Below are 143,995 nucleotides of genomic sequence, written 5' to 3'. Positions count from 1 at the left end.
GAACATATACAATAAAATTCTAGATGGGAAGTAAATCACTGTGGTCCAGTAGTTAAAGCATCTACATGTGCTCTGTAACTGGGAAAAATTTTGTCTTCGTCATATTATGCATTACAGCATCTTGTATGCCATCCAAAACATTCTGTACTTGCCCTGTCAAAGACAAAAGCTGTGATTAAATGGCTGGCTGGCACTCGCTCTATTCTGAACCTTTCTCTTTTCCTTTGATTATCCTTTCTTCACCACTTCCAGTTCCAAAAGCAATGTACACAGTGGACTATAATGAAAATGCAGTTAAATAAAGGTCACTGGGACTGATTTGTGAGACAGTCACTGTTCTTCATATTTGTCTTCTTGCTAGAAGTGAACTGGCCTGACTTTTTTCTTGCATCATACACCTTATTTTTACAATGCGGCAGCTATAAAACTAAGATATGCTAAAAAAATGGGCACGGCAAATAAAATACTACCCCAGCAAACTGGAACTGCATGGACCTCCATGGCTACAATAGTTTTGCCTTATTTTAAGAAAATTCTTGTCTAATGCGGATGGGTGTCAAATGAGTGATTATAAAGAACATTAGAACTTTCCCAGCAGATTGTTATTTAGAAGTTACTGCTCCTTTCCCACTGAAGACTATAGGGAAATGAACAATTGTGTATCATCAGAATCTGGAATTTATCTTCATATGGATAAACTCTTGTCATAATTTAAAAAATAAGTAATAAATTATATAAACAAACAACATAAACAAAACACTTAATCAAATTTAGAAGTATGACACATCTTTAAAATCCAGGAAGTGCATTACGCTGGAAATTAACTAAATACCCACCTTTATGAGACTCCACCTGGAGTACTGCATTCAGCTGTCTGGACCCCAGCATAAGAAGGATGTGAACCTTCTAGAGTGAGTGCAGAGGAGGCCACGAGTATGCTCAGAGGTCTGGAGCAGCTCTGCCATGGAGATGGGCTGAGAGAGCTAGAGCTTTGCAGACTGGAGAAGAGAAGGCTGTGGGAGACCTCATTGCACCCTTCAGGTATCTGAAGGTTGCCGACAAAAAAGCTGGATAGGGACTTTTAAACAACGATATTGTAGAGACACAGCAATAAGACAAGGGCTTTAAACTGAAAGAGGGTAGATTTAGTTGAGATATCAGGAGGAAATTCTTTACTGTCAGGTGGTGAGGCTCTGGAACATGTTACCCAGAGAAGTTCTGGATGCCCCAAACCTGGCAGTGGTTCAAGGCCAGATTGAACTGGGATCTGAGCAACCTGGTATAGTGGAAAGTGTCCCTACCCATGGCAGGGGGATTGGAACTAAATTACCTCTGAGGTCCATTCTAACCCAAGCCATTCTATCATCTCTTAGCTGTATCTGAACAATAGTACTATATGAAAGAGAAGTGTTCAAAGAAAAAAGATAGGTCTGCATCAGTCATCTGAGATTGCTTACTTCAGACAAAAGTAGCACATATTTTTTAAAAAACCACCCTATTTAAAACTTGCTATAAGGCTGTCTAGAGAAAAGCCCTAGGTCAGAGAACTGTTGGACAGATAGGCTAATCTGTGAAATCAACTGAGTCACTGCTGCAGAGGCCATCTTCAGAATGAGGTCCAAAATAGAACAGATGAATAATCCCCTGGACATGCCTGTTTTTCCTGACCAAGAGTGCTGAAGTACTGTCCCACTGCCATCCTTCCCACCTCTTCACATGCCTGATCTAATTCCAAGGTGAGTCAGAGGTGTGACACGATCCAACAGGGAGGTTCTCTGCAGTGAGGTAGTTTTCAACTGGAACAGCTGATTGTGCAGCCACAAATTAAATGGATCAAATTCCAAATCTAATACAAGAAATGTGGTGGCAGCACATAGTTGTGGGCACAGGGCAGTGCTGCTACATTCTCTTTCAACTGTAGATACCCCAAAATTAGATGCAATTTGAGACTGTACCTTTGAACTATACGCCTTACTTCTAGATAGCTAACTTAGGCAGCAGTAGGAAATACAAGCACTTTGAACTACATGCAGTAAAGATGTAGTTCACACCTATTTATTAATAGCATATAGATTAGCACACCTGTTTTTAATAGCATATTCATTATACTACTCATATATAAGGTGGAAAAGCTGGTTTCTATAGCCATTTATGTCTGAAAGGGCAAACCCCACACTTCCTGGAAGAGTGCTCTAACTACCAGCCATTGCTGTGCCATGGAAAAATGCTAGAGGCATTAGGCAGGGAAAAGAGGGAGATACAATATAATATGGAGTTTTAGAAGGACTTCACACTGTGTCTGCAATAAAGAAAATCATTACAGAATCAAAATATGATTACATATACATGATTACAGAGCCTTAGGATGCTTGCTGGTATAGACTACCATTTTTCAAAATGTTGAGTAGGGTATTGTGAAGGAAAGTTGGGTTGGAATGCTTTTAGACAGAAGGCAATCTAAATCCCCAGTTCCCCATACGTGTTGTGTTAGTTCTTCCTGCAGAACTGCTGAATAAAAGCTCTGCTTGTTTTGAAAGGAGTCCCACAATTCATTTTGAATCCACCAGAGAAAGAAGGGATGAAAAAGGAGGGGATAAAACAGGCTCAGAGAATATCTACCATATGTCTTTTGTGAACATAATAAGGGATAATGAATGGGGAGGAGGCAAAGCATCCTCTGAGAATATCTAGTCATTGTACTGAGGTAGAATCCAAAGGAAACATGCAATTCCTTACAAGTAATCAGTTCTACATGATGGATCAATGCTGACCTGCATTAGCTGCTGAAAACAGTTACTGTGGATAAGAAGCAGAACTAGAGGTCTGGGAAAAAAATCGTAGTAAAATAACAAAGTGCCTAGTGACTGTAAATCCTTGTGAAGAGGCTTGGTGTGCAGTTTTCATCTGATGTGTCAGAAGTCTGCCTAATGCATTCAATCACATTCATTATTGAGCATGGTTAGTACTATTGATTGCATCTAGTGTTTCTGCCCTGCAAACAAGCATCTTTTTCATTTCTTTTTTGCACGCCTGTGATATGCCCCTATTGCTCTGTGTCTGACTCTTTCCCCAAGTGTATGAGCCTAATTTTACTTAATTTGCAATCCAGCTGGTTCAGAGTAATTGAACAGTACTAAAAGGCCTTAAGGATAATGCTTGAGTTTTATGTGACAGCAGGAATAGGCAGAACGTGTCTTATCCTATGAGTCATATTGTTAACGTGCGACACACCCCACTGAAGCCAGCAACACAAGCTTACAAAGTGGAGCACCAAGATAGGCAACCAGAGGCCACGGGATATTCCAGGCCCTGTGACCAGCTGATAGCTACTGCTCTCTATGGGATGTGACCGTGCTCCCGTGCGATGCTGTTTGGGATGCTGGCATAACCACCAGCCTGCACTTTGCCGTCGGGCTAACCCATGTCACAAGCACTATGGCATTACCAATGAAAATATTCGGTTACCCCAACGTATAGGGAAGCTCCAAAGATCTTCCGTAGGAAGCAAAAGTGTCTGGGCACAAAACCGTCTCGCCTCCCGAGCAGGGAGGACGAACGAGCTCCACGTAACCAAACAATATAAACCTCCGCCTCGGGTAGCCGTGCCGGCTCTAAGGTGCCCGTGTGAGGCGGCAGCCGGGCCGTGGCCCCGCGGCAGGCCGGGCGGCGGGTCCGGCCCGGTTCCCGGCGTGCTGCGCGGGGGGCGGTGCCGGCGCTGGGAGGAGGCGGTGGCGGAGCTGCCCGGGCCGGGAGGAGGAGCTGCCGCCGGGCCGAGGGCTGCTCTCTCTCGCCGTCGCTGCCGCCGCGCTGCCGGGAGGGGCGGCCGCCCCGCGCCCCCCGCCCCGCGATGCCGCTTTTCGCCACCAACCCCTTCGACCAGGATGTGGGTGAGTGGCTCCTGCGGCCCGGCCTCTTCCCGAGGTAACCCCGCGGGTGGCCGGCCCTCTGACCCGCTCTCGCTCCGGCCCCCACGGGCGATCGGCCCGCTGTCCCGGCCCTGCGCTGGGCTCGCTGGCGCCTGGAAGCCGTAGCAGCAGCAGCAGCGGCGGCCGGGCCGGGCCGGGCCGGGCCGGGCCGGGCCGGGCTGGGCCCGCGTCCCGGCGGGGGCTGGCCGGTGACAGCGCCGGGGCCCCTGCGGGCCCTTCTGGCCTTGCGGGCCGCGGGGGCGAGCGCCGGGATGCTCGTGGGGGACGAGCTGGCCTGCTCAGCACGAGTAACACTGCAGCACAGCAAAACAAGTAGTGAGAAAGGTCCGTGCTGGAGTGTTTTTGAAAGGATGAACAGTAAAAAGCACCATCTACAGTTGCTTCACAGACAGGCATGAGAAAATGGTAAAAGCCTTTTGTATTTAGTTCTTTGAAGGGGATTCCTGTGGGAGCTTTCTCTTTTCCTACCAAGTAAAGCTTGACGTGTTGATCTCAGGTGTTATCCCCACCTTGCTTGTTCCAAGGCCGGACTAGATGGAGAGGAAGAATCTGGCTTTTACTGGACAAAAATTGTGCTTAATGCTGAAGTGTTGAAACTGAAGATAAAATAACATATAGACAGTTAATAATTAGTTTTGTGTGTCTTATTTGAGATTGTGTAATATGGTTTGTTTTCCACCTGCTGCTGACATTTCTTTTGCTTTGAGCCATAAAAGCTTTGACTGGGAAATCCTGTAACATAAAGGGACTTTTTCCTCATAGGTGCATAAGTATACCCCTTCCCCGCGGTTATTTTCTTACAGCAGTGTAACATTGTATAAGTCTCTTGAATCTAATTTCTTTTATGGTGTTAAACTAGCTGTAACTTTCAACTACAGATACATTGTTTCTAAATGTTTATCAAAACATTAGGCGTTTAGACTCCAAGTTAATTCTTCCAGCTCAAAGTCTTTTCAAAAAAAGACTAAGACAAAACCGTTTGAAAAGTATGTATCTTTTTAGGAGAAAGGATTAGTGCATAAAAAAAGTACTGAGACATAAATTCTGTAATTAAAACATAAATTCTGTATGTATGCTATTGGAAATTCTTAGTCTGTTGCATCAAAACAAGATATAACTTGATCTTCTCATTTTGAGCTGTTAACACTTTTAAGCTCAAGACTGCACTTCAATTAATGATTTTGTTGGTAGCAAACTTGCCTTACTTATTTTGGAAAGTAGTAAATAATTCTTCTTAGTTGTTCTGCTATCTTCTAGTGTAATTTGAGAGCTGAAAGTGAGGAAGAGATTGTACGGCTTGCCAGGTTTCCATGGACTATTAGAGAATGATTTGAACTAATAAGATTAAAAAGTGATAGGCTCAGGTTCTGGCAGGTGTTCGCTTTTTTCCTTCCTAGTGCCTCTGGCTGGCAGGGAAGCTCAGACTGCTTGAAGGGATCTCTCTAGAGCTCAGCTCACTGGATGTCTCCTCAGCACTGCTAGTCTCAAGGCAGGGCAGTTGCACTCATCAGTTACTTCGGTGGCTCATTTGCTCTTTTCTAGATGCAGAGGGTGCCAATGCCTTACCTACTGTGCTTGCCTAGTATGATCACCAGTAAATAATTTTCAAGTGGACAATGGGCTAATTTTCACTGGTAAACAGCATTTTTCTTTTGGCCCTTTTCATGGTGTCCTGAGGGACACTGAAAGAGCAGCAGGCTGTTTAGTTGGTGACAGCCTACTTTCAGGAACCTGCTGCCTTTATCCATCACTTAACTGGATTTGTGCCAGGGAGATGGGAATGATGAAGGCTCCCGGAAAGCGTCCCTGGGCTCTTCTTCTCTGGGGCCCCTTGGGAATGTGCTATTATCTGGATTAATTTTTTGGCAGGCTTCATAAGCTAGCATCAGCTGTAGAGGAAACTCTCATGTGCCTAGGAAACTTCCAAAAGTTGTCAAGCCATAGTGCTATTTTTTCATTTGTTTTCTCTGAGTGAAAGTTAAGTGCTCTGCTTTTATTCTTATCCAGCAAGAAAGTTTTCTTTTGAAAATCAGGTTCCTGAAGCAGAAAGGCAGTCACCAGCTATTCTTAATTTCATCTGAATTTGGACATTGGTGTTGTTGATAGTATTGTTGTGATAGCTGTGCTTTCTTATCTACGGGATGGCTGATTAGTACTGTGGAGTAGTTGGAAATTATTTTGGAACCATTTAAGATAATGGATTGCAGAGAACATATCTGGAATTGAATTTTTCCATTGTTTTGGGAGCATAAGTATGTCTTACATTCAGGACAAATTTTTCAGTTTGTCTGGCCAGTTAGCGGAATTTGGTTAGTCCTGTTAGCATGCTGCTGCAGTGGAACCTGGTCATCCATAATAGGTTACCATTTAGTGTCACCTTCTGTACACCTGTTTTTTTTAGGTGCAGTTGGCAAAAGAATGTTATTTGAGACTGCTGTTAAATTGATAATATTAAAGAATGCCCAGAGATTTGAGGAAGTTAACCATTGTCATCCTCAAGAGTCCAAATCTCTGGATGAAGCCCAAATACTTCTCAGTTTCTGAAGTTTCTTTTTACCATATTTAGGAATATTTCAACAGGAAGGGATGCTAATCAGTGGTGACACAAGTTTTCAAAATCAAGTCAGGGAACCTTTGACGGTGTGCCCAAGTAAGGAACATAATAATGGAATTTAAAAAAAAAGAAAAAAAAAATATCTTCAATGCACTGGGCACTGTGGAAAGTATAATTAAGAAACTCTAATCTTCCATTTAAGGGGTTAGAATTAACAGTATTCTTTTTAGGTTCATAGGTTGTCTGTTTCTGCTGTATTTCTCAATCTTAGTAAGATCATTCCCAGGGAGTTGTTCCTGAGAAATGCAGATTTTTCTGCAGTTTTGACTCAGGTAAAATAATGGTGAAATGTGCCTTAAGAACCAAAAGACTGTCTACTAATATGTCATGACAGGCTAAATAGTAATGTAGCATGCTTAGGCTAGGTCTGATGAAGAACTTACTGCTAAAGCAGTTCTCAAGTGTCATTTAAATATTATATCAAGAATAAAATCTTTAACTCAGGTTCTGGTATAAGTTGTCATAAAAATCACACATGATATTAAAATAAGATGTTTAAAAAACATGGGGGGTTTAGATTGTTTATGTTTTTTTCTTCCCTTGAACACAGTAAAGGATGGAGGTTTTTGCATTTTCTCTGGATGTTTTTCTGGTTCTTACTGTGATGGTTTGAGGCAGTATAGCAGTGGGAAGAAATTCAGGCTTGCCATTTACAGTAATAGGAAATTAAGCAGGTGGTTTAGTAAGATAGAACTTGATGTGACTTGCAGTCATTTTCCCAATATTTTATTAATTCTAGCAATTGTTGATAATTTTATGCTAATAACTCTTCAGATATTTAATAATGTGTTTATAGCCTATAGATTGATGCTATTAGAATGTAAGAAATGGTTTGACCATGATTCCCATGGTGCAATTTATTGAAATAAAATTCTCTTGCAATTTAAATTCACTGTTCTTTAGATTTATCCCCTTGCTTAGTCAACATCTTCAGAACATCCAATTACATGTCTCTCTGAGCTGGACTTTGTGTTAGGCCAGTTTTGCCAAAAGAAGGGAAAATTGTCACGGATGAGTTTCTTGACCACAGATCATTATGGAGACTGTAGACTCTGAGTTAACATCTGGCTGCAAAGGAAGATGAATTCCAAGGATTGGTTCAGCTTGTCATGAGACTGGTCCTTTTTTGCCTGAGTTAGCTTATTGTTTTTCTCAGCTTTGTTTTAAAAAGGACATTAACTGTGAGTTAATGGGAAGACTGAGTAGAAAATATGTAAAAAGGAGCTATAGCCACCCTCCTTTTCAGTCAATTGTAAATATTTATGAAAAACAAGAAATTCTTCTTTAAAGATGCCTTTGGTTTTAGGATCTCAGTGAAAAATGGCAATGCTGATAGGATAAGACTGGGTGGAATACCCCAGCTATATATATATATGTATATGTATATATATGTATATGATATATATATCAGCCAACAAAAAAAGCTTTTTCACTATCAATTACCAGACTCTGAGTTCAGCTGGGCACTTTGAAGTCAACATAGTATGTTCAATAGTCAAAGATTGTACTTTTCTGGTAATTCTTTCTTTCCTCCCAGGGAAGAACTGTCACTTAAGTGCTTCTCTTCCTTTCAGCTGTGACAGCGTGCATTATAATACCAAAATTTAGAAGAATCAAAGTACATCTTCAACATGTAAAGTCTGTTCTTCCAACTGATAAAAATAACACTGTATACCTCATGTGGAAAAATAAGTTTCTTTCTGGTCTCCCTTCTGAAATACTTCTACTGTGGCGTGGCTTGTGGGGTTCTGCAAGTGCATCCTGGCACCATTTGTTCGTATGACATGCCTGTGATGCACCTTGTTTATGGACTATTCATCCTTCTCATGTATCTCTAATGTGCTCACCTTCCTGTTGTGTTGTAATGTTTTTGGGTGAAAGGTAGTTTGAGTTCTGCAGATTTGTTAGGGTTGGCCTGAGAGATCTAAACATCTAAATTATTTTTGCTCAGATTGTCTTACAATTTCAGCCTTTTAAGGTTGTGAATCCTTTTGTCTTCATTCTGCTCAGTTCCTTCAGTTCAGATGAGTGGTGTTCGTTTTGGCTGGGCCGTGTCATGCATCCTACACGGTTTTCTGAAGGAGTGAGCTGAGGTGACCTCAGTCACCGCTGCTTGCTTTGCCTTGGATCAGCTGCAGTGCTGTCATAGGACACCTACAATTACTCCCAGAAGGACTTGGGAGCACTGTGAATGTACAGTTAAACTGCAGAAATTGGTTAATAGCTTTATCAAAGTTGATGGTACATGGAATTCAAGTTTCTCTCTGTGGTGTTGTTGCCTGTTAGAGGTTATTTTCAAACTTGTCTAAATGGAATCTGGTTGGACATATTCTTCTTGAGCAGTTCTGAGCATGTTAGTGGAATGCAAAGTGGTTAATATGCAAGTGGTGGTTTTTGTAGAACGGACCAACAAGTGTTCTTTTTATTTGACAGACAAAAAGAACAAAATTTAATTGCATTTAACTTCAGTGATGTGGAATGGTATGTAATCCAAATTTCCCAGCAAGTGCCTGCAAAAAGAAAGAAAAATTTGCTGTCACTTTCAGTCTTTAAGGGCTATTTAAACTACGTTGCTTTGGATTTTAGTGTTTGCAGTTTGAGAGAGAGGGGGAAATTATTTATTTAGCCCTGTGAAGAAAACAAAGCTTTGAGCAGAAGAGAAGGCTGAAGGTAGTGTTGAATTTTTCATTAAATCTGTGTTATTTACAATGACACAACAGATTCTTGAGGATTTTTCTGTCATGCTAGAAAGTGGTTGTAATGAGTCTGTGAGCTGAAGACTTTCTTTAGCTGTTCTTTTGAAGACTTTCTGTAGCCATTATTTTCTTTGTAATTGAAGTTGCAACTTCAGTGTTTCATTTTAATGATGTCCAACCGAAAATAGAATGAATCGAGTAAGAGCAAATAATAAGTAGGATGGTTAAAAACCTTAGATTGGTAGAATTTTCTGGCAGATTTTACTGATATTTGCTTTAACTGCTTCAAATAATGTACAATTTAAGTGTTGGTTTTGAGGGTGTTATGATCTAGATATGTTTTCTATATTTGAAATTCTGCTAGTTTTAACATCTTTGAGACTTCATTGCTGAAAAATATCTCAGTCCTAAGACTGGAATTTTTCTTTTGAAATTAACTTCAGCAAAAACTAAAGTTTGGTAAGCTCAAGCCTGCCTAGACCTCCCTCTGAAAATGATGTTAGCAATGGGCAGTCACTAAGTTTTCTGCCGTAAGAAATGCGTCATGCAGTTCACTGCAGTATCGGAACAGTGCTGAGAGTATTTACTCTTGCAAATTTCTAATAAGGCAGTAAAATGCTGTTGTTAAGATGCAGAACTAAGGCAGAGAAATCAAGTGACTAGAACATATTTCCATGGAAAATCTGCAGCAATATTTATATTCCTTTTACCGGCACCTAAGGCATCAACCACTAAATCTAGCAATGGATTTTTTTTCAGGATGAACTATCTTTCTTCTGTCTAACAGCACTTTGTAAATCTGATGATAGATTTCTTTTAGGAGAGGTATGAATTTTAGGAAATTTTTTGTTTTTCTACTGAGGAAAGGGCTTTGTTTTTTTTTCTTCTGACCTAAAATGATCAACTTCAATTGTGTTTTGTATATAATAGGGAACTTCAAATAGAATAACAGTGCAAATATTTTTTCATTGTTTATAACTTGTAAATAATGCACAAAACCAGAGGAGCAAACAGAATTTTATCAATGCTCCAAGCACTTAGGTTTGTAAATTACAGTGAGATGGGGCCTCAACACACTTAATGAACTTTACAGCACAAGGAGAGGCAGGTTGATTTAGGTGTCCCAAAATAGCCTGTGCAAAAGCCTGTGTACTTTCAACCAAAGTATAAGTAATTAAACTCATATATTTAGATATTTTTTGCCTTCTCATTCAATAGGTGTAATGCTGTCTTCTGTGTTTTAGGTATAGTATTTCAGTGAGAATCTATAGCATTTGTAATGAGAAATGATGTTTTCCTGAAAAGCCAGATGCTATTCAGTGTTGTATAAATTTTATTCAGAGGTTTATTTGAAACAAGATACAGTATATGTTTGGAAGAATAATTTCAGCATCTAGGTGCTTTATTTGAAGGACATTATATTCTACAAATCATTGGTGAGCTCAAGATACAAACACAGCTGAGATTTCTGTCATAGGAGGTGCATTTTCTTCAGAATACTTTAGTTGTTATATGTGAGATTTATGACAATGTTTGTGTGGTTGGAGCACCAATTCTGACTCAGGAGTTGTGAAGCTGCAAATCACTGGTCACTGAAAGGTGTGTTGGTAGCGAAGTACAATTAATGCTTACTTTGTTCTCTTTTATGTTTTCCTAGGTGTTTGTTTTAGGTATAAGAGATATTTTAGAGAGTGAATGTTGGACAAGATGGAATTGGTCTGGCCCAATATGGGCTCAAATGGCTAGTGTTCAGAATGCAGAAGTATGAGGAGATAGGCCTAGTGATTCCAAGCTCTGTGCCTTGCAAACTGGCCAAAAAATGATAAATTGGTCTTGTCTCTTTTGTGTTTGTTGTAGAAACTAAACACATTTAGAAAGGTAGTATATTGTGCCTGATCATTGCTGTTTTTGACCAAAGATCCCATAGATCCAAGTACTGTTTTACCTGAAATTATGGTACTTACCAGTTTGTGTGTCTGACTTTATGGAATTACTGGTAAGAAAATAATATTAAATAACTCCTGAAAAAATAAAGGTGAGAGGTAAAGATGTGTAATGAAAAAAAACCCCAAGGAAAAAAGTCAGTTTAAAAAATTTGAAACTACTATTTTACTAACCACTATTAATAGTAATTAAGATTAATAACAACTGATTACTACAAATGAACCTTACACAACATAAGATTGTACAGTCTTGAGCTGTTTAAAATTACTATGTTCACTTGCAGGCCTTGCTTGTGCTCAGAAAACAATGCCTTGAATTTGTGTGATGCAGCTTCATGGAAGAGAGCTATGATGCAGTCCTGTTTCCTTTGGGTTTGGCATAGCATTTATAAGTTTTGAAGTATGCTGACTTCATGAAGGTGCCAGTGTTGTCTTTTAAAGTTGTTTTTGTAAAGTTTGAAATGTTATCTGATCCTGGCTGGGCATTCACTAAATTGAGTAAGATTTTGAAGCAATGGTGAAGTAGAGGGATAGGGTCTGAACTAAATATTAATATTTTATGGTAGAATTATTTTTGATCAGGGATGGAAAATAAAGAACATTTCATCTTTAGTTATCTTCTGTGTGCTGTGCAAACCTAAGACTTTAAGCACAAATGTCTGGTTTTTCCTCCCCTATAAGAGTCCATTCTAGTATTAAGACAGAATCTGCCAGTCATATCAACTGTACCTGAAGGCTGGGAAGATGCCAGCTGTTAGGCAGGGTAGGCAACTATCAAGTGCACATAAACTTTTCTTTTTGCCTGTGAATGTGTGTCTCATTTTAGAAGAGAGAGTACTGGTGGATTTTTAGTGATAATAGTGTAAGTAATTTAACTGAAGTAGATTTAAGCAATAATTTTGTCTACAAAACACTGATGCAACATAGGAATTTTGTCAAAGCGTCTTTGTTGCTCCTGTTCCTAGAGCGGTGAAAGGCAATAGTAATTTGCTAGTGCTCTGACAGAGATAGTGGCCTTTTTTTGTGGACAGTCAGCTCAGACAGTGTGCTGTTAACATTCTCAGTAATCTCTTAACTCCCGTTGTTTGAGACAAAATTTGAGTAAAAATCTAGAAGCAATTTTTTTCCTCATGTCTTAGCATTAATTTTATTATCCAATGGAATTATTGGATGATTGTTAATACGGAAGACTGAAAGTATACCATGAAACTTGGTATCAGTCTGAAATTTAGTAAGAAACTGTCTAGTGTTTGTTGGTGGAGGAAATACCCTGACAGAAAAGGGGGAAGGCACTGCAAACAAATGGACTTTTTATATAGGACTAACTTTGACTGCCAAGAATGAACATGGCCACAGCAGGAAACTTGTAGTTGTACTCATGGATAAATTTGCAATGTGTTCCCATTGGGAATTAAAATAAATGCTGTGATCGATGTGTTTAATGTGGATCAGGGATTTCATCAATCTCTATCTTACTTGTAGTTTTAGCCAGCATTTAAATTAGCATAAAGGTACAGTTTGTTGTTATATTAAAATATTGTGTGCATTAGTTTACTCCTTTGTTTGTAGAAGACATAAGCAATTGCCATGACATTTCTCTTTGCTGACATTGTGAGGAAAGAAGGATCAATTGTTGTCAAAAATACAGACAGTTGTCTGTTATGTAGAACAATGGAAAAGACCAAGGTTTTACTTCCATTGGATTGCTCATCTCTCTGCTGAAGGATGTGCAGACTGAAGTCCAGCATTAGGCATGAGTGACCAGTCTGGGTTCATGGGGCTCCATGTGTGGGCTCAGAGCCTGGCAGGAACTTAAGTCTTTGGAGAGAACTGTGCAGGCACACTTTGACTGGAGCTGGAGCTCCAGTAGAACTGCAATGAACTGAAACAGTGGAGTCCTGGAAGTAAACTGCCTCCATGCAGTGTTTTGTGTGTCTCTGGACTGTCAGACTTATCAGCTGCTTTCAATTTGGGGGAATGCAGTGTAGGCAACTCACGCTCTGTGTTTCAAAAAAGCAGTTCTGGTGCTGCAGAGCTGAGACTGTCTTTGGTAGCAGAACAGCTGTTGTGTGCATAGACTGCAATTTCAGAAGACTGCCTTGGCTGTGATGGTTTATGCAAGGCATTAAATTCAAGTGTCTTACCTGAAAATCACAAATTTCTATGATAGTCATAAGCATGAGTTGGGATAAGAGCAGACTGAAAGGAAAATGAAGTGATTGGTTGATCAGCTGGCATAGCTTAGTGTTAGATGTTAACATGGTGTCTACACATAATTTTTGATATTTCTGTTGATTATGACTGCTTTTTTAATCAAACAAATTTTCTGATAGGGTTTAGAGAGAGGAGGCAGTACCCTTTTACTTTATCTGAGAGAACATACAGGATTGTAACTAACTTCTATTTAGGATTTTCTGTACTGTTCTGCTCTTTTTCTTGCATCAGGCAATACAGCTGATGTGTTGTCATTTCACTTGTATATATGTCAGTGCTGAATGTTTCCTTAGAAATACTTTGGGAGCACATAACCATAGTTTTGCTTTTCTGCATTTTTGTTCTGAATGAAGAAACTAATTAACTGTAACCTATGTCAATTTGTAGGATATCAAAACTCATTAATAAGAAAAACCATCACATTTGATATGAATAATCATTGTAATTTTTGGAGTATAGATGTTTTGCTTTGTCTTTTGCTTTGCAATTTTTCCAGTACTAATCTAGATAATGACTCTTTCCTGGCAGAGAAGTTTTCATACAAAATCTTTGGTTGCTTTCATAAAACTAACTAGTCGGAGACATTCCCTGAAGGATGGTACTCCTCACTGAGGCATTCTTTGTGTTTTGTAGATTAAGCTGTAAACATTTGATGCAACGGGGATGGGAAACAAAGTTTCTGTATTATTCTATGCCCATTCTCCTGGTTACTTATTGAAAATGCTTGTGCATTGCTTTATGCTCTCCAGTCCTAATCTGATCTATCAGTATTTAGATAATCTATTGGGCTGAAGTGTAAGCTTCAGTTTCCTTTAATGCTTTTATTTATTGTTATCCTTAGTGTAACTAAGGTTTTCTGGAGGAGATATGGGAAGAGAGTCCATTTTTATTTCTGACATTGAATATATTTCTTCATTATCTCTTCTATTTCTTTAGTCTTCACCATGGGCTCTTGTCCTACTAAAAAAATTTGGAAGGGTCCCAATGACTTCTTTGAGGTTAACTTTGATTTACCAGTCTTTATAGCTAAAAATAAACAGTGAAATATATAATCCAAGGCTGAAATAAGAATGGGAACATAAAAGTTTAGAGATTATGACTTTTTAAGTCTTTCTTCTTGAGATGTAATATATGAAAGGAAATGCAAGACACAGCACTTTGGTGTCTGGGAAGGTTATAAATTCAATTGTATCTGACTCTGCAAACAGTGAACGCATGCTTTGGGCATTCATATCCTATTAAACTTTATAGTTTCAAATGGAAAAAGAATCTGTTGGTAGCTACACTACTTGTGTCATGTTCTGGGTGCATCTTTATTATGTGGTAAAACAACCTCAAAACATGTTTACTCATTAATTAAAATTAATGGTCACCAGTGAGCATTAGAAAATTAAACATAATTAGATACAATATTTTTAATAAATGAATTTTAGGAATTTGTCATACATTTAGCAACATAGAAAGAGGTAATGTTTCAACAGCTTTGTTGACAATTAAATTTTTTCTTTATTTGTATTTTGATTTACTTATACTTTATTTATCAGAGAAAGCAACCAGTGAGATGAACACTGCAGAGGACTGGGGCCTCATCTTAGACATCTGTGATAAAGTTGGACAGTCACGTACAGGGTAAGTGACTTTAGGAATTTCTTCCCCAAACATTTTTAATTCTGTTATTTCAGTCTCCTACCCAGGTGAGAGGAATAAATTTTTTATCTTTTATAAACTTCTCCAACACCTGAATTTAACTTAAATTGATTACAAGTAAAAGGAAAATGTATGGGGTTTTGGCTGAAATATTTTGCAATCCTTTCTTTGGAGATACTGGCTGATCTGTTAAAATTAGGACTTGAGTACAGCAGCTTTTCACCAATGTAACAGATTAAATAAATGGATTTGTTTTAGCAGTATCGCTGTAAACCCAGGAGGTTTCACGAGGCATTTTTCTTACAGAATCATAATCTGAGTTGGAAGTGACCTCCAGAGGTCATCTAGTCCACCCCCCTCAGCTTCAAACAGGTCTAATTAGATCAGGTTGCTCAGGACTGTGTCGAGTCTTGAATGCCTCCAAGGTCAAAGGTTCCACAACTTCTGTGGGCAACATGTTTCAGTTTTTAACTAGTTCTACTTACTAAGTAAGGAAATAAAAAAATAATCCTACAATCTGATTACAGTTTTGCCTGTTCTAATTTGATTGTTGCATCTTGTCCTATGACTGTAGAGCTCTAAGAAATAATCTGACTGCATCCTCTGCTTATACTCTGATTACTTTGTTGTTGAAAGCACTAAGGCCCACTTTTTGTCTTCCCTTCTCAAAGCTGCAAACACCTCTCCCACCCATCTTTTCTTGTATGTGACCCTCCCTGACCATGCTGGCAGCTATCCATTGGACTAAGAGCAATGTGTAAATAGCCTTCTTTCCCTGGGGAGCCCCAGACTACACAAAGTGTTCCAGATGCAATCTTACAAGTGCAGAATGGAGGGAAAGGGTCACTTTCCTGACCTTGTTGGTTGTGCTGACCAGTGGTTTGAGCCAGGGTGTGGTTGGTTGTCTTTGCTGCCAGGCTGCACTGCTGACACCTTTCACCCAATAGGACATGCAGATAGATAATTTCCTACTTTTCATGTGGTCAACTCCTGACTTCATTTTAAATGCAATACCTTACCCTTGTTCCTGTTGAACTTCCAGTCTGCCTATTTCTCCAGCCTGTCTTGGTCCCTCTGAGCATTAGCCCTTCAGTATACTGATTGTTCCCCTTCAACTTGCTCTGGTCAGTAAGTTACTGACAGCACTGTTGGTCCCAGCAGAAATCCCTGAAGGATACTGCCTGCTAGCTGGAATTTGCACTAAAGGTGACAACTCTGAGCTTTGGAGACCAGTGTTCCACCCATCTTTATCCAGCCTATATTTCACCAGCTGTGTGATAAGGAGACTGAGGGCTTCAATTGTATGTCAAAAATTTGCTAAAACCAAGGTATAAAGCATCTGGTGTCCTCCATTGTTCTTGCCATCAGACTACAAGTGTCTTTGTCACAGAAAATAATAAGGCTTTGTGTTTCTTCCCTTTGTTTTCAGAAGCTATTCCCTGTCATCAGGGCTTTGATAAATATACATTTTGAAGATACTAAATTAAACACATCTTAATATGGGCTGCTAATGTTTCCATTATTAAATGTTTACTGAGCTCTTTCATAGAATTTATACATTAATTTATTTTTCAGACAAGAAAAGATCAAGTATAATCTGAGCTAGCATTTAAAAAATACAGCTTAAAGACATAATTTCAGTGCTTTTAGTCAGTGTATTGTTAGGATTTGGAAATGTTTTAAATATACCTTCTTGAAGCATTCCTTGTAACAATTCAGGTAAGGAACAGACTCAAGAAAAATGTTTTGCCAGTGATGCTGTGAAAGGTTTTTCTGAGAATGACTTGGATTGCCTTGTAAAACTGCCAGAAACAGTGTGAGATGCCAGACAGCAAAGTCCCACCTGGGACTTTTGTTCCAAAGGACAGGTTTGCAAATAAGCTTATTCCTTGGTATTAGCAATGGTCTCTGGAGGAGTACTTAAAAATAGCACAGCATATTGAGACTTCTGTGCTGTTGTGTACAACTGCAGTTAAGATAACAGCAGACAAGTTGTTCATAATGTTTCATATTGATCTTTATATGTAAAACTGCATTTCTATTCCTTGAGCACATTAATGCTGAGTTTGTAGCAGTAACTATATTATTGAATGTTTCAGTATTCTATTTAGTTACTGAAAGCCTTTTCACCTACAGGTGAAATTCAGTCTCACAGCAACATAACCTGAACAATGCTTCCATGCATGTAGCTGCAAGAGACAGCAATACAGACAAAGCTAGAGATCTGGTAGTGTGCAGCTAAATTCCTGTTAAGATTTGTGAAGTTAGTTTGCGTTGGTTTTGGTCTTTTTCTTTTGTGTGTTTTTATTTTAATCTTCTTAATAAAACTTTTTTATAAAACAAAAGTGGGACTTTAAACTTTGTAATATTTATCCTGCTTGTAGTAGGCTGCCAGCTGACTTGTTGCTTAAATCCAGATTCTGTTAAAACTTGCTGAGAGTGGGTTTTCTTTGTTTTTGGTGGATTATGTCATGCAGTAGCAAGGTAAAGCAAGACAATGTTTCCCATTAAGAACTTTGAATGAGATATGCTTAGCTGTTTGAAATTCTCTCTTAAGTTCCTCTGACAAGGATGAAAGTCTTCTTAACTGGGCTTGGCTTTAATCTTTTAACCAATTCTGCTCTAATACAAGCTGTTTGTTACTGTTCTTGGCAGAACTTTAGATTACAAAATCTCTCTTTTGTGGATTTTCTTTGTACCAGTCTGTGAGCTCCATTGCATCCTGCAGCATTCCAGCAGTGGACACCTGAAGCCACAGCAGCCTAGAAAAACACTTATTCATTAAGTAGCACTTCTGGTATATTACATTTTCTGCCAATTTGTTGTATCCAGATTAATTGTTGGAAACCTGTTATGCTGCAAAGGTGTTGCATATTCTCATGAGATAAATTAGTTACAGTTCTGTAACATAATTGCTACTGTTATTTTTATGTTGTAATACTTTCCATACTGAGAATTACAAATTGCTAAAAATGTTATCTTGCTTCCTTTATTCCAAACAACTAAACCAGATTTTTAGCAAGTTAGAATTCCACTGAATCCCTCTCTTTGACCACTTTCTCTGTTATATGTGAATTTCAAAATTAGAGCTTTTACTACAATTTTGATAGAAAACACAGGAAAGACAGAAAATATGTCAGTATTTTAAACAATATGACTTGTTTACAATAGCCTATATGAAATACTGCTCTGTGTAGTATAGAATTAATGCTTTCTGCACATTTTGCATTTCAGGTTCTTATATGAACTAAAACTTGTCTACTGGTGAGACAACACATTTTTTAAATCTCTGAATTTCCTTTAGGAACTCATTCAGCTCAGCAGTTGCACATCACATTGTTTGCATCCTGTTTTTTGCCAATATTAGCTCAGTGAGCAAGTTGCCTTTTCAATACAGAAACATAATTTAAACAAAGGTTTTACTGTTAGAGGCAATCTTTTCTGTCTTCTGGTTTTGTACAGCATTCTTGAAAACTTGTTTATTTTAAAAACTTTATTCACATGATGTGCTTCTTGAGGCTATCCTCTGCAGGGCCAGGAGCTGGACTTCAATGATCACTGGGGTCCCTTACAACTCAGGGTATTCTATGACTGTATATTTGACTGGCATTTTAAATCTCACTACAGGAAAGGTATAGATTTTTACACAGTGTTGCTTTTCTGCTATGAAAATGCCTACAACACTGAATCTATAGTTTATCATCTCAGAATAAAATCACATTATAAAATTTGAATGGTTCATTAAACAGAGTAAAAGAAAAAAATAAAGGACAGGTATGGTATATTTTAGCAAAGATGCCCCCCCCCGCTTCTTCAGTCATTTTAGTGCTAGCCAGTTCTTAACTCTATTCATGTTTACATTTGGTTTTGAGGCAGTTTTACTGTTTATTTCATGAGGCAAATCAGTCTACATTGACACTATCACAGCTTCAGGTTTCTTCCTGAAAAGTTACTTAATTAAAAAAAATAATGGCTGAAAAAAAAATGAAGTCAGTGGCTGAGAGACTACACCAACTGTTGAGAAAATAGAAATGTTCATTGCAGCACTCTATGTTTGGGGTGGGTATTAGAAAATTGTCATTGAGAAATGGTTTGTCCATATTACTGCTTGCCTAACTTCGTCTTGATTCCTTAAGGATTAATCACCGCCTCAGCAAGTCAGTGTTCTGGTTAGCTGTTTCTTCTTTGGTTGTTTTTGTGCCTGTTCATGCAAGACAGAACAGCAAAATTGCTTTCTTGATAGTCTTCTGATGTGTCCTCAATTTTTTTCCCCTCAAATTACACAATCTTGGTGGCATTTTACATTGGAATTGCAGTCTATATCTAGCAGGCTGACCAGGAAGCTTTATGGTGAGCCTGTTTCTGAAGGAGCAAGGAGGAAAGCTGAGTCCCACAGAGTTACCTTAGACTGTAAATGAACAATAAATTCCTGGGCATATCTGAAATATTCGGTCCAGAGTAGTATTTTTAGATTGCAAATGCTGCTAATTACAGCCTTGTTAAATAAAATAAAATCAGAATTTTTTTCTACTTTCTAAAACTAAACCTGAAATTCACTGTGACTATTTTCTATATGTGTTGGTGTCTGATGCCATATGATGCCACATATGATACATAGCTTCTATTGTAGCTCACCATATTTTCACCCTACTTATTTGTTATTATTACTTATTGTGGCACCTCTGAAATTCTGATCATGGCATCATTGGAGTGGAACCATGGCCAAATATTTGTATAGTGTGGTTTAGAGTGATGCCTAATAAGTAGATAGAATTCTACACTCACAGAGTTCATGCTTCCCTCTGGTTTCTGTGTGGTACTCATAATTTACACACTAAATTGTATGATGAATTAGTTAGAAAAAAAATAAAAATTACAGGCCTGTCTAGAATTGGTTTCCTTACTCTGTGTGCCTAAAGATTGGTATACCTGGATTATTTTCTTTATCTACACATAATCAAAAGAGTTCTTATTTTAAACATTTGAGTATTTAAAAATATTTAACACTCAAATATTGATAATTTCTGGTAAAAATATGAACAAGTAGATTGTGCTTGAGATATGGTCATTTGACTTTGAGGCATTCTTATTACTTTTAATAAGACTTTGGAGTCCTTTGTAAAAAAAATCTTAGGCTAAAGATCCAACTCCTAAGCTCTTGATCCTGCACTCTGCCTTTATAAGTACTGGCTTCACAATGCGCAAGCACTTTTTTGAGCTTGCAATCATATCGCATTATTAATCCTACTCACAAATTAATGGTTAAAGAAAGCAGTTATTTTAAACAATTTTAGCCTGTATTCTTTCTCAATTAAAGTGAACATATGAGAAGTCTTAGATTATTAATAGATAAAAGGTAGTACTTGCCTTAAAGCCTTCATCTGTAATAATTGGTATATGAAGGTATACACTGAATGATATGTACTTGTGCTTCATGACAGCACTTTCTATAATTAGTGCCACTAAGTATGAGGTGGACATTTCTGTAAAATGTAGACACTGACAAATATAGTATAGCCAAGGAGTGGTGTAACTTATACCTGAGTTTCATGTTAGTTTTTGGATATCAGTTCAACAGAAAAATACTTTTGTTTCCAAAGACAACCATGCTATAAATGTGTAAATTCCATAAATGTGTAAATATCGTAGGTTAGATTTACCTTCTCTTTTTCTCTTCTTACCCTCTTCCAGGGTTATCTTTTCAGGGCTATTCAACAGATAATGATTGTATGCCCATGATAATTCCTAACTCAGCCTGCATCACCTTTCCACTACGTTATAGATGGAACAAAGTATCAGATTCACATAGATTTTTAATATGCTAAACTTTCTGAAAGCCCCTTTCAAATTTTTTGTTGAAGTTGCTTTTCATGTTATTTCTATCTACCACAACATAGGTAAGATTTGAGTTCTGTATTTAATTGTTTCAAAACTTTGATGTAGATTGTCTAACAGGATTTTTTAGAAATTATTGGTTCATTATATGTCTTTTTTAAAAATGTTGTTCTGTAGATTAAAAAAGACTCTGTGGAACATGGTGGTAATTCAAAATAAAAGTAGCAAGAGGGTGTTGGTAAATCAGTATGTAAGGAAATGTTCTTACATATATATTTTAAATACAGAGTGGGTGCATGGACTACAGAGAATTCTAGTTCCCTAATTGTAAGGGATTTTATGCATTTCTGGAGTATTTACAGTAATTCACTCTAAGTACAAGAGCTAATATAAATTACTGAGAGGTTTTGATAAGTAAGAGAGCTACAGATCCTACAGGTAGAAATGGCTACAACTGTTTAAGGTGTTTAATTTATTTTTAAATGTTGTTTTAAATTATAAGATACTAAATAATTTACTCATGCTGTTCAGGAGACCTTGCTGTCTGTTAAGGTTGTCAGCATTGTTGTGTGTGCAATGGGAAATGTTCATTCCATTCCATATTTTTAAAGCTGTCTTGTGTTTTTTAGGCCTAAAGACTGCCTTCGCTCTATTATGAAGAGAGTGAACCATAAAGATCCGCATGTTGCTATGCAAGCATTAACAGTAGGTTCTTTTTAATGTAGTTAATTTTCTTCCTGAAAAGTTATATTGCAAAAGATCTCTAAGTTTTAATCTTTTTTTCATTAGCTTCTAGGAGCATGTGTATCAAACTGTGGCAAAATCTTTCATTTAGAAGTCTGTTCAAGAGATTTTGCCAGTGAAGTAAGCAATGTGTTGAATAAGGTAATGTATTGCATTGATTTATATGTTTCACCTATAAGTGAAGTCAGAGAATTGGGGTAATTTGAAAGAGGAGTGAAATCTACTTTTAGATGACTGAAAAGGTGGAGGAATGGAAGGAGAGAAGATTACTGTAAAGACTGTGGCTCTCACAACTTCCTGAATGCCACTTCATACTAGTTAACATAGTTTGGGGGAGGTGTGATGTGTTAATTTATAAATAAGCTACGATATTTTCACGTTAAATACAAATATGATGAAATGGAGATAAAACAGGCCTTCTATGTATTCTTATTTTACTTTATTTTGGGCTTAACACATACAGTACTGGTACAAACACAATGCTGATGTATTATTCTCCCTTTCTAATAAAGACTGAGTGCTAAACTTGACTACAAAATAATGAATCTATATGTTTTGTATAGACAGTAATGTGCAATTACTTGAAATTAAGATCAGATTCCTACGTGCTTTAACTGGTTTCTACTGTCCATACAGGGTCATCCAAAAGTTTGTGAAAAGCTGAAAGCCCTTATGGTGGAATGGACTGATGAATTCAAGAATGACCCACAGCTTAGTTTAATATCTGCTATGATAAAAAATCTTAAGGAGCAAGGAGTTACTTTCCCAGCTATTGGTTCACAGGTATATTAGTTTTTTGTGGCTGTTCTCAAAGTGTGTCACAAATTCTTTTTATCCTCAGCTCTGTATTTTACAGTTTGTAGTCTTGAATTCTAGAATGTTTGGCAAACAAAATGAAAACTACCTTGTCTTAATAAAACTTTTCTTTGAGGAGTGAAATGCTCTCAATTACTTTAGATTTTTATATAGCAGATGAATGCAAAGCAAAATGGTGAACTTAATATATTTTTTTGTTGGATTCATTTTTACATCTTTTACTTTTGGCTAGGCTGCTGAACAGGCAAAAGCAAGTCCAGCTCTAGTTGCCAAGGATCCTGGTACTGTAGCCACCAAAAAGGAAGAGGAGGATTTAGCTAAAGGTGAGTACATTTATTTGCTGATATCATGCTTATTGATTTATTTAAATGAACATTAGCTGATCTGTATGTGTAACTAATGGTTTCGTCAACAGTCAACCCATCAGAGTCTACTTTTAAAGACATCCATGTCTCAAAAGCCTATCTGCATGAGTTTCATAATGTTTGTGTCCACCCTGCCCCTTCTTAAATATGATCAATATTTTTCTGCAAACTTGAGCTGAGTTTAATATTATTTAAATATAAACTTCTTTGCTCAGTTAAACTTATTTGAAAATGACCCAGAATTGTGAAATTATTCAAGGAATGATAGGGAGGAAAAAAAAGGAAGGGGCCAATTTTTGCTTGTTTAAGCAAAAGTCATTTTGTTAATTATGAATTAAGGAGGGATTTTACTGTGGAGGTGACCAAGCACTGGCACAAGTTTCCCAGGGAGGTCATGGTGTCCTTGTTACTGGTGATATCAAAAAGTTGGCATTAGCAGTCAGCTGTGGTGACTGTGCATGAACGGGATTGGACCAGATGACTTCCAGAAGTTTCTTCTAACTTCAGCCAATCAGTGTAAGTCTGATTCTGTGAATCCAGGCTAAAGGCTTCTGTCAACACAGAACCAGTGGGCACTGGAACAACTGTATCTTCTTAATGTTTCAAGCAACCTGGAAAAGTTCAACACTGTGTAAGATGTAAATATTTTACGTCAGTTCAAGGTTGTATCAATATATCAATAATATAAAAATAAAAATTGGGGTAATCCTATTTTTGCTTAAATGCTGTTTATTTCTCCTGTTCATGTTGAAAGCTTCAGTAAATCCACAGGCAGAATTCTACTTTTTGTTATTTACCATTAAGTCTAAGAGAAAGACAGAAAGTCATTAAAATGCAACAGGAATAGAATTATACTAAAAGTTTTCACAGAATTAAATTTTCATGTCAATCAACCCATTTTTACAGGGAATTTTCATCTGAGTAACTCTTCTTTTGTAGCTATTGAGCTGTCACTAAAAGAACAAAGGCAACAGCAAACAACGCTTTCCAGTTTGTATCCAAGCACCTCAAGCCTTTTAACAAACCACAAACACGAGGGCCGAAAGGTTCGTGCAATCTACGATTTTGAGGCTGCTGAAGATAATGAACTAACTTTTAAAGCTGGAGAACTTATAACTATCCTTGATGATAGGTAAGTTATATAGAATGCCTACTAGAATAGTTAAACTGTAAAATTTAATTAGAAATAATTATATCTTCTATGTAGAAGCATACTTTGAAATACAGTGAATGGAAATGTATTTCTGTATTAAATACTTTTTTTTGTTATCTCCTAGATTTTTTAGAAATAAATGTATCTGCATAGAAATTCTTGTGTAAAGATTTCTGCATATATACAAATTATATTTATGTGCTAGTAATATAAAAGCCTTTACTGTGCAATTCCTGGGAAATTTCCACCTGCGTATGGGATTTCTAATATATGGGAGCTTTATTTATTTATTTTTTCATCTTTAGTGATCCAAATTGGTGGAAAGGTGAAACTCATCAGGGTATAGGATTGTTCCCATCTAATTTTGTAACTGCTGATCTTTCTGCTGAGCCTGAAATGAGTAAGTAACATTACGTTTATGTGTACACGTTTAACTCTGCCATGACTTACGGTGATTCCCTTATGATGGAGTTCAGTTGCAAGTTAATATGATAATTGAAATAAAACAGAGGAGCCCTTGTTATGCTATCACAAAAAACAGTCAGACCAAGGTTGCCCAAACTGTCTTCTGCTAAAAATTGCTGCTGTCTTTGTCAGCAGCTTCTTTGAGTCTCATGGAATTTATTGACATTGATGCCTACATAAACATGGGCAACAGCAGCCTTTTTTCCAAGTCGCCTTTTTGTCCAGTTGCAGTGGTGTATATCTAATTGAGATGAAACTGAAGGCCCCATGGCAGTTAGAACTCTGAGACAGATTACCTGTGTTCAAATAGTTCAAGAAACCTACATGCTGTAGGTATGTACATATGCATAGTGGACAGAAGGGTTTTCCACATGCCGTTTATTTACTTGTATCTATTTTTATCCATCCAATCTACTTTAAATATTTAATAAAAATATTAAATATTAGGCAAGACTTCAAGATTCTAGAGCTGATTTCTGTAAATTTTGTGGGTTTGCAAGATTAATCTGCTGTGATCTCAGTTTTAGGGTGCTAGAAGTATGAGCAGGTCTGCAGAATTACATGCTGTAGCAGTCATTTGTGCTATGTTAAGACTATCTAATAAGAGTGTGTAAGAGTTGTATTTGGCTTTTTTGCTAAATATAGAGTTCTTTTGTGCTAGTCTCCACTACAGAGGAATGAAATGCTTTGCATATAGGATTTGGTGAAGAAGGACTAGAGAAACTTGAGACCTTTTGATTGTGTACTTTGCTCTGGAGAAAAGGCTTAGTTTGTCACAGATGATTTTATCATTTTTATCTTAAACTTGACTTCCTAGCCATATTGTTTCCAATCACTCTCTGAGTCTTTTGTCCTGATGACTTTTTAATATGTATGTTATGTGCAGGGAACCATTTACTTGCTAAAATGTGTTTCTGCTGAGCTTGTGTGAACTCAATTTATTTTTTTATAATGTGATTTACAGATAAGAAAATTGTTTAGGTCTGTGGCTTTCAAATGTCAATAAAATACTAATTTTTAAAATTTTCACAGTACGGGTTTCAAATGGGAGGAACTTGGGCAAATGCTAGTTATATAATATTTATATCATTGTTTATTTATTCTTTTAAAAAAATAAATCTGGCTGTTTATCTTGCAGTGAAAGCTGAGAAGAAAACAGTGCAGTTCAGTGATGAAGTTCAAGTAGAGACAATAGAACCTGAGCCAGAACCAGTTTATATTGATGAAGTAAGCATGGTAAAAATACTGATTGGAACCAAATGCACCACTGGGACATTTAAATATGTGATGTTTAACCCTTTCATTTTGTACTTCAAAAATATGATAAAAAGAGAGGTTTCTTTAAAGTAATAAAACAAATCCGCAGTATTCTCTGTTGTTTAAGAGTCTTGAAGTTCTTAGGAATTTCTGAAATTGAATTTGGAACTGCACTCCATTTAGGGCCCTACCTGGGGGTTGTACATCATTTACCTCCAAGCTAGAACCTTACTGTTGTTTGGCACATCTACTTTCATATTTTGCTTGAAGTACTTCAGGATGCCATAGAGATACCCACCCGGACTGCTCACTTAGATTTATTTCCAGTATAACCAATATTGTCTATCCTCAGACTGAAAGATCAATTTCTGTCCCTGAAAAGTCTGAAATTCTGTTTCTCTGTATTTATCTGTACACTCTGTATGTTATCTGTGTACTGTGATATTTACCATCTCACCACAGGGATCTTGTAGGGTTTCAAGGACTATTCAGTCCAGGTAGATTTTCCCCCTGCTTTTTTGTTTTTTTTTAACCTCAGCTTGGGTTCTGTCATTCTTTTTTGAAATGAGAAATCAGTTACTGCCTTCCTGAAGTCCTGTTTAAGGACTATTTAAGTTCCACCTCAAAAACACTTCTTCCCAAGAGATACTAGTTTGTAACCTGATGAAATAGATTATCTGAGGCCTTTCAGCTTTTGTTTTCTGTGAGTCCATTGATTTTTGTTTCAGTCTCTTCTGTTTTTAAATTTGCCACAGTATAATTTTTAAGGAAATAATTTGACTTTTCCCCACCTTTCCATGGTTTAAGGTGGACAAAACATGGTTTTATTTTCTACTTTCATACAACCTATATAACTCAGTGTGAAAAAAATTATTTATTTGATAGTGCTTAGCTAATAAGTTATTAAAAATAATTTACGTGTAATTCTTTTGGTACTTTGACCAATATAGTTCACTCCAAGACATATTTTTCAAATACTTTATGCCTAATTGTTTTCTAACCTTTGATATTTTTATTATAAAAGTGTTGCACTTAAACTCCTCACTTAAGCTTGTCTTATTCTGACGTAAACCCTGAAATGCCTCTGAATATCATCCTAAAACAACACTTCCATATACATTGGTAATTACATGGCTCATGTACTCAATAGGCCTCATGTATCTAAAATTGCTTTTCAGTGAATTTGAAGTACCCAGTGTATTCTATGAAAACATTTCCAGTAATCCCACTAGGTGGTGGTATTGCATATGTAAAAACTAGTCTGGAGAATAGGAACTGCTCAGAAAATAATACATGTTTAGAAGGACTTTTAGGAATAGTGGAGTATTCTGCATATTCCACTTGTCACTGTTTTTTCTAATTTGGCTTTTCTTTGTTCAAGCATCTTCATTCCTGTAAAATAGCATGTATAATTTGTATTTTCTTAAAGTTAGTCTAGTTGATTCTTCAGTGCCAAGAGACCAAAATGGCTGTTGTAAACAGCTGCTTTAGTTTACTATCCTGAAAGTGCTAATTCCCTTGCTGCCACATTTGCCCTAATTATACAATATGTGTTCTAGGATAAAATGGACCAACTCTTGCAGATGTTACAAAGTGCTGATCCATCTGATGACCAGCCAGACCTCCCAGAATTGCTTCATCTCGAGGGTAACAAAAAAGAATGAGTTTTTTCACTGTTGTTTTCCTCACTGGTAATTTTCTGTATCAATGCAAATTGAAACTACTTCAGCTTCATGTACATGCAAGAAGTGTGCCTGAGAAAAGTGCCTGAGCCATAATTATCTTCTCACTTCTTTTTTCCCATATTTATGAGACCAAAGTGCAAAATATTAACTTAAAACAAGTCTACTTTTTTCTAAAGAAAACTGTTTCCTATATTATTTTCCTTTTTAAGATGCATAAATACTTAATTCAATCATATTCATCTAATTTTTTTTCCTTCATAGAGTAGCACAGCATGAGTGGTGAAAGGAGTGTCAGGAAGATTCCATGAGAGGAAGCAGAAATACTATGAATGTTTAGAATAGACCTGTGCATGTCCCATGTGCTTTTCACTTGCATGTGTATTTCTGGAGGAGAAATTAGCATTGTAGCAAATACCTCTTAGAGTGCTACATATTATCCTATTCTTTTAGAGTCAAATTGTTCAGACTACCTCTTCATAGAGGCATTATAGATCGTTTTACCTAGGTTGATAGATGCACCAAAATTTTTGGAATGAAATTTGGATAAGGAAGATAGGAAAGTTTCCAATTATGAGACAATTTTAAAGCAAATTATTTAAGCATAGGCTTAAATTAACAATTCAGATGACACCAGACTTTAAGAAAATGGCAGTTTCTGTATCTATCCAGAAGTTAATAAAATTAAAAAATGCATAGACTTGTAAACTTTTAGATATCTCCTATCTTTCCACACCCATCTGGTTCATCATGTCTGTAAATGAATCCTGTTCTAGGAACTCACATCAGTGACATATCTGTGCATATTCTAGTTCCACAAAACTAAAGAGAGGTAAAAAGAAATATGATTGGTTTTATTGTTTCAAGTCCCAAATATAGCTATAGAGGCTGTTGTCTAAGAGGCAGATTGCCTGTATCTGATCCAGGACAGAGGCAGAGAAATTAAAGGTATGCTTGTCAACCAGCCTACAGATATGCCTTACTTTAGGAGCTGCTTCAAAATGCACTGTGAGATCATTAAAGCAATGCTGAATTTTGTATTGAATTGTGGGACTGCTCTACTGAAAGCAGTAGTGTGGTCAGATGATTACTCTCCAGCAGCAACTCTGCAACAGCACTTGCCAAACATATGGCTACATATAGTTCTACAATGCTAATCCAGGGTTACTCGCTCTACACATATTAAGCTTTCGTGAACTACTTTTTTTGGCATAGGTTCTGAAAATTTTGCTATAGATGTGTTTTGAGTCCTTGGTTCCTATCACTGGTGGCAGATGCTGATCAACCTTTGACAGTAAAACCACTTCATTTTCTTCTGCCATCCACATGTCCAGTCACAAATGTCTTTGAATTGGAGAGCTCATCCTAATGTGTGCAGGAGCTCAGGGTTTGTGGCTGGCAGTAGAGCAGTCAACATTTTAACAGACATCTAAACAATCCTTGTCATGCCTTTTGCCATACTCCATGCTATACATAAAAGTAGGCAGAATTTCAACAGGTTTTTACATCTTTTCCCACCATTTCTGCCAATGTATTACTGATCCCAGGTTCAAGGAAGCAGATGGGTACCTCTCATAGAACTCCTCTTTCACCTGGAGTTGCCTTTAAGGAACTCAATAGTGATCTGCTTTCACTCTCCATGGCTCAGATGCTTTCAGGACCTTCTGCATTTCTAACATACAAAATTTCCCTTTCAGCGTCTGTATCTGTTTAAATAATATTTGACAGACTCTGCCTTTCTGCTAATTAGCCATGGTTTGCTTGGAAGTTAGATGAGCCTCATGTCCTTGTGCTGAAAGGAGGCATGCGGTGCATTTTTGTTTATTTTAATGCTTTTTCATTCTGGTTTTGTGTTGGTTTTTGCACATGTCAGTGGTTTGGAAAACCCCTTTCCCCCAGTTAGAATTCTAGTGAGACCAATGTGCTATTAGTGTCTTTGATGTGCAGATGATTGAATCATTGCAACCAGTTTTCTCCTTCATAGTTTTCATAGTCCTTTTGTAGTAAAGTTGGATGAGCACATGATCTAGGTTACAGTCACAAATCTTCCTCCTTGAAGAAGAGATCACCTTTCAATTTACTTGAACCTTCTTATGCAAAATAGTTCTAGTTTTATACTTCCTGGATGTTAAATATGTTTTGTTTCACTTTATTTTTATTTTAAAATATACTTTTTAAATTGTACTACTACTGAAAATTTTAGCTGGATCTCATTCTTAAATTGTTCATGACACTGCCTCTGTTATTAAAAATTTTTTGACATACAGATTATAGTAAAAAAACTAAAAAAACAATTGGACTACCATCTATTTCTATCTAATTTTTTTATTGCTTTCTGACTTTGCAGTATGGAAATGTTTATTACTCTGATATATTTTAATGTCTTTCTATTCTAGCAATGTGCCACCAGATGGGGCCTCTCATAGATGAAAAATTGGAAGATATAGACAGGTAAAAAAAAATGTTATGTGGTTTGACTGAAATTCATTCTTGGAAATACCAGAGTTGTTACTTGATAATTTCTGTGAATATTGGCAAAGAAAATATGTGTATTATTATTAGTTTCTCTGAGAAGAGGTCAGAAGTTTTTCTTCAAATAGTCACATAATAACCTATAGTGTTGTATCATTTGACTCTGGCACTTGTCAGGCATCAATTCACAGTAAGAAAATGTTACTTAATGCACCTCATGAAATTTGCTCTGTCTTGTCTGTCCTATACTAAAGCTATCTAAATTGTAGAATGAACTGTAAAATATATTTTCTAGGAAACATTCAGAACTTTCAGAGCTCAATGTTAAAGCAATGGAGGCACTTTCTTTGTATAATAAATTGATGAATGAGGACCCAATGTATTCCATGTATGCCAAACTACAAAACCAGCAGTATTACATGCAGTCATCTGGTGTTTCTGGCTCTCAGGTATGGATGTAACCTTTAATAGCCATTGACCTTATCGAGTTTGCACTGACTGAGCAGTATTTTCTCTTGTTTTTTTTTGCACAGTATGTAAAAAAAAATAAAAATAAAAATGTTTGTTTTCAGCTACAAGCTTTGGATGCTCTTCTTTTGTGGTTTCTAAAGCTTTTAGTGTTTTTCTGTTTGGCTACTTTTGATCAAGAAAAAAGCCCATCCTGGACTTTAAGCTGCATTAAATTAAAAAATCAAGCTGTCAGGGCTTTGCATAATAGAAAACAAATAGAAAAGAAAATAAACAACCAAAGGGCTGCAATTTCTCCCCATCTACTCACAGATAATTCAACATGAAAATGATACTATGAAAGAATTACCATTTTCAACTTCAGTAATTTAAACGCTAAATGCTCTTCACTGGTATTTTTTTAAAAAAAGGGAACCAAAAGATTTGAGAGGATGTTTTTCAGTTCTAAAGTCAGATATTAGATAGCAAATTTCCTTGTATTTTATTTCTAATATTGCTTTATTTAAATTCCTAGGTTTATCCGGGGCAAACTCAAGGTAATGCGTATTTGGTGGCAGGGAGTGCACAGATGGGCCACATTCAAGGTTACAATCTTCCTCCAGAACAGCTCCCTTCTCTCAGCCAAGGCACAGTTACTCCATCTGCCAGCTCAGTAATTCCTGGTCAGCCTGCACAGACATCTTACACAAAGTAATTTTAAATGCTTTTCTATTCAGGTTTAAATCAATTTAAACAGAGACTCTTAAATTAGAGAAGTATAAACAGAACTGAAAGATACTTCTGTGAAGAAGATACTTCCGAAAGTGCAATCATTTGCAGAGTGCTTTTTATTGGTGTCGTGTATTTGGTAAAAATTCCTGACAAATTTAATTTTCTGTATATGAAATATGTAATTTATATACTACACTATTTAATATAAAACATAGAGAAAACTATACAGAGATGATTTAGTAGTAGTAACTTTTAATATGCTTTTAATGATGAAGATTATCTGCTGCTCTGGCTGGCTCTGCATAATTTCTGAGAGTGTATATTCTATTGTTCCTTTGACAAATGTATTGCCACAGAAGAATGGGGAGAATTCTGCTCATTTTGGGAAAGAGGTGAATGGGCTATGGATACTTACTAAAGCTTATACAGCTTGCCCAAATAAGGAAGCTAAAAGAGGCTTTCTACATTGGGTAAATGGCCAAAGATGCTAATTTTGGTTAAATTACATATATTGTGAAAAAATTTGTGGGTTTTTGTTATTTTATTTTTGCTTGGTTGTTTGTTTTTTTTGTTTACTCTGTGGAAAGTCATTTTATTCTAAGAAGTTGGGAGAGACAGCCATCTTGAGTCATTAATGTGTTTGTTAGTCTTTGTCCCCAAGGATTATTTGGGATAGTAAAGTTCTGAAATTAGAAACTGACAATGATGAAGTCAGTTTCTGAATACTCAACTGACTACTTTGGCTATTTAAAACAGTTTGTTGGGTTTTGTTTTTCTTCATGAACAGAATGCAAGATAGATGGTATTCCATGTTGCACCTTAAAATAAAACACAAGTACAGATTAATGGTCTGAATTTTAAATTTATGGGGAGTGTCTATTGTATGTTTAAACCTGAAGAGTGTGTTTGAGTTTTAATGGGAATACTTATTTGCTACAGTTTTAAATATTCAATGTGTACAGAGTTAGAAGATCTTTGTGTGTATAAATAGAACAACTGAAGAAGCAATAATGGTGGTAAATTGTTTGTTAAATCTACTTTAAATATTTTTTCTCTTTTTTTCTTTTTTTTCAGTGCAATGGTTGGTTCTGTTGCTGGGAGTACCTACTCTAACCAGCCTTCAGTTTATAGTCCACCACCTGGTACTGTTGATGTTGCTGCTTATCAGAATGCTGGAACTAATATGTCCCAGGTGCCAAACTATAACTTAGCACCTACAGCTCTGCCACAGACAGCAGGTAGTCAGCAAGCACCTCCACAACAACCACAGCCTCCACCACCTCAACAACCACAGCATAGTTACTCACAGAAGGCTCTGCTATAGGATCCAGGACTTTTGATTCATAATCTTTAACTTCTGCTAAAAGCGGTTGGCGATTTTATGAGTTTCTTCATTTAATCTCTTACACCTTGTTTATCCTCAGCTTAATAAGATCTCTCTTGATGAACAAGTTCAATTTGCACTGACTTTTTAGGATTTTTTTTTTTTTAATTTTGCGGAGGAACTGATATATTTAGGAAATTTAATTCCTTTTAAAATGCCTAAAACTTGGTACAAGATTATTTATGTATGGTTAAATTGGCTAGTTTGTGAAAACTCAACCATTGCAAACTGTTGTGGCATATATGTTATGTACATATAGTGTGTGATTGCAGTAGTGCCCATTTCGTATAACTATGGTGGTCATGTGAATATATTTAACACAATGTTTAAAAGTAATTTGCTTTACTATGTTATTTTAATCATGAACTGACAACCATATTTCATAATTTTGTCTAGTTTTAAGACAGATGCAATGTCTTTTTCCAGTGCAGGAAAAACAGTAATTCTGCATATCATGGTTACAATTACAAGCTAAGGTCTATATATGAATTTACAAACTTAGATATGTTTCACTACTTCTTGAATTGAACACAAGTGTATCATGATTAGATAGCTTATCTACCAAAGTAAACTTGTTAACTTGTAAATGATTTGGGGGGATAACAGCAAATTATGATTCTGCTTCGTACATAATTACTAACTTAAAACTACTATTCAGAGGCTGCTAAACATAATGGGACCATGAAACAGATCAGGATTTTGCATTTTATCATGAGAAGCATGTAATTTATTTTTCCAAGTTTCTTTTTAAAATGAGAACCAGAACTGTATTCTATGTGTGTTGGCAGAGATTACACCAAAGAAAGACAGAGGAATTGATTTGAAAGACAAAAAAATGGAGTTTTAAACTGGAACACACACTAATTACACTATTTTATTCAAGTCTTCTTAATTAGAACATGGAGAATTATGGACATGTAAATCACTTTGCTGAACAAACCTTCAGGGCTTCATTTTAACTCTTGTGGCCTTGCTTAGCAATTTGTTCTGTTTACTATTGCAACACAAACACTTCTGCCTTAAATGTCTGTTTCAATTTCCACTTGTACCATTTGAGTTCATTAGCCCTTCTATAGTCTGAATAGTTTGAGGCATCTCAACTAAATCCACTTTTAGGTTACTTTAAATTCTCTTCTGCAGCAACATGCATTAGTCTGATTTAATCCCTTGTGTTCCTCAGTAACTTAGCCACATGGCTTCGTAAAGCATGGTATTTTCTTTCTGTGGATGAGGTGCTGCAAAAGAAACATGGTAATGGAAGGCAGTATTTCAGGTGTGCTTGAGCAGAGTTTTTTGTACAAAGGCTGCTCTTACTTTGCATTTTTATTCCATCTAGTAATGCGTCCTAGTTTTGTCTTTTCCAGCAACTAATTCCACTACAGCAATACTAGATGGCTTCAACATCAGGTCTGTTTTTAGTCCTGTTTGTATGTCAGAAGTTGTTTTTGTGTATGATATTTTAGTGTGATGCTTCTGGAATTAAATGTTGCAATTGTACATTGTATTATAAAATGAGCTTTGTTATCCCATATACTCCTGCATCTGTTCACAGTTACCTGACATGCCTTTGTTTCATTATTTTAATTGACATCAGTGTTTTGCCAGATATTTTCAGATGACTGCTTTGCATAACTTCTGACAGGGGTGGTTACAAACCATGCCTGTGGTTGATCTTTTCCAGTTGGGGATGTTCTAGCCAGCTGGTTGATCTAATGCTAGGATTTTCACATATTTACTTTCTCTAAAATTTTTAAGCAACCTCACAAACTGTCATTTGTTTCAGTACTTGGTGTCATCACAAAAGCCTGTAGAATTTGAAAGGAGATACTAAAGAAAAAATAAAAATCTGTCATCTCTGTCATGGATGACTTTATGGATTGAAGAAGTGAAGTCTTTAGAAAGGAGTTGTAGTATAATTTAGATAGTGTTCTCTGTATGCATTAGGTATCTCATTCCAAAATCAGATATTCAATGTGTATAGAAATGTATAATTGATACACGAAAGTGAAAATAAATTTTATTCCATTGTTCTTAGTCCTTGATTCAAGAAGAAGCTTGAAGCATCAAGATAGTCTTCTTGATATTAACTATTGTATTCTTAGGTTTTCACATGTTGTCACATGTTCCCTAATAAGGTCATGTGGAACTTCTGTACAGAAATGACCCAAAAAAATATATTTGTTAGTAATTTGTCATTGTTTCTAAAATGTTTGAAGTTTTTCCTTGATATCTAGAAATGCTAGATCCTGGTTTCTCATTTGAACACTAAAACCTTATGTGTATCACAGTTCTGCTCTCCAACTTGCTTATTTTGGCCACTTACCTGTTTTTATGAAAAGTAAAATCATCTTTCATGTTCATCATGACCAAAAAAACACTTGCTAAAGTTCAGCACCCCTTTAAATTCAGTATAATGAAAATTGAGGAAAAAAGGATGGACACTTTCTATTTTCCTTTGTACTTCAATAAAAGTCACTGCTCTATGGTATCTCCAGTAGCAGGCTGGGAATTTTAGTTGACTTTGAATCAGAGTTCTAGTCTTCAGCTGGTGGACTAGGTCACTATAATTTTAGATTCCAAGTCTTAGTGTTTCTGTTGCAACCTACATTTTCCATTTCCATTCCATTCCATGGAATTTTCAGATAAATTGAATTTGGAGCTGTATTACTTCATGCTGATTTTTCTTATCAGAAAATGTCTTCCTGTTTGGTTGTGCCCTGTATGCTCAATACTCTGAAGTGACACCTTCTCCTACTGTGCTAGATGTTGTCATTGCATGAATTCCTGCAGTCATCCTCTCATATTCTCTCTGATAGCTTAGAAATGATACTTCAGTTCACCTCCTCTCTGCTGGTTTGTTACCATGAACCTGGAGATGCCATTGCTGGTACTTCTCTGCCATGATTGATTCTCAGATTTCTTGTTTATGCGTTGTTTTGACCAAGTTCACTTATGTTCTACCTTACTATGGTATTGAACACTGAAATGCTAGTGAGCAGGAGAAAGTACACATATAGCTACTGTGTGGAAAAGCTTTTTAGCAATTAAGTGCCAGAATGTGAACTGTTTGAAAGTAAGGAATCATTGGAAATGTTTTTCATGTTCCAATAGAAGACCTGATTTTTGAATGTCTTGTTTCATTACATGTAAGTTATCAATTTAAGGTTAAAATGTGTTCAAGATATTTTGTATAATCCTTTTTTACTTAACCCTTTCATTAAGGAATACAAAAATGCTAATTAACTTTGGAAGAGGTATTTAAATGGCTTGGTTAGCATGAACTGGAGCAAACTCTGGAAAGTGCCTTCTGTGCATTTCACTTCTATGAGCAAAGCTTTTTTTGCCATGTGTATCATCTCAATTTATGTGGGCATAACAAAGGTGTTAAGATTTACTGTGCAACCTCCCAGGAAAAACAGTGGGGGTATTATGTCAAAATTTTCTGTACTGATGTCACGGCAGTGTGTTCCAGAGTGTGCAGCTGCAGGAAGAGTCACAATGTATTTGCCCACCTCTATTTAGTAACTGGTGCTGTGTAGATGTTTGTTATGTCATGTTATGGCCAAAGGACACAGAGAGAGCAGTAAGAAAGAGCAAAATATAAGAATTCCTGCATGCTTCTCAACAGGTGTGGAGCAGCATACTGCCCTCATGGTACAGTTACTGTTCATGAATTTTGAGGCAGAGGGAACTGAAAAAATTTTGACCTTCAGAAAATAGTGCCAGATTACAAATGGTTAGATGTAACAGAGATAGATTTGCTTTTGATACCATGTACATATTTTGCTGATCGAATCTCGGCTGCTACTATAGTTCTCTGATTTCCTCTAGATGGCGGGAACATCAGATTTACACTGGAGAACTGCTTAATACCTCATTCTCCAATTTTTTAAGTATTTTCTCTAATATCACTTACTTTATTTTTCATTCATATTTGAAAGATATCTGTGCAGTCGTTATATACAAAGGTCTTACCTAATTCCTTCTCTGCTGGGGTTCACAGAATGAAAAAAGACATCTCTAGTTAGAACAGCTACACTGGCACTTTGAATTACACAACTGCATCTTTGGAGAACATGTATGTATCTGCTTTGAAGAACAAGGGAACATAATTTTTCCAGTTAAAAACTGGAAGAGATGTTTTTAAAGAAAAAGATAGACTAAAAGTTACAAAAACCTCCATTGCCAACAGCAGGCAGAATCATTTTTTACTCTGTTATTCAATCTTAGTAAAGCTGATCAACTCCACACTACAGCTACTCCTTTCTTATTTTCAGCTGCAGTGAAGAATATTGACCTTCAGACATCCATAACCATAGGAAAACATGGAGAAGGCCTTGTCATTTGAACTTTTTGCTTCAATATATAAAAAAACACTATGTACATTTTTGAAGCCTTGTTTCTTAAATTAGGATGGTTGTGTTTAAAAACATTCCATTTGCTACTATGTAAATTGCAGATCTAAAGTTCCCTTTTCATGCTGCTACCTTGGCAAAAAGGTGGTCGGAGTTTTTGTTCTATCCTGCATGTTCTTCTGGAATCCAAATAATTTTTGTCTTTGTCATGAAAAAGAAAAACCTGCTGCAGTCTGCTTTGGTTTTAATAAAGTGTACACAGTAGCAAAGTGCATTTTTGTTTGGCTTTGTTTGTTTTGATGGTCCTTTTGATGTTGGTGTATGTATATATTTAGATATACTGCACTGTTGTACAAGAATTGTTTTAGTAAATAACACTATTTGTAAAAACTGTTAATTGTTTTTTGGTATGAATGCAAAATATTAAAGTTGGAGTATTTAGTTCATTATGTTGCAAAGTCAATTTATAAATGTTATGGAAGAACAATCTGAAAAGGACTTATTTTGCTGGAAGGGCTTAGAGATAGATACAGTAAGCAAGGTCTGTTAGAAGCACTTAAATTTTCCAGGTTCAGATGGGGTGGAGGTGAGGTTTTTGATTTTTCTGGTTGGGGAGGATTTGTGGGTTTTTTGTTGTTGTTTGATGCTTTCACATAAATTACATTATCTTTTTTTAAACAATCTGTCACTGATTTCCTTCAGCTAACTCAAATCCGTTGTAGATCTTATTTCAAGTATGCTGTATGTCCTCTATCTTTTGGTAAATTTATCATGAGTATTTTAAAGGGATTTAAAAAAAAAAAAAGGAAACAACTGTGTCTGTACAGTCTAATGTATATATTTGGTTACAGATGAATAAGCAGATTCTATGGTAGCTTGACAGTTAATTCCATTTCTGATGACAGCAACACAAAGTAGTGTAGAACCTGGTGTTTTGATCAATGTGAAATGTCTTGAAGATCAGGCTAAAACCTGGTTTATGAATCTTACAATGCTGTCAGAGTTGAAGCTTAGCAGACTTGACAGCTGTATGCTGTATTCTTAAAACAATGTTAAGCATAAATTTCTTGCTTAAACCAATGTAGACACCATGGGACCTTGGGAGCAGTGAGCAGCAGTATCTGTTTGGGCTGTTCTTAGGGTCTCTTCCTAAAACTGTGAGCCAAACCTCTCAGGACAAGAGGTTATGTGGATTGTGAGTTAGTTCAGTAGGATAATTTGTGTCTTTCAAGAGAATATCTATTCAGTTGACAGAATTAAAAGTCCTGCAGTTTGTGTAGAAATGAAACATTCTGTTTTGGAACAGGGAGAGCCAATTAATGTTGAGTTTGCTTTACTGCCTATCTTTTAGACAGAAAGCTTTTTTGTTGAGATGCCTATGATGAAAATAAATTTTGAGAGTTTGTTTCATAGTATTTAAAGTTTATTGTAAAATCTGTTGCCATTAATCTGGGTCGGATGTAATATAAGCATCAATCTGTATTTAAGGAGCTGGAAACAACTCTTAAACCTTTGAAGAACTGGTTCATATGTAATATGAACCAGTTCTCATAGCACTCACTTCATATCACATTTATGAAGCTGGAGACCTTAATGAATTGTCTTATTACTGTAGCTAGTTTTTGAAATCTTTTTCTACTCTGTTGTAGGATAAATATTTTTCTCTCTCACAATATTTGTAGATTGAAGTTTCTGGATTATTTTATGTCGTCTGGTTTTGTTGATACTGATTGTGATACATGTTTTAAGTGAGAAATGGGAATTAAGCCATTATGAGAGAACCTGTGGGAAAACTTCCATTGATTAAGGCTCATGTGTACTTTCTAAAATTCACATCAATCCTGGGAGTGTACACAGGCAACATGCAGTAATGCAGATAGTCATATAGGGCTAAAAAAGGCGAATACGTATTTTGAGCTAAAGGTTTAGAGCATTTTTAGCACACAATATTTTGATATATAAGGAATGTGTTGATTGTAGAAGTTAATATTTTGCTTTGACTTTGCATGGGTTTTGATCCTTATGCATGCACCTTTGATTGCTAACAAACAGTGCAGCTTGGTGACATCACTGCCTTAGCAGCTGTGCTTCGGACCCTCGCAGAGGAGCAGAATCCAGCAGGAACGTGGGGGTGCTTGGCAGAGCCTGCCATCATTGGAACAATGCTCAGTAGCACAAACTCTGACTGGCCAGTGTCTGTTTACCACTTTCTGGCTTCAGGAAGCACACATATCAAGGAATGGAACCCTTCAATATATACTTACCTGGACCTCTCACAGTTTTGAAGCTTGATTTACTAATGAGGTTCTGACTGCTACTGAAATCACACTGCAATCTATTTCTAGCTGCTTGTGATGGCTCACTCCTGTTGACTCATGCATCCTCACATAATATTTGTGGATTATGCAGATGTGTTTTATTTTGCAGTCTATGTGTCAGACTGTCCCAATTTACTGTGCTTCTTAAAGGAGTGTGAACAGTTAGTTCCCTTGATTTTGATGGCTTTTAGACTTGTGAAAATTTCTCCAAATCAGTCTTTTTCTTTGCCGTGTGAAATTTTGTCATAGCTGATGCTGAACAATGGTTAGGTAAATCCTTCAGCAAAAATCATATGGCCTGATGATTTATAGGTAACACAATGATTTTCATAAAAATACGTTGGTTTATGTAAGAACAAATGGAAGTCTCCAGCGAATGGAAGAGAAGTCGTGGTTCTCTGAACCTGAGTTTGAGCACAGGCTCAGGACAAAGCATCTCACTGAAATGTGGTATTGAAATTTTCAGATAAGTTGGTTGGGATTTTTTTCAGAGCAATCATGGATGGTGTCTAAAACACTCTTGTTAGGGGTGTGTTTTTTCAGAGAACTCTTTCCTCCTTGTGGGGTGAGACAAAACAAATAGTGAAGAATTTTTTGCTTTACTCAAATCCACATTCTGACTTTTTAGCCAGTTTCTCTGCAGTCATGATTAAATTTATCTGATTGTGTGGCTAATGACACTCCACTATATCCACTGGGATATAGCATTAGCAGTTTTAAAGCTCTTCCTGCTTACTTTATAAAGTAGGTGATTTTAATTTAATAGTTTATTTTAGTAAGCTTGTTCTTTCAAAACAGACATGCTTTCTACTCTTGAGCACTTCTTCTGGATAATCAAGGCCTTCTGTAAATGTTAGCTGTTCCTTCCAAGGTTTCAGAGTCCCACTGATCACTTCAGAGGACAGCTGTGTGTGCTACTTGCTTAGAGCAGTTCTTAATTGCCTCTTCCAAGAACTAGACTCCTTGAATTTGCCCATTCATGGGTCTCAATTTGACACCAGATTTGATACTAAGCTTTCTTTATTTAAGACAGACAGTAGCATGAAACAGCTTTGTATATCTGTGAACAGCACTGAGTTGAGCAGCATTCAGTGGGATCCTGTACTGCAGCAACAATGCAGGAAGTCCAAATCCCAGCTCTCCTCTATATATGTTCAATCAGTTTCATGTAGAATATGTATTTCCTAATGGTTATCTCCTGTTATATGCTTTCTCATAGTTGATCCTTGCAGCAAACATGCCCAGAAATACTAATGGTTAATCATAAATCTAATTCATTTCATATATACACTTACATGAAACCTTTCTCTCTCTTTCTCTCTCTGCATGTTCCCAGTCTGCAGATTGTCCTTCCACATAATGCAGGTGTGTTATGGAGCCTTTTATCTTGTTTTCTGAAGTACAGACAGTCCTAATCTTTAACCTCTGAAGTCCTGTGTCCCTCATCGCTGGTTCAGTCACACAATTGTTGTAACTGGGCTTTGTATTTTTAATGTTTCTGCAATATCCCTTTGGCCTATAGGGTATTCTTTACATAGCACCTTGCCATTAACTTGGGATTGTTGCTTTCTTATTCACTTTTTCTCTTCATGGTGTAGTTTCACCAAGGGAATTGGCCATATTTCAACCCAACAAAGGAGCACCTCTGTTCTCGGGGACCAAAGTTTGGTTCCAAGATGTTTAGTGATACATGCTGATAGTTCCATCCTGCTTGCTAATTTTATTCATTGCAGGATTCAGAAATGTAAGTAGTGTAGTTTGTGTGGCAAGTCCATCATAAAATTTTATGTGTAGGTTGCCATACACTGTGTGTTCCTTTTTAGATTCACAGAATTATAGAATGGTCTGTGTTGGAAGGGACCTTAAAGATTACCTAGTTCCAAATGCCCTGTCATGGACAGGGACACCTTCCTGTTCCTCAGAACCATATTCAGACTGGCCTAGAACACTTCCAGGGATGGGGCATCCACAACTTCCCTGGATGACCTCTTCTAAACTGCTGTTAAGAACTGTTGTTATTACATTGCAATACAGTTTCACATGTAGGCAGCAGTCAGGTAAAAACTGCATTGACCTCCTACATGTTCAATTCGTTTTTATAATGTTCTACTGCTGTATTAAGGAATATAATCTCCTGCCTCATCACTGCCAGATCAATTTTTATCAGCAATCCTACTGCATGTTCCACAACAGTAAATCCTGTAGGCTTAAAAATCTTATCAACAAAGTCAGAAAAAAGTCTCTTTTTCATGATTCCCTCTTAAACTCTGGGATCCTTCAGGACATCTGTAGCGTTGTCTATATATTCACAGAATATTTAAGCCTGCCTTTTACACAGAGTTTACTAGAATCTGAAAAAAAAATAAATACCTATTTTCTTTTTCCACTGGGGTTACAAAGTCCTCTGGAAAATTAAGGACTTGGCCCCTGAGGTACAATAATCTTGAATTGATTTCTATTAAGACTAATAATCAGTTCTGGATAAAATCAGTGTCTGTAGCACAAGACTAAAGGGATTGTATTTAATTTGAGAAAGTTGGTAAAAAAGCATCTTTGCCTTTGATAGGAGAATGCATATTCAGGTATTGATACAGATGTCACCTTTGGCATATGCTTTGCCATGGATAGTAATCTTTTCCTCACTGATTTCTCAGTCTTTCAGTGATTGTGACTCCCATTGCAAAACTGTAAGGGATGTTGTGCTGTTAAGTGGATCTTAACTACAGATTCAGTCTGACATTATTACCCAGAAATTCTTTGTCTGAATTTCTCAGCTAAACTAGACTTGTCAAGTTATCCATAGCTTGTTACAAGTATTCAGTCTTTTTTATTTGTAATATTTGTTTGTCTTGCAGAAAGGAACAGAAGAGGCAGCTGTTGAAGGTATCTCTGGCAAAACATAGAATGTAGTAGTCAATATTTTGGGGTAATTTTCTATTTTGCAATAGGAATGACAACCAAGAGGCCGTAATGAAATTATTCTAATCCCTATTCTTAGTGCTTCACTGCTAAATGTGGCTTCAGTTTGGTTGAGAAGGGCATGTGGGGCAAGGTCTTAAGGAATTAAGAAAGGTGGAGAGATTGAAAGAAAACAAGTGAGAATTGGAGGTGAATGATGCAATTAGTAGAGACAAAGAAGGAAAAAGACTTTGTGCAAATAAATGAATCTTTAATAATAAAGCTTTGTTTCTAGGAGGTCCCACATGCTTTGTATAGAGAGGATTCATCCATAGAATCCCTCAATTTCTGTAAACCAAGCAGTATTTTAAGTCTGTGTCAAAAGTAAACCAGACCTCTGAGTGAAATCAGAGTTATGGCATGTTCTGTAGTTTCAAAAGATTTACAGAAGTTTTTTGCTTTGGGTGCATTAGTTAAACAACTCACCCAGGAGAATTATTAAAACAAACCAAATTTAAGGAAGTTTAAGGCAAGCCTGTTTGGATTGTGATCTGACTCCAATGGCATGCAATATCTTGAGCACTTAATGTTCACCTTCAGTTGTTTACATTTGCACTGAGTGGTTTGTAGGGAGAATCAGGTTTTAAGATTTATGAAGCTCTTTAGCTTTCTTTCCCCGCTATACCTATGTTTTCTGTTTGCTACTTTGGTCTCAACTTTAAAAGTGTAAAGGAAGCACGGGATGTATATGTGGAGCATGTTTTACTATATCCTGCTCCATTGCCTGTGTGACATTTGCTGATTTGGTTTCCTGTGAAAACTGATGGATCAGCTCACTTCTGGTCATAGATAACAGGCAGGAAGAGCTGCCGGGACTCCTAAGAATAGTCCATTAAAATCCGACTTGCAGAACAGAGCTGAAGTGAGTGTTTTTATTTTGGGAAGAAAACCCAAATGTCATGTTTTGATACTGCAGAAGGAAGCTGTTCTCAGAAAATACAGATATTTTGAGTTGTTCATGATTTTAAACCCATTACTCTACAGAAAGCTTAGATAAGGTGACAGTGTCAGGATGAAACACAGAGAGGACAAAGCTGTTGCCTCGTTGCTGTCTGGGTTGCTTGGCAGGCTGCCACAGTGGGGCTGCCTGAGCAGCTGCACACTGTACTGGGGAAATAACAAAAATGGCACAGTTGCTGCTGTACCTTCAGAAACAGGCTCTAAGGTTCTCTTGCACTGAACTGAATGCTGCAGATATCTAATTTCTGGTGGAGGTAACCTAACTTGGGTTTAAATGCAGATAGCATAGCTAGGTACCAGTCAGTGAAAAATCAGTTTGTTTTATCTTGGGTTTCTCACGGTGCTTTAAATAACAGAAGTAATTGGAAATATTTAAAAGTTTCTTATGAATTTCTTATATTTCTTATGAAATAGTAAAGATAGAAAATTGTAGAAAAGATATTGACAAAATAAGTCTCAAAAAAGGACAAACACCTACCCTTTCAAGAAACCATTCTTAGCCTATCAGAGTAATTATTTCCATTTGATTTTTTTTTCTTATTTAACTGCCATTTAATCAGTCTTGAACCTTCACATTCAGGATTAAAATAACATCTAGATTTCATATTTTCACAGTTGTGGCTGATCTCTTGTTATTAGCCAAGGCACCAGAAAAGGCAGATACCAAAGCCAAAAGCTCTCTGGTTTGGGATTCTTATGCTTATAGATAATTAATTCTTATTCTTATAGATACCTCTAGGTATCTTTTAAAGTACATTCTTTCCTAGTTGTGTTTTGAGGTTTTAGTTTTTTCAGGTGTTGGCTTGGTTTTCCTTTTTTTATTTTTATTTATCTTTTTTAATTTGACTTACATAAGAAATGTTAATATGGGAAATACCAATAGAAACTGACAACCTATATCTGTATGAAAACAGGAGATGAAGCTCTTCTGGTGTCTGGTCAGGGAGGAGGTACAGGATTATTTTTTAGGAGAGATGGGGAGGTTGTATGAGGCTCCTCAGCCCTGTCCTGCTGTCAATATCCACGTGTGTGAGGACTGATTTCCACCTCCTGTCTCCCTGCTCTTCTGAGGGAAGCTTTCATGATTTTACTTAATTGCTCCATTTGCAATCAAGTTTTATCATGATGTAACGACTGCACCTAGGAGTGGCCATCGTCCTGCAAGTATTGATAGACCTCCTCAGGACACTACATCAGCACGTCTTAAACTGCAGAAATCAGGCACGTGGTGACTGCCATGTACCATGAACATGCAGAAAAATAGGATCTGAGTCCCTTACTCAGGTGCTTCTGGCCTGAGTCATTTCAGTACTGGTTCACCCAGCACTTTTCAGGTGGCAGGTTTTTCAGGGTGGTCTAGTGCTGTACCTGTATTTAACATGTTGCAACATTAACTTTGGAGTTCTTGCAAAACTTCTTAAAATTCAAGGCAAGACTGTTGAATTTCACAGAAATTTTTATCTGTTGACTTAGACTCACCCCTTCTATGTTATCAAAACATAAGAGGAAGAGAGCAACTTAAACTTCTGTTTTCTCTTTTTCTTTGTCCCACTAAGCCTTGTGCAAGAGACATCAAGAAGAGGTGGTAAACTCTTTATCTCTTGGAGCCACATTGCCCTGAAGTTGAGTTACAGAGGAGCAGATGGAGGAAAAAGTGAAAAGGCTCATTATTGCAACTCCAGCAGGCTCCTGAGATCCAGGGAAGAATTAAGCCTCAAAATATGCTTTACACCAGTCCTAGCTTCATGTTTCAGCATGTGCCTTGTCACAGCAGCACTCAGCAACACCACAGCTCCTCCTCACCTGCCTCTACCAGAGCTTCTCCCACACACCAGGTAGTACCAGACTCCCTCCCTCTACCCCTGTCTCCAGGTCAGCCTCCTTCACATGTACCTCTTTAGGCTACCATTTTTTACATAGCCTTTACCTCACTGGAAGTAGACTGGGGGAGAACAGTTTTGAGATTATCTCATCTCCTTTTTGGCTCATAAATTTAATTATATTGAGTACTCAATATACAATTTATCCCATATGATTCTCTAGTAAGTGGAGGGAAGTAGTAACTGTGTCATTTTAAGAATGAGTGAAACATAGGATCAGGAGGTTGGATACCTGGAATGGGCTATATGCTCTGCTGTGGGTGTTGTTGGGGGCTGGAGATGTTCCTGGGTGATGGTGCAGTGGCAGGACTCATGCTGCAGGTTTGAAATGCACCAAGGGAGGCATTCCTGTCCCTGCATAGACCTCATGCAGCCTGCTGTGGTCTAAGAAGTTACCCCTGAGTGTGAAGCCAGCATGACAATCACTCTTAAAACAAATTTGATGAGCTGCATCTGAATGCATAAACAATTTTGGACTAAACAAAATTACATCATTTGGTGACTAAAAAATGTCAAATGGAAACATCACTGTTAGTCTTGGTCACAGGAGAGACAAACCCAGCATGTTTATGAGTAAAGCAGAAGGTGAGCTGTGGTGGGACAGGGCCCATCTCATGGTACTGGGGCTGAGAGCTCCCCTAAAGAGAAACCACTGAGCAGGGTGCTCAGTCTGTTCTGACACAGACAGCACTGAGGTATGGAAATTCTATTCTGTTCTGCTGGAGATATTGCCAAAATAAAAATCCAGTTGTTGAAATTAGAATGAAATATAAACATGATCTGTGAAATGAAATATTATTTGCCCTCCTATTATGTTGAAGCATCGATAATGTGTACTCAGTGACTCTTTATTTTACATAATACTCCATAATATTTCAGTCTTTGCTAACTTTCTGAAAAAAAAATTTCAGCAAAAAATTATAAAATGCAGACAGCATAAACTTAAAGAATTCTTGAATCAGACAGGTTTGAGCATTAAACCGTATATGGAACTCAGTGTGTTTAATGAAAATAGGTATATTACCATTCAAAAATGTGATATTCTGCATATGGGTAATCCCTATACCATGGGCAACAGTTTATAAATTTGGGACTAGCAGCAATTTGTAAAAGTTATCTGACTGACATTAGGGATAGTATTATGTGTTTTGAAAATACATACTTTCTAAAATTCATGTTTTTGTTTGATTTCATACTTCTTTGGGAAATCGCACAGAAACTTTTTCTTATGCCAGGTGTGTGGTATTTTGCTACTGCAACCATCCTGAAAGAGTATCCAGGATGGCATAGACTTACTGGCATACTGGTCATGGTTGTAGACTTTTATTTATAGCACAGGGTATTAAAACATTGCTCAACAGCAGCTCAGCAGAAGATTTGCCGAAAGAATGATCTAAAGATTTCTCGCTATCCTCTTAATACTTACAGGGATACCATAGTATTCCTGTTCTAGTGAGACAATATCAAATCCGTGGTTAAGGATGCAGCCTATAACTTCATCCAAAATTTGATTATTTGAAGTTAAAAAGCCCAAGCAAACAAACCCCTAAGTAACCCTCTTCTCTGCAAAGAAAGCCAATCCAGATTCTCTGCCTGTTGATCCCTTAACCTCTTTCTTGGGACTTTCCTCTTAAATGCTTTCTCCTACTGCTTTATTTCTCTCCTAAAGGGTGATAGTTCTTGAAGGACCTCTGTGTTCATGTCGTGGCTATATTTTGAATTGATAATGACAACAGATATGAAGACTGTTTTTTCAGAATTAAACTAGATTTTATTTGGCACATATATTGTGATATGGCAAATAGAAAATACAAATTAGCTCAGAATCTTTTCCTATCATAATGTCATGGGGTAGCTTTTTTAAAAGTTTAAAACCACAACACATCTGATACTTTTTCCTATAATGTATCATCTTTTGCCATTCATTTCTAAAAATAACTATTTCTCTTCACCCTTTATAAAACACTGTTTCATATGTTTACTGCAACACTTTTTCATCTCTTTTCAACCACAGTAAACAGCTGGAAATGAACATACAGCTCCAAGGCAGTAACTGTTGTAAGTAGGTTATGGCATTATTTTAATTCAAGTGTGTTCTGCTCTACTCCCACTGAGTTCCAAATTTTAGATATTGGAATTTTATTTTATTCACTGGAAGAGAGGCTAGGCATTGGAATAAAATGAATGAAAAAATAATTAAAGAGATGTCTGGATTTGGTTTAGGAGAGATTATAGTGGTGTTACTTCGATGGTTGAACTTGATGATCTTGAGGATTTCTTCCAAACTTGATGTTTCTCTGTGATTATTATGCTTGGAATAGAATATAGAACCACTGATGTACTCGTAAAGTTATGAGCATGATTAAAGATATGTATTCATTTTGTTTAGAGAAGTAGTCTTATCTAAAGGTTTATTGTACCTGGATAAAAAAGACATAGTAGTCCAGTGTTTGTCTCTTGTGTAGATAACAGAGCCATGGGTTCCACTCCTCTGGGTATGTACAGCTCTTTAACATGTGGAGCACTGTAATTAAAGAAAACATCCCACAGTGTTTAGTTAGAGTGATTTATTACTGCAGAATGAGAAAGAAAGTGGAAGGGACTGAAGATCAACAAATGCTTCTACAGTAGAATTCCCTTTCTGCCTTCTGGCTACAGGGGATTTGTAGTATGGATTTCATGTAATTAAAAAATGGTGTTTTTAAAAAGAGATGACATGTAGGGTTTCACAATAAAGGTTTGAGGTGTTCTCTTGAGAAAAAAAAAGAAAAAAGAAAGAAGTCATTCTGATTTAATATTTATTCTTTAGTACTACTTAGCACAATGATGTATGTATCCTGTCCAGGAATGCAGGCTCAGGCAAGACCAAGAATAAGAGTATGACATTTAAATTGGTCCTCTACTTATTGCTCCTCCTTTGCTCCATCCACTGACAGCAAAGGGAGGTTAGGATGACTGTACTGCAGTTTTAGGACATGTAGGAACTGAATACATTTGTGTATTTTATTTTTTTTTTTTTTGGTTCTTCTTTTGGTGAGATTTAAAGTGATTACAGAGCAATGAATTTAATTTCTTGGCAGTGTATTACTGCATTATTTTTATTTTTCTCACCAGTGGTCACAATTTGGTTTTTTGGTAATGGTATTGTAAAACCCGTGCTGGACTGGATCCTACTTATGTGTTGTTTTGTTCACTGTTCCTATTAGCTGTGTTGCGTGCTTGCAGAACTCAACAAGATGAGCTTAAGCCTTGCAAAGCAAGAAGTGAGATGAAAAAGTGCTCAAAGTGTTCCTAAACCTTCCTTCTACTAGCTCCTGTATGGAGGAAATGTGTCTGATTCAGCTTCAGCTACACTTTAAATAAACTGCAGTGGCTGTTGATCTGCACCCAGCATTCACAGGTTTGTGTCCTGGCTCTTTTAGTTCATACACAACACTGTATGAAGCAAACAACTTTGCCTCATCTTGACAGATACATTTAGTTTGACTGTCATTGAAAATTCTTTGAGAAAATTCAAGATTTCTGTCCAATTTTCTGTAATTTTCCTCTTAGCTTTTAACTCCTTTTTATCCTCAAAGTTTCTGGTTTAAATGAAAAAAAAATTCTCTCACTCCTAATTACTAATTAGAATGTACAGAATAGTAAAAGTTCTTGAAACTATCTTTATAAAGAATGTTTTAGTCTGTGTCTGTTGTAGTTCAGCCCCAGCTGGCAGCCCAACCCCACACAGCTGCTTGCTCACTCTCCTGCAGCAGGATGGGGGAGAGAACAGAAGGGTGAAAGTGAGAAAACTCGTAGGTTGAGATGAAGACAATTTAATAGGGAAAGCAAAAGGCTGCATGAACAAAGCAAGAAAAAGGAATTTTTCCACTACATTCCAGCAGCAGACAGGTGTTCAGCTACTTCCCAAGGAAATCAGGGCCTTGAGAAGACAGACACCATAACTCTGAATGTGTCCCCTTTCTTCTCATTGTCCCAGCTTTTACGGCGGAGCGTGACATCACAGAGTGTGGGATATCTCTTCGGTCCTTTGGGATCAACTGTCCTGGCTGTGTCTCCTCCCAGCTTCTTGCCCACCCTAGCCTGCTCACTGATGGGGTAGCATGAGAAGCAGGAAAGGCCTTCAGGCTGTGCAAAACTGTTCAGCAAAACAGCGCTGTTTTGGCCAGAAACCCAAAAACATATCACCATCTGAGCTGGTACAAAGAAAATTAACTCCATCCAAGTCAAAACCAGTACAGTGTCTAATTTCAATTGTCTTCTTATAACAGTACAATCTTCTAGAAAGCTCTCTCTCCCAAATGATTCAGTAGTGTGAGAATGTTATTTAAACATTCTGGAATGACTAATGATATACAAAATTGGTTTTAGGCTTCCATTGTAGGTAACCCACTGCAGCACCCATGCAAATATTAATAATGTGTAGATAACCATATCTGAGAGATACAGGTTCCCACAGGAAACATCAAAAGACATCTTGGATGCAAATTTAAAAGCGTGGATAGTAATCCACTTGTTTTTCTTCCACATATACAATACAGGCATTATGTTTCAAGTCTGGATATCATTTCATTTAGGGCTGAACTTTCCATTTTCCAGTCTGCTATAAAAGTCAAGGGCCACTGTGGCTTCAGGATTTCAGCGTATTTTGCCAGTAAGAATGACCAGTTGCAAAAACTGGATGTGCCACATGAAAAGGGGGTCTGACCTGTCTGAGAGGAATTCAAGCCTTTCTGTTCTGTGTAAATGTCAGCTGGCTTCCTACCCACGGGAAAGATGAAAACATATGTCTATCTAGGACATGTACCCTGTCATTAGTTATTTAGCAGATTGAGCTTTTGGTAACTTTTTGCCTACAAATCACTACAGCCTGAGACTTTGCTGAATTCTTTTGTCTCAGAAGAGAGAAAATCTTTCCCTTTGACTGTATCAGATCAGAATATATGATTCATGATGAAAGAGAGATCCAGATATAATTACTGATGAGTGTGCTGCAGAGGAGACACGGAGGCTACATGAATAACCTCATCAAGACCTGTGCTGCTCTAGACAGGAGGAATGTGAAGACATATGTATACACACATAGACATTTGTGTGTGTATTGCATATGACTGTGTCAAAATGGCTTTGAGCTGTTAATATCTCCAGTATATCCAGTGAGTGTAAGGGAAAATGAGAAAAAGGCAGTTTTCAGATCAGGAAGGGAGGCTGTAATACTTCTCTTGGAAGTAGTTCTGAAGTCTCATTTTGATTGGAAGAGACCTAGGTCATCTAGCATGACCTCCTCTGTAAAGAAGGGCTGACTTGGATCTGGTTGCTCAGCATCTTGTCCTGTTCAGTTTTGAGAACTCCAAGAATAGCCTAAAACAGTTTCTTCTTTCACTTCAGAGTATAGCTCATTCCTCATACAGCCACTGACAGCCAAAGAGGTATCACTCTTAATCTTCTTATTTCCCTTTTTCTGCCTGTTTGTGCAACACATATATTCATTTAAGTTACATGCAACCTTTGCTGCACATAATCATCACATACTCAGTCTTTACATAACCATGTAAAGACTTTGGTGGCAGTTTTATTATTTTATATTGAGACTCAACTTCATACAGCATCTCCCTTCTCTGTTTATCTTGAGCCAAAAGAATAGCACAAATACCCAAGCTTTCAGTGGTAATCTTAGAAATAGCAATGCTCTATTAGGGTAGCAGCATTTTTCTGCCTTCTGACTTGTTCCTTTCAGCCTTAGATGTTTTCCTGGGCTTTTGGGTTTTGCAAATAATTAGGGAAAAATAAATGTCCCCTATACACTACAGCAAGAGATTAAGTTTCCCACATGACATTTCATCAACACAACAATACAGAACATTGCTGATTATGGCTGAAATACTTCCCACCTCCTGTCCTTTGGCCAGGCTGTTCCTGACCTTTTTGTGGTTCTACATAATTTGTTGAGACAAATTATGAACCACTTCCTCTTTACTCCCCTCACATAGCCCCCAGGAGGACCCAGCACAGCTGAAGTGCCTGGCTGGAATCCTTTCCAATGTTAACAGGAGTTTCACTGACTTCAAATGACCTTGTTTTTCATCTCTATTGTTTCTTCTTCATTTATTGTTCAATCTTACAATAGTGTCAAAACACCTTTTTGCTCTGCTCTGCCTCTTTCCATACTAATCTCATATCGATGCTTCCCTGGATGTGCTGGACTTTCCCACCCAGAACTTCCATCAAGAAGGATTTTGACAATTTTTTAATCCTTATCAGAGATTTCCAAGTGCATGACAGCACAGGGGTACAACGTGCTGCACAACAGGCTTTATACACGTGGTAGGTTTAATGCCTTACAGGTTCATAGAGTTAAATTCATAGTTAAGTTCATAGAGTTAAAAATTGGTTAAAAAAACAATTTTTAAGGTTGGAAAAGACCTCTAAGATCATTGAGTCCAACCATTAATCCAGCACTTCCAAGCCAACCAACAATCATGCCTCTAAGCACCACGTCTCCACATTTTTAAACACTCCCAGGGATGGTTATTCCACCATTTCCCTGGGCAGCCTGTTGCAGTGCTTGACCACTCTTTCAGGAAAGAAATTTTTCCCAATATCCAGTTTAAACCTCCCCTGGTGCAACTTCATGCCACTTCCTCATGTCCTGTCCTTGTTACCTGGGAGAAGAGACCAACCCCCACCTGACTAAGCCCTCCTTCCAGGGAGATGTAGAGAGCAATAAGGTGCTCCCTGAGCCTCATGTATGCCCTATCAAAATACCCAGGAAGTCCCGTATGTTACAAAGGCCTCTCTATGTGAAACAACAATAAGACTGATGTTTTCAATCCATTTGGGACTCTTCAGACTGTGTATTGATAGTGATCTCGAGGAAATAACATGCTGCTCCGTATCCAGGACTGCAAGAAGCTGTAAGAATATCAAGGCAGACTGTGCTCTAAAGGCACCTTTTCAGAAATATCATTGAATTCCAGGCAGGTGCTTCAGCTCGTGAAGCTCAGCTAGCAGGCAAGGTTTTGTCTTTCCCGCACTGGTTCACGAGCAAGATTTGAGTCCTGTTAACAGCAGATAGAGCCATCACTGTCAGTAGAGTAAATAAAAAAACAAATCGGCTGAAGTTCATTTATTGGACTTCAGACAATGTCTCTTAGAGCTCTTTAGCCCCCTCGTGCCCTCCGGCTCCTCCTCAGCATCCCCGAGCCCGGGCCGTGCCCCGCTCCCGGCGGAGCGACCTGCTGGCAACCGGGGGAGGAGTGATGGGGACGGGCGAGCAGCCCAGATCCCGCGCTCCCAAAAGTAGGTCTCCTACTGCTCCTTCTGCAGTCCTCGCTCTGGGGAGCAACCCGGGTGTTCCAGCAGGGGTTTTCTTTGAGACTTGGGTTTCTTACCCCTTATCCTTCTTTCCTTACCCCAGAAGAAAAGGAGAGGGATATCCTCCTCCCTCGGAGCGGGGTTTGCTAATTTTCTTGGAAGACAGACCACTGACCCAGACGCAACGCTGTCAGAGTCGCAAAGGGGATACAAGAAAAAACCAAACACACAACGGCAACAACAAAAAAAACAGCGCTCCTCTCGGCTATCACCGCTTTATCACCTGCACATGCCTGGAAGGAGGCTCTTTCCTCCACTAAGGGAAAAAAATCAGCTTAGGAAAGCAAAGTTTGAACAGCGAATTCCTGTTATTTCAAAACGCCCCATGTGACAGGATATTTCCTTATCATTCGGAGCGCAGAGTTTTCCCCTGATCCACCAGCCCTTCACAAGTGCGGCGGAGCTGCCCTGCGGGACGCCACGGGCGGAGCCGCGGCCATGGCTCGCTCCCTGCTCCTGCTTCTCCTCGGACTCCTGCCCCGGGCTGTTCCGCTGCTGGGTAAGTGCCCGCGGGGGCTGTGCGGGTCAGGAGAGCCAAAAAACGAGGGGTCACGGCGGGCACAGAGCCGAAGCTGTCCGGGGGCTTGCGGGGGAAGGCGCGTTCGCGCAGGTGATGCCCAAGAGCTTTTCAGCCCTCGCGGCGGCGGGCGGGCGGCTGATGGAGGCGGCCTCCCCTCGGGACCCCTTCCTCACCCGCACCCAGAGGTGCCCCGTGGGCAAAGCTGCCTGTCCGGGCGGCCTTTTGAGTGCCCACGGCACTGTGGACGCCGAACAGGGCTGTCACCGGCGCTGCCTCAGTTTCCCCCACTGCTCCGATCAGTCCCCTATTGATTTTAGCGTCACCCAGATTTCCCTCACAGACCTGCTCACGGCAGAGGTTTGCAGAAATGCCTTCTACTGGGGCTGTGCCTGTCCTCCAGTCCTCTTGGGTGGGCCCCTCTTTTGGCAGATGGCTTTTGTCAGGGGATGTTAAGGTAGCTGAGGCGCTGATATGGAGAGAGGTGTCAAAATGGGAAAATTATGTTGCTTGGTGATGCATGGAGTTTGTTCCCACTTACTCTGAGATTTACCATGATTGCCAGGTCACAGTTATTTTTCAGTAAAAGTTTTGCACCTGCCCTTCCTGAAAACCTCTCAACATGCTCTCCTCTCTAGATTGAGATCTAGCAATGCAAATCTTCCTAACACTGCCTTGTAACCTTTCTTCCTTTGTGTAATTGGCAGCAATCAGTTTAGGCCATCTGGTAAGCATGAGTCTGTGTAGACAAGACAGTCCTCTGTTCTACCTGTTTGCTGCCTCCTTGCTCCCTCCTCTTTTGCTTTGGATGTGCTCTTCTGATGCTCTCTGAAGCACTTCACTGGCTTCACAAATTACTTTTTTAGTTATACTCACAAAATCTGTGATGGTTTGCAAATGCTGCAGAGTGTGAAGCCAGTTTGGCATACTGGAAATCTCTACTATGGAAATGATACTGTCAGGTGAGATTCTGCAGTACTTGGCACAATTCTTAAGACACAGCTTGGGGCCAGAGATAGATAAGCAAATAGTCACAGTGTGGTGGGTAAAGAAAAATGAAAGCCTGTTAGAAGAATTCTTTTGGGATCTACTTGGGACATTTGAGGGAAAAGGTGCTAGATCTCCCTGAATGGCTGGTGGTGCATTGGTAATGGTGAAGTTGTTTCCTAAGCCTGGCGCGTTCTTATGCATCTTAAAGACCTTCCCTCCAGGAGTAAGTTTCAAAATATGAATTACTGTTAGAAATAGGTTTAATTCAAAGTACTAACACTGGGGTACTCATGAGCACACTGTGGTGGACCTTAACAGTGTTCCACCCACGGTTCATCTGTAGTGAAGAACAGCACTTGTTACAGAGCTCTGTAACAAATGTTGCTACAGAGCAGTGGAGCACAGCTAACAGTGATATGTGTGATTCTGCTCAGCCCATTTTACAGATACAGCTCATCATGTTGGCAAGAGTGGTATCAAGTGTTTACAGAGAGGATTTGGCAGGGCAAAGGAAGTGCTGCACAAATACCTGGCTTGTTTCTTCTAGATTATCTAATTATTCACGCAGACACTATTACATGGGAATCCCCTTTGGTGACCAAGACAGCAGAATAAAGAGAACTAAAGGTGTAAACTTGAGCAATGCAGCACTAAATCTGCTCCATGGCCATGGGCTAGAGAGGGGCAACACTGAGGGAAAGGAAATCCTGCAATTACAACCTCAATCACAGTTGCTCCAGCATCCTACTTATAGAATCTTGATCTATTCTCCTGTGTTGGTGTCAACTTATTTTTGATGCCTCCTTGGCTGTGCTGGCCTTTTAGCTGCTTACATATGTACTACTCCCTGCATTTGGAATATGCCCTTGTATAAGCAGGTGTGTTGGGTTTACATGCTTCTGATGCTTTGTAAAAGCACCATCAGAATAGCAGAGCGCCTAAGTTTTGTCTCCCTCTCCATCCCCACTGACCACACCACTTTGTTCAGCTTTATAACTTCATTTCTGAAGCCAAAATTCTGCACACTCTCATGCAAGGATGCAGAAATCCAGCCTTTTGACTTAGGGATCCTTTTTTTCACGTGTGCAGCATCTTTTCTTTAACACCAGAAGAACCAGAAAATAAGGACTGTTATTTTAGGCCACAGATACAATTTTAGCAGTTTGAAAAGTCAGGTAGTGTTTTCTACACATGTGAAATTGACATCTCTTTTATCCAGAAACTTTTAACACGATTTCAGGAAAAGGAGAGTTGCAAGCGCTGCATATATCAGTTCATAATAACATTGTGCTAAATTCTAGTAGAAAAGCAGAATAAAAAGAAGTTGTCACCAGCAGTGATAACTATACATTTCCTTGTATTGTCTGTGAGTAAAACAGATTGGCAAAAGACAACAATTTCTGCCTCCAGTGCTCATCAGTTTTACATTACTTCCCAGTAAAGTGGAAGCCAAACAACAAGAGAAGGAAGCTGAACTATAGATGAGATAGGTCTAGGTCAGCTCTTTCTCTGAGAGAGTTTATTTGTTCCCAGATTGTTCTTCTGCAGAAAAATATGATCATTTCCACATTAAAGCCTCAGCAGAGAAGGGAAGACTTTCTGTCGTTAACCTGTTTTCCCCTTTACTATTTCTCCATTGTAGAATTTGTTTAGTTTGGTAATCATGCATTAAAATAAGTAGTATTTTAATTAGCTTCAATCCCCAGAGTCACATTAATATTTCTCTTTCCTAGCTCATAGTCGAGCTAAAATACAGCTTTAAAATGTTGTGCATCCTTCTGCCTTATGCAAAAGAGTGTGATTAAGTTACTGTGTTAAAATGTATCTCAGGTGGATCAGAGAGGAGAAATTTTCAGTCTTTCAGGAAGATCAGCTCAGAAATATTACACTCCATAGCACATCTAAGTGCAAAAGATGCTAAAAACTTTTCAAGTGGCTACAATTCTGAAATCAGCCTTGAAATCATGAAAATGCATGCTGTGAAGCACTGTTTACTAAGAGGGACAAATAACCTGGGAAGCTATGAAGAGCTTTGTATATTTTTGTAAGCCATAAAGAGGCATAACTGGTGATGGCAAATCCCACGGTTGTTGGTATTTCATTCATAATGGAGAGATACAAGAAAGGAGTCTTTCTCTGAAGTGAAGACTGAAGTGAAAAATGAATATGTTCTACAAGAAGCTTGAGTATAAAGCTTAAAAACATATCCTTTTCCTCATTAATATTTTAGAGATTTCAGCAGGGCTTTTGAGAATAGAACCCCCCACTGTGAGGAAATGGAGCCTGAAGGACTTAATGACTGTTGTCATCTCCCCACGCCTGGGAGCCAGCGCTGCTGGAGCGTTCAGTGTCAGGATCTGCTCTCTACAGTGTCCATGTTTCCTCATTTCAGTAATTCCCATGGGTGCAGCTTGGATTAGCACCATGAGTGTTGTTTTCTCTCTTCAGTTTAACCCATGCTTTAAACCTACAGGAGACAGACACTAGGTCTATACCTCTGCTGCCTTGTGCTTTTTTGTGTAGATGCTTTCACTGACACAAAACAGTTGAAATTTGAACAATTTCACTCACATTTCGCTCACATCTGAACTACTTGCATCATACAGCCACTTTAACAGGTGTAGTTCACACCTTCTTTTACCGAGCATGTGATGAGATTTTCACACCAGGAGGAGTGTCCAGATTCATACTTTATTTAGATAGTAGCTAAGGTTACTTCAACCCAAATGATTCCAGTGTTCTTTTTCTTACAGATACTAGCATCTTCTTAATATATAATGAAGATCACAAGCGCTGTGTACTGGCTCAAAGTTCTAATTCAGTGACTACTGCTCCTTGTGTTCAAGAAAATGAGTCACAAAAATTCAGGTGGGTCTCAGGTCACCAGCTTATGAGCATAGCATTCAAATTGTGCTTGGGAGTGCCTTCGAAGAAAGACTGGGTTCCGATCACTCTGTATCCTTGTGACAAGGCTAGTGAACTTCAGCGATGGGAATGCAGAAATGAGACTCTCTTTGCAATCCAAGGGGAAGATTTGTTTTTCAACTATGGAAACAAACAGGAAAGGAATATTATGCTGTACAAGGGATCTGGTTCATGGAGTAGGTGGAAAGTCTACGGAACCACAGACGATCTGTGTTCCCGAGGCTATGAAGGTAAAGTTCTGTAAATTAATTTCTGCATTTCAAACTCATTTTTATGTCTAGATAAATAAAATATTTAATATGTATAGAAGTATTTCCTTAATCTTATTAATGATCAGTGAGTATGAATTCAGGTAAAATCAACAATACTTGAGTGAGAGTGCTTTTTGTCTTTTGAGTAGTTCATTTTGGTTTTTGTCAAACTTGTCAAAGTGCTGATAGATGATTAATCATGCATGGTAGAAATTCATTTGGAGAGAATAAATATTTCTGTGGTTATTCAAAACATGTGTATAACTATTACAGAGCAGCTGATGACAGCTTTTACTATTTACTACATGTGTGCAGAAAGATGTAGTGTAAGTGTTTAGTCTGTTGGTCTTATTTTTTTTTCCTTGGGGTGAAAATATTAACTGGCAGTAAGATATTATTTAATTGTTGATATATTCATTTCCAATGTATTGCAGATGTCTTCCTAGGGGTTTGAAAAGAGTCTCAGAGTTGGTGCTAAAATGTTAGACAAAGAAATGAGATATTTTAAATAGTTAAATTTGAAAAAGTTATGTATAATATATCTCAACATACATTCATGATAAGTATCTGGAAATACTAAATTTGATTTCCCATTTAGTATTCTTTGATAAGCAGAAATGGTCACAGAGGGAGGTATGGATGCAGTTTCTGTGGTTTACACCATGGCTGATTACAGTAGTAATCATTGGCCAGAAGCCAGAATAGAAGAATCCTAGCAAAGTGAATTATGTAAAAGAAGGCAGGGGGGAGATATAATAATGTCCTGCTATTTCTTCCTCCCCTGTTTTCTAGCAGCTCTGTGAGACAGTGACCCTGGTATGTCACCTCTCTAAAAATCCTTGTCAGGTACAGCTCCCCTGTATGTCCTTCCATCAGTGAATGTACATTTCATGTGCACACACAGAAAGCTGTTTTAGTTGCTTTTTTAAGTTTCATTGAGTCAGGTTTCTGATAAAACAAGAAGTGTCTTTAGATGTAAACATAAAATTTATTTGGGCATAATATATTGGAGTCACTCCATAGTATATATCTTTCAAGTTTACTTGTACATGCTCTTCCATGTCCAAAATGATCAGCAGTTGACTGGGTTGTTGACAGAACACCCAACTGTCTTTTGTTTTAAGAAATTGCATAAGTGTGTGAATTTCATATTTTAGATTGTTATGCATGGGAAATTTAGCATGGGAATTTACTTGTCTTGGCTCAGTCAGTTGTGGTCTATTGTCTCCCTTAGCAACAAAAATTTGCCTCACTGTGAATGTGGGTATCAGCTTAGACCTAGAGTAAAATGATCAATATTCCATTTCTAGTACAGTTATATACAAGCTTTCCTTGCTATAATAATTTGTAATAAGATCATAAAGATGGACTCTTATATGTCCCATGCTTAATGATTTTATACATTTTTTAACTGTTGTGTCTCCTTAGATACTTACACAGTGAAAGGAAACGACAATGGAGCGCCTTGTGTATTTCCTTTTAAGTTTGATGGTAAATGGTATGCTGACTGCACAGATGCTGGCAGATCAGATGGCTGGTTCTGGTGTGGAACCACTTCGGACTATGATGTTGACAAGAAATATGGATTTTGCCCAACAAAATGTAAGCTTTTTACATTCATGGTTCTGCTGTGCTGTTATTCAGCTGCCTGGAAATACGTCCATAACTTGTGCTTTAGAGTTTGAAATGGTTCTGTTTCTGTCTCTGTTTAACCTGCTTTCCTTTTAAGAGCTACATAAATGTCGAAATATAGGACTCAGCATAAAAAACATTGCCCAATTATTTTTTATGAAAGTATGTTAATCATAGTCTGGAATCTCCACATACATCATTTACTTAAATAGAAAGTCAATTAGATGTAAAGATGTTACATTAGGATAAGTAATACATATGAAAGGTCAAAAAGTAGAAATCTGTGAAGTGGTACTGAAAGCTAGAATACAGTTTAATTGAAAATTAAAATTACTTTGGAGAATGCCTTTAAGACATAAAGAAGCTTTCATGAACTCTTTAGTACATCCCAGTGTTTCCCAAATCTGTGTACTGTATTTTAATTCTGTCTTTTAACTCAATTAGAAGTATTTGTATTCTAAATTCCCTGGTTTGAGTATAATTGGTGTTTAAAATGCAGCATTATCAATATACAGAATTTTACTTAGAAATGTTCATCTTTAAGTAAATGGGAGCAATTTATGCCTGCATGCATTTGAATTCTTTTAAATTTTAATGAACTTTCTCTGGACCTCTGTACAATATGTACTAAACATGCTGTCTGCAAGCTGCTTCTTCTGTCATGCTGAGAAGGGTAGTACTTCTCCCTCCTTTCTTCTTTATTATTGTGCTTTGCTCTAAAGCTCCAGCTGACTGCAAGCAAAGCTAAGGAGAAAAATACATGTTTTTAGATGTGAAGAAAACTGTTTGGGTTGATCTTAACTGGTTTGATGACAAAATACTTGTGTCCTTGCCTGATTTCCATGAATGTTGCATTCAGTACTTCAGACAAATAAAAATTGGACTTTTTGTTTCTCTTATGACAGTATCATTTTCAAGTTAACAAAAACATGCTGGGAATATCAATCCCATTAATAAATCACATACAAAGTTGACTTAAGAATACTCCCTGCCCAGTATTATTTAAGTTCAGCAAATAGGAGGCATCATTAAAATTTTGTTTAATTCTTCAGCATAATTCAAGGAAATCCATTCAGATGGCAGTGATTGTTTTTGGAAAAATCTGCTTTATGCTGACTGCCTGCATGTTTCCTTCCTGATTTTTAGTACTGGCTATAAAATGCTCAAGTTTGGGTCATATATTTTAGTGAGAGACAGGCCATGGTAGCAGAAGTTTTAATCATCCCTACGAAAGAGAAATGAGTGAGATATGAGAGTGTGATAAGTTAATAAACTTCATCAATACCTTTAAAAATAGAAGTTTTAAGTCTATGTGTATTAAAGTTTATTCACCAAGAATGAAGGGCAGTTTCTTAAACTGTCCAGGGGACCAAGGGTGCCAGCATGAAATATGTGATGCAAAGCATTACAGCCACTCATGCTGGGGCCAGGATCTTCAGTGAAATCTCTGCGGCTGACCCAGTGGCTTCCCGCTGTCACCAAAACCACCTCAAATGTTCTCCAAAATGAAGAGAGCATGAGGCTGTACTTGCAACAGTTATTATAATCAATAAAGGTGGACAAATTTTATCAGTGGAGGTGACATAATTGTGATTATGAACCTTTATTTGGTGATTTGGAAAGAGATGCTGAGACAGTAACAGCAGAAGCTTAAACCCCAAAGAAAGGAGCTAAGCAGTGTTGCTACAGCAGACAATTCTTAGTAGCCTAGGAAATGCTGCTTCTTTATAGGTTACACCATATATTTTTGAACTGTGTGCTGCACTTCAAAGAAGGTGTTGGGGAAGAAAACAAGTTGCACAGTGTAAGACCATCAGGACAGTGACTCAACATGTACCTATAGCTCTGTTCCAGTGGGAAAAAGTCCATTGAGGCCTTTTTCTTGACAGATGAAGGAGCTGTATATCTAGTGAAGGATTCAGAAAACCCTCTAAGCAATGCATGAAAATGCAGGTGATTAGGACAGAAACAAAAAATGCATAGAGTAAATGCATGCTGAATTCATCTGTGTGGAGATAGAGCTATGTAGTAACTAATTTTCTACTTATGTACTGAGGAAAGGCGTGATTTAACATTAATTTAGCTTAGATGCTAAAATATATTATTCCAGGAAAGTGATTAATCTTTTTGTTTCAATGGGGAACTGAGCTTTTAACAACAGCATATATATTTCTAAAATCTTGCTCTGCAAAGACTTTGGAACTCTTAAAACTCAAACATCTTATAAGCAAATTTTCAAGATTTAGAAATGAGTTTGATTTTTATGAAAGGCCAAAATTCTACAAGAGAGCACCATATGGAAGTCAGCTATAAATTATGAGACTGGGGAACTGAGGTGGAAGGTTGGATGAATGCCCAAGACTTGTTTATCTCTTCTCTGTAAAAATTACACAGGATTTAGAAACCCCTTATTATCAAGTCAGAGCTAGTTTTCTTTGCTGAATTATGGATTTTACTATTTTTGCAATATTAATTTTATCACAGGCTTGTGCACAGGGATTTATGGTATTTTAGAGCCTAAGATAGCAAAGAAGTTTTGATTCTGATAGTTATAGAATATTTTGGATAGAAGTCGATTTGTGGATAATGATAATCAGATGGAAGTTTCCATTTTTACTGATATGTCATTATTACAGTAGGTTATATTTGAATTCTTTTTAAAATAGAGATAATGTGAAAAGAAGCACTTTATATTACCTATAGATAATCAGATATAATACAGGAAAAAGTGGAACTGGTAAGTGACCTCTTGATATTTAACATGTATCATGCTTTGTTTTGACTTTTGTTTATTGTACTGTTTCCCTCTATTTGCAGACTGAAGTTTTCTAAGCACTTGGAATTCAGATAAGAATTCATAATTTTTTATCTCAAATTTTTTCAGTTCGCAACTAAAGAAGCTGATAAATGCTTCAGGAATTCAGTTGTATTCTCCTTGCTGGCAGACATTTAGTAATCTCTGCTGTGTTCTGCTTTAGTTCTTTATGTGGTGTTTAGCTCAGTTTTGGACCTTACATAGATTCCATTTTGATCTTGCAGATCAAGATCACACAGGTCTTTTTTTCACTTGTTTGAGGAGACACAATTGAGATGAGCCAGGAAAGACTTCAGCAGTGTAGAGTGTGGTACCTTCTGGGGCAATTTCTAATGTGGAGAGCTTTTGGATGATGCTTTCAATGGCATTACCTAAAAGTGCCAAGTTTGGGTATTCAAGGAGTTCAGTCAGGCTAAGTGGCAGAGGAGAAAGTCATGCAATGTCAGACACATGCTTAAGAAATCAGGAATTGCAGGAAAATGTGAGATGGATGCTGGTGATGTCAGCTTTGCATTCGGCACTTGGGTCTGACTACCACAATCACAGTAAGAAAATCCATAGCCACCTTACATAGTGACCCAAATTAGTAAAAATTTGGGGTTTATCTCAGAAAAAAGGTCAGCTTGATATACACCATGGTTAGCATCAGCCTGGAATTTTTTAGTCTTTTTCTCCACATTCACAAATCAACTATTTTAGCACATTTTAAACACTTTTTATTTACCTGAAACAGCAGATTTGTTGTACCATAGAAAATGGTGACTTTGTTTCATTCCCTATCTTCTGTCCTAGATTTACTGTTACATTAGAGAACTTCAGGATTCCTTTCTAACCATTTGCCAGCATTCAGGCATTTTGTGTCTTTTGTTATGCAATTTTTTTGGTATATTTTATCTGGCTCTGTTTTCATGAGCATTTTCTTTTCTCCCTACAGTTACCAGTAGTGATTTGTGGAACACAGACCCTTTAACAAATGTCCAATACCAGATAAATTCTGAGGCAGCTCTGAAATGGCATCAGGCAAGAAAAAGCTGTCAGCAGCAGAAGGCAGAGTTGTTAAGCATCACAGAGTTACATGAACAAACATACCTGACAGGTAGGTTAAAATGATCCATAATTTCTTTTAAAAAGTGTATTACTGCAAGAGTGACACTAATATGGCATGTTCCATCTTGAAGATCATATTTATTCAATTCTAATGAGTAAATTGATATTGTTATAATGAATGATTCATCTGGAAATATAGGACAGATATTATTTATTTTATCATGATTAAATAGTGCCATAAACTAATAATACTATAAAGAAATACAACAATTAAGTAATGCATGCAATAAAGAATGAATGTTGGAATGCAGAAAATTGCAAAGTAGTTTGTAAACTGAAGATGTAGATACCAAGATTGCATTCTTTTTGTATTCTTCTTGTAGTGTGTATTAGTCAGTAGTTTTACCTGTTTCACTAAAGCCATTGCATCTTCAGTATGTCCTAAAATATGAAAAGAAAAAGAACTAAAAAACAAAAGGACTTATAAATATTCTCTTTTAGTTTCAATCTCCTTCAATGTTTTTGGAAGGAGTTCCCACACTTCTCCTATGAGTAAATTCTTAAATTTTACCTGAATGTATTTGGATTCTACACTGAGAAAGTCTTTGTTATTTCCTTCTCAGCCTGTGTACAAACATGAAACAGTTCACTAATCATCTATTAAATAGAACAGATAATATTTTGAATATGTTACATCAGTTGAAAGACAAAATATTCTATACTATAAGCTATATGTTGTACTTTCTAAATTTGTAGAGTAACAGGACTAGAAGATGGTTTGGGCTGGAAGGAACATATAAAGATTATCTAGGCCAACCTTTCTGCCATGGTATGGGACATCATGGATTAGACTAGGTTGCTCAAAGTCCCATCTAACCTTACCTTGGACACTTTCAATCATGAGGATCAACAATTTCTCAGGGCAACCTGTTCCATCAACATTGTAAAAAATGCCTTCATTATATCCAATCTAAATCCACCCTCTTTCACTTTTAAACTATTACCCCTTGTCCTGTCACTATAAGTCCTGGTAAAAAGTCTTCCTCCAAATTTCTTAGAAGTCCATTTCATATACTGAAAAGCCATAAGGTCTCCCCACAGCTTTCTCGTCTCCAGCCTAAACTGCTCTGGCTCTCTCAGTAGTTCTTCACAGGAGGGATGTTCTAGCCCTTTGATGAATTTTCGTGCCTCCTCTGGACCTGCTCCATGCCTTTCTTGTACTGGGGACCCCACAGTTGAATGCAGCACTCCAAGTGTGTCTCAGCAGAGAAGGGTTGGGGGTCAGAATCCCGTCCCTTGCCCTGAAGGCCGCGCTGCTTTGGATGCAGCCCAGGACATGTTTGTGTTTCTGGGCTGCAGGTACTCATGGCCAGGTCATGTCCATCTTCCCATCCACGAATACCCTCAAGTCCTCTGCACTGCTGCTCTCAATCCATTCATCCCCTAGTCCATATTGTTATTGTGAATTTCCATGACCCAGGGCTAGGAGCTGGTGCTTGGCCTTGTAGAACTTGATGCGTTTGGCAGGGGCCCGCTCCTCAGCTGGTCAGAGGAGCTGCCATTGCTTCCCTCACGTGAGTCAAACACACCACTCAGCTGAGTGTCATCTGCAACCTGCTGAGAGAGCACCCAATCCCACTGTCTGTGTGACTGACAGAGACATTAAATATATTGGTCCCAATACAGACCCTAGAGGGACACCACTTATTTCTGGTTTCCATTTGGACTCTAAGCTGTTGACTTTAGATGCAGACACCCAGCCAAGTCCTTATCCATCTAGTAGTCCATCAATCAAATCCATATTTCTCCACTTTAGAGGAATGAGAAATGTATTTTTAATGTTATGAACAATTTCTTCTGTCTAAACTGTTTTCAGTTTAAAGATTTGGTCAAAACATGGGTTGTTTTTAAAATCACTGTGAGAAAATTATTGTTGAAATTAGTGCTCAAGTGAGTAAACTGGTGCTGACACAGAAGGTAGTTATTAGTTGATGTGTTTTAATTGCAAACTGATATATAGGGCAGCTAAATGTATGTGAAGATCAGTTTTTCATTATGCAACTACCCTGGCAGTACTAGGATTTCTTGTCATGCTCAGTTCTCAGTTGTCCTAACCACAAATTGTGCAGAAGAAATAATAAAGCATGTTAATGTGTTGGTGCAGAATCGGATCTAAGATTCCCATCCTTTCCAGCCAACAAACAACGTCTGCTTTTAACTTCTCTGTGTTTCGAGTGCTGCCCCTCATGGTGGTCCCAAAGACAGCTACAAATTTCCACATCTTGGCACAATGCCATCAGTAGAAGCAGAAACAAATGATACATATTGCACGATGATTTTCTGTGAACTGTGCTGAAACACACTTAAAAAAGTCAGCAGGCATCCAGCTGTTCTTCCAAGCCTTACATTGAGGGCAGAGATAGACAATTGATTAGTAATGACTATGAATAATGTTCAGCAGAGCAACACATAAGCATGATACTTCTAAGTGCTTTCAGAGCTAGAGGAATAAATTTGAACTGGTTTTTTTTGAAGCTTGTCTTATCATTGGCTAAAGAACGGAAATCAGATCAGTCTGAAAAATGCACAAGATATACTGTTAAAAAGATGATGTTTGAAATAATTGCATTTAATGTATTTTGATAAATGAGGACAGGTTTTTTTACACTGTGAAATTCACGCTTGTTAATTTTATGGAAAAGAAAATAAATGCTGGGAAACTATATCTATCATTTTAGAAAACTGATTTTTGGTTTTGTGACCTTTTATGAAACTTTATCCATTTAATATTTTATAGTTCTGAAAAGAAAAAGTTTCATGTTTTTGATCAGTGGTAGCAGAGTCATTTTGTTTTTTATTGTGATAAAATTCTCCAAACCTAAATAGATCAAAACAAAACTGACCAATGTAAGATGACCTGTTTTTCATAAAACAGGTTTAGCATAACCACCCTAACTAAAATGTTAAAAATTGTTAAAACTTGTACAAGGAAAAAGGAGAAGGCTTAACTAGAATTCAGCTCTCAAGTTTTGAGGAGTGTTTGCTCTTGCTGTGGACTTGCAATATCTCTCTCTGTCTTTGTTGCCTAGGTCTGACTCGCACACTGAGCTCAGCTCTCTGGTTTGGTCTTAACAGTTTGAATTTCAACAGTGGATGGCAGTGGGTTGGTGGTGCTCCTTTTCGGTACTTAAACTGGGTTCCAGGTAAGGTTAAATTCATTGCTACTCAGTTCAAAAGGCAAAAATTTGGTCATTGTGTAACAGATATCTTTTCCTAGCACTCTGTTCTCCTGCAGTTATTGAGCTTGTTTTGATGCTGAAAGATTCTGATTGTGGCTATAAACACTGTGAGTAATGGCCCTTATGCTAGGGATATGCACCAGGCTTAATTATTATTCATAATAGAAATGGTAGCCTCAAAATCCATAGGAAAATTTTAAGTCATCTGTTGATGCTTCATTTGCATATCTTCCTAATCTATTTTATTTCTGGATACAGAAGAAATCAGGTGCTGTAGATGTCTTCATTTGTGAGATTAGACTGATCAACATTGGGTTGGTTTTTTTTGTTTGTTTTTTTACTTCAAATTCCTTTCCAATTTGTTTATGTTCAATTTTTTTATTTGCTTGAGGAACAGCTTTTCATTTTCATTTGGGATTAACCTACCCACAACAATAGCACATATCAAACTGAACATTTGAGGCTAGACTACTTTGATGGAAGCCCAGCTGCTCCACAGGTGTGGCTGCAGAGTTGAACTCTGATGTCATCATTAAAAAGTTTCTCTGCCATCTGTTCATATGGTGAAGTCATCTCTGGTTGACTATTCAGAGTGCCAGGACTCTTGCCTTGTTCCTTTCAGGGAGCTTTTGGAGACTAATTTAAAGTAGGTGTCTGAAGTTTTGCAGTGTAAATGCTCTTTATTTTCACTGAGCGTTTAATCATCAGTAACTGTGTGTGCTCCAGTGTACCACCCAGGGCCTTTTTTGTGTAGAGAAGACCAAAAGCACATTTTAGGTGGACAAACTTTTTGGGTAGGTAAGCTCTGAAGAGTGAATTGAACTACTTGATAAGTAGTTCTCCAGTGGAGGGAGCACACGAGCAAAGAGAAGAACTGCAAGTGGCTGTGAAGGTATTTATAGGTCTGCCAAAGCAGCAAGAGATGGTGTTCACGGCTCTTAAAACTGCAGACAACTCTCAGTTGTACTGTAAAGAATTAAAAAATTAATATGGCACTTGATGTAACAAAAATGGACTACATTTACCCTTAACTCCTTAATTTCATTCAAAAATAATACTCTACTCTTATGTCCATATAACATATTTTACATTTTTGCTATCTCCTTCATGATTTTATATTGGTCAGCCTCCCTCTGTCTCATCTGCTTTGCACTGGATGTTAAAGAACTGTCTTTTCCCATTAACACATTTTAAGGGGATTTGTGGGAACTTCATACTTTTCTATCTCTTTAGCCCTAAATAAATAGAAAAAAATTGAACTGTTATCAATGTTTAAGCAAAACCGATTTTGCTTAGATATTTTGGGGATGTAGCTGCCAATAGCTGAACTTCTTCGTGCAATTAAACAACTTAAAATAGTATTTTTGAAGTAAGCATATCTATTTCTCCTATGACTGCAAATATAAGACTGTATTTAATCTAACGTAATGAAATAATAATGGTATAAGAAAATTTCAGTGAACAATCTTGGACTCTAAAAATATTAGTTTGCTGTGTTTATTCTGTGTAGTACTGATGCTTTTTATGTAGTATAGTGGTGTAGAGTCAGAAATTAAAGAAAAAACATGGTAAGTTTAGTAACAGTATGTCAGATCTTGAGAAGTTCACCTGCTTTACTGCTGAAATTTCTTCTGTTCTGCAGGTTCTACTTTTCTTCTAGGTGTTTTTATTAGTGTTAATGCTAATCAACTACAGCAAAAAATATACAAATATTCTGATATTGTCATGTTGTTTAGACAAATAAGCAGGAAGTTCACATCAGCAAAATAATTACTTACTATTTTTCTTATATCAAGTACAGAATTTGACTAGCTTACAGAACAGTTTTTTTGCCTAAGGACTGTCCTCTGGACCTTAGACATTCTCCATTTAGAAAAGGAAAAAAATTCAAAGAAAAGAAACACATACACTGTAATACCTTCTACCAGGGCTTTGAACATGTGAAGAAGCTGTTAAATTATGAATTTTCAACTTACGGCTGTTGTGGAAAAATTATCTCTTAAGGGAAAGAACTTCCCCACTTCAGGCTAAAGGACTGTGGAGTACCACAGTTGTCTATGTGTTAATGCATTTTATGGTTGAAGAATAAACCAGAAGGGGATATGAGAGTTAGGAGTGTAACCATGTTGTACTTATACTCTGTTGTTGAGATTTGTGGTGGTAGTTTTTTGGTTTCTGTTTTTCATTTTGTTGTTTTTTTTTTTAAGGCCACCCTTCTCCAGAACCTGGAAAAATCTGTGGTGCATTGAATCCTGGCAAAGGTGCCAAGTGGGAGAGCTGGGAATGTGATAAGAAACTAGGCTATATTTGTAAACGAGGAAATGCTACTTTGGAATCTTTCATTATTCCTAGAGGTAGGTTTGGTAATAAACCCTCAACAAATTCTCAATGAACACTGTTTTTTATCTCTAACTGGAATAGCTGTTACTGAATGTGGTAAAACCAAACAAGGGACTCTGTAGACTGTGGTTTGACCAAGATTCCTTCTAAAAGTGAACAGTGTGTTCTTCCTTTTTGCTCTGGCCTCCCTGTTTCCTGTGTAATAATCCTTCTTCAATAGTCTTGAGTTCTAAATTGCAAAATTTTGTCCTCTTTTCCAAAACCAAGCAGAACTGTCAGATTCTGATTATAAAGTAATAAAAAATGAATTTAATGTTTTTAAAATGATGTAATTATCTGAAGCCCCATGTACACAACGAAACTAATCCACTTCTTCCTGTACTTTTTTCTATTTATGAATTGTAAGTAGTATGTAGTATGAATTGTACTATGTAAGTAGTAGTAGTATAAACTGTACTATGCAAGTAGTGGACTAGAAGAATTTTTTAAAATTCTTTTGAATTAGATATTTTTAAGGTATCTATATGTCTTATAAATCTATAAATACTTATATAGAAATATAAAAATAGTTATTTGCATACATATAAAAGCATATGCAATTCTTTATGAAATTATTTAAATTATATATGCAGAGACACTTTTTCAGAAAAAATGTAATTCTGGAACTTGCCTCATGTTCATAAGACAGAAGAGGGATAAGATTTGTTTTGATCTCTTTCCTTATTATCTCTTTGTGTACTATAAGCATCTTGTAAATTACTTTTTTGTTTCATCACTCCTTCTTTCTGTTCTTTCCAAGTTCCTTTTTTTTCCAGGACATACCTGTATCTTTTAAATGCACTGACATTATTTTGTATGGGGTTTAGAAGCAGAAGGCTAAACTGGAACTAGATTTCCAGTTCATTTATTAATATGCATCACTACTTGCAAAGCAGACGTTTTGGAAAGTCAGTGTTTGATATTTGCCTTAAAAAGCAGTTGCTGTTTTTTTAATATTTTTTCTGCTTCTGCCAATATAGAACCAGTCCTGTTAAAAGCAGTTAGGACAGAGGATTCTGCCCCATTTTTTTGGCTTTGCTGCTAAGAGAAAAGCCACAAGAATGAGCTGGTGTGTTGTTAAGTGGATATTGAAATACATATTAATTAATTAAATAGATAATTTGGTATTGAAATCAAGTAAATTAATTGTCTTAGCTGAGAAAGACTTCAGTGCACGTTTAAATAATTTCTTAATTTAAGACGTAAGTTTTGTTTGGATTTGTATACAGGTGATTTCCAAATAGTTTTATTTATATAGGTTGTTTTAGGTTGTTTGGCAACTACTTCTCAGCTTTTCAGGTTTCTTACATAAGTTCTGAAACACTGATGCCTATAAATATGCTATCAGTTTAAGACTGGCTTCTATATTATTTATATTATTTAAATTTAAATTCAGGGGGTTTTTTTTGAGGGAGGTGTGTGTTTAATGATCATTACTTTCTTTTGAATTTGGCTTTTGTTCCTAACCCCCACCCTTTGCTTTACCAGAAATTTGAAGGAAGAGAAAAAAGTTTTCAATTAAGCATAAATTGCTGAGTAAACACTGTGGCAGATAAACCAGAGATTGGCAGTGGTTTACTTAATAAAATATTTTACAAAATGTCCCACGGGAGGAAGTAATAAAAGGAGTAAGCATGGAATCATGCAAGGTGTTAGGTGCCCTCAGCTGCTAAAGGTGTAAAGGAAAACTCATGGCAGATTATGTTTTCCTGAGTTAAGAAATAAATTAATTGCAAATTCATACATGTACTTAGCTGTTCACTTGTCACTAAGCACAAAGAAAATCCTCTGAAATTTTAACCCTGGAAGTTATAATTGTGTCTAAAAGGGCAGTATGTGGGACAGAGGAACATTTTACAGCAGAATGTAATCATACTTGTACTCGAAACAAAGACAGGAAAAATCTTAATAGAATATTTGTTTCCATTACAGATGGATTTTCACAAAGCAAACATCAGCAGGATTGTTTTGCGTTTTTGTTTTTTGCTTCTTGTAAGAAAACATTTTTCCAGCAGGGGGCCACATCATGTTGTACATCAAAGTAACTTCGGGCTACAGAGCACTTGTTCTGTAACCCAGCAAAGTGGATTAATAGAAATGTATTCAGGTCAAATCCTGGATGCTGAAAGGAAAGGCTATCTATCTTCCTTCACCAAGTGATTGCCAGCATAGATTTCATCCCAAACCAAAAAACTGTGATGATCTTAAAATAGTGTTTCCAAATGTTTCTTTAAATACTCAGAAGAAATAAATTCTCTTACTGTTATTGCTGAGATGCTGTGTATCTGTCTTATCAGAACACACAGCATGGATCTAAGAGAGAAATTTGAATGTCTGAGTCATGAGACTGACTTCAGCTTTAGGCACACAAGCCAAGCACTGTGAGATTTTGCAGACTTCAGAAAGTCAAGCTCACAAGAAAGTCAGCTTCACAAGAGTACTTGTGCTCTATTTGAGGAATAACTGCTCTACAGCTACAGGCCAACAAATTTATCAGCTTGACATTTGGAATAATATTGTTTGCACATTAATGTAATATTATCTTTTACCTTTTATTTGTGATAATTTGCCTTGCTTCTTTTGTTTAAGTGAAATGATGTCCAGGGAGTAACACGTATTTCCATAAGGATGAAAAAGTAAACTGGATGGCTTTGAATTGTCTAGTAGTTTCTTTAAAAGTAGAATGGGGAAGCACCAAGTTAATTTTTGCTGAGTAGCTGAAATGAAGAACCGAAGAGTTTCTTGTACTAAGAAATCCCCAGCAATGTAATTCAATAAGACTTAAACCAAAGAAAGTAGACCATCAACAGCTTTTCTTTTTTTTTTTTCTTTCTTTTTTTTTTTGTGTCCTGCAACAAGTTCCCTGGTGTTACTGGGTCTACAAGCACAAGTTTTGCTGTCCTGCCATACCTGCTTATCTGCTTTACTGTTCAGTGAGTCATATTGTCACAGTCTGCATCCACCTGAAAAAGAGATGTTCACGGACTCACTGAGGCATAAATACCTTTGTGAGCCTCTCTGAGGCTGTGTCTGAACTGGTGATTTCTGTTCTATGCAGTGTTTGCAGTTTGCAGAAGGGTATGTTGAGTGTTCTCTGGTTTTTGACAAAGCACTGTAAGATGCATGTGCTCAGAGCTGAGACCAGGTACAGGACAAATTTGGCGGCTGTCTGAAGCATCAGACTAACTTCCACAACAGCGTTTGTTACCGCTGGGCTCTCTTGTTTCTCCCAACATCACCACACAGTTTGTTTTCCTGGCGTTCCCCCACCCTCTATTTCACTTTTTCCTCTCCTTTGGCAGAATTGAGAGGTCTCTGACCAAGCATTATTGAGCCCCTTGTCCTGGGGGAAAAAGTTTAGTTTTGCTAGAACTTTGTGGGAACAGGCTAGCACTTTTTAGATTCAGATCTGAATGGGCAGGTACTGTTTATAACAGAAATATGTGTTGTGACACAAACTATCTATTAATCATCAGTATAGTCCAGTTGAAACAGGATACATGCCCGCAGCATGGGCCTGACTGGTCATGAGTTTGGGTGTCTATTTAAACATTTCTACAGAATATATCCCACTGTTAAACAAACACATTGCTTCTTCTTCTGACATATACAAGTTTTTTTGCCAGCAGAATTTCTGAAAACCTGCTGTCCTTGTTCTACTCTATATTGCTAAACCCATCTGCTGATTATAAATAAAGAGCTGCAAGAATCCTAATTTGTTTCTACAACAGCAATACTCTGTTTATTATATGTTCGAGTGGCACTCCTCCCAAGGCTGAATTGTTTGCTGAACAGCAATGTGCTTGTTGGCAATACCCTGGTGCTCTTCCACTGAGGTTCTGAAAGCAAGTTTTAAGCATAAATCATTTAATTTGACAACATAATTTTCTCAGTTAAGCTGCTGAAAAAGATTCCTAAAAGCAGTAATCTTCTTTGGGTTCTCTGATTCTTATTCTCAGTTATTCATTTCTGTAGTTTAGCACATGGGCTAATGCATAAAGTCCCTACGTTTTTGGGAAAAATAATTACTCTCATAAATATCTATGGTAAAATTCAGGTTCTTAACATATAGCATGGGGGTTAAAGAGAGGTGCTGACATCAGTGTAGAAAAATTATAAAGCACCACTCTGCAGACCTTGCATTTTAGTATGCATGTATGCATGCATAAAAGATAAAACTGTATTTTAATTGTATTTTCTCAAGTTACAAACACTTGTTCTTTAAAAACAGTGTGGAAGTTTCAACTTTCAGTTATTCATGTAGATTTTTATCACTATACATATTTGTCATCTCTGCTGTTCTTCCTGAAGAAAATACATGACTGAAGTTTTTTTGTTAAATATTTTCTGATGTGATGTTTAGTCTTTAGTTAAGAACAGAATTCTGAAACTTTTCATGGCAATTTTTCTTTTCAGAGACTAATGTGCCTATTAGGTGTCCTGATCAATGGATGTCATATGCTGGTAACTGTTACATAATTCACAGGGACCCCAAAATATGGAAAGATGCCTTAACATCTTGCAGGAAAGAGGATGGAGATCTGGCGAGCATCCATAATGTCGAAGAATACAGCTTTGTTATTTCTCAACTTGGGTACAGTGAGTATTTTTTCATAATAACATATATATATATTTACTGAGTAAAAAAGGTGTTTTGAACATGTCTTACCTGTTAATAAAATCAGGAGACTGTTAAAAATAATTGTCCTGATGACAGATTGGAGAAGGAGTTAAATTTTAAATTTAAAAATCAGAGGTAATAAAAACAGAGAATAGGAGCACAAAATCCAAACAGACTTTGCTGCCACAAAAAAAGCTGTGGTGATGCAAATTGCATTATCTCTAAACTCCTGTTTCTTAGGATCTGCTTCTCCTTCCTTTCTCCTTTTATATAGGTTAAATCAATTTAAATCTTTTCATAAGATAAAATGATTTTACAATTGATCTTCAAAAATAGATGGGGGAAGCAAAATCTGATGGTTCAAGACAGTTTGGGATCTGTGCCCTGTTATTAACACTGACATGTCCTTATGTTTCAAGTCATGTTTCTCCTGAAAAAGAATCCATCTGTCCCTGTACATGGATTCAGATGTGCCCCATATCAAATACAGTACTTATGTGCTTGGTTTCTGAGCACACATTTGAGCTGCTGCAAGGCAAGTTAGTCTACAGATGCAAGATGTGTTCATGAGGAGAATGAAGCTGTGCTGACTCTAGGGCAATTTCATGGTTGCTGTTGCTTTACATGAACCTGCTTTTGCATGGAGGAACTGTTTTTTGTGGGAGAAGCAGGTTCACACCCAGGTGTGCTTCTTTGCAGTGACTGATCCTATATGTGCTTTCAGTGGCAGGCAAAGGTGAGTTTATCCTTCACTGGAAGTGTAGCCACGCACTTTGAGCTGCAGAATAGCAACAGTCCTGGAGTGGAAATCATAAAACAGTTGATATACTTTATTTTTGTGTCCTTGCTACCTCCATGGCAACTTGTGCTTACCTTCACATTCCTGAAAGAGTGACTTGGTTTTTCACGAACAACATGAAACCTTTACTCTTTTAAAAGATACTCTTAGGAAAGGTGGGACTTCTTGATGAGACATTAAGACATTTGATAGAAATCAGATTCTAAAGGAAACTATTTGTATTTTCACCTTATATATGTGAAGTAGGTTATTACATAGTCTGACACCTCCTCCAAAGTCCTTTCCTGAACTGACTGCTGTTGTTTTTGTAAAATTGAGTGTTTTTGAAAGGCAAATAGTCCTGAAGGAAAGCAGGCTTCTCACAAATGACACACTAGCTGCAACAGACTGTTTTGAAAGCATTCTTGTCAGAGGAGTAAAATTGGTACAACTAAAGAATCCTTTTACAACAGTTTGAGTGTATCACATTACCCTTGTTCACCACTGAGAGGAGAACACTGTGTATTGCAGTGCCTAGAGAATCTTGTCTGCATCAGACCACTGCTGTACAGAAAGAACAAAAGTTTATCTTTGTGCAAACAATTCACAGTCCCATGATAAAACAAAGGAAGAAGGGGTACAATGAGATGAATATTGTCATGATAGCTGAGCTTTTGTTGGCATCACCCACAAAGGAGAACTTTAGAGAGGAACATGAAGAATAAAGAAGTGCATTCTGGATGTTTACACGGAAGTCCAGCATGTGATAGGGCACAAATGTGGCCCAGTGCATGACTGAGAATGGGAAGCAGATTTACAATTTGCTGGAAAAAAAAAACCTCTCTTGGTGTTTAGTCATACAGCTGTAGAGATGACTGCAAAAAAGCAGCAGTTCAAATGAGGAAAAAAAATGTTATATAGGAAGAGACTCCATAGATTTGCTTGGCTTATTTAGATGGCTTTGATGAAGTTATTTTGTTAAAGAATGTTTACTGTTCATATTACCTTGGTGTGAGCCCACCACTGTAGGAGCTCTGGGCATGGACAATGCCTCCTCTGTGCTAAATGCTCAGTAAAAGTAGACAGAAAGATTTTAAGAGGTAACTAAACAAGAAATAAATTAAAGAGCATGGATGACAGTGGGCAAGGAGGGAATGAGAGCATGATGGACAGTAGAATAGGAACATTCAATGTGTTAGTGGAAGAGAATTTAAACAGGGTGCTGAAATGCAATTTTGGGGTACTTCTGAACATAAAACACAGTCTGCAAGAAGGGGGAAAGGTGTGATATTGAAAATGGAGCCTGAGAGCCTGTGAATTTAATGGGGGAGAGATGGTAAGGAATTATGGATGAGCTATGAGGGCTGATCACACTTAGATGCAATAAAGGCAGGAGAGTCAAGGGAGGGAAGGAGAAAAAACAGAGGGTTGACTCTCTCTGTCATTCAAGTGACTGGCTGGGAGGATGATATTGGCAGTATCTTGGTTATCCAGAATGGAAAACCTCTCAGAAACAGACAGCGCAAAGTAAATTCCTTGACCAGTCCTGTAGTTTCCCTTAAGCCAAAAGCCAACAGCTAACTCCTTTAACTGTAAAGTGAAAAAAATCCAACAACCACGGTCATTTCACTTTACTCAGAAATAAATAAAATATAGGAACACACATAATGGGAAAACTTGCAAATACTCTGGTTTTCAGCTCTAAAAGACATCACTGTGTGTCTTAGCATTAGAAAATAGGACATTCCATTCTGCACTATACTAAAAGTAGGCGGAAAAGGGGAGCTAATTTATTTAGGCATTTTTTCATATCTTGTTACAAGTGTTTTGAATTGGAAACCTAGTTGTGTTGCAATACAATTCAGCAAAGGGAGTATTTTGGTCATTTTCTATGAAGCAGAACACCCTTATTTTATTGCCACTTTGGGGAGTGACCTTTTCTGATGACTGGAGTGGGTATATGAGAATCAGTCTGACTTCTATGAGGCTGAGAACCCTAATTTCCTGACTGCCTTTTCAACTTTCTGAGAATAATTCTTTTCTTTTCCACAAAGACAGAAATTCACATTATGTGACAGGAATGTTAATTGTATGTTTTAGAACCATCTGATGAGCTGTGGATTGGGTTGAATGACCTCAAGGTTCAGATGTATTTTGAATGGAGTGATGGAACACCTGTCACCTACACAAAGTGGCTTCGTGGAGAGCCCACTCATGCAAACAACAGACAAGAGGACTGTGTCGTTATGAAGGGAAAGGTAAAGTCACATAGCTATTGATCAAATTGTCTTGTAATTTATCATTTGGGCTTTTCCTATGCAAGAGCAAATAATTAAGATAACTTAAAAATGGGGATATTACCTATTGAAGCAGCCTATTGTAGAGTCAGGAATTAATTTTATGAGAAAAGATCTCTGTTTAAGGTTACCAGAAAATTTCACTGTTTCCCCCAAGAAGCAGACAAGTAGTAGCAACAGCTCCCCAAGATCCATATTTTTTTATTTCAGTTTGTGCATGTGGACTTTAAAAATAATCTTATAATTACACTGAGAAGCAGATGAACATATGCTGTTTCTTCAGGAAGCTAAAAAGACATTTTGGATATGTCTGGCTTCTTATGTTTTGACTGAATATGGGATTCACATTTAAAAATTGCACTAGGAATTTTTATTGATGCTAGAGAGAAATGCTCTCTTTAGAAGAAAATAGAAATCTTAATTTTATTTTTCAAGTCAAAGTTATAAATCTTGTAGGTGGTTTAGATTTTATGCTTATATCTGCACTGCACGTGAAGAGCTGTGAGAAATGTAGTAAAATATTTAGCAGTGGCATTACTGAAAGCCTTTCCTGAGTGACTGTATACCTACAGTTTAAAGGCTGCTTTGAAAAGGCTGATTTCTGGAATCTCGCAATGGTCAGTGACCCAGGAGTATCACAGGAACACAGAGGTAATACCTGGCATAAAAGTCAGTCTTTGTTGATGCTGTATTTTTTCCTTTTTGTGATAATTAAAAATATTAAGCTTACCACCTCCTTTAGAGTTTGCCTATTTAATCAGGAGGGGAAAAAGTGTGTACACAAACCATAGGTATTTTCTTACTTTGCAGAATTAAAACTTGATGGTTGTACTTTTGCTACACTTTTGGCAACTGCACTTATAAATTGAAGAGGAAAACTAAGGGTCTTTTTCTCAATTTCCTAGACACTCTATTGAGCTCTACCTGGAGCACAGGCTCTCAGTCAAGCTCCAGTAGGCTTAGTTTTCTCACTTGCTTCACTTCAGCGAAGTCATCAACAGCAACCTTGGCCTGTATGCATGCACCTGGCTCATGTGTCACCAAAATTCTGATGCAGAAACACTCAAGTTTAAAGGTTGAGTGCAGCAGGAGAGGGCTGAGCCAGCTCTGCAGCAGGAGAAATTAGTAGGGCACATAGAGGGGTTCCTACTAAAAATCAATCAAAAAAAATCTCTGCTGTCTTAGTGGGCATACTCTGGTGAGAAGAGTGTAAATGTATATTTCTTCCATGTCAGCCATGCCATGGTGCACATGGTAATTGAGCCAACAGACTTTTAAGGGTGTGAGAATTGTTGTGCTGTGTTGTCTGTGCAGTGGCTATGCCAGTGCTGGTTGAGATGATTTGCCTATCAGAGTTATAAGGTCAAACAGTGGAAGGAAGCTGAGTGCTCCAATGTGAGAGTCAGTCAATTGAGGCTCCAAATGGCACTTGCTTCAAGGACTTCTATTCTGGTCAAGGCTGAAGAATTTGCTCAGGCCTGGGAGGTGAGCAGGGCAGCTGGCCTTGGTGCATGTGGGTGCTGAGTTTCTAGGAACACACACTTGAGGTTGTGTCTCACCTACCAGCCTGTGCCCTTTGGCTAACCCCATCTGTTGGTGTTAAGGTTTATGATATTACACATGGAAGTATTGGTGCAGGAGGCATCAGAGGAAGTAAGAGGTAGACAGGCCTCATTTTGTGGTTTGAGTAGTGCTTTAAAAAAGTATTGGGATAGTTCTTGATATTCATATTTACTAGATACATTTTTTAAATTTATATATTTTTGCAGTCTTTTGGAACACATAGGTAAGCTGAAATTCAGTGGTGAAGCTGTGATTTTCATTAAAATTACTTGACTGCCTTCAAACAAGCATTTCGAGAAAAAAACAGGAAGGAGCAGAACATGTTTTGTCATTTTCTGAGTATTGAGATGGTGTTTTCTGGCCAAGCCAAGTGTTATGGAATTTGAGGAACTTAGATTAAGGTTAAAAATTTCTATTTGTGTACAGAAGTTGTCATCCACTAGATTTTAATTCTCTGCAAATCTAAGTCACCTGTGATGGTTTGAATTCCAGTATGAGTTATATTTTTCTAGGAAATAGAAACCTTAGTTTCTGTTTCAAAGTTAGAGGAAAGACAGTTTGATTGTTTCTATAAGAGTTCAGGAGAAAGGCAAGGCAAGTAGGGATTGAAACTAGCCCTAGCAGTATCATCTGGTGTCAGGCACCAACAGCATGGTCTGGAGTCAGTTCATGCTGCGCCACAATGCCAAGACCTGGGAAAAACTATTGTTGCTCTACCCTACTGTTTTCTCCCCCTCCATGTGGCCATCCATTGAAATCTGCTGGATAAAGAAATGGATAGAAAAATAGGAGTCATTGCTATTTATGTCCTCATTCTCACTTTGTAAAGTGTTACTTCATCAGTAAAATTTTGAAGTTCAGACTAAAGCACTGGGTTCATTTACAAGGAGGCAACAATAGTTACAGATATATGCAGTGGTGTGTATGTGTTGAGGAAAATCTGTTGATAGAAGATGATCTGACATTTTAAAAGAGATCCAGCATTTGGCTGGGGATAAAAATAAAATTAGTTGGAGGATGAAGGCATCAAAGCATTAAGATCTGGGTCCACTGGTCATGTGCTGTATGCCCTGCTAAAACTGCAGCACTCAGTGCAGCCAGATAAGCCATGATCATTGCTCAGAAATACAGTTTCAGTGGCAAGCTTAATGCTTAATGGTCAACAACCACCTGAAAATACTCAGTCTGGATGGTGGTCCTTGACTTTGGGAAAGGAGGACTCTATCCTCTGTTGGTCCAGGACTTTTCTTCCTTCACACCTAGCACAGGATCACTCACTACAGAAGGATCTTGCTGTCCTTCAGCACTGAATACATATTAAGTAAGACTTGTATCAAAACCTCTGAGGCCATTTCAATTCCAAGAGCAATACATAGATATACTGATGGCTGTAGCTATAAATAAAAGTAGCAGCCTGCTATTCCTTATTGCAGCTTTAGAAGACCCGGCGTCCTTTCACTTGCATCAGTGCCCAAAAGCAATATGGAAAACATGATGTAGGTTTTGGCTGAAGAAATTCCATGGAAGTTGTACTAACTCACTATCTCTTGGAACCAGCTGTCAGCTGACAAAACTGTGCATAGCTATAAGTTGATCTTCTCAGTTTGTTGATGTTTACCCACCCAAGTACATTTATGTTTCCATTGTTGATACTTTTGATCAGTCCTAACAAAAAATTATTAAATACTTAGAAGTATAAGACAGTTTTTTTTGAAGATTAAAACCCATTGACTGGGGTTCTGTTTGTGTGTTCAGGATGGATTTTGGGCAGACCATTCTTGTGAAAAGAAAATTGGCTACATCTGTAAAAGGAAACCTATGTCAGATGCTCCCACAGAAGAGGAAACTATTGACATGGGCTGCCAGAAAGTAAGTGAAGAAAAAGTTGTCTGATCTAAATAGGCTGCTCAGAATGATAAAAAAAAGAAACTGTCACCTAGGTGACAGAAAATGCAGAAAAAATAGGTTTTCTGTTTCATCATAATCAGAAGAGTTTGCCTTCTCATTTCTATGGCAGATGGGGTAGGTGATATACATGACTAAAGCTAATCTAAGACAGTTATTTGGCTCTTGATACTGCCTTCATTTTTCCAGGACTTAAACCAAATCCCAAACCTGCTATGCCTGCAGCAGACCATTTATCTTGATTGGCATTCAATCTTCCCTAAAGAGTTTGCCTGTGCCATCAGCTGCACTTCAGCTCTAGCTACAGCTTTCTACAGAATTGTTCACAGCAGGAAGGGTGTCCCTGTCTAAATACTGTTCTCAGGGCTTTGCTGTGGTCTCTGGCAGTGCTCTCTACTTTGAACAACTTATTGGCCAAGTGGCCAAGTCAAATGAATTTATTGTGCTTCTTCTGAATTGTCAGAAGATCTATTGTTTACTTGCTAGCCTTTAATGACATGACACCCAGTAATTACAAAAAAACTACTGATATTTATTATGTGATAGGAAATCTTATTGAGTATTTGTTTTCCTTGAAGAAATTGTCTTTTCTTCCCAGTTTGCTTTACACAGCCTTAGAGAAAGTATTTGATGATTATTCCCAGTATTTGTAAAGAGTATCTAGGATCCTTACAAGTGTTAGAGGAAATAAAGGGTTCCTCATGTTTATGGATGTTACCATTGTCTACAGAATGAAGTGCATGCTTGTAGAAAAAAAGTCTCTCAAAAGTGAGAAATTAAAAACCATCAGAATAAATTTTTTTGTGAACTGTGGCTGGTCACAGCAACCTTCTCTGAGAACATATTCCTCAGTAAACAATATTTGAATGATAAAACTTTTAATATTAGCTAAGAATGAACAAACTTGTTTGAGGTGTCATTCCCTATCTGAAAATTCAAGCTGAAGTTTGCTTTTCAAGACCATCCCTGTGATTGCATGATGCCTATGTGTTGGTTATAATCCTGTTCTGAGTGCAAAAGGTGCACAGAAAAGCCTCTTATCCCTTTTTGAGTGGAATACATTGATTGAAAATTTATTAGATATAAAAAATTGTTTTATGAAACAAAGTTCTAAAAAGCTTGGATCCTGCCTGTTCCCACTCTGACTTTTCTCAGTTACACTGGTCCTTTATCTAGTGGTTAGGTAACGGTGATATAAATCAGTTTTCTGTTTTGTTGGTTCCCTTTTCCTTTCCCTTTCCTACATGTGATCAAATCTATTTTGACAGGGCTGGAAAAGACATGGTTTTTATTGTTACCTCATTGGAAATACATTTGTAACATTTTCTCAAGCAAATCAAACCTGTGGAAGGCATCAGGCTTTTTTAGCAACTGTTGAAGACAGGTAAGTAAATGCCTGCTTGTCTGAGGGGGGTCACTTGAGGATTCAGCTTCTAGCATCACCTGCATATCAGAATAATGTCTCTGATTTGGGCAAAAATGTAGCTTCAGAGGACAGCCATGTGTCAATAAAGAACTGTTCACAGTTTTTACATGTAAATTCAAATCCAGGAATCTGGTTTATACTGAAAGTAGGTTATGGCAGTGAAATCAGTTTTGATATAGATGGTTATGTCAAATAAAAAGTAGAACTGTACCTTCTACTTCTTAATTGTGGTCACTAACTTGAGTGAGGAATACAGAATCCAATTTTTATTATTAAATCAAGTAGCTTTAATCTCAAAAAGAGATATGGCTCTGAATTCCTTTAAAAAGGTAGTACAAATGAGCAAGAGGATAGAATTTTCAACTATCTGTTATTTGAATTGAGATACTTTTTAAAAAAATTAAGTGAGAAATCAAATTATGTAAAGCACTTGGTACCTGAAAATCTGTCACAATGCAGCCAGGGCTCAGTATATACAAAATTTCTGTAAAAGAGGTACACTTTAATTTATTTGAAATATAGGAAATATAGGAGGTTTAAGAAAAAAAACATTTTTCTTGCAGATGTCTTGTTTGTTTCTATATAATCAAAGTAGTTATGTTCTACTGTGAAAGCTCCAGCTGTCATGAATGGTAGCTCTCTAAACAGGTAGCACTGCAGCTGCCATAAAATTCTTTTATAATTAATAATGTGGCCTTCAGACCACACCTTGTTAGGGGGAGACATTTTTTTATGTGCTCTGATTTCTTAAGAGCTGTTTGTCTAAAGACAACAGTGAACTATGACAGACTTTGCCTCTACATAGACTTGTTTGCTAAATATAATTTGTCTTGCTTAATCATTGGATCTAACTTACAGTGTGCCTTTGTTTTATAATTTAGTATCATACTACTTTAGCTTCTACTTTTTGTAGCTTTCTTCAGTAATGCTGAGGTTCTTTTTTTCAGTTTGTCTGAAGCAAGAAGTAATAAAATACAGGAGTGTTAGAAACTCACAAAATACAGTGGTATAAAACAAGGCATGTCAGGTTTCTTCTTTATCACCAGTTTCCTCTCGGTCCATGATTAGGCAACATTATTCACTGGGCATCTGAGAAGAAACCAAAATGCACTGCTATGGAAGCTAAAAAAATACCTATTATTTAATGGTTTTGTTATAGTCTTTGCTAAAGGAAATCCATCCAAGCTATGCTTTCAGGCAGGTGCAGCAGTAATTCTGAGAAAATAACAAGCCTTTCACAACTTTAAAAAATAAATTATTTTAACAGTATAAATAATAGAAATAATTTTAACATAAATATAAATATAAATTTAACATAAACGATTTTAACAGCATTAATTTATTGACTGATTTATTTTAAACAGATATGAACAAGCCTATCTGACCAGCCTGGTTGGGCTGAGAACAGAAAGATACTTTTGGATTGGACTTTCAAATGTAGAAGAAAAGGGAATGTTCAAGTGGGCTAATGGTGAATCTGTCTTATTTACACACTGGAATTCTGAAATGCCTGGTAGGTATGACTCTTTGTTGTTTAATGAGTCCAGCTAGGGAAATGAGTCGCTCAGTGCTTGAAGTTTTTCCTTAAGCACTGTCTTGGTGACATAATGGCCAATGGCTTTCAGATACATCCAGCTGCTTTCCACAAGAATCCAGCACGGTTGCTAAGTTTCTGGCTAGTGCTGAAATGAGTTTTTAGTATGACTTTGGGAAGAAACTTTACATTGAGAAAAGTTTCTGATTTGCATCTGTTCTGGGGAAGTCTGTGTCAGTACTGCTCTGGAGGAGCAATCTCAAGTGACCGTCCTTGCGAGTCCTGCCTGTCCAGCCATACCTCATGGCTCACTTGTTCACTGCACGTTCTGAGTGTGTGGGATCACAGATGCATGAAGCATCTCTGAGTCCTAGAGAAGATGGGAATGTAAGGTAGGACAAGAGGGCCAAAATACAAAATACAAAATACGTAATGGGAGGTCATTTAATCTCTGACATGATCACATCAGAAAGGGGGTGATTGTTGTTGTTCAAAGTTCTGAAACGTTGCACATGCCTTTCAGGAGGTCCTCTGATTCTGTTTAATTTCAGTACCTAATTGCTGATTTGAATGTGTCAGGTGAGGTGGTAAGGCCATGTAGACCATGAAGCCAATAGTAGGCTTAACTACCTAGTTAATTTTGAAAATTGTATGTCAAATAGAAAAAAAAAATTGAGAAAGTAACTCTAACCACATCTTCAGATTTAGGGGAGAATTTGTTGGATCTAAGGCTATGATCTAGCTAAAGTTAGTCACTGTAGGTGATTTGGTATGAGGCATAATTTAGTATGTCAGAGTAGATGAACTAAGATTTTTTTGTCTTGTTTTAAAATTCATTAATTAGAACCATAGAATGACAGAGCAGTTTGTGTTGAAAGAACGTTTAAAGATCCCCTAGTACCCACCCCCTGCCATGGAAACATTCCACTAAATCAAGTTGATCAAATCCCCGCCCAACCTGACCTGGAGAACTTTCATGGACGAGTCATCTACAACTTCTCCAGGCAACATGTTCCAGTTACTCACTACATTCATAATAAAGAAATTCATTCCTTATGCCCATTCTGGATCTACCTTCTTTCATTTTAAAATGGTTGTCCCTTATTCTGTCACTATAAGCTCCAGTAAAAAGTCATTCTTCATCTTATGAGCACTCCATAGATATGGAGTAGTCATAGTAGTGTTTCCCTGGAGTCTTCTCTTCTCCAGGTTGAACAGCCCCACTCCCTCAGCCTCTCTTCGTGGGAGAGGTGTTACAGCCTTCTGATGACTTTTATGGTCCTCTTGGGCACCTACTCCAACATTAGAAACATTTTTGACTATGTACAACAACTTTATTTCTGCCAGGATAGAATATGAGATTTTCTAGCTTCTTATAACACCCTAAATGGCATTTTTGTGCATTCCTGTTTACAATCAGGAAGAAAGCCAGGTTGTGTTGCCATGAGGACTGGAATAGCAGGTGGATTATGGGATGTAGTAAAATGTGAAGAAAAGGCAAATTTCATATGCAAAGTGTGGGCAGAAGGAGTGACACTTCCACCTGTTCCCACAACAACTCCTATTCCCCAGTGTCCAGAAGGTTGGGAATCAAGCAATCATATTAGCTTCTGTTTCAAAGTAAGTATGTTTATTATTTCTGCATTAACGTAATTTCTGTTTGCTTCACATACATGTGATTAGCTCAGGTTGTCAGAGCATGGTGCTTATAATGGCAAGGTTGCAGGTTTGATCCTTTTATGGGCCATTCACTTAAGAGTTGGGCTTGATGATCCTTGTGGGTCTCTTACAACTCAGAATATTCTGTGATCCCAATAAAAATTGGTATTTTTGTGTATCTTTTTTTCACATTATATATAGAAGTCTTCTTCCTTTCTACTGAAATGCTCATGGGTTTGTTTATTCTGTTAAAGACTAATCTTCAGGTTTGACCTTCTGTTCTTAATTTCCAGTTCTGTTAAGCTTAAGGTTGTTGTCTTGCTCCTATCAGCAATGCAATGCACTAACTTGACTTAAAAAGTTCATTCCAAGCTGTGTTTCACAGAGAACACTCCTAAGCCCTTTACTCAGAGTTTCTGTAATCCCCACAGAATACAGCTGTAAATTAATTGCTTTTGGGTAGCTAATATGTCTTGATCGTGTGACCTATATGTTCTGTTTTGTCTGACGGTCTCTTTAGCCTTTTTCAAGAGCAGAGCACAAGAAGACGTGGCTGGAGTCGCAGGAGTTTTGCCGATCCATAGGAGGAGATCTGGCCTCCATTAACGGCAAAGAGGAGCAGAACGCGGTATGGCGTTCCATCGCGTGAGTATCCGCAGCGTGGCTGGTCGGCAGCTCACTCTAATTAGCCTCCTCATCTTTCTCAAATATTTCTTCTTAGGTGTATGTGTTTACTTCTGTATCAGCCAGTCTGTGTTCTGTATCTGTGTCTGTGTCAAACAGACAGAAAAAACATAGAGCTGATGAAATAGCAGGAGTTGTATGACTAGCAGCAAGAACCTCAAAAGCTAGTGCTGAAATGGCATTGGCAAGGTATCTAGTTAATGCAACATTTATCATCTGAAGTAAAGCTTTTTACTGTGGAGTTGTTGATGGTATAAAATTACTACAGATGCCAGTTGTTTTCAAGTAAGTGTACAAAAATGGTAACAGTTTAATAAAATCTGGATAATATGTTGATTTTTTGGTCACTTTTATGAACTATTCAAAAAGAAACTTCAGATTTTTTTTTTTTTCTTGTGTAAGGAAGATAAATAAGGTGAGTCCCTGAACTGCAAAAAGAGGCATGAGATTTCTAAATAAGATGAAAATCTAACACTTGCAATGCAACAAGAACAAACCAGGCTCAAGGACCTTGTACATCTCTGGTTAGCCAAGACTGAAATATCCTGGCCCTGCAAAATGCTATGACCATAGTAGAATCCTAGCTGTGTTTTTACAGTAAGGAAGAGGTCTCAGATGCTTCATTATCACAAATTGACTGAATATATTCAGGTAAATCAGTAAAGTGTGTCTTCATTAGTTGGAGGTGATATTTTTAGAATGATTCAACTGCAGAAAGTAACTCTCTGAAAACTGCAAGTGCCTTTACAGAGAAAATGAAGAGTTGAGAAATGGAGCAACAGTAGCCAGTGAACTATTATACAAAAGTATTAAGCCACTTTATGTACAGGAGTTGTATCTGGTAATTTTCTTGATCTGTATTTCAATGTGAGTTAATTTATAATGATAACAGCTAGAAGAAGCTGCATTTTAATTTATCTTCACCTTGGTTGTTATTGTTTTTAACAGCATTAAGTTATCCTAAGAGAACTCTTAACTGTACTAAATGATAGATAGTAAAACATATTTTAATGCCGTAAATGCACTTATTAGTATTGTTTTTTGGTTTTTTTTTTAGAAACAATGGCTATTACCACCAGACTTTCTGGATGGGTTTATATTACTTGAATCCTGATGATGGCTTTGCTTGGAGTGATGGATCTCCAGTGAGTAATTAAAATTTCCACAGCTATTATTTTGCATTCCTTGTGCTTCTCAGGTGTGTGCAGAATATGGGTTTCTGTGTAATCACAACCCTCTGTATCCTGCTTTCTCTAGGAAAGCTAATGAATATAAATTTTATGGCTTGATTTTTCTTGGCTAAAACATAGTGATTTTTGATAAGAAGATACACGTTGTGTCAACAAGGAAAATAAACATATGTAGACTAAAAGGATGTTCTGATAAATGCAAGGGTTTTTTGTATAAAGTAGTTTTTCTTTAGTTGTTCTTCTCTTTGCTCATTATCTGTGTATCCATGGTTTACATTCCATGGAGATAGAGACACTTTTTTAATGCGAGTTTGAGTTACTGCACTTTAAACTAAGGTATAAAACTGTAGAAGCAAAAGTGACTTTGGAGTTGAAGGTGTACTTGATGCAAGGTTGGTCAATATATATTGATGGCAATTTACAGTACAGACACTTGAAATTTTATTTTATATAGGAAAATTAAAATAGCAGTAATACTTTGCTGAGGCAAATGCCAAAATTTTTATTATATCTGAATAATATCCTATTTTACTCATATTGTATATTTAATTAATATGAAAATGTAGCATGCCACAATATTGTTATTAAATGTATTTTAGGTTTAGAATTTAGGTCCTGTAGAAAATATTGATATTCTTCCCAGTGTGAACAAAAATAACTGTTACTTAAGCTGCAATCCATTTGCTATCTGAAAAAAAGTTTGAAATTTCACCATTTGAACAGGAGGATTCTGGTTTTCTCCTACCTAAATTTTTAACCTGACCATAGGAACAATTTTTAGGTCTGTGCTTTGATGCTGTCTCCTCCCTCTCTCCCTTATTTTATTTCCATATAACAGAATCTTCACAAAACTTCTTCTATCGTAGGTGAGGTATGAAAACTGGGGCTTTGGAGAGCCAAATAATTATCAAGGAGCTGAACTTTGTACAGAGATCAGTGGTGATTACAGCATGCTTTGGAATGACAGGCACTGTGATTATATGTATGGATGGATTTGCCAAATAAGAAGAGGTATTGTTTACTCCTGTGCAGTAATGAAATAAGAAGATATATTCAGTTGATTTTTACTTTAACTTTCAGAAATAAAAGATTTCAAAAGCCCTTTATAAGAATAGTTCCCTGTGAAATACGAAACATCATAGTGGTATAAGGATTTCCATGTTTTTGAGATATTTAAAGATGCATGGCCTTTAGTACTTTTTTCTATGTACCTCTATAGTACCTCTTTCTCTATGATTTCAAAAAGGGTAATGCGATACTTGATAAATTGGGAATGTTACTTTGAATATTCATGTTCACATTTCACTTTTCAGTTAGAAAATTCATGCCTTCTTCAGCAAATCCTATTATGGATATGTTTTTCTGAGTTGAGTTTCAAGTTATTAGAAATTAGTTTGCAAATCAGTTCACATACTTGTTTTTTTAATGTGTAAAAAATCCCTCCTTCACCTGCCTCAGGTGCTGTTTTGTCAGCTAAGAATGTGTTTTTTCAGGATGGAGCCTGGTTTTGAGATACTTTATTTCCATATTCACATGTTGATTACTTGCTAAATTCTCATGAGATATGTGTTTGGATGCTTTTTATTTACTGAAGACATCAAGATAATATTTATAATTTAGGAAACACTTGAGTTTTACTAGCAGTGCATCTATTTAAATTTGAGCTTCTTAGAAAGTGCACATATGAGTGTTTTACTGTGTTTTTACAGTGGGATGGAGAGGAGCAAAATAAAGATGCTGCATTAGATTACTGACAATAAATATCAGTTCTGCCTTATATTGGTAAAATAATTCTTTAGGCATAGATATTTTTAATAGATGTCATTATTGTGAGATTATATTTTTGCACAAAACTAATTGTTAAGCCTAAACTGACAGAGTTTTCCTGAATAATAAATTGCTTTCCTGAGATACCATTACTGACATCCAAGACGCCATGTCCATGATGCCATAGCAAAAACAAACAAGGGAATTCTTTAGTCTAAAGTTGTACGGTTTTTTGTTTGTTTTTTTTCTTTTTTCATAAAGGACCAATTCATTTCTTGAGATCTTTTCCAGTGAGAATTTTTCTAGGGAAATTTTTAAGATCAAGGTAGAAGTTACTGTCAACCAGAGAAAGATGGAAAGAACCTCACTCTGTAGTAGTTAGGGCACCACATCAGATCACAACCCAGCCTGCATTCCTGATGCCTCTGGTTTAAGCCAGAATTCAAGTACTTGTGACCAGGGGAAAAGAGAGAGTGGGAGACCCAGGACAACTGTCTTAACAGAGTTAATGCTTTGGGACATAAGGTTTACTGCTTTCAATGAATAAAAACTTACTTGATTCAGGTTTATTGCTTTCAATGAATAAAAACTTACTTGATTCAGGTGAAGTTCAAGGTACTTATAATACTTTGCATGTAAGGAATAACCTCAGGGAACAAGACTATGTATTTAAAATTTAATAGGATACAAAAAATAAGAGATTTTGGCTATTTAGTTTCTTCTACATTTTGGTGTCAAATCCACTGCTAACTGTGAAAGTCAATGTCAGCATTAAAACATGCCTATCAGTCACAGTAAATATAGTATTTTCAGACAGAAAATATGCTATCATAATAAATATTTTTTTTTGTCACAGGGGCAAGTGTGAAGCCTGAACCAACAGAATCTCCTACACCCGGTAGGTGTTACTGCTCTTTGTGTGTGTGTGTGTGTTCAAAAGCATTGTTAAAATTTTATCAAGGAGGATGTCTTGTATCTCAGGATCTGAATAGTTATCTTGGAAATTATCTTACAGAATACAAGACTACTGAGGATGGATGGATCATACATGAAGATAAACAGTACTATTTCAGCACAGAGACTGCTCCTATGGAAGAGGGTCGTGAGTTCTGCAAAAAGAACTTTGGAGACCTTTCTGTCATTGAGAGTGAAAGTGAAAGGAAGTTCCTCTGGAGATATGTAAGAAAAAACATTAATACTATGGTATAAACCATCCAAAACAAGTGAGCATGGGCACAGATCCTTTCCACCAAGGTGTTCTCCCTACAAGTTTTGATGGTGAAATTGCAGTTACACTAAGCTAGATTAGTATGAAGAACAAATTAATGCTAATTTTTAAGGGATCTGTGGCTTCTTTTTAGCAAAAGGTGTTACACTGGTGAGCCGTGATTGTGTAGGATTTCTTAAGTAGTGGATCAAAGCAGCAATAGGCTATAGTTTATCTAGTGGTCTCTTTTTGGTCCTCAAGTTTGCTCCTTTGCCTCCTTGGCTGTGAAAATATAATTATGGAGCTAGAGGAAACTGGGGCATGGATTATGCCATGAGAAAAAAAATTTGAAATACTATTTCCTATATCAGTGGAATGGTTTGCTTTTTATGCTGCCTGAGGCCAACTCATTTTTAATCAGGAATATGCTTAAAAGTTGTATTTGAACTACACAGAGCATTTTCTGAGCTGGCTGAAGAGTGACAGTGAGAGAACACAAGGACATGTATCAATTTATATCCAAAACATAGGGGCTTGTCTTTGCAAGAAATTCTTTTTTTCTCACTTTGCAAATGAGATAAAGTACACTGCAGAGACTCTGCAACAGGTGCTGATTTCAGTGGCTTTCAAGTAAAGCTGTGAGAAGTGTTGATACAGTGACCACACCTTTTGACCAAAGGTGAAGTTTGACTGTGGACTGCTGTGAGTTGATTTAACTTAAATGTAGCTGGAGAATATATCCAGTTCATATCCTCTGTCAGTTAGAGGTATATTACCCATCAGTAACATTTTATGTGACAATAGAGGACATTTGTAAAATTCTAATTTCTTCATTTTAGATACTGAAAAATGGCAAAGAGGATGCATATTTCATTGGTTTACAACTGAGTATTGATCAACGTACCAGGTAGGTCATAGCTAGTCTTGAGCCTTAAACATGATTATCTTCTCAAGCGGCTTAATTACATCTTAATTTAGGTCTAGATTATCCAGAAGAAACGTTTCATGTTTCCTAAATTCACTCAAAGGCAGATGAAAAATTACACTGCACCAAGTGTATTTTGAATTTTCATTTGGGAATTCTAGTTTTGTTTATTCTGTGATTGATATTGAAAATATAAATTGATGTCTGAGCTGTAAATGTATAAGGCCTCTGGTAGGTAAAAATGTTCCTTTTTCCCATCCTTAACTTGAGAACAGAGTCTAATAAAGGAACAAATGAAACCTATTTTCTTTTACTAGAACCATCATAGCTGTTGCACAGTGAGGTCAAACAATTTTTCTGCAAGCCTTTTTGAATGACAGTATGCAGCACCATATTTGTTTTGACATGTGATATTTATTCAGATTCAGTTCAGTCTGTGTTTGAAGTGTCTGGAGAGATGCCTAGTAGTTCTCAGTTCTCCTTATAGTCCACAGTAACAATGAGGGATCTCCAGAGGATGATTAGGATGTTAGGTGAGCCTCTGAGAATGAGGAGTTTCTGCTTTTCTGGTTTTGTAGAGACCCTAAGATGGATATACTTTTAAGTACCTTATGCATGTGTCTGAAGGATGAACCTGGGTACCTCTGTCACTTGCAGACCACTAGAAAGATGTTTAATATTTTGCCTGGTAGCAATTTTGTTCTTCATTGCCTAATCTTACATGAATGTTCAGCTTTTTCAATGTTTGTATGTTACCTTGTATGTCATTGAGCAGAGAATAAGTTTAATTCAACTAGTAAAGAGGCAATTTGTACACTTTACTATGAACAGCTGTATTAAGCATATTTAAAAATTGCTTTTTTTAACATGGAAGAAGTTCTATTTTATGTTAAAGAAGCATTTTGTTGGATTGTTTTCTTCAGCTGGATGGATGGCACTCCAGTAAATTATTTGGCATGGGCACCACATGAACCTAACTTTGCAAATAATGATGAAAACTGTGTAGTTATGTATAAGAATTTAGGTGAGTTTTGTATGTTCTTTCATTAATTTCATTATTTGTGTGTGTGTATGTGACAATATTTTTTTACTTCTGTAAAGCACCTGTTCCTCCTTTTGCTTTTTTCTCTTTTCCAAAAAACTATTGAAGTAGACCATAGTATTACTTACAGGACTTAATAGTTTTGTACTCTTGTGCTTACCTTTAGCCTAACATGGGGAGGATCTGATAGAGGTCTGTGGCTAGAGGTCTGTGGTTGTGATTGCTGGTTTATATTTTTTATTAAAATTGACCTAATGTGTCACTGTGAAATTTCTGGTACCTGGCTCTAAAAAGCTTTTAACACTCTGTAATTACAGTGTGTATAAAGTGACATATTTTTCCTAGTCACTGATATTGAATGATAATAAACTGTGAGACAGCTTTGATCTTATCTTTCAACTAAAAGCACTGTACATGAGAATGAGTGAAACTGATTTCCATTAATCAACTTGAGATGTGGTGTCATACAGTTCCTCATTTATCTTACACCCAGGATTTTGGAATGACATAAACTGTGGCTATCCAAATCCCTACATATGTGAAAGACACAACAGTTCCATTAATTCAACTGTTCCTCCAACAACACTTTCAGCTCCAAGAGGATGTCGTCCAGCTTGGCTTTCTTTTCGTAATAAGGTACCATAACAAATACGGTCCATGCTGGACCTTTGGCAAACCATTAAAGAGAAAACAAGGGAATTTTTTAATCCTACTGTTTCTTATTGATACAAAATACTGTTATTTTTATGCAGAGAGCTATGACACATGCATGCTTTTCTTTGTTTGCCCATCCATTGTTTTGCAGGAAAAGTGCTTTTCTGATGCTTCTATGAAGCAAATTCAGTAGCAGCTGATGAAAGACAATTCTCTAGTCAGCTCTCCAAATCGTTTAATACACATTTAGTCAGAGTTCCTAAAGTATCGATGCCTTGATCTTGGTGTTTTTTAACCAAACTGTAATGCTTTTTACTGACTATATTTTGTCTTCCTTAACTTTACTAACATTGTAGAATAAAATTAATAATCAGGCAGGCTAAGATCAGTCACACACAACTTAGCACTGTTATCTGTCTATAGAAAAGTCAGGATTTGCTTATATTCTAGGGAATTCAGATTAAATCTAGCTGTTGAGCAAAACATTTTAATGTTATATAGGACCAGGAGTAATGAAAAAGCTCATTTAAAGTTGAATGTATTTTTTTCAGATAAATGCATTATTTTGCTGCCTTTTCTCCATCCTGCTCTGTTTAAAACAGCAATCATCAGTTGAGGGATATTGGAGTAAAGGTAATATAAAGAGAATTTGTTCATATTTTAGTGTTACAAAATATTTGGATCTACAGAAGAGGAACGTGTTACTTGGCATGCTGCACGAACAGCTTGCATGAATTTAGGAGGAAACCTGGCCTCGATCCCTAATGAACAAGTGCAAGGTACTGTGCACAGTTTTGTAACAACTAGATGAGATGACATTTAATCCTTACAGGATGCCTGGGGTTTTTGTCTGAATACAAACAGATTTGAATAATGATAGCACATCTGATTTTTGTCCCAAAACATATAACTTTTAGAAATCTACAGTGAAGTCTTCACTTGAATCTACCAAATTTTAGTGTTGGCTCTCAGAGATATATATATATGTGTGTATATTGTCCTGGCAGCCAAAGAAGTGTCTTTTCCTGCTCGTACATGATGCCAGCTGGACCCTGCAATTTCCGTTCCGAACAATGTGGTTTCAGGAGGTGGCATTAACTTGCTGCATGGCTCTCCTATAAAATCAAGTAGAACACCTTTAGAATGAGAACTTGCCTGTGGGCAACTTGAAACAGCCTAGAGTGCTCATGCACATACCCAGAGCTCACCACAGAGTGCCACTCTTTTCACTAGAGGAGCTTGTAATGAGCCTAAGAGCTGCATCCATGCCCCAGGGAGATGAGCAGGGACAAGCTACCTCATGCTTGAATAAACAAGGCACATGTCCAAACTGAAAATGGGGGAAGACCTTGAGAGATGTTAGATTGACTTTGATAGACAGACCCCTTTTTTAAGGCATACTGTTTTATCCTGTGTGTGAATGTGATGAAAAACAGATGCTGCAAAACACACATTGTGAACTCAAGAGAGCACACTGAAAACTCAACCATTGTAAAACAATTAATTGAAGTCTGAGCAATTCAATAGTTTTAATTTAAACTGTTGATAAGAACTTAGTACTAATTATGTTTTCCACTTGTGAAGAGCTGTAGAATCAAACTTTCAAACAGTTATATTCTTATCCTACATAATTTCTGCAGTGCAAATTTCAGGTGGTTAGTTCATGCACAGGACTTGAATTCTAGGTAAAAGAGAAATGAGCAATGGAGCTATTAGCACACAACTATTATCACTGCAGGAAGTGCAGGCATAAAGGCTTGAGTTCCTTTTCAGCTTCTGGCAGAACAGCAATGCTAATGTTTGGCAAAAAAACCTACAGGTTTCGTTCCTCGAGGAGTAAGATGGATACATTTAAAAATGCTGAAGGTGATGCCATTTAGGTTTTGCCTTTTTTTTTCTTTTTTATGTTCTCTGTATTCTTCACACATATATTTGTAGCTCTGTAGTTCATTGTATTAGTGGCTAGTTTTCCCAGTACTTTTCCATGGCCTTTCCTTAAGCAGAAGGACAGAACAAATTCCAGAGCTCCAACCCTCAGAGGGTACAAGACTCAGTGCTTTTGTGGCTCTTCCTGGGAACCAAGGCCGAGAGCAACCCATTTTCACCGACCAAGTACAAGAGGGGCTCCAGAGAACAGGCTTGACCTGGTGGGGGAATTGCATCACCACTTGTCCTCCTGATTGGTGCTTTTTATCAATTATGCTAATTACCTAAGACCTATAAAAATATACTCACCCCTGGAGGAGGTGCGGCCTGTTGTGGACATCCTTCCATAACTGCCTCTGAAGGCCTTCAAATAAAGATGCCCTTTGATATTACCTCCTTACTAAAATTATCTCAAGTTTCATTTCCAGGTTGGGAAAAAGGAAACAAAGGAAGGCGAATGATTAACACAGCAGGCAGAAATTAATCTATTATTTTCAGAGGAAAAAAATTCATAACCATAACTGTAGCAGTTGGCAGAAGACATGGTATATCCATTTTATCACCACATTCGATCAATCATGGATTAGTGGATTGAATATAATTCATAATGTTCATAATGGATGAATATCAGCTGACCTAGCCACTGTAGCTAAGACACATCAGCACCCACCTGGACTGTGCAAAGCTGTGATAATTGATTTGCTTGTGTTTAATAGTTCTCTTAAGTCTCATCTGAACTCGTTTCTCCTTCATTTTGCTGCCTGCCAAGGCAGTGCAGGCTATTGCCCAGCTGTCCAGGGAGGGAAGAAACACTCTCCTGGTTCTGGAACAGCTCTGCTTGTGCAGATACACTGATGTCAGGACCTGGTGGTACTGTTATGTCACTGAGGATTATCAATCCAATTATCATATCACTGTTATGTCTTGTGGGATTATCAAAAATGTATGTGGTCCCCACAGCTATTAATGTCTTGAACTAGGATTCAAAAGTGTCTTGGGATATTATAAAAACTATTTCTGTCATGTTTTTGGGGTTCATTCCAGTACCAGCTTAGATACTTTAATGAAGGATTTTTCCCAAATCCACAGTTATCTATCTAGTTTCCAGTTCATCAAACTCAACATTCATCTCCTTTTCATCTCACCTGCGTGTGTTACCAGCAGTGGAGTGTTCTGTATTTCAGGAAAAGTATTTAATACCACCAATCTCAGTCAGTGAAGCCAAAAATTTCAACTGTCCTAAATTAATATTATTCCTCTTTCTCTTTGCATTTTTTTATTCTAGCTTTCCTTACCTTCCATTTAAAAGATTTTGTCACTGAGACATGGATTGGATTAAATGATATAAACCATGAAATGAGGTTCCTCTGGACAGATGGAACAGGGGTTTACTTTACAAACTGGGCCAAAGGCTTCCCATCAGGACATATGGATTTATATGCATATAGCGGCCAGGTAAATAGCAATCACAGATTGTTCACTGAAATTTGGTTTTATGGAATCACAGCATCATTTAGGTTGGAAAAGGCTTCTAAGATTGTTTAGTTCAACTGCTAATACACCACTGCCAAGGCCACCACTAAACCCATGTCCCTAAGTGCTGCATCTATACATCTTTTAAATACCTTTGGGGCTGGTGGCTTAACCACTGGACAGCCTGTTCCAATGCCTGAATACTCTTTTGGTGATGAAATTTTTTCCTAATATCCAATCTAGTTATGCCAATTTCTTAGCACAATTTCAGGCCATTTCCTCCTTTCAGATCACTTGTTATACTAAGGAAAGGAGACCAGTTCCTACCTTGCCTAAGACTGGATTCATGCATTTGTGATGATTTTAGACATATTGCTGCTTGACTTACTGTCTTCATGCTTGAATATAAATCCAGGTAGAGTGAATGGTTTTGAGCCCTTGTGCAGCTGCTGCATCAGCTGGTGACAGGACCTGTGGAGTGCTCATACAAAGACTTGTTTCAGTTTTCAGTTCTCTGTGTTTGTGAAGGATACACAGCTTTTGTGCTTAGCCTGTGTTCTCTCAAGGGCTGTGTAAAGAGGGCAGTGGTTCCCCTGCCCCATGGCATTTTCCCAAAAGAAGAACAATGAGAGCATCCTCCTAATCCTCTGGTGGCAGTTGTGCTGGAATTTGGCAGGTTTCCCAGGTGGAATGTAGTTTGCAAGGGGACATTTACAAACATTCCCCTGAAACAGGTGTCTCACATATAAACAAATAAGGGAATACTGCCAGTCACAGTTGCAGAAAGGACATGAGTCTATAAAAACACAGCTATTCAATTTATACAAGGGGAAAACACCCCAAATACTAGAAAATCACTGTCTCTCCTTCTCTGTCAAACTGATCTGATAGGTCACAGAGTTCCTTTCTCTCTGATCATATGTGTGTAGATAGTTCTGTACTCTGGAACTACAGTACTTTATAGTGCTAACTCTATTTCTCTTGAATTACATTTTTAATATAGAAATTTTATTCTTATATATATTTTTCCATGTGTTTGAAATTAGCATCTCTGAACTTCCTATTTCTAAAAGAGGAGGAAAATTAGGTAGAATTTGGAGTTCAAAAGGAAAATATTTTGAAAATGCTACTTCTCAAAAAAAAAAATGTTTGTCTCTTTTTTTAAGTAATAGGATTTTTATGAAGTCTTATGTGACATCTTATGAAGTCCCTTTTTCATAAATTTTAGATTTGTTTTTATTTGATCTTAGCAAAAATGTTATCATAATTAGTACAAATTAGTACACAGCTGTTCAGTTTGAAAGATTTAAGTCCCAATGCTTTTCACCCACAAATGAAGTAATTATCAGAACATCTTGTGGTCAGAAAAAAAAGCAAACACCTAAACAGAATAAAAGAAGTATATATGCACAAATCTTCTTGTAACCCTGCAGGTTTTTGCACTGTTTATTTAATATGTGCTAATCTAATTTCTAGCTTTTGTGTCCATGTCAGAGAAGTTGAAATGTCACAGTCAGGGTGGTACTGACAGAGCAGTGGGTGCCTTTGGGCATGAGCTGTTCTAACTTACCTGTGTGTACCATTAGAGCTGGAAACAATAAATTGTTGCATTGTACTTTAAGGGTTCTGTTTTATTTATGGGGCAAAATTACCTGGTCTTTACTACAATGATTAATCTAATTTTTCTTTAAATTGTGATTCCTCTCCATCCTGTATGCCTGAGGTCTTAGAATATTAGAACTTTTCTGGTCTTCTTTCTCACCCCAATGTAGTGCAATAGAAAGTAACAAAGAAATTTGTGAAGTTTAAGGGGAATAGAACTTCCACACCATTATTGGAATTTAGAAATTGTGCTCTTAAATGTTAAAAAGGTATGAGAGTAAAATTACAGCATTACTTGTGTCTGAAGATGTAAAGGGGGACAAAAGTTTCCTATCTGCTTTTTCTAGCTATTTTTAACTGATGTTGTATCTCTTTGCTTCGAGGCTGATTGTGTTGCCATGAAAAACAAACCTGTCAAGGAAGCAGGGAAGTGGGCTGATCAGAGTTGTGATAACAGCAGAGGATATATATGCCAAATTAATGCAGGTACTTCCCTTTTTAGTTAAAAAACCCTTTTCTTTAGATTTTTTTCCCCCAGGGAATTGGTTAAATATGTGTATTTATACATAATTTTGCTTCTAGTAAAGATAAATGCACAAATTGTTCTTCAGGCAGGAACAAAAGTGTCAAATAGTCAAATGTGTCAGAAGTCTGGTTAGTCACTGCTCTCATCTGACCCTTCCCAGCAAATGATGTGTTGCTATTTTCCTGAGCTGGAATTTGTATCTGCATCTTTGTGTCTAGTATGACCCTTGATATGACATTTGTTCCATAGTTTTTTTAATTTTCTGAGCACATTGACTTTCAGAACATGTTGTGGAAAATACTGGTTTGTACATGTAGCATGAACTGTCTGGAGTGAGACAATAACTGATCTGCACTGAACTTGAGCAAAATCGCCTCCAAAAAAAGAGATTATAATATTTAAATCTAGCATCTGTTTAAGTATTTGAGTAATTTTTAAGGCCTGGTCGGCTGTGAACATTTTATTTCTCGGGAAAATATCCTTGAAAAACTGAACAGTTTCTGCAAACCATTTCATTAGATGAAAAAATTTATGACTAAATTTATGACCTAGTCCTAATTTCAATAATACTATCCTTGATGATTATCCAGAATGCTCCTTTACTCTTCGTCAGAGATTGTTTTAAGCAGTTCTCTTCCTTTCTGCAGCTTTGTAATTGAATTTTACTACTGATGCTGGGTTAAAGAACAGTGCATTTAACCCATGCTTATTATAAATCAGGTAATATGAAATAAAGAAGGAAGACTTTTGCTTAGTTCTATTTATAACCACAGTGAAATCATACCCCCCCTTTTGAGGAAGTATATGGGTCTTTTTTCATCCTTTATTTTACAGATGCTGAATTTCTGCCTTCTACAACTTCATCCCCATCCAACATTATCCATTATGGGAATAGTAGTTACTTGTTCATCCATACCAAAATGACATGGGAGGATGCACGGAAAAACTGCAAACAAAATCAGTTTGACCTTTCCAGTGTCTTAGACCCCTACAGTCACTCCTTCCTGTGGCTGAAGATGTTAAAGTATGGAGTGCCTGTGTGGATTGGTCTTAACAGTAATGTGGTAAGAACATTACTCTAATTGAACATGATGCTGCTTCTCTCATGGGCAAATCAGGAACTGAAAAGTCTTATCATCTCTCTTTACTTTAGCTTATTTGTTTATATCTTGGACCTTAATACTTCTTTGTGCTGTCAGAGGAATCTATCTTTTTCTGTTAATCTGATTAAATTGTATATATTGCACGTACTTTTCACACTTTTTCTATGATCTCACTGTGCACTTCCAAATAAGGCATATTAGGCTAACATCTTGGAATATCTCTTTATATATATATCAGGTATAAATGTGAAAAATATGTGATATGAAATCATCATATTTTAGAATTTATAGAAGAAAACATCTATTTTAATAATGATACCTAATTTTGAGAAATATAAGAAAGTGCTATAACTATGAATATTTTAACATTTTTGAGGATAGTTAGCAAAATAGTTTATTTAGTTTAATTTTGCTTGTCTCCCCCTTCTCAGTTTTTTGGTATTTTAATACTTTCTGCATATTTAAATACAATGTTTTTTTCTTTCAGAACAGACCCTCATCCCACACACTCCATTTGGCTGAGCAAATGAAATAACCCCAAATATGTGAACAGAACACATGTTCACATATCACATTTTTGTGATACACATAAATGAACACTTTTGATTCCCAAAAATCAAAATATGCCTCTAACGTTAATCACCAGGATGAATCGCTGAGTTAAATCAGCTTTGGTGGGAAATTATTACAGTTTTAAATGTATTTCAACTTAAAATAATCTGTGTCTTGAAACTTCTTGGGAAACAGCTAGTGCAAAAATTAGTCATCAGAATTTCACTCACAAAAATTATTTTAAATGAAAATATTATTAGTCCCAAATTAATGTTATTGTTAAGTTCAACATTAACTCCATGACACTTTGCATTTCCTTTTGCTGAAAAGTACTTGTTGCCCTGCTGTATTTCTCAATAAACAACTGTTTGTCACAACAAAAATTTCAAAGTTTGAGACGCTTGTATTTGTTAAGAAAAGCCCCAAGCCTATAAGCATGAAGTACTATATAGACAGAGTAGATTGATGGAATTTAATCATTCTGGTTGATGTTTTTTCCTCAGACCAATGGGCATTATGAATGGATTGATAACTGGAAAATGAAGTACATGAAATGGGCTAAAGGGGAGCCAAAGCAAAAAATAGGCTGTGTCTATCTTGACATTACTGGAGTCTGGAGGACAGGATTCTGCAATGAAAGTTACTTCTCTGTTTGCAAAAAGTCTGATGGTAAGAACTTGAATCTGACCATTGCAATTACAATCAATATCTCATTAGAGATGCTGGGGCTTATTTCAAGAGCTAAATAGATGAAATCGTTAGAATTACTTAGGTTGAATAGGGCTACTTTAAAATTAGGGCAAACACATAGTAAGAAAGAGCTAATGTGGCTGTGAATAGCTGTCACTTTATATCAATATTGTTAGAAAAATTTTGCAAAGCTTAGACTCACATTAATCTGCTGTTTATTCTGCTATTGAATAAACTTGTAATATCAAAAACCTCAAAAATCAAAAGGCAGTGAATATAAGTGAGTAGTCACATTCTTTTTTTTTTTTAAAACTATTTTTAATCAGTTCAAGCTCCCACTGATCCCCCTCAGCTTCCAGGAAAGTGTCCTGAATCAGAAGGGCACAGGTCTTGGATCCCTTTCCGAGGACATTGCTACTACATTGAATCTTCATCTTCAAGAAACTGGGCCCAGGCATCTTTAGAATGTCTTCGACTAGGTGAGTATCCTTCTTCATAAGCACATATTCCTGACTCATTTTACTGACTGTGGGAAGCTGAACAAGTGCTATGTGTTTTTGTGATTTCAATGATGGTCTAAGAGTTGGACAAGGCAGTTGCATCCAATTATTGCCTTAATTTGGGAGGTGATGGAAAACCTCTGTCTACATATGGCCCACACTGTGTCTCATGCATGTGGGACCAGGCATGAGGGGAGCTTTGTGTCCTGAAGACCATGAAAGTGGAAAACTTGTACTTTGACCCTGATAGGAGATAAACAGTTTCATCCACAGCAGTCACTAAAGCTTATTTTAATTGAATCTGTGTATTTTGTGTTCTTGATCTAATTTCCCACTTGATTATTGCAGTTTTATGCCATGGGACTGAAAATTACAGCTCTTTAGTCTGGATAATATATGAGTGAACTAGAGCTGTTGTGCAGTTTCATTCTCTCAACTTCCTTCTTTGGGAAAGGGATGAAGATTGGTTATGCTGGACTTCACGTGTCTGTAGCACTGTTGTTTATAGCATTGTTGGCAAGGTGTCTGGTCTCCCACTGGATTATGCAGAGATCTCATTCACTCTCCAGCAGAACTGTTTATAGTTTTATCTTCACTGAAAGTATATTGACATGTGGCCAACAAAAACCTAACAATGAAACCCATGGCAAATGTAGACCTCTGGTACTGGGTGAGAGGATTCTCCCTCTCTTCTCTGACACTCAGGTTTGTTCCTGGGTTCTCATGAAGAAGTTTGTTGACAGGACATTGAAAGTGATTTCCACTGTGAATCATCTCTAAGGGATTTTTCTTCCCCTGTGTCTTCCAGGTGCCACTCTGGTCTCGATTGAAGACCAAGCTGAAGCCAACTTTTTGACCTACAACCTTGAACCACTTGAAGGGAAAACATCAACATTTTGGACAGGAATGTACAGAAATGTGGATGGTACTTTCTCTACTTTTAGTTTATTTTTTTTGGTGAATAATTACCACAAGCTATTTTACATGAGTGTTGAAAATTTCACATTATACTTCTGTAATAAGGAAGATAAAGCAAGATGGAATAGGCAACAGGATGCTTTAATTAAATCCTAAATTTGATGATTGTTGACTTCACATTAAAGCAATTAGTATTCAATTAGATATTCTAATAGCTATTAGATAGATAGAAAAAGCACAGCCTTGTACTGTTCAGGCAAAAAAATGCCGATATAACAGTCGGTGACAGGTTGCAAAATAGTTCAGGTGACTTGTGGTGGGTTTTCTTGAGTTTTGGAAGATTATTTTTACAATTGCCTACCCAAGCACTTGAACGACAACTTTTTAATTACATTGCTTGAATCTTAGCCTAAAATAGTGAAAATTTTTGGCAATGGAAAGAGTTTGAGAGTAGTCATTGATATGCATGACACATAGAGAATACTGAGGTTTACTCTTGTGGTCAATAGACACAAAAATATTTCTTAAAGTGGTTCTAGAGCAGTGTAGCACACTTCTTACAGTGATCATAGACAAGAGTTCTTCAGCTCTTCATTACAGCTCTAGTTAGTGATTATGGCAACTTCAGCATAACTATAGCTAAATTTCATACCTTTATGTATATATCCAGATTGTATTCAGTTTCAAAGTCCTCACATGAAGAGTGTCAGGAATTATTAAAAAAAAAATAAAAAATCAAAACCAAAACAAATGCAAAATATATTTTATAAGAAATATAAAAATATATTTTTATAAGAAATCAAAATATAGTTTTCATGCTGAGTCTAAGAATCTGCTTGAGTACAACTTGCAGTCACAAGGAGTACATTTATTCTAAACAAATTGCACTATTAAAAGAAAGAAAGAAAAAAGGAACCGGAAGGAAGAAGCAGAAAGTCCCAAGCATAGCTGAGCAACAGTGATCACAAGATTTTGGAAGGAGATCTATAAAAAGGAAAATTGTCTGTGTAAAGTTTGTGGAAATGAGCAGACACTGGAAAACAAATGGAATAAAATTGACCTAGAAAGACTTCAGTGTGGGCTTTGAAAAGAGTAACACAAAACCTTCCCACAAATGACTAAAATAAAGAGCATTCTAGTGAAGCTATGTTATATTTTAACATCACTTATTTCTATAAATGGAATTAATAATTGACACTGCACCATTGCTATGACTTGTGAAGGATTCTTCTTGGAACCGTCTTGCCATAAGCCAGATTTGTCTGCTATTTTCCAAAAATTGATGTTGTATCATTTGCATAAAAACTTAGGGGCAACGTATGTCAGAAGTAAACCGTTTAGTGGTCTGCCTCCAAAAGTGGTGACAAGTAAATTTCTCACAAAGGCAATAAATATGGAGCATGTGAAGGTATCAGTATGGAAATTAATACTATATTTTTTTCCGTATTCAATATTTTTTCAATTAGGACAATGGTTGTGGCTAGACAACACTGCAGTGAATTTTGTCAACTGGAATGTAGGAGAACCTTCTTCTCAACAAAATGAGCACTGTGTTGAAATGTATGCAGACTCTGGGTATTGGAATAATTTCTATTGCTCTTCCTACAAAGGATATATTTGTAAAAAGCCAAAAAGTAAGTGCTGCATTTATGAATTAGTTTTACGCATGGATTATGCTCTCTGCATGCTACTATTAGTAGAGGGCCATTACACACAATGCATTTCAGCTGGATGTTCTGAGATTTTATAAATGCCAAAGGGTGCACATTTCCATGCCAACAAAAAGATAGAATGACTTATCAGAAAGTAGTTCTGGACAGTAGTCAAGTTTCTCAAGAATTGCTTTTAAAAGACTATGTTCATGTCTTAACTGTATCCAGCGTATACACACTTGAAAAGTTTGGATGTTCTCTATCGACAGTTGTTGAGAAATCACAATGTAAGGACCATGCCTTGCAAACACAAATCTGTCTCATCTATATGCAAACATATTTCTCAGGGTATCCCCTCTGCTCTGCCCCTGGAGTAGGAATTGTTTATTTCCCTCTGCCAGTCTCACGTGCATGTGTTTTCTGAACATAGTGTTTCTATGAATTGAGTATTTTTGAAGTGTGAATTATTTAACAGCTTGGGATCTTTTGTCTCTGTGTCCTGTTGTGAAAAAATGAATGAATGAAAAGCAAAGCAAATAGCATAGTTTGAATGTGCTAAACTGAAGGTGTCCTGAAATAACTTAATGTGCAAATTTGACAGTAGGGACATCTAGTGCATATGTATTCCTAAAAGTCATCATAATAATTTCTTTCAGCATATACTGCAAGACCAAAATGTCTTACTTATGCTTCCCAAAAAGGTTGAAATGCGTAGCTGCAATATATCCACTTCCTCTACAATACTGGAAATGAGAAAAATTCTGCTATCCTTTCTGTAAATTTGTTCTCATGCAAAATTATTCTTACTTACTTCAATGCTTGTAACGATGACTGTATCTTCTACAGGAAATACTGCAAAATCTCAGTATATCCACCCTTTCAGAGTCCATTTATCTGTCTTTTTTGCATTGTTATTGACAAAAATTTTTAGATATGGGTACCAAATGTTAAAATAAATTGCCACTGTTTCTTTTTGACCATTCAATTAAAATATTTGTCCTTCTACTGGCATTCACCTATTTTGATGCTGAGCCACTGCAAAGAGCTGAAGCAGATGAAAGCTAGTTACTTTTTTCTGGGATTAGCTTCAGCCAGTCTAGCCTACTGATCTGGAATGCCACAGATTCAACCTAATTCCAGTGTCAATGCAAGGTTTATATAATCACTCACCCTGAAACAGGACACAATCTAGTCATACATTGTCATAGAAATGCAGCTTTTCTTGGCATGGTTTTTCAGAACTGTGGCAATGCTCCATGTGCAGAATTTAAACAAACTGTTAAATAGCGACAAAGATTGTTAAAGAGCAATAAATGCAGCATTAGAGGCATGGTTTTACCGAGCTGCACTGATTATTGCTGGTTGTGTTTCCTATTTTCTGAAGAGACTGAAACACAGAAACATGACTGAAGTCTTCCCATAGATCTGTTTCATTTACTGAGCTAATTTTTACCGTTGTAATTTGAGAGTTCTGTAGCAGTTCTATACCATAAAGTATCTAACTTTATTTCATAAGTGATGAGGTGCTCAGCCTGGAGAAGTCTCTAGGGAGACCTTATAGCACCTAACAGGGGCTCACGGGACAGCTGGAGAGGGACTTCTTAAAAGGGCCTGTGGTGACAATGATTTACAACCTCCCTGGGCAGCCTTTTCCAGTGCTCAGTCACCCTCACAGTGAAAAAGCATTTCCTGATGTTCAGAGGGTGCTGCACAGTGGTGCCCACACCCTCTCTTCTATCAATGGGCAGCACTATGGAAAAGATGTAAGTGGGGACTGGTAAAAAGAATTTAAATTCCTGAGCTCACCTTTTTCAGAATAGAACATGATGCATTGATTCAAGATTTAGTAATAAACTTTATATCCACATGGCAAAATAAAGACCTTCATCTTAAATGATGGCCCATTTATCCAGCAAGCCAGATTTCATGGTCCAGATGTTAAAATTTAAATGAACTGCAAATCTTTAATTCAGATGTGATACCTGCTAGGACACTGTGAAGTTGATGAATGATTTCAAGTGTCTATGCAGGTAAGCCATCAAAGTCTCTGGGCAAACCAAATTTATTACACTTTCTATGTTTATATAACAAGTACTACAAGATTTTTTAATTATATTGAGGATTATGTTTGACCATGTCTATCCTCAAGATGATGTATAGATTTTCTTTTGGTTTCATTCTGATGTCTGCATCAATCTTCATGGAGCTTATTGATATTCCTTCTTTTTTGCTAGTTTATGTAAATAACTACATATGAGACCAGGACAGGTTAGACTATTGTGGTATGCCTTAAACGTGTATAATTTTATATGAACTAAACTCAAGTGTTTCCAGTATTCAGTGGTTTGTATTACCATATACTTATCTGAGCATGATTTTCAGTGTGTTTCAAAATATAGAAATAAATACTAAATAATGTAGAAATAAATAATAATACAAAAAAATAAAGTTCTTTTTTATTGTTTTCAAGTTCCAGCAACTGAAATGCCACCAACATCTGAAATGCCACCAGGCATACCTACAATGGGTAAGAATCTTGTATTTCAAGTAGAAAAAAATAATTGCTGTATTATGTCTCTTAAATTTTCTGATATGCCCATGTGCTGTACCTGTTTCCTAGGATGACAGTTTCCTAGTAGTACACAATATACCCTATTAAGGTGCATTTCCAAATGAAAATTAAAAAAAAAGGATTTGTGATATAGCATACAATATTAGTGATTTAAAATCAAGTTATTTTATGTTGCTACCTTTTCTTCTCATTACTTTGAAACAAATCAACCCCTATTTGTTAAGATATCATGCACTCTAAAGAACTTGTTTCCAGTAATCAGATTAAGATTACGCAGCATTCTCTTGATTTCTTCCTATTTGTTTTCAGCAATGAAAAAAGATGAGAAGGCTTCTACCCTAAACCACAGCAAAACGGGAGTTATAGTTGTTGTTGGTGTCATCATCCTAGTTGGAAGTGGTCTTGCAGGATATCTTTTCTACAAAAGAAGAAAGAATTGCTTGCCAACAAATGACAGCTTTGAGAATAATTTGTATTTTAATGGTGATGCAGTTCCTGGAATTAGTGACACAAAGGATCTTGTGACCAACATAGAGCAGAATGAACATGCAACACTGTAACGTAACAAAAGAAAATGTAATGTAATATGTAATATAAAATGTAATGTAATAAAATAAAATGTGCCTTGTTTTATTAAAATTATGCAATTAGAATGAAGCCAAAGGTATTTTCCTATGTGCAATTACTGTAACAGTCTGTTTCTGTGTGTGTGTGTAATGTCATGCACCGCAGTTACTTTCTTTTGTAGTCATTACATAAGGTGAAAGATTTCAGATCTCAGGATTTGATGATCACACGGGTGAATGTGGGTCTTAAGAAATGTGATAGTGTTGACTAATTGTTAAATGGAACAATAAAAATGGATAAAATAAAGAAAGTAGAATGTAGATAGATCCACTTGAGGAAGGCACACAAGATTTGACATTTCTGCATCAGATTTATTTCAAACCATGCTATTGAACAGATGCTCAAAGCTATTCAGTAAACATCTTCTAATACTACCATGGTTCAAGTATTCCCATGAACTTAAATACAGGCATAGTCACTACAGGATAAGTCTGTATTTGGGCACATTTCCCCTTTGAACCATGTGGAGAAAAAGACTTTATGATATTTCATTTCCTACAACTTCATAAAACACAGAAAACCAAGAATGCAGTACTTGTAGTTTATGTATTCAAGGACTTAATCAGGTAAATTCTGGAGGCAGATCTCTGGAGTGGAAAAGTTGGTTGATATTAGCTGCCAGTTTTGGCTGGCCACAAGTGGGTTTGTTGGTGAGAGATGATGAGGATCATGGCAAGACTTCTTTCTTATCAGGCAACAGTTACTGAGGGGAGGGAGGAAGATTGTCTGTGCAGGTTCTGAGGGTTTCTAGGAGCAGAAGGTTTCTGCACAGCTGTTGTGGTGATCACATATTGGTACTGCTCTCTACAGCTTCGCAGTAAGTAGAATAGGTTTGTGGGATGTGTGCTGCAAGTAAAGAACAATTTAACTTTACCAATGTAATAGTTGCTACTGATTTTATTTACTTTCTAAAATAGTTAAATCAACTGCTATTTATGGACATCTTATATTCCCCATAGAGTTTATATTCCTAGTTTTTTAGATCCTGTAAAATGTAAATCATGCATGATTCCTCACTTGCATACAAAAGTTTGCAAGGATTGATTTTGTGGTTTCAGATTTTGCTCTGTGAAATAAAAAATAACTATCTTGGATTTTTAAAATAGGTTTGCATTTTATAATCTCATCTATATAAGACACTGTAACATGATAAAGTGAAAGAGGAGTTGATACCACTGGGGAGACTTTCCAGCAAAAGTTGCAATCAAGAATTGTATTAACCATGTTTTCCTGAATCTGTCCCAGGATTATCTGCTTAAAGGCAAAACAAAAGTGTGAGATGAGGGATGTAGTAAAAATTTTAAATTACATACACATGTAGGTAAAATGGGAAAATTTGTCCTGGGACTGCTTTTCTCTGGCTCTGCTCTCTTTCTCCCAGCTATTTCCTTGTTCTGTTCCTACTGCTGTTTCCATTTTTAATGCACAGTTGTTTAAGCATGTTTTTTCAAGGATCAGTATCTCTAATGGATTTTTATGCCATCTGATGTGGCTTGTGACAGAAAGCTCTGACTGACTGAGTAATGATACTAAGGGTCATGTTGTTTCAGTTATATGGAGGAGTGGTGCCAGGTAGAAATTTATGTGAAACAGGCAATGAAAGGCCAAGAGAGCCTGACTGGAATCCCAGCCTCACTGTGCTGGCTGTTGAGCAAACAATGAACAGGTGCAGTCTCACCAAAAACAAACTCAGTCTACTTCTGAGCCCTGCACAATCTTAAAATGGTATCTGTACACTGAGTTGTTCTTCCAGATAACCTTTATTCCTATGCACATATGCAAAGGTATGGTTGCAAAGAAGATAAAAATAGAGGGGATGTCTGACTTCTGGTTCCTTGCCATGCTTAGAAAAGTACATCACTAAAAAGTGTCAAGGAAGGAATCCAGCTGCTGGAGCCTGGATAATTCTGAGCTCATTCATCCATTTACTTTTCCTGAAATCCAGCATCATCTCTGAGTTGAAGAGAATTAAAAATGTCATGCTTCTTAATAGCTGGCAGTAGATGTAGGTGCTTCTGTGAAATGCTGTGTCAGTTCTGCTCTCCTGTCCAAACAGGTACAGAAAATATTAGAGAAGGTTCTAAATAAGAAGCCCTACTGTGGAGATTGAGCTACTTATCCTGCTCATTTTAGAAAAAGACTTGAAAGATTTTCAGAAGAGGTGGAACTTGAAGATGCAGGGATTACAGTACCTCCAATTTCAAGACAGTAGAATTGAAGCAAATTTCTCATTAAAAAGATTAATATAGAAAGAGTAGCATTTAAAGCACAGGAAATCATTAGTTCCATGTCATAAACAGAAGATGAGCACTGATACTTTATACACAAACTCTAACAGAAGTTTTTAAATAGAAGGTAGAGAAACAAGCAAGCTTGAACACTTTAAAAATATTTAACTAATATAAGGTCAAATGGAAAGCTTTTACCTAGGAAAAGAGGTAAAATATGCTTCTCTATTTGAATGGAAAAAAGAAATGTGTCTTATTGGAAATGAGTCATGTTCATATGGACACACTCTATTTTTATATTTTATGTATTCTGATCCTTCACCAAATCTTTCAACCATTTTCTGCTACAAACTGGTATTCATATTTGGGTTGGTCAGGTGCCTTAGAACCAAACTGTTGCTCTTGTGATCCCCACGTAGATGACACTACTTAAGGGAGGTCTTAGGCTGTATTTTGCATACATATGTATATATGTATATATATATATATATATATTCGCAGAGGAAATGGGTTCTTGCTTTTCTGAAATATACTTGCTGTAAAAACAAGGAAAATAACTCCATGAAAAACAAGATGTTGAATAGAATGAACAAGGGAATAAATGTATGAAAAGCAAATAAATGTTTTAGCTGATCCCTAATAGTTTATAACTATAATCCTCTGATGCTGCAAGATTTTTTTGTATTTGATCAGGTGGTTTACAAAATTGAAAGAAAAAAAATCATTAATTATTGTAGCTTTAAAATAGCAAAATGGAAAGGTTGTTCACTTTTTTTTTTTTCAGACTAGAATGTTCCTAATGAGGTTTAGAGTATGTTTTCTTGAAAGAAATAAATGTTTATAGCTTGGAAACTGTGATTGTCCTATGTGTGGGGATTCTGGACTGAAATGTTTTATCAAGTTATAGCAGGCTAAATGATGGTAAAATTACTTTCATATTTTAATAGAAGTAGTTTTTGTGAAAATGAATGTAGGGAAGCATCCATTTGAACCCAGATGGCTTCACCCATCCATTTCTGTGGGCACCTGAGCAACGACTTGATGGCAATATTCAGTAGTGTGTAAGGTTTTATCTCTTCACATTGCAATGTTTCTTGATACCCTTGTGTTTAATTCTCGTTTCCCCTTTTCTCTGAAAAAGTTTGGACTTCAGAAGAAAGGTGGTGAATCTGCACACTGTGAGTGTAACTTCCTGCCTGGGAGCAGAGATTGCCAAAGGAACAATGCTGACTCCACACAAACCCCAGCAGCTTTTGTTCCTCGCCACTTTTAAAATGTCAGGCTGTGCCTTGCCAAATGGCAGATCCTGGGGCACATCTTCGCAGCCCTCTGGTTTTCTTTGTGGGCTGTGCTGCAATCTGCTCAGACAAACACAAACACCGAGGTAAAGCTGACTTTAGTATGCTTTACTCTTTTTCAGCCTCTCAACAGATTATCAATGCCAGTCTCTCACCAATCACTGATCTTTGTTCAGAACAGAACCACTTCCTTTTTCCCTATTGTAATTGTCCTTGTTTCCCCCTGGTAGATTTGGATATTCTGAGATGTTTTATACAGCAGAACCACAAGATACATTTGTCTTGCTCCTGAACAAGGAAGGAAGGAAAGTTGGAAAATTGAGGTTGCATGTTCAAGCACTCTGGTGTTGGGGAGTACCAGAATGCTTGACTCCAGACTCTGTGCAGCCATCCTTACATATGGATGATAACTTACTGAGTAATTTACTGCTTTTTAGAGCAGCCCTCATTTCTTCCACTTTCTGCAGGTCTCAATATCCTTTCAGGCTCCCTTTCCTGCATGGCTTTGCTCTAGCTGTGTCTGCTGGCCTTGAGCTACCACCGCTCTCCCTCACTGTTGTGGCTTTGTTCTACTCTAATTCTCTGCATGCATTTTCAGACCCAGTGGGTCATTCATCTCATTTGAATCAGAGTCATAGAAGCAGAATCCCACATCATCAAGTGGGTGTCCAGGGTTTTCATTACCTGCAACAGCAGCAATTTTGCTGCTGATGCAATATTGGGGAAGGTATCCTGCACCAGATTCACCTGAGGTATGGGAAATGAAATTTTTCAAAGTCCACATGCCAAAATTTAGGTAAAGCTTCCATCAGAGTCCCTTTTCTCCTCCCTGTGGTCTAAGTTTTTTGATCTCTTTAAGCTATCACGGAGAAAAGTTTATCAAAGTAAACATCAGATTTTTTTTCAGAATGCCTGTAGGGTGTACACTTTACAAGGTGCACAACTTTACAAGGTGTACAAATTTCACAGACTAGTGGGATGAAAAATGAGGCAGTATTCCTCATCAGTTTAGTTTTCCTCACTAGCAATAATTGAAAATCCAGTTACAGGTTCTCTTCTTCCTAGAATTGTGTGTTTTCTTTCCCAAATTTCTCCAGCTGCTGCTGTCAGTTGGGTAATTACTCCTGCATATAGTCAAGAATGGAGCAAAAGAAAGAATAGGTGTCTCCTGAAGAACACAGATCTGACTTCCTACAGCTTTTTTTTTTTTTTTTCTGTGGAATTTCAGTCATGGAAAATTCTGGTTCTCTCTGACTCCAAGGTCATAGTTACTTGATGTGTGTGGTGTCCCAGCAGATTTTTCACAATATTGCACTGCACTCTGGCTTATTTTCATCATATATTGATACAGACAAATCTTTCTCTTTTTTACTTCTTATATTTATTTCTGCATGTGAATCAGTAATCTCACCTTTAGGTAAAATGAATGATTCTGAGTTATGTCTTAAAAATCCACACTAAAATATTACCTGTTAGATCTTATATTTCCATGGCAATCTTTTATACAGTAGAAAAACTAGCTTAGAAAGCAAAGTTTACTCATTAATGTATTATTTCAAAATTACTCATGTGACATGACACAGTTCCTTATTTGAAGCTCAGAACTTCCCTGTATCTGTTGGGTCTTAAAAAGGGTTTGTTAATCCACTTCAGTGCAGTGGGGTTTTCTTGCAAGGCACTGATTTGGTCTTTAGGATCAACACGAGGTGAAGGAGGAAAGGAGTGAAATATTTGCCATGTCTCTCTACATGTCTCTCTCCCTGATTTTTCTTCTCTCCATTAGTACAACTCTTCAAATGTCTGGTAAGTCTTTGTCCTCTGCTGAGTGTGGAGGTTTTCAAGTTCTTTAGCATGTGTTCTAGTTACCTCCCTCAGTGGGCAGTGAATTTAGATCTAGTCACAACATATAATTTGAATATGTTTTGTTCAGCTCTGAAGTTTGGAGGCATCTGCATAGGCATTCTCTCTCCTTAACCCAGGTTTCAACGTGGTGTAAGAGTTAAATGAATATGCCAACAGATGTGGCCATAACCTTGGTGGTGCTGGCTCTTGAGATAGTTGAATGCAGGCAAAAGCTGATTTCACTTTACTCCATTGGAGGCTGGAATAGCTCAGTACAGAGCTGTGAACTCTCAGCATGCATGGAACTGATGTGTGCTTTGAGTTTCTTGGCAGCTCAGATAGGACCATAGCACGCTGATCAGTGCATATTGAAAACTTGTTTCCAAGCTGAAACCTTTAGGAAGGACCTTAAAATCCCCCTTGTCCATTAAATTTCATTCCCTCCTACTGCTGAGAGGATCAAAAAATGACACTGTGTCTTTTCCACGGCAAGTTCTCAGCTGGAAAACTGTGGAAGTCCAGTACTATTGCTTGAATGGCAGCAGGGACCAGCCAATGCACCAATAAGGATCTAATCCATCCACAATATCTTCTGTGCATGCTTTTGGATGAGACCAAGCTAGCTCTAGCCTAGGGTTCGCTACCTAACCTTCCCAAGAGCCACTGCAGCTGGAGAGCTCTATCACAGAAAATACTGTCTGGATTGTTCTGGTTTATAGCTCCTCAGAGCAACAACACCAATAATGGGTGTTCAACCACTGCCTGCCAGCTTTGGGATGGGAGAGTTATGAAGGCCCAGTTCAGTATTCTGGCCTTGGCAAGAAATCTTGGGTTAAACTCGATGGCATTGCTGAGTGAGTTGGGTGATGTTGCCTGTCACCTAGAAGGGAGAGAAGGAATGCAAGCTGAGCTGCAAAAAGAGTGAAGATTTGGAGCAGGCTTTTTTGTTGAAGCTGAGCTTAAGAAACAAAACCCTGATGTCTAGTGTCTCACATTTCTATTTTACAAATGTAGTTATTTATAGCCCTTAGGATATTGGCTTAGTTTAACTGTGCTTGGAACTGATGATGCTGCAAGTTGTGGCTTCCCTCCTGAGAAACCTACAAATAAAACTTTGTGAAGAAATTACTTTTTGCACAGCTGCTAAAAAATTTCCAAAATAATTAACCTAAAATGAAAAATACACCACTTTCTTGGTGAGCTGAAAACCACAAAGTTGTTTTGGGCCAAATATAAAAATTATTTGAGTATGTAAACGATTTTTAATAGCTCTAAAGCAAAAGAAGTCCTTTTATTTGCAGAATTAAAGCCCATTTAAATATAATTTGGTGGAACTTTGAAGAAATTATGAAATGCAATGAAGGTCATTTTTGACATGTATTTTGAGGAGGGGTACGAAGAAAAGAAATTTCTCTTGAAAGAGATGTATTTTCATCCTTTCTGTTTTTACACTTTAAGAATATTTTCATAGATAACCTTCATACCAATCAATGAAGTCAGTCCAATGATTAAGTTCCCTTGATTTCTTTCTTTATGAACTATATATACTATTTTGTGGTTTGTTTGTGGGTTTTTTTTGTTTGTTTTGGTTTTTGTTGGTTGGTTGCTTTTTTGCTTTGGTTTTGGGTTTCTTGGGGTTTTTTTGGTAGCAGACTGTCATATAGCAACTAACTGATTTTATCTCCTAAGAAACCTCTCCTCAAATGTTTGCATTATCATTTTATTTTATAGGTAGGGCAATATTTTCAATCTATAATGAAGATAACAAGCTCTGTGCCCAAGCTCAGAACTCTAGCTCAGTGATAACTACCACTTGTGATGAACATGATGAATTTCAGAAGTTCAGGTGGGTGTCTCCCACGCAGCTGCTGAGCATGGCACTCAAGCTGTGCCTGGGAGTGCTTGCCAAGGATGACGAGGCTGCCGTCACATTGGAATCCTGCAACAGGACAAATGAACTCCAGTGGTGGGAATGTAGAAATGACACACTTGCAACCCATGGCAAGGATTTATTTCTGAGCTATGGCAAAGGGAAGGGGAAGAAAATCAGGCTGTCCAAAGTATCCAGCAAAGGGAGCAGGTGGAGAATCCATGGAAGTGCAGCCAGTGTGTGCTTTCAGCGCTATGAGGGTGAGTACTGAGATTCCATCTTCTTGACTACTGCTACCTGCAAAGCCTGCTTGAGAAGCAGCAACCATTTTCTTAGAGTGACATCAGCAGAGAGCTAATTATAAATAGGGTGTAGAAATGAAAAGTGAATATATCTGTGTACTTTTCAGCAAATACAGCTGTATACATTTCTGCATAACTTGTAAAACCCAATTCTTTCAAGTGATAGAATAAAATGACAAAGATGCATGATGTACACATAAAAATGGGAATTCTGTTTGTACAACAACAGCAAAAGAAATCTATGACTGTTTTAAAATATGTCTGGTCAATTTGTAGAAGAGATGTTTGTGTTATATTGAGTTTTTATTATTGATTTTATTTGGTTTGACCACTAATAATCTCTAAGAACTGAATTTCTAATTTAGGTAGGTGGAACCCACCTTTAACATTATTTACCTAGTGTTTCCCAGGCCTAGTAAAACAAAAAGTAGAAAAAAGCAAAAGGAAAAATGGTGCATAATCATTTAGATGCAATGTTTTATCATCCTGGAAAAGGACCTCTAGAAAGTAAAATCTTTTCCTACAATTTTATAGCTCTTGAGCTATGTAGAAGGGGCATTCAGAATCAAGTAATCAATCTCCTTTCTGCGGTGACACTGGTATGTTGGGAATTTAACAGTAGAATAAATTTTTGTTGTATACTACAGCTGTTGCACAGGAATGAATTTGTCATAATTTTGTACAGACAACGGCAAATAAGAATGGAGAGTGATGGAAGGGTCACTTCCTAGCAGAGTCCTTGAAAATTTAAGATATAGCTTCCTCTCATGAAGACTAATAAAAACATTTTGATACTTCCTTTCCAAGTTTTTTCAACCATGCAGGAAAAAAAAAAAGAGAATTAATTCCTTATCTAAGGACAGAAGTATATATGCCATGGGAAAAGCTGAGTCATGGGGACCTCTGACACAGTAGTCCAGAAAGCAATGCATGACAATGTTAAACAGAAATTAGTTTGAGGCCAAGTTAAGTGTTTGAGAGTCTTAGCTCTGAATATGTTTCCATAATCATACTTGACTGGCACAACAGCCTTTTAGAGTTTCAGGGTAACAAAATACTGGTGTGTTGAGCCTGGCATGACTCAGCTTTGTCACCAGAAAACTGGCTATGAGTGTCACTGTGGTGACCCTCTGATGGCAGCTGACTGTTGAGTATTGCTCTCTGCTTTTCTCCACAGATATCTATACACTGGGAGGAAATGCCTTTGGTGCACCCTGTGTGTTCCCTTTTAAGCACATGGGGAAATGGTATGCTGAATGCATCCCTAGGAGGGATGATGCAAACTCTCTCTGGTGTGCAACTTCTTCAGATTTTGACAAAGACCAGTTGTTTGGAAACTGCCCACTAAAAGGTAATTTAGTTATAAAAATCTCAGGAAAGCTGTGAAGCAAAAGTGTCATCCACTGTCATGGTCAAAATGTTCTTAGGATGTGGAAGTAGAACTGGACAGAAGACCAAGTGGAATTCTGGCTCTCCTAATTTGCTGGTGAGCTATGCAACAAGGAGATGAGGCATCTGCTCTTCACTGTCTCTGTCCCACAGTGTCCCCAAGACTGGCACTTGCAGGGAGTAATCTGAGGGTTGTGACTGGGAGTGATGGATTAAGGAAGAGGAAACCCCTAGGACTGGGTTTCAAGACATAATAAAGTGCAGTGGATGAGGAAGGTGAGATGTATCAGGAGACTGTGGTGCATTATAGGTTGGAGGAGAGAGCAGGAGGGCTCTAGTGAAGGGAAGGGTGCAGGTCACAGGCAGTGACCTTCACCTGCCTTCCATGATCCAGTACTTCCCTGCCCCTTCATCCCCACTTCACATGTGATTGTGTGGAAATGGTAATTTCTGCTCTATTGGGTGGTCTGGAAGAGCATAAGAGGGATCTGAAGGTAAGAAATGGGTGTGGAGACCAAAACTTCTGCATGGTGAAGAGAGATATGTTGTAGAGGTAGAATGTATCAGTGAGTGGACTGAAATGTGAGAGAAGTAGATGAGTTACATAATAAAAATATAAAGGGTCAATGTAGAAAAATAGATTTGTAAGGATAAATAATTCCTTATGTGATTGAAATATTTTTAATACTGAATGGACAAAGTATATTTATGTGAAGCAAAAGGTATGTAAAAACTATCAAATGACACAGTTATATAGATTTCGTCTGCAACAAAGACTGTATTTTCTGGGTTAATAAACATGATTATTTTTTGAAATTGCTGGTATCATCTTTTATAGACATCACCCACAATAACCTTTGGAAAACAAATCCTGTGACAGAAACACGCTATCAGATAAACTCAGAGTCACTTTTGACGTGGCACCAAGCAAGAAAAAGCTGCCAGCAGCAGGATGCAGAATTATTAAGTATAACAGACCTTCGTGAAGAAATGTATTTATTAGGTAAATTATTATTAAACATACCATAAATATATATTAAAAACATAATGTACAGTTTGAAATGTAAGTCAGATCCAAGACTTATACATGGATACTTATATTTATCTCATAAAAAGTAGGTCTCAGTGACATTCTTAAAAGAGTTGTCCCTTTCTCACAAAAACCCATATTAAAATACTGGAAACAATCTAATTTACACTAAAAAAAGATATCTCTTATACTTTAAAATATTATTCAAATTTTATTTAATAACTTTAAAAAATCAGAGGCATTTAATAACCTAACTGTTTGTTTTGGCCATTCAGGGCTCACTAGTGACCTAGGCATCAATGCAAAGCTCTGGATTGGTCTCTACAATACACTTGACAGTGGCTGGAAGTGGACTGGAGGAAGTCCTTTCAGATACCTCAACTGGGCTCCAGGTAAGTGCACTTTTCTTAAATGATGATCATCTGGGCCAAAATTTCCTCCCCTTCTCTCTCCTCCCCATCAAAGTGATGCTCCCTTTTCACACCTCTTGGGATTTATCACTCTAAAGAATAATACCCAGTAGCTTTTCAGCTGCAAAGGCCTTGCACATTCCCTCCTGTGAAAAGGTGAAAAGTTTCACTCTTAACAGAAGGATTCTGTTGCTTTTTTTTAAAGGAAATCCCTCTGTGGAATCTGGAAAAATATGTGGGACCTTCCAAGGTAGGAATGGAAAATGGGAAAACCAGCTGTGTGATCGGAAACTGGGATATATCTGCCAAAAGAAAAACACCTCCTTGGATTCTTCCACCATTGCCTCAGGTACACTGGTCAAAAGCTAAGGCTAATTTTACAGTCAGTGAGAAATATTGTGAAATGTTATATTGAAATATACTTTTATATATTTCATATATTAAAAAGGCAATATATTGTCAATAAAAAGGCTTACACTTGTTGACCTGAGTAAAATACTGAGAAGATTTTAATTTTCTGGCTCATTTTAAAGATGATGTCTAAATGTTGTTCATTGTTTGGAAAAGAGCCCAGGGTACCAAAGAAGGCAGGATTAGGTGTTTAGCCATGTTATCCAGACCATGAAATACTGATAAATATCCTCTGCTCTGGTATATACTCTAAACCTATGTCCTGCTAAAAGATGTGAGCCAGAGTTCATGCTCCCCTGCTCTCTGTGACTCTTTTTGTTCTATTCTGAAAGGAAAAAATCAGACTGTGTATCTGGAACCTTCCCCCTGTTGAATTCCCTTTTTACTTGAGGCAGACTAGGTCTTAGCTACATGAGAAAATAGGTGTGCAGTTGCTTAACTGGGAATTCCCAACATGCAACTAACATCACAGTACCTCTCTCCCCTAATATATATGGGTATATAAGATTATAAAGTTCAGGGGATGCACGACACATGCATATCCTGTACTTTCTGGATGTATCCAGGCAGTTCACTTGGAAAGGTTTCTGACCCTGCTAACTTTCAAACCACATCTGGATGTTGCTTAGGGGAATGCAATTTGCCTGGGTCCAAGCCATGTCCAGGGAGCATCAGACAAAGCAGTTGACCACACATAAATTCTGGCCACACATCCTCCCCTCTTCAGTTTGCTTTGTGAGTGCAGAGCATGGGAACTCTCCAAGCAATGGAAGGTGGGCTGGCCATATTGAATTTATACCAAGAAATTAGTGTTGAACAAAGTATTTAGCATTTCTGTGCACCTAAAATTTCTGGTATAACATTTCTGATATAACGTGGTTGTGTCTGGACTCTCTGATACACGATTTGGGCTGTTCAGGAGCTCCAACTGGCTCCTGAGCACCTGGAGCTTCCAGAGAAAAAATATAAAAAGCTGCAAAATTCACCAAGACAGAGTCCCTGAGTAGGAAAAGAGGCCCTTTTCTGTAAAACATGGCTGTGCCCAGAGCCTCACTGAGAGGGATTTAATGTGGACTTGTGCCCTGTACATTTGCATGCCAAATTACTCAGTGTTTACTTAATCCAGTAAAATAGTTTTTTGGGATCTCCAAGCACAAATAGGAGGGAAAATTTGTTTTTTAACCTTAGTACCCTCAGACTTTGTCTTCTCTCCTGTTTCCTCTATGTGCCCCAATATCTCAAATTCGTATCAGCACAGGAAATTTTCTTTTTGATGTAAATAAAACACTGAATAGAACTTCTAATTAATGATGTAATTTTTTTAGGTGATTCAAAGCATTTTAAATGCCCCAGGGAATGGGTGCCCTATGCAGGTCATTGCTACAGAATTTATAGAACACCAAAAATATGGAAAGAAGCCCAGTCTTCCTGTAGAAAAGAAGATGGAGAGCTGGCGAGCATTCATAACATCGAAGAATACAGTTTTACGGTGTCACAGCTCGGGTACAGTGAGTATTCCTGAAGATCATTTCTTTTTTAATCTGGGATTATAGTGTTACTATTATTCATTTAATCATTGTAATCATAGTCTTTTTTTTAAAAAAAAATTTCTTCAGTCAAAGGTGGGTGTGAGATGTAATTATTCCATTATAAGATATATCCATACCTACAATTAACTTTGTGTTCCTAGAGCCAGATGACGAGCTTTGGATTGGTCTAAATGACTTCAGGGTTCAAATGTACTTTGAATGGAGTGATGGCACACCTGTGACTTATACCAAATGGCACCATGGAGAGCCCACCCACACTTGGAATAAGGCAGATTGCATCTTGATGAAGGGACAGGTAAAAATCCCTTCCCCACTCTCTACTTTCTTCTGTCCTTTTGCCTCTTAAAATGAAAACACTCATGATAAACATAAAATAAAATAAAATAAAAATAAGGAATTCTAGTTTTAAAATATTTCTTAAAATTATGAACTTGGTTTAATTTAGGATATCTTAGTGTGGAGGGATACTTGAGACCAGATCTAGGAAGCTGTGTGATGCACCAGAAGCAGTGCACTGCATGGAGATTTCGTCTTCTCTGGGACAATTCCCATATGAAATTGGTTGAAATCACTCATCCACCACAGGGAACATGACTGATCATGGAGGAATAGATTCTTGGAGCATGGAATTTCTCATTTTTTCTCTAAAACTACTAAAATATATGGATTTTAAAGTTACTTTGGAGGACCAAAATCAGATTTTATTTTGTTTTCTACTCACTATAAAAAAAAGTGTAATGTTGTGGAAAAAGACACAAGACATTTTTTCATATTTTTTGTTTGGTTTATCCAGCATTTCCCTGTCATAGTCAACTGGTTATATGAACTCTCTAGTAGATGCTATGCTGCTGAGAATAGAGAGGAACCTAATGTTTTTTTCCTGCTCTCATCAGTCCCCCAATCTTTAATAGATACAGCCCTCATTTTCACATCTCTGAGGAAATGTGACCCTTTACTGTGTGTATTTGGGGGTTTTGGAAAAAAAAATCAAGGCAAGGAAGAGAGCTGAAAAAATCTGAGCCACAGGAAGACAGAGGGGCTCTTTCCGAGGATGGCTATTCTTGTTGATCTGAATTGTCTCTAGCTTTCACTTCTCCTTGTGGTTTCTTCTTACAATATTTAGGATGGATCTTGGGCTGACAGCGCTTGTGAAATGAAATTTGGCTACATCTGTAAAAGGAAACCCTTGGCTGAAGAACCAGGGGAAGCTGAAGTTACTTACCCAGGCTGCCAGAAAGTAAGTGTAAAACAAAACCAGCAAAAGATGACTGTGTATTGCTTTCACTCCCATGATAATAACTATGCTAGAAGTAAATTATTTTGACTGTTCTTGGAGGAGCCTAGAAACTGGTAATTTCATATGCATTTGATACTTCTTAGACTGATAGGGAAGCTTTAACTAAAATGTAGATTGACTTATTTTTTTTCATTCGTTACAAGTGTACTTCACTCAGCTCTCTCCTACTGCAGAACTGGTCCCTGCACCCATATCAGCCACTCTGCAGAGCAATCTTTTCAGGGTGTAACCCATATGTCGAGGGTTGCATGCCTCCTCAGTTCTACCCATCTGCCACAGGAATCAGGAATATTTGAGCTGACTGTTTTGCAGGCTGTGAACTCTTGCAACAGCTACTTATGCAACGAGAAGGCAGAGCAAGCTTTACACAGGGAGCTGCAAAGTGGTGTGACTGTGGCTGCCAGCCCCAAGGCATAACCATGGCTCACTGTTTGCAAAGACCCCTGTATCAAGGGGTGTGTCCTGTATCAAGGGACAAGACACAGAGTTATGGTCACAAAAGCTACGTCTCATTATCCTCTTGGTTCCTTTCATGGCCTTTGAGACCAGTTTTGACTTGGGTGTGGTATTAGTGTGGCTTTTGGAAGTGCACAAAACCGTACAATCTGACAGCCTCTCCTCACATCTCTGCTTCTTCACCAACAGGGCTGGATGAAGCATGGCTTTTACTGTTACTCCTTGGTGCAGTTGCCAACAACTTTTTCAGATGCAAAAAAAGTTTGTGAAGAAAACAAAGGTTACCTGGCTACTGTAAGAGACAGGTATGGAAACGTAATTCTTATCCCCTAATGCGTGCAACAAGGATGGAAGTGTTAAAAAGAAATTTCTTCTTACTTAGCAGTTATTCATAATGTGTATCTAGTGCAACACCACTCTTTCCCAGGAAAACTTAAGGCAGAGCTGATGAAGTATTGCATAATACATCAGGGGCTTTTAGATCATCAGTACAAACACTCAGGATATTGCTACTACACAGTTGCACTGTTGTTGGCTCTGGGAATTAAAAAACTGGGTCACCTGCACAGCAACTCCAGATTGACAGATTGTTTTAAAAGTTTTTGAACTAAAAATAAACAGATAAACACAGAACTATTTATTTCTCTTGGATTCAAACTTTTCAGCCTTTTATTTATTTCTTTGCAACAGCCAGATCTGGAAGAACTTTAAAATAATAGTAATATTTTTCCCCCACAGTAACAATATTTAAAGATCTAGACCTTATCATAATGCTCAGTAAAACACTGTAGCTCTTATTTATATGGAATGAGAAATATATACACATTAACTTAAGTATTTTTTGGCTTGTGTTCATTGCATGGTATAAAAAGTGAATAGAATCATCCTAAATTCTAGACATAATTTACATTAGCAAAATGCAACAGAAAAGTTTCTTTGTATGATAATTAGAAATATAGAAGTAAGATAATTACCCTTGCTTCATTTCATACATATTGACAAATCACCTTAACTTTACCAGATTTGCTAACATGAACTTTTTGAAGAAATGAACAAATTCTGGTAAAATGTGATACAACAGTTTGGTGCTTACTCTTCACAGATATGAACAAGCTTTTCTGACCTCCATAACTGGATTCAAACCAGAAAAATACTTCTGGATTGGTCTTTCAGATGTGGAAGAAGAGGGGACATTCAGGTGGGCCAATGGAGATCCTGTCACCTTCACTCACTGGAATGTGGGAATGCCTGGTGAGTTCCATGAAGGTCATTGAGTTCCTGCCCTGGGGAGTGACAAAGTGAAGGTTTGAAAGCTGCAAAGTGGTTTAGAAACACTTCTGACATAAAGCAGCAGAAAGGATAATGCTACTGTCTATTTGTGCTAAAGGGATGGATCAGGGATTGTGGTAACTCCTTCTAGAAGATCACTTGGGACTGCAAGAGTCTGTTGGTATCATTAGGTTTTTGTTGTTTGATGGGTTTTTTTAAGTAACTCCTAGCATGAAGTAAAAGGATCTTAGATTAAAAAAAATCTTTTAATGATTTAATAGACATGCATATGAGCTATTGTGAGCTACTGGTATCCAAACACAGGGGGAACAGGTAGGTTACTCTTAAATAAGCAGCAGATATTTTGAGAAGAAGTAGTCATTAATAAGATTTAACAACTTTATGTTTTATGAAGGAGAGGATTCAGGCTGTGTGGCCATGGCAACAGGAAGTTCAGCTGGATTATGGGATATTTTGAACTGTGAAGAAACAAACACGTTTCTCTGCAAGCAGCTGGTGGAGGGAGTCACCCCCCCTCCTCCTCCTCCAACAACATCCCCTCTCCTGTTTTGTCCAGAGGGATGGCAGTCTATTTCCCAGAGCAGCTTCTGCTTCAAAGTAGGTGCTTCATTTCTGAATGCAAATGATTGCCATTTAAATAAAAATATATTTTGTTCATGCATGGAAAGTGGATCTTACCCTGCTTACCTGACAGACAGTCTGTGGCAACATCTCCTGCCATCCTCAGGCGGTATGGCTGGGAAATGTTGGAAACAGCTATGTGTGTATGGAACTGGAGTTTGGAGCCACAGGAACCCTGAGATGATAGGAAAAGCAATAATCAAATTTGAGAGACAACCACAGGCTGAATGGTTGAACAATTAAATAATCAGTAATAGAACGAGACCAAAAGATCAGAGGAAAGACAGAAGCCCATATTTGTGTTTGTAAATATCTGTAATACTGTAATAAAAAAAATTAATTGCCCACTTTCTGTAGATTTTTCAGGGAGGAAGGGAAAAAATGCAAACATGGTTTGAAGCAAGAGATTTTTGCAGAAACATTGGAGGAGATCTTGCATGTATCCACAGTGAAGAAGAACAAAACCTGATATCTAGACTGTAAGTATCTGCAAAGTCCATCATTTAAATATAAGAGGAAAAATTTTTAAAATTGCCTGTCTGAAAGACATAAAGGATTTCTGGTGATCAGTTTCTACTTTACAAAGATGGTGTAAAAGGGGCAGAAAAAAATTGGGTAAAAAGAGGTGAGCAAAACTTTTTCTTGGCACACCTCTGGGAAGGTGGTGCCATGCACTACAATTGCCGGAACATACACATAATTGAAAGAAGTATCATCAAAATTTGTTTTAACTGAAATTAATTCAAAGAGAGAAAACAGATCTTTCTACCTCATTAGTAGCTGATCAGTAGGTAAAATCTTCTTGACTAAAAGAAAATTTTGTGCTCATTTCCTACCTTAAGTAAGGGGGGAAATTGGAAGACTAAGAAATGCCTGACCTATTGATGTGCTTGTATAATGTTTAAACCAAGGCCATGAGTGCAAGCAGGTCTGAATTTGAATGCCTAAGCTACTTAGTGGAACCAAGACATTTTATTTTCATTTAACTCAGTTTTTTTGTGGACTTTCGGGATTTGTGATCTTTCCCATGAAGTTCTGTGTTCCATTGCTTCCTGGCACGTGCTGTGCCAGGCTGGTTTTCCCCACATGACAATTGAATGATTATTTTATATGATTGTCTCAAATTGTACTTGGAGTTTTAAGTGTGCTGATAATAATGTAATGCTTTACATTCCCCTTCTCTGTTTCATGCTGTGTCTGATTCTATTTGTAATCATTCAGAGAGAGAGGTTATATTCACTATTCTTACTGGATGGGTTTAAGTGCCTTGGACTCTGATGGTGGATTTACATGGAGTGATGGCTCACCAGTGAGTAAATAATTTGTTATTCCAGTGTTTTGACTCTTTTTTTTATATCTCTCTTGGCAGACAGCTCTCATAACTCCTATATGAAATGCAAGTGACCTTAAGTCTTTATTACCTGGTTCCTCTGTAGGAATTTGTCTTAAATCTTCTGATAGTTCATAGTTATAGATAAAATTACAACATTTACAGTAAAGAAAGGTGATGGAATCTAGCTCCTGATTTAAGGAAGTCTGATTGTGTAATCTCTATATTCCCATTTGTGATTTGCTGCAAGAAATAATTTTGTTCATCTACACCAGCTCAGCTTTTTTGCCCTCTCCTTCAGTAGATCAAGATCTGTCAGGCCAAGGCCATATGGCAGCACCAATGGATTGTCTTGGGTTGGAATGTCTGAGCAGGATAAACAACCCAGGAATCAGAGAACATATTTCTTTTTAGAGCTTGACAGGAGAACATCAGCTCTCCTGGTAACAAATGTGGCAAGGACTTCCAGGTTAATTAACATGACTTATAAACACACACATGAATTATTGCTCTATTCAAGTGCCATGCACTTCTCCTTAAAAGGTCTGACATTAAAGAACAAGATGGACCATGAAATCAAGTACATTTTTCTTTAACAGAATGATACAAGACAATTGTCTCCTTTTAAAAGGAAAATAGTAACAAAGTTGTGTTTCCACTACAGGTAAATTTTGAAAGATGGTCACATGGAGAACCAAACAATTATGATGGGAATGAAAAATGTGGTGTGTTTACTGGCTATCTCAATATGAATTGGAATGATTTATTTTGCGAACACATGCTGGACTTTGTTTGCCAAATTAAAAAAGGTAAGATAACTTTCTACCTTTAGAAACTTTCAGAGGTAGATAAGAATATCCTTCCCAGGTCAGATCACACTATCTGCATGTATTAGAGACAGCTGTGTCATGAGTCACAATAAAACAGTTAATACATATAATTTCACTATAGGCAGTTGAAATAGTTGAAAACTATTAATTAATCCATGAAATACACAGGCAGGTTTGGAAAGTATGTGCAGTATGTTGAGGAAGAGAAACACAAGAGCCTAAAGAAGGGCATTATTTCTGTAAGCTTAATTTATCATAAGCTCTAACGTGCTGTTTGCTGAATGTAGCAGGTTTTTTTTCAGATACTCTGAGAAATTCTGTGACAAAAATAAGCATATACTGAGTAACCCTTAAGATTATTACTAGGAATTAAAATGCTAACTACTGTGTAAATATAATTGAGAGAGAGCTGAGAAACATAATATACTTAAATATTGATTTTTATTGCAGGAACCTCAGTGAAACCAGAGCCTAATTCCACATTCAGTAAGTCTTGTGCTTCCAGTGAAAAAAATTAATTAACATGTAATGAAGTTAATTTCTATTGCGGGCTAATTAATGTTTTAATTTGCAGATTATGAATATGTTGTTGGTGAAGATAACTGGATAATGTATAAACACAAGGAATACTACTTCAGCAAAGAAGCGATGTCTATGGAAAGAGCCCGAGGCTTTTGCAAGAAGAATGGTGGTGACCTTGCTGTCATTGAGAGTGAAACTGAGAAAAATTTTCTTTGGAAATATGTAAGACACATGTTTGCTTGAAAATTGCACCATTTTGTTGTGAACTGGGGCACATTTTTTCAGCTGGTTTGTGAAATAGTATAAAGTGGTCCCTATCATAAAAAAAAAATCAGTTCCACCTTTCATCCTTTCACTGGTTTATCTACTTACAAGTTTTATTATAATAATTATTTTAATAGCTTGATACACGTAGACAAATTCTCAGCTTCCTTTCAAGAATGCTCTCAGGGTGCAACTTTCAAAGATTTTGGTCTGTTTAGCTGAAAGCTGCAATTACTAATTATGTTTTTTCCTAACTCATTATTTTCACAGAATTCAATGAAAGCTCTTTGTCAAAATAGATCTCATATTTGCAGCAAAAGGTTGAAGTTAGAACATTTTCTTATAGGAAGAGAATGGTCTGGTGATGATATAATGTTTTGGAAATAGTTTCCTACTATTAAAATAAAATTTTATTACATTCTTTCCTCCACGTGACTAAGTACAAAACTCCACAATTTACTGGCAGACTTTCAGCAAATTCCCACTATGTTTTCCTAAAACTCTCAAAAATATTGCTATAAGCCTGCTTAAGAGGTCATTCTTGCCTTCTTAACATAGCACTTTTCTCCATTTCTTTTTCAGATAATTTGCTTCATTTATTTTTTTCCCCTAGTTATATACTGAAAATTGGAGCAAAATTTTGCATTTTGCATTTTGGGCACATAATTCCAGCAGCTCCTCCCTGCACATTATATACTATGCAACTGTGCAACAGAAACTACAGCCTTTTTTTAACTTTTAAAAATTTTATTTGAAATCTGTTTTATTACAGCTAATTGAATCTTTTGTTTGCTTGTTTTAGATTTTCTATAAAGACTGGGGGAACAACTTCTATATTGGTTTAAGTGTGAGCCTTGACAGAACATTCCGGTAAGTAAAAACAAATTAATTTTGTCAGACTTATACTGCATTCACATTTGACAGGGCTGGCTCTAGGAAACAGTCAAAATTCAATGACTGACACAATCTGTAGTCAGACTTTTTTCCTCACAAAAAGTTTTAAAATGGGATTCTGCTCCTCTTATCATATTTTGCAAATTTTGGAAAGCACTTATCATATTTTGATTACCTATTTCTACCTCTTTTGGTTCTTTACCCTGCTTTTGTGTTCTGAGGCTGAGACCTTGGATCATAGTAAGCGAGGCATTGTCCTCTTTTCTTTGTTAGATGAATAAAAAAATTAGTTGGAGGTCTCCAGCATATTCCAGATGGTACTTGCAGGCATTAGTTAATGCTGAAATTATCAAAGAAAAAAGACCCTAGAAACCTGCTGTGGGAAGCATCAAAGTGGTTTTTAGAGGTGAAATATCAATACTGGAGAGCCCTTGTCTGGATTTCTAGATGGTTGTCATCTCCGAGTTCAGGGCAAGACAGCTTCAGGTGACTTGGAGTCATTACTCTTCTACAAATGTTTTTGAAAACAAAGTGCCCTGGAATTATCTTAAACATCCCCTGGAGCCTTGGATGTGTTGCAGACATGTCTCCTGTGGTTGTTCTTCTCTTCCACTGCATCTTTTTCTAGTACTTTATTCTGGGATTCAAAGCTTGCTCAGATAAATCTCAGCCTCCTCATTTTAATCCTTCTGTTGTCACAGGTTGCCTTTGTTGGCCACAAAACACAGAGACTCTATAGTCTCAGCTCCTGGAAATTCTGCTTTCTACATCACATTCACTGCTCAGATAATCATTGTTTTCCCAGTCCTCCCTTGTTCCCTCACTAGTTTCATTCTCTTCCCTGTTGGATGAAGGTGCCACTATTTGCTTTATATTCTTTTTCTTGGTTTATTATGTACTGGTTTTCCCAGTCTGACCCAGGAGGTGTTCAAGCAGCGAGGCATTCTGATGAATTCCTAATCTGTAATTTACTTCCAAAAACATGCCAAAATTGGAAAAACATTGGATTGTCCTGGAGGTGTTCTTGCCTGAATATTGTCAGTCTTGTCTGATTCATCACTCCACTTCCAGCACACTGAGGACTTTTCACTTTTTTCTTGGCTACTTTTTGAAAATAAATTTATGAATCACCAAGCTAGGAAACATTTGATGCATAACTGGAAAAAGCAAATAGGTGTATAACATTAAAGATTTCCAATGCTTAAAATGGTTCCAAGTGGTTCCTAGTATATGGTTCAAGACTCTTTCTTACCCTCCAAGATCTTATATTACTGCTTTTGATCCAGGAAATTGCTAAAATAAACTCAGGCGTCTTTCTCTGTGCTCCAGAGAAATCCAGGTCCAGTGCTGCACTGGTGCACACTATCAGTGCTCAGAGACCAAGAGAAGCTGGGACCCTCCAGTCAAGATGATTTGTGCAGACCTGGTCTGAGTCAATACTGTAGGCAGTTGATATGACAGTATTTTTTACTAGTTCCAAGTGGAAGGTCTTGGTTTCCTTTGTGCAGAGAATAGCATGTGCTTGTAAGCTAAGATACAGGAACCTTAAAACACAAAACTCAAATGTATCCTTTGCAAGGAAATATTAAGTAATTCAACTTAGAATTATAATTCCCTCAAATTACTTCTTTCAGGTGGATGGATGGCACATCAGTGAACTATGTTGCCTGGGCTCCAAATGAACCAAATTTTGCAAATAATGATGAAAACTGTGTGGTCATGTATACCCATACAGGTGGGTGATGTAGCAATATTTGATCTGCAGGATGTGCCTTAGGCCTGGGAGGGCTGTGTGAGCAGGGCTGTGTGGGTTATCACACTGAGCATGCTGCTGTTTCATACTGTTCAAAAAGCAAAGGAAAATAAAATGTAGTCTTTTCTTTATGTACTGAAAGCAATTGTGTTTATACTAGCTAACAAGTTAGTCCTTTTTTGGATCAGTAAATCTCTTCTACCATTAAACATTTCTAGTCTCAAAATCTATAGCTGAGGTGATCTTCCTAGGCTCTCTTAGAGGTGAATGGAAGCATATGGACACTTTTGGGGAGTAAATATTTTGCCTTGTTATGGAAATCTTCTTTCAGATAAGAAGAGTCATTCAACTTCTTTGAATTAAAATGACAATATCTCTATTAAACATTAGGTGTGAAAAATTCTGCTGTAGGTAGTTACCTGTAACTGTCTGCAGCCAGTGAAATGTATGTAAATTTTCTATTCATCCCTGATCTGTAAAATGGGGATGATGATGTTAATGTTATCCTCTTAAATCACACTCCAATAGAAAAAAAGATACCAGAAAACTCTAAGATTGTGAGAAGGTCAGGTAGGAAAGTAACCAGGACTGTGCGCTTTATACAGACAGAGCGATTCCAGAGACTACAGATCTCAGAGATTTAAGTATTTGAACTAGAACTCCCCTTTGTCAATGCTATGGTTTTGCAATATTGAAATATGTCTGTTTCTAGATTAATTATTTATATTCTAAATTTTGCTGGAAACCTGAATATTTCAAACAAACAGGCATACAATTACTGATTGTTCCTGGGGAAGAGCAATCCAACTGCTGTAACCAGTTTTGCTTCCTACAATAGATTTTCTTTTGGAAAGGACATTTTTTATCTCTCAGTTTTGTTTTGTTTGAATTCTAATTTTCTTTCAGGTACATGGAATGATATCAACTGTGGCAGTGTTGAGCTATTCATCTGTGAAAGGCTTAACAATACTATTCGTCCAACTGTTACTCCCACTTCTCCACCACCAAAGGGTGGCTGTATGGAAGACTGGCACCTCTTTGATAACAAGGTGAAGTATGAAATGTCAATACATTGTATTTGTGAAAGAGCAGAATGAAAAAAATAATCTTTGAATCAGTTTTTCAATTGTAGCAGGGTTTTTAGCTATCACAAATGATGTTCTGTTTGTGTGTATTTAAAGACCTTAAAATTACAAATCCTAAAACAGAAATTGCAGCCTCTCTTGGGACCACAGCAATTATGAGGGAGATCTTGAGACATACAAGAACAGAGCTTCATCTTACAACAACTCTACATGAGTGAAGTTGCTCATCAATCTTTGACAATACAAAGCACTGGCAAAAATATATATTCTCATTTACTGTGCTGAGCTTATCTGGCTCTTGCATATTGTCTTAATCATCCCTTGCCTACTATGCAATGGCTCTTAAGCCACCAAGGCATCTTCCCTTGAGCAAATTTATCAGGTTTTTTTCTATAACCAAAAAACTTAAGGGATTTAAATAATCTAGTTATAAGACTCACTGCACTTTATTATGTACAATTGCTCTTAGCCTTCTCAAAAGACAAAACTTCAGGATAAGAGACTGTATGTAATAAGAATCCATAGATTTTATAAATGAAGCTATAAAGGGTAAAAAGCAACAGTGTACACTACAATACTTGTAATTAGAATATACCTAGTAATGAAGATGTTCTCATTAGCATTGTTTTGTCTAGCTCTGTCTGTCTTCCCTTTGGTTGAGCAAAAATATTTCAGTTTGATAGAGATCCTTTTTTGAGACCCACTGGCTGTTGTCTTCTATTTCATTCTCTCTCAGTCCTGAGGAAAAGTGTCTTTCATTTCATGGTACTCTCCCAAGCCAATCTCTCTCTCTTCCTCATTTCCTGGGAGAGGAGCTTCAAAGGCTCTTCCCATGACTCTTCTCCAAGTGTTAATACACCATTTCTGATCACCTTCCATTCTCCAACAAACTGACTGCTTAACTTTTCAGTTACATGCTTTAGGTTTCAGTTAAATGCTTTGGATTGTTTGACAAAGTTGTCTAATGACTTAAACCTCATAAGATCACATTACAAGAAATGACAAATTCATGGCTTTCTTTATAATGTCAGAATCTTTTTTTTTTTCTTGTGATTATCCTGTGAGAACCAAATCTGGTTTGACAAATAGAGCAACAGAAGATGAGATATTTTGCTCTAATAGCATATCTTACCCTTTTCTGTCATCTTCTTCAGCATTTCTATCATGGTCCCATCTCAGAATCTCAGAATTGTGCTCAGAAGGCTTAATACAATGTCTGCTGAGATCAATAGACTGACATATTCCTTCTTTTAAATATATGCCAAAATATTGGGCTTTCTACTAATTTTGTAGAACAGATCTTCTCTGTCATTTAAACCTAAAGACAAAGCTAGAAAATACTGTTAAATTAGCTAACCTCCCCTTTTACATTAAATATCCAGTTTATTTTGTTTTATAAAAACGGAGATGTTTTTGTCAGAAATTAAAACAGCATCTGGATTCAGATTTGGCACATTTCTCTTTTTCAGTGTTTTAAAGTCTTTGGCTTTAATGAAAATGATACGTTGACATGGCATGCTGCACGAAACAACTGCATTGATCTTGGAGGAAATCTGGCTACTATATCAAAAAAGGAAGAGCAAGGTAAAAAGTACCAGTGTTTTGACACTGATGACACACCATGTAATTCCTGATAAAAAATTTAAAAATATGTTAGAGCTTCTGCCATATATGGAGTCATTTATTCCATATTAATACAAATTTATGCTGAATGAGAAATTGCACCTTTGGAAAAATGCTTGCATAGGCTTTAGTGTCTTGATTAACTATTAGAATCATAGTTTGGAGGTTAATATAGGATGTACTGCTGAAATACTAACATTTTTATTAGAGACTCATCATATAATTAAATGTCCATTTGATTAAACTAGCTGGTCCAACTAGCTGATCCAAGGTCACTTCCAACTTTGGTCAATCTATGATTTTATGACTCTATGCCAAAATAGCACACAAAAGGAGTAATATCCAAACCCAAATCACTGGTCACCTAGCTGCTGAGCCAATGCTGTGGGTGTCAGTGGAGGACACATCCTCAGGCAGCAGAAGGCTCCAGTACTGAGTCCCAGCTTCCCCCTGTTCCCCTTGTTCTGCTGGACCTCAGCACCTGCTGGTCTTGCTGCTCAGAATGTTGCAAATATTTTAAGAAGCTTCGTGTTTGCTCGGGAGATGTGCTGCTTCAGGTCCTGAGGGATGCACATGGACAGTCTCCTACCTCACTCCATCAGTGCTAGTGCTTTAAACTTCTTTTCTGTAGCAGAGGAAGGAGATTATTTTAGTGGAAAGTTAGTCTAGGCAGGAAGGAGAGCAGCATCTGGCATTCCACAAATTCATACATACTTGGTTCATACATACTTGGTTACTAAGTAAGGGTTTTTTTGTGTTATACCTGTTTAGAAATGAAGTTATTAAGTCAGGTTAACAAAGAATTAACCAAAGTAGGAAAAGGAAGTCGGTGGACCCATTTTCTCATGCCAAGGCTTAGTGTACTCATGTTAATTTCTGTAATAGATTAGAATATTTTCCGTGCTTCCTCAGATGATGAACAACATAGAAAAGTGTACAAATTCCTGTTTCATTAAAAATTTGCCCATCTTTGAATCTGTAAATGCTTTTTTTCCCAATTTTAACTTCAGATGACTGATGTTAAGCATCTATTAATATATATTAATTTTATTTTTATCGTTTTCATTAAGAGAAAAGTCATCATCCTGCTTCCAGACTCTCTAAAGTCTGCAGCATTGCAGAAGAGCATGTTCTGTTTCCTTCTTTATACAATTTTTATTTTTTCCCTGCAGCTTTCCTTATGTCCCTCTTAAAAAATTCTGCAACTGATGCTTGGATTGGACTGAATGACATAAATCAGGAGCACACATACTTATGGACAGACGGCAGTCCAGTAGACTATACAAACTGGGCAAAAGGTTCCCGAAGTTACTACAGTATGGTGAGCATCAATTTCTCTTTGTCACTTAAACATTACAACTTTGGTAGATGAACAAACCATATGTAACTTCTATTGTATTTCTGTCTTTTCCTTTATGAAGATTTTTAGTAGTCTCATTGCTTTTTAACAGCAGAGTAGCTGTGTGGGAGATATATCTACAGACATTTTTTTTCAGCTTCTGTGTTTGTCGTGGTTCTGTATGAGTTCAGACAAAGGTTTGGAAGAATTATGCAAAACTCAGACAAGTGAGCAATTTCCCTCACTTTACTCATCAGGATATTTGAATTAACCATAGCATAAACTATATTTATATGTTTTTATGTTTTTTTATATATTATAAACTATAATTTTGGGATGCTGTCAGTGTTACTTAGATTTGATGAAAACATTCAGATAATTGCATGCAGTGACAGTTCTTGGCGCTGAGCCTGTCAAGATAAATGCATTGAATGAAATACTCAAAAGAGGGAGTCTGGATCTTCCTTTCTAATTTTTATCTTCCCCTAATCTTCATTTTAAAAAACCCTTCTTCTATGCTTTGAAACTTCTGGCATCTCTATACCTTTATGTGTGTAATTGTGAAGTGGCCAATGTAGAATACTACCCAGTAACATTATCCCTATACTCCTGTGCTAGCTCTACCAATTTTCTCTATTTTCGTAAGAAAATTACTTCCCATTCAGTTAAAATGGAAAATAGTTCTTTGAGGTCCAGCTACCATCAGGCTAGAGCTGGGTTTTGGGATATCCAGAGCTTCCCCATCTCACACATGTCTGTGCTTTCTGCAGAAGGCTGTGACCATTCCCCTCCAGAAATCACTTCACATACAACTTCTTTCTCTTGCAGACAAGACCTGGGCTAGTGCCAGAAGGGAGTTTGAGGTAGCATTAGGTTATACTGAGGTGAGGTAGGGACAGCTACTGCCTCCTCCTGCAGGAAGCCAAGCCACTGTTCTCATGCTGTTGGAGGAAAGGCAGAAGGTAAAGGGTCCAAAGTGCATCAGAAAGGGTGTGGGGAGGTGTTCCCCACAAAAGGTTGTTTCTGCCTCTACATTACTGCACTCTGGTGACCACTTGGCTTCCTAATCCTGAAATGGGGCAGAAGGAGGGATTCAGCTCTCCAGATAAGCTTCAGTGCTGAGATTCCCCATAACCTTGGGGAAAACAGCAGCAGAGCTGTGGGCCAGACCTAGCACACTGACCCAACATACCAGCCCTCACACATGCACACACATACAGGGCCATGCACAGGGTTATGTACACCCACATCATCCCAGACACATCCTCTGTGCTGTGCTTTGCAGCTCCCTCTGTCATCCAAGGGCAGACTTTCCTAGGGCTGAGCTGCAAAGGCTTATTGCCATATGATGTGCCTAACCATTGGCTGTGTGAATTCTATGACCTTCATATTATTCCTCTGTATTTGCCTGTGTGTGATACATGAGTCTGTGTGCCCAGAAGAAGTAGGAGTGTTTCCTTCCTATCCACATCTTTCCTCTTGTTAATCTCATTTGTCTTGTAGGATGACTGTGTCTACTTGATGAAGAACCCTATTGAACAGGCAGGGAAATGGAAAGATGAGGGATGTAAAGCAAGCAAAAGTTACATCTGCCAAAAAAATTCTGGTGAGTTTTTTTTCTCTGCTTTCTAGTAGAACTGATTTATTGTGGTAATTTCAAACTTGTGCTAAAAATGACTTCCCTGTAATTCTGCCCTAACCTAAATAAAATTAATGACATTATCACATGCATTATGGACCATTTTAACAAGATGATCACATATTTTATTTTTTTTGGAGAAAATCACTTAACTTTTTCTATTTTAAAGACTAGACCGGTAAATAACAAAAAACAAAAACAACAACAACAACAAAAATCTTTGTATCATCATATAATTTACTACTTTTGGCAATCAAAGGTGGTTAAATGCACTGTCTTTACATTTTCAAAAGTGGAATTTTTAATGTTATACTAAAAACACTGCAACTTTTTTTTTTTTAAAAAAAAAACTGCCCAGCTTGATTTCCTTTAAATTCTTTCTCAGAAAATTTCAGCCATGGCAGTTACATCTCTCTGCTTGCTCATGGTGCTTTTATCATACCCTGCTCCTTGTCAGAAGTACAACAAATGCTCATACATAATGGGAAAATGGAAGGAATTGTTCCTTTTAATGCCCTACATTGGTACAATGTGGTTTGGGTGGTCTGGTGCTTACAAGGCATATTTTTGGAGATCATACAGATATTTATGATAAAAGATTGTTCTGACAGAATTAGAAAATTTTGTCAAAGTACCTGAAAATGTGGCTTTCATCACTGCAGGGATTTTTTGGATATATCTTAATTTGTTATTGCAATTTCTCTTACTTACATGACAAATCTAGTATACTAGAACTTGTCTCAGTGTTAAAAGTCTGAACCAATATAAAGTTAGATTTTTGGTTGTTCTTTTGTTTGTTACAGATCCCAAATTACTGCACTCCCAACCCACAGTTCCAGAGTTTGGCTTTAACAATTATGGTGATGATCGCTATGAAATCATCAACTACAAAATGAGCTGGGAAAAAGCAGAGAAGAACTGCAGGGACCAGTCTGCAGAACTGGCCAGTGTCCTGGATCCTTATGCTGAATCCTTCCTGTGGCTACAAATATTAAAACATGGGGAGCCTGTATGGATTGGTCTTAACAGCAACATGGTGAGTTCACCAAATGCTTGTGACAGCCATACAAATACCTTAGATGAGCTGTTGGGCAGAGCCACAGACCTGTGGCAGGAACCCAAACCTTGCAGAGGTTCCTGACTTCCCTCCACTTGAGGGGATTTACACTTCTAAATGTTTATTCACATTGTAAACAATAACTGCCACAGCCCAGACTTCAAAAGGCACCAAGAATGTAGCTGCAGCAATGAGTGGCTTCAGTGGTAAAAGCGGTGATAAAGTTCTCACTTCCTCCATGGTCAACCACATGCTCCTGTGGTGGAGCAGTGCTGGTCCTGAAGGCACACTGTGGAGCACACCAAAGGAAAAAATAGATTAAAAATAGGTAAAATAAAAGGTTATTTCTTTGTGAGTAAGTTTTTGTTCCAATATACAGCCCAGCAGTACAAGAGCTCGTGCAGGGCAATAGTGGAAAGAGCAGGGCTCTGGCAATGTGGACTCCTTAGGCTTTTTTTGTACCTAAAGCTGGTGCCTTTCTAAAACTGCCAACAAACCCAGCTAAGAGAGGAAAGGTCTGAAATGGGAAGCACCAACAGAGGCATGTAAAAAAGAACATGGATAAATAAAATGTAGCTGGATATTTTTGGAATTGAAGCTGGGGAAAATCAAGTGGACAGAGGTAGAGCAAGAGCTTTGTGGGACACAGGTGCTCAGGTGGGAGGAACTGGAGCTGCATCTCAGTGAGAGCACTGGGAAATTGGGATTAGACAGGAATCTGGAATGAAACATGGCCAAGGGTCTCAAAGCAGATAGGAAAGGAAATGGCACAAAGAACAGGATGGGAGCCTGCCCCCAAAGATCACAGGAGGAAGGATCTAGGCTGCACAGGATGGGGTGACAAAAGCCATGGATGTGACTAATGTCGGTCACTCTCTGCAAACACTGGTGATATCCATTGACAAAACACATGCTTAGCTCATCTCTGGTAGCTGGTCCATGCAAGACCCACAAACTCACCATGGGCACAGTCACCACAGGTGGCTGGGGCCTGTGGTTCAGCCCCAAGGAAAGCCTCATCAGTTTTTCTGTCTCCAGTGAAACCTCAGATTCTTCTCTTTGCTCTCTAAATACCTGGACAAGCCTATGTTAGAGGAATGCTGACAAAAGCTTTTCTGGAGTCTTTATTTGATCTGTGTGTATATGTGGACTCATTTAATAAAACCTTCATCTGTATATTTACATTTTTTACCTCAAGGCCCTTTGGCCATTTAAGGCATGAGACAAATGATGTGAATTGAATAACATAGGCTACATGCTAAACTAATCTCTGTAGGAGCACTGCCCTGCCTGCTGTGGAGAGTGGGAGTGTGGACCAGTTTCTTACATATTCATGACGTAATCTTGTGCAAGAAACCATGATTCTCGATTTTTCCTAATTTTTGTGTGCATTCAAGTACAATCTTAATGGTCTTCCAATTTAATTCTTGTATGTGACATAATCATAATTGTGATTTGCTTTTAGAGTGGAGGCCAATACCTGTGGTCAGATAGAAGGAGGAGCAGGTATCTTAACTGGGCCAGTGGAGAACCAAATAAAAACAAAGCCTGTGTCTATTTAGATTTGGATGGTTTTTGGAAGACAGCATCTTGCAACGAAACATTTTTATCTCTCTGTAAGCAATCCAATGGTAAGTTCTAAGTAGGGCAAATGTGATTTGGGAGGCTGGAATTTGAGTTAATGTCTTTATTTTAATTTAGTTTTCCCTCATATGCAAAGGTTGTGATAGACCTCAAGTGTGTGCCTTGAGATAAACTCTTACTGTTTTAAGGAATAGCTCTCAGATCCAGTCTGTCTTGTGTGATTTCCAGACATTTAATTTCACAGGCCAGTCAACACATGCACATCATAAAGATAGCTGCAATATTTCATGCCACATGCCATAGTGGCTTTTTGCATCCTTGTTTCTCAAGAGCTACAGAATCAGTCAACTTTACCCTAACTATAAATACATTAATGATATACTTTTACATTTGAAAGTATCTTTTGAAACATTGTGGGTCAAGAAACTACTCTCAGTGTAGGAGCAAAATTAATTGTTTGTTGTTTCTGCTCAAATACTTTAGCACTCAAATATTGCATGCAATTTTCAAATGTGTTTCAAATTATACAAGAAATGCATAATTTCCACACCATAATCCACAGCAAATTTTATACTAATTTAAGCTCTTTTTCTATGTTCTAGCTTTAATCAGGTGATGCAATAGGCTATAACTTCTGCTTTTTTTGTTGATTAGGATATATGAAGTATAAGGGCAGGAACAGTCGAATTCTTTAACTGACTTTTCTAGAAACTGGCTAGACACAAGGCACAGATTTGAGCTGTTGAGTTCCCTTATGTATACTGACTCATTCTGCATTCCATTTCACAAGTTTTAGGTAAAAATTGCCAGGTTGAAGACAAGTGCAGTTAGACTGGTGTAAGCCTCCCTTAGCAGACAGGAAAACCAGCTCCAACCAGAATAGTTTATTACTAGTTTGCCAAGCTTAATTCAACACTCTATAATTAGTTAAGTCTACATCATATTCCTTTTTCTGGAATAAACATCATATTTGTAGGGCTGGTGTGTGGTGCAGGAGCAAATATTTCACTTGGATTTTGAAACTCCACTGAAACCTGTTTGTCTTCTTAATAGAGTTAATCCCTAGTGAACCACCACAGCTTCCTGGGAAGTGTCCTGAACCAAAGCGTGGTAGATCTTGGATCCCCTTCCGTGGGCATTGTTACTATGTTCACACCACTTCTGAAGAAAGCTGGCCTGATGCTTCCATGATGTGCATTCAAATGGGTAAGTTCCCTTTTTTAATTAGGATATTTTACAGGTTCCTTGTGTGTTTGGCTTCTTAATCCAGAACCAAATGATAATACCTAATGTGTGTATCAGTTATAAGCTACAGCTAATTGAAATTTATTATCAAGCATTTTTACTGTTTGGCAATGCTGATCATGAAGCATGTAATGATTTTATACTGAGATAATTAATTTATACCGAAAAATCTCACTGAAATTGTATGTCATATTTAATTGATAATTTTAGGTGCCTCTCTGGTTTCCATAGAAGATCCAGCTGAAATGAATTTTCTCTTATTTTACTTGTCTCCACTTGCAAGCGACTTCAGAAAGTTTTGGATAGGATTATTCAAAAATATTGATGGTAATTATTTCACAATGCATACTGAGAAGATAACAGATACTAAATAAACCGAGCAAATACTGAATGCTACTAACATACTAAATAATAGTACAAATATGCTAAATATTTAATAAGTACTCAGTGAAAAAAATCCTAATAAATATTTAATCTCTTTTATGTTAAAATGTGTAAAACAAAAAAAAAACTACCAAGGGTCTATGCTTTCTGTCTCTTTGTTGCAATCAGATTATATTTATCTGTAAAAGGTTTTAGATTAGCAGTGCAATAGTTGGCTAAAAAATTTTCTTATTCTCTTTTTCGACTCAAATTATTTTGACATTTAACACTGCAGTATTTTAAGCAAAGTGTTGTCTTTTCATTAAATGCTGAGTTAAATGAAATTAAAATTTACTACTAGAAAACACAGGGCATAGCATCTCATATGAGCTGCCTAGAAGAATTTGTTAATCTAAATTTCAGTGGTTTTTCCATAAATTTTTGGTGAAACCTTTAATTTTAGTCCAAATATCTTTAGTGTCATCTTTTTGTTTGTCTGTTTTTAACTGCTGTAATTGCAAATGTGATGGTCTATTCTGTATCATCGTAATTCTGAATCCAGTTTTTCTTGGCAGACGTTGAGAGCAAACCTCAAGAGAGAGTCTAGACTGGCCTCCAACTTCTGCTCAAGTCTATGTCTCTCACCACCAGCAATGGTGGGCCAGGCTCATCTGTTCTAGCTGAAAATGAGCAACAGAAAAGGAGGGGCAGCTGCAGGGAGGGACAGAGGAAGTGGCACTGAGGCAGCTGGATATGCTGCCACAAAAGCACACCCTGAGGGAGAGAAGATGGCTATTATTCCTACTTGATGGGAGATGCTTGACTGTCAGCAGGAGATGAAATGATTAAAGAGAGAACTAATTCAATTTGCAAAGATAATTAATTAATCCATCTCTAATAAAGTAGTTATTAGCTGATCTTGAATACACACATAAAGAAAATCTCCTGAGCACTCTGTATGCTTGCACTGCTGATACTGGCTTGTACAGGTGCTTTTCTTCAGGCTCCCAGGCACAGTCCTGGATGCAGGCTTCAGCTGAAGGTCCCTGACTACTTCCTTACATCACTGACAGCTGTGAATGCTAATAAAGTTAATTAACTTTGTGAGCACCTGCATTTGGTACACTCCCACCTGAAAAGCTCTGGCTGTTAAAAGAGTGAGAAATAAGTTCTCTAGAGTTAGAAATAGGTGTTCTGTGATACCAATTTATTCAGCTAAGAAATCCCAGATCTGATCTGATACATCACTGACTGGTAGACTAGAAGTTATTCTCCAACTCATTCACTCACTAGGTAACACATTTGATTTTAGGAGAATGGATATGGATGGACAGAAGTGCAGTAGAATACGTCAACTGGGAGAAGGGAGAACCTACAGTACTTTTTGATGAACACTGTGTTGACATGGATGTCTCAAGTGGAACTTGGAGGACCTATTACTGCTCTGTTGACCAGAATTTTATTTGCAAAATCCCCAAAAGTAAGTTCTGAATTTCTGTGCATTGGATTATTTTAAAAGTAGTGGTTAATACACATCAGGCCAAACCTTTAGGCATTGGGTACACTTTATGCATTGATGCTGGTGCACATGCATCTGAATCAAAGCCAAGAGTAATTCCTGTTAAAAATGGTGAGAAATAATGTTGGAGAATAATCTGAATTACCATTCCCTCCCCTCAGTTTAAAAGCGTTGATTTCTGGGCATTTACTGGACAGTGGGGTAGGGAAGGACATATCTTCTGTTGAGAGTGCAGAGAACATTCATGAATAATATGGTTAGAGTGCAAGGAACAGTAAATGATGAACAAATTGTTCATCAATCAAATGATGAACTAGAGAGTGCTGAGAAGAAAGGCAGATACTCTCCTGATAGGTAAGATGAAGGGAAGCAGTACAAAGTCACTGAGCTCCTGCAGAGAGAAGGCAGGTGCTGCTGAGGGGAACAGTACCACCATGGTGAAATGTGCTGGGATCTGCTGGATGAGCTTCAAGGGAAGGGTGTGCAGTGGGGTCCAATTAATTTCTCTGCTGACAGGGGCAGTGTGAGACATGCTAGGACCACCAGACATGGTATGGTTAATTTGTAATGGTTATTCGTGGCCCTGTGGTATTTTGGATGACAACTGATGAGAAATCTGAGTGCCGTAGGCTGGGGCAAGTCCTGCATGTGTGCACAGCAGTGCTGCATAAAACATGAAGGATGTAAATCTGCACACATGCAGCTGTCATGGGTCACTGTGCACAGATCCTGCTGTGTCTGCACACATCAGCTGGGAGGCAGTTTGAAATAGGTCACATTTGCCACTGGCAAACAGATCCATCCTCTGCTACAACTGATGTAGCAGAGAACCAATTCTGCCTGTGGATCTTCGCAGGTTGGCAGTGGAATCATCCTTGAACTCTATAGGGCCCAGACAGTTGGTCCTGCAAGCAATTAACTGAATAATGCTCCCCAAGCAATGGAGGGAGGAAAAGGAATTGGCCTAAAAATACAGCTAAAATGCTAAGTACAGCTGTGCTTTCCATTTTTGCAAGTTTAAAATACGTAATTCTTTACTATGAGGTGTTGAGCTTTACACTGTGGAAGAATAAAATCTTTGAACACAATCTACCTTACATATAAAGTGTTCAAAGCAATGAGTAGTGAGATAAAAGGTAGTCCTGGGGTTTTCTTCTTTTGCAAGTGTTTTTAACAAGTATTTTTCATGGATTCGGCATCATTTGTTAAAACATATTTTCATATATTTTTCATGTGCACATACTTTGTTCAGCTCTAGGGCTTTCAGCACAAGAAAAACTGAACAGGGTTATTTTTAAACTATTCAAAATAACCTACTTTTAAAAGTTGGTTCAGAGGAGGACTTTGAGGATGCTCTGAGGGCTTGAGCATCTCCCATATAAGCACAGGCTGGGAGAGCTGGGATTGTTTAGTCTGGAGTAGAGAGAAGAGTCCAGGGAGTCCTTACATCACTTTCCAGTTCCTAATGGGTGCACACAAGAGAGCTGGAGAGAGACTTCTTCCAAAGGCATGAAATGATAAGGGCCTTTAAAATAAAACTGAGTGAGTTTAGATTACATACTAGGAGGAAATCCTTTGCTGTGAAAGTGGTGGGCAACTGGAACAGGTTTTCCAAAGAAGATGCGGATACCCTGGAAATGTTCAAGGTCAGGTTGGATAGGAGCTTGTGAGAAAATAGGTGTCTGGAAGGTGTTCCTGTCCAGAGCAGGGGAGCTGGAACTAAGATAATCTTTAGAGCTTTTTCCAACCCAAACCATCCTATGAGTCTATATTTATTTAAAATTTGTTATTAACACAAAGTAAAAATTATGTATGCAGTATTTATTTCACTGAACTGTTGCTTTCAAGCTGTATAATATACATATTTTTTAATTTTGAAGTTGCTGAAGTTGAGCCAACCCATGATTCACCTGTCAATAATGGTAAGTTGGTTTCTTTTAGGCCAAATAAACAGAATTTTCAAGAGGCTTATAGGTACTCATTATTTACAAATGTAATTTCCAATTGAAACATTCATTTAAATACCCATGTATCTGTCATGATCATTTTAATTTAAATGAGAACATTTCTCTCAAACTGGATGTCGTCTTTTTTTTTTCTTACAAGTTGTATATAAAATATAATGCTACTTAGAACAGATTAAGCCAAATTTTGCATTATTTATCTGTAGCATGCATCAATTTTAACTGCTGTGATTGTTCACTTTTGTTTTAACTCAGTTGCTTACTTAGGGATATTTGTTGTATGCAACAGCAGTCTCTGGGCCTTTGTAGCAATTGTTCTGTTTTGTCTTCCACAGCATCAATACACAAAGCTGCTGCTTCATCATCAAGTGGTTTAGGTGGGATGATTTTTATACTGATCTTCCTTCTGCTAGCTGGCACTGGCCTCACATTGTATTGTTTCTATAAAAGAAGACTTGATCGACAAATGTTTACAGCTGGGTTTGACAATGCCATATACCGCGGTGACCTTGGAACTCATGAATCAAATTGTCTTGTGACCAATATTGAAGAAAATGAGCAGGAAACAATTTAATAGGCTGGGTAATCTTGGGCCTGAGTTTGAAAATAATTAAAGTGTTGGCATACAAGAATTCTTAAGGAAAGCAATTTTCTCCTATGGAAATTCTACTTAAAATGGGTGCTTCTTGCTTTCTCTACTAGCAGGAACAAGCAAACTTGTAAGGCAGAGGCCGAGATCTGCTCAGAAAGTGACATCTGGGAGTGCCTTTTAGTACCTGGGAGGGTTGTTGAGCTCTCACATGGACCTGGAGCTATTTTGTGTCAGCCAACACTCGGGCAGCTCCAGTCTCTGCACACATCCAGCATCATTTTTAGGCACAAGAACCATGTTTGCCATATTCAGTTGTGAGAATATGGTCCTTAGCATGTTCCAAAAAATATATCCAGACCTGTAGGTATCCTGAAAGTGTCCTGTTGATCTCCAGCACAGATTGGCAGAACTGCACAGGCTGGCAGGATGTCCAAGCTCACCTGGTGCGGATCCCAGGTCCTAGCTTCAGCCAAGGCAACCTGCTCCAGTGCTGTGGGTCCACATCTTCTCTTTGTTACTGAGGTACCACAGAAACTCCTTGTGTTGCCCATTATATCAGAATTAACATCATTTCCTCCCCTGTTTATGACTGATGAAAAGTGTAAATTGTATTTCTTCTGCTGAAGTTCTGTAACATGCATTGAAAGATCTACTATGATGAGAAGTGGGAATGTATACTGAATAGTAGTGGTTTGTCATTTAAACAGTCAAGTAGGGATCTCACAGGATGCTGCAAAAGGGCAAGAAGGAAAGGAATTATACTTAATTCACACCTGAATATTTACATAAAAAGTATTCTTGATGTCTCCAATGCCAGTGTAGATTTCATAAATTTTTAGGCCATTTTTTCAAAGCCTAATGAAACTTAACTTTAGAAAGACTTTTGTAATTTCTAACCAAATTCTCCCTGTCCAAGCCTGTTTTAAACCTTTGAGTCTCATTCTGGACTTCCATCATGATGGCATTGCATCTCATACTGGTCTATTGGTATAATCTCAGTCTTCACAAAGCCTAAAATAGACTCACGTACAGGTGTTTTTAATTTTCACTTTCCTGGTGTCTTTTATGCCAAATGCAAACAACCAAATGGCTCAAAGATCTTAGCACAGTGGATATCTTTATTTAATTTGATACTTTTTGATATTTTAATCTTCTGACAGGTTTTAAATGTGTTTAAGTTAAAATATTTTGTTGTGTGTATGAATTACATGTAAATATGTTTTTATTCTGCATTGGTTCACTAAAAGGGAATTAAAAGGCTGATTCTAAGAAAAGTGTGTGTCTCTTCTTAAACAGAAAATTTTATCATAACAGTAAAAAGAGGAAGGAGGGGTGGGGCTCTTAATCTTTTATACACAAATGAACATCCACTTTTCCTGGTCTAGCATGTTCTTAAATGGTCTTTACCAATCTGTGAAACTGTGTGCATTGCTTCTTTATCTATAACATTTATTTATAACATTTTTACCCTAGTAATTGTCTAATGAAAGTGTTGTAATTTAAGACTAATTCTGTGCTGTTCTGCTTCAGTAGTTTCTGACACAGATTTCACATATTGATAGCACTTTCATATCTCCTCTCAATATCTGCTGATAGCAACACTAGCTCTTCCTTTTGCATTTCACTGGCTATGTCTTCCAAATCCCTCATCCCTTCTTCTGCTCCCTCCTAGACCCTGTGCTGTGGTAAGTACTTCTGGTAGTCTACTGCCCCAGTAGATAAGGTATTTCAGCTGATATCCTTGCAGCACTGAGCAGATAAAAAAGATTTAATCCATTCTTGTAACACCTTCCATAAAAGACCCTTCTGTCTGGCTTGTCTGAATTCGTTCCACAGGATGTGTAATTTTGGAGAAAGAAGTGGCCACCAGAAAACAATAGGCCAAACCCAGGAAATATGCCTAATGAGAAGTCAATTAGTGAAAGTTTCCAAGGACTGATAAGCCTTAGCAGTCCTGTTGTATTTTTGAGAACTGAACCCAGAGTTCACCGTGTCTGTACAGGGTTTCTAGTGGCCATGAGCAGAGAGAGGATTGTGTATCTTGGACCATATCAGAGACAGCAGTGGCTGATGCCTGGTGGGGAAGAATGAGACCCTCTGAGGAACTTTCCAGACATCTCCTGAGAATTCCCTGGAGCACCAGTATTGCTCTTTGAAACTGAGTGTACAGCTGGGATTATTTTCAGAATATTGCTCCCACCAATATTGGTGATTGCCTGTGAGTGAGCTCTGTGAGTTCAGAAGTGAATGTGTCACCTGAATATTTATTTGCTAATTATTGTAAGGGCTTTATGCTATTCATAGTAATAGCTTGTTAGAGAAAAACCCAAACAAACAGAACAACTTGTTTTAAGAAATGCAGTTTATGATCTGCATTTCTTCCCTATCAGTAAAATAGGAATTTACAAGAAAATTGAGTTTTCAGTACATCTTAATATGATGGATTTTCTTCTCAACCTGAATGGTTACTTGTAGGATTTTATTCCAGATTACTCTCCTGCAGCTAGATTTCTGAAGGAGAGCTGTCATTGCCACTATTTCATACCAAATCCTAGCTAACAGACCAGTTCCAAGAATGCTCATCAGACAAGACAGATCCAGTACCTAGTTTAAAGACTACTTGTGTGGAGGTAGGAGAGAGATACTCATCAAATTCTTGGACACAGAATTCAGTGGTAAAAGCAAATTTTCTACCAGGCCTAGGAACCTTTGATGTTACACTGCTGTAAACAGAAATGTGGGATACACAATTTGACAACTTGTCCCACTTCCACATAAATTCTGGATGTGGTATTACAAGCAACAAAATAATGTTTGTAAAATACTTCTCCACATAGAAAAGATGTTGACACCTACTTTCTCAGTTGCTTGACCTTGCTGTCTCTATATTAGGATGATACTTTAGAGAGAATGGCCTGCATGTTCTCACTATTTTCATTATATCCATATCTTGTAACATGGATGAAAATGTAA

At 37.3% G+C, this 143,995-nt stretch overlaps 3 protein-coding genes across 9 annotated transcripts; all 3 read left to right on the top strand.

The window, feature by feature from the left end:
• The first annotated feature begins 3,754 nt into the window (after positions 1 to 3,754).
• Positions 3,755 to 37,193, top strand: STAM (signal transducing adaptor molecule). 5 transcript variants are annotated; one of them, XM_015619477.3, is made up of 14 exons: positions 3,755 to 3,887; positions 14,938 to 15,022; positions 21,505 to 21,580; positions 21,665 to 21,760; positions 22,256 to 22,402; positions 22,668 to 22,758; positions 23,740 to 23,932; positions 24,259 to 24,353; positions 25,557 to 25,645; positions 27,235 to 27,322; positions 29,754 to 29,808; positions 30,125 to 30,278; positions 30,812 to 30,987; positions 32,083 to 37,193. In XM_015619477.3, exons 1-14 carry the CDS (start codon positions 3,848 to 3,850, stop codon positions 32,330 to 32,332), a joined length of 1,635 nt encoding a protein of 544 aa, XP_015474963.1. In that variant the 5' UTR covers positions 3,755 to 3,847; the 3' UTR covers positions 32,333 to 37,193. The 5 variants fall into 5 exon arrangements, with proteins under 5 accessions (XP_015474963.1, XP_033367663.1, XP_033367664.1 ...); XM_033511772.1 differs by having other exon boundaries at positions 25,557 to 25,654; XM_033511773.1 differs by lacking the exon at positions 3,755 to 3,887 and adding an exon at positions 3,903 to 3,921 and having other exon boundaries at positions 25,557 to 25,654.
• Positions 37,194 to 52,198: 15,005 nt separating this feature from the next.
• On the top strand, positions 52,199 to 108,505 carry LOC107199767 (macrophage mannose receptor 1-like). 3 transcript variants are annotated; one of them, XM_015617240.3, is made up of 30 exons: positions 52,199 to 52,736; positions 56,498 to 56,899; positions 58,349 to 58,522; positions 62,302 to 62,463; positions 65,504 to 65,617; positions 67,861 to 68,007; positions 72,449 to 72,631; positions 75,532 to 75,689; positions 79,047 to 79,160; positions 80,465 to 80,580; positions 81,987 to 82,135; positions 83,577 to 83,776; positions 84,336 to 84,460; positions 85,557 to 85,644; positions 86,556 to 86,700; positions 88,313 to 88,354; positions 88,472 to 88,635; positions 89,503 to 89,570; positions 90,512 to 90,612; positions 91,124 to 91,266; positions 91,949 to 92,063; positions 94,496 to 94,665; positions 96,669 to 96,771; positions 97,646 to 97,875; positions 98,970 to 99,135; positions 99,483 to 99,635; positions 100,465 to 100,581; positions 102,041 to 102,208; positions 104,697 to 104,753; positions 105,108 to 108,505. In XM_015617240.3, exons 1-30 carry the CDS (start codon positions 52,676 to 52,678, stop codon positions 105,356 to 105,358), a joined length of 4,386 nt encoding a protein of 1,461 aa, XP_015472726.1. In that variant the 5' UTR covers positions 52,199 to 52,675; the 3' UTR covers positions 105,359 to 108,505. The 3 variants fall into 3 exon arrangements, with proteins under 3 accessions (XP_015472726.1, XP_015472727.1, XP_033367642.1); XM_033511751.1 differs by lacking the exon at positions 52,199 to 52,736 and having other exon boundaries at positions 56,545 to 56,612; positions 56,716 to 56,899; XM_015617241.2 differs by lacking the exon at positions 52,199 to 52,736 and having other exon boundaries at positions 56,504 to 56,612.
• A 2,060-nt stretch (positions 108,506 to 110,565) lies between these two features.
• LOC107199768 (macrophage mannose receptor 1-like) lies at positions 110,566 to 142,296 on the top strand. Its single transcript, XM_015617242.3, has 30 exons — positions 110,566 to 110,754; positions 112,525 to 112,923; positions 114,143 to 114,316; positions 115,193 to 115,357; positions 115,660 to 115,776; positions 116,000 to 116,143; positions 117,531 to 117,713; positions 117,896 to 118,050; positions 118,879 to 118,992; positions 119,698 to 119,813; positions 120,611 to 120,759; positions 121,193 to 121,395; positions 121,777 to 121,898; positions 122,641 to 122,728; positions 123,414 to 123,558; positions 124,030 to 124,065; positions 124,154 to 124,323; positions 125,168 to 125,235; positions 126,894 to 126,994; positions 127,919 to 128,061; positions 129,567 to 129,681; positions 130,893 to 131,041; positions 132,563 to 132,665; positions 133,502 to 133,734; positions 135,221 to 135,386; positions 136,393 to 136,545; positions 136,795 to 136,911; positions 138,260 to 138,427; positions 140,347 to 140,388; positions 140,766 to 142,296. The coding sequence occupies exons 1-30, from the start codon at positions 110,688 to 110,690 to the stop codon at positions 141,002 to 141,004; spliced, it is 4,344 nt and encodes a 1,447-aa protein (XP_015472728.1). The 5' UTR covers positions 110,566 to 110,687; the 3' UTR covers positions 141,005 to 142,296.
• Positions 142,297 to 143,995: the final 1,699 nt, after the last annotated feature.

This window comes from Parus major, chromosome 2, assembly GCF_001522545.3.
Source record: "Parus major isolate Abel chromosome 2, Parus_major1.1, whole genome shotgun sequence".
Lineage (NCBI taxonomy): Eukaryota > Metazoa > Chordata > Aves > Passeriformes > Paridae > Parus > Parus major.
The sequence above is the reverse complement of the archived record's forward strand: the minus strand, read 5'-3'. Positions and strand labels throughout refer to the sequence as shown.

Coding starts and splice junctions, on each gene's coding strand:
- LOC107199768 (XM_015617242.3), top strand. CDS start 110,688: ATGTCTCTCTACATGTCTCTCTCCCTGATTTTTCTTCTCTCCATTAGT. Junction 115,358..115,659: donor TGAAGAAATGTATTTATTAG/GTAAATTATTAT, acceptor TTGGCCATTCAG/GGCTCACTAGTGACCTAGGC. Junction 118,051..118,878: donor GCATCTTGATGAAGGGACAG/GTAAAAATCCCT, acceptor TACAATATTTAG/GATGGATCTTGGGCTGACAG.
- STAM (XM_033511772.1), top strand. CDS start 3,848: ATGCCGCTTTTCGCCACCAACCCCTTCGACCAGGATGTGG. Junction 21,581..21,664: donor TTGCTATGCAAGCATTAACA/GTAGGTTCTTTT, acceptor TTTTTTCATTAG/CTTCTAGGAGCATGTGTATC. Junction 29,809..30,124: donor AAATTGGAAGATATAGACAG/GTAAAAAAAAAT, acceptor TATATTTTCTAG/GAAACATTCAGAACTTTCAG.
- LOC107199767 (XM_015617240.3), top strand. CDS start 52,676: ATGGCTCGCTCCCTGCTCCTGCTTCTCCTCGGACTCCTGCCCCGGGCT. Junction 79,161..80,464: donor TTGACATGGGCTGCCAGAAA/GTAAGTGAAGAA, acceptor CTATTTTGACAG/GGCTGGAAAAGACATGGTTT. Junction 92,064..94,495: donor CCCTAATGAACAAGTGCAAG/GTACTGTGCACA, acceptor TTTTTATTCTAG/CTTTCCTTACCTTCCATTTA.